Source organism: Haliotis cracherodii, unplaced genomic scaffold (genome assembly GCF_022045235.1).
Source record: "Haliotis cracherodii isolate W230 unplaced genomic scaffold, xgHalCrac1.p SCAF_1, whole genome shotgun sequence".
Lineage (NCBI taxonomy): Eukaryota > Metazoa > Mollusca > Gastropoda > Lepetellida > Haliotidae > Haliotis > Haliotis cracherodii.
Window position 1 is genome coordinate 69,179,752 of NW_027266264.1, and position 133,891 is coordinate 69,313,642.

At 41.7% G+C, this 133,891-nt stretch overlaps 3 protein-coding genes across 5 annotated transcripts; 2 read left to right on the forward strand and 1 right to left on the reverse strand.

Moving 5' to 3' along the window:
- Nucleotides 1-58,376: 58,376 nt before the first annotated feature.
- On the reverse strand, nt 58,377-77,425 carry LOC139467893 (endoribonuclease LACTB2-like). Its single transcript, XM_071249440.1, has 7 exons — nt 77,300-77,425; nt 75,393-75,556; nt 71,520-71,643; nt 68,726-68,828; nt 65,577-65,801; nt 63,494-63,575; nt 58,377-58,822 (listed from the first exon to the last, which is right to left on the reverse strand). The coding sequence occupies exons 1-7, from the start codon at nt 77,419-77,421 to the stop codon at nt 58,764-58,766; spliced, it is 879 nt and encodes a 292-aa protein (XP_071105541.1). The 5' UTR covers nt 77,422-77,425; the 3' UTR covers nt 58,377-58,763.
- Nucleotides 77,426-77,674: 249 nt separating this feature from the next.
- LOC139464879 (serine/threonine-protein kinase 3-like) lies at nt 77,675-106,732 on the forward strand. 3 transcript variants are annotated; one of them, XR_011653135.1, is made up of 14 exons: nt 77,675-77,773; nt 80,867-80,950; nt 87,512-87,692; nt 89,332-89,394; nt 90,901-91,065; nt 92,386-92,491; nt 92,953-93,014; nt 93,861-93,998; nt 94,224-94,334; nt 97,585-97,666; nt 99,049-99,174; nt 99,645-99,847; nt 100,157-103,044; nt 103,110-106,732. XR_011653135.1 is itself a non-coding variant. In XM_071246614.1 (13 exons), the coding sequence occupies exons 1-13, from the start codon at nt 77,760-77,762 to the stop codon at nt 100,313-100,315; spliced, it is 1,491 nt and encodes a 496-aa protein (XP_071102715.1). In that variant the 5' UTR covers nt 77,675-77,759; the 3' UTR covers nt 100,316-106,732. The 3 variants fall into 3 exon arrangements, 2 of the variants coding, with proteins under 2 accessions (XP_071102715.1, XP_071102587.1); XM_071246614.1 differs by lacking the exon at nt 80,867-80,950 and adding an exon at nt 79,918-79,998 and having other exon boundaries at nt 100,157-106,732; XM_071246486.1 differs by having other exon boundaries at nt 100,157-106,732.
- A 2,897-nt stretch (nt 106,733-109,629) lies between these two features.
- Nucleotides 109,630-119,967, forward strand: LOC139465024 (orexin/Hypocretin receptor type 1-like). Its single transcript, XM_071246738.1, has 2 exons — nt 109,630-109,712; nt 118,581-119,967. The coding sequence occupies exon 2, from the start codon at nt 118,592-118,594 to the stop codon at nt 119,894-119,896; it is 1,305 nt and encodes a 434-aa protein (XP_071102839.1). The 5' UTR covers nt 109,630-109,712; nt 118,581-118,591; the 3' UTR covers nt 119,897-119,967.
- Nucleotides 119,968-133,891: the final 13,924 nt, after the last annotated feature.

The following is a 133,891-nucleotide window of genomic DNA, read 5'->3' on the forward strand; positions in this document are numbered from 1 at the left end:
AGTACATGACACATCACATAAAGCACCAAGCTGACACGTTACAAATTGTATAAAATGCATGATTCGTCAGAGTGAATTTGAGTTTGGTTTAATGCCGATTTCAGTAAATGAGATTTCAGACATGTGCGGACATTTCCTGATTTCACGAATGAATGACAAAAAATATGCCCGATGCAATTCCCTAGTTTGCTTTGTACTATATGTTCCAGTGGGTTTTACTGGTGAGCAATTAAGCTGCCTTCGCATGTGTTTGTGATTGTGCAATCGGTGGGTCTGGATACGCTCACCTTTTCGCGAACACGCGGTATCATTACTGTTTGATGGTACTTCATAAATAAATGCTCACGATACAGCCAGAATCGTACAATGGATTCATGGATATGGAACGGGTTTGGGCGCTTTTCTCTATTATAAACTGACGTCCAAAAGAAACTTTACCAACTGAAAATATAAATTTCAGACAAAGTATAAAAAATGTCGATGAAGTCTATCTTAAACACATAACCTAAATACAACAATAGTGCATGCAGAAAATGTTAATTGTCTGTTACAATTTCGAGATAACACGCGAAAAAGTGAAAAAGTGAAAAACACGTGCACCACGGACAACTGCAAATGCACGTGCGGGTAAGGGTATAAAACGATTGCAACGGAAAGTCAGACATCCACAGTGATAAAAAAAAACACAAAAGAAATGCCACGACTCACAGTCGAACAACGTGAAAGAGCCTTGGGTATGGTACAGATGGGAGTCACCCACGCCCATATTGCACAACCTTCGGTTGCTCCCGTGTTGCCGTTACTAACTTGATGCAACGTTACAGACAGACAGGGCGGACCGCTGACAGGCCAAGAACAGACAGACCCAGGGTGACCACGCCCCATGATGACCGGTACTTGCGTACCTTGCACCTCCGAAATCGCTTCCTGACAGTGACGTCATCGGCGACAAATGCCTTAGGTCACAGGGTTAGTCGACAGACAGTGGCCAGGAGACTCAGGGCTCATGGAATCAGGGCTCATGGAATCAGGGCTTTTAGACCATACAGAGGACAGCTATTGACAGCGCAACATCGTCGTCTGCGATTGAGATGGGCCCGGGCTGTACGACGTTGGCAACGACGTGACTGGCAGAGGGTTGTCTTCACTGAGGAAAGTCGATTCTGTATGTTTAGGGCTGATGGAAGACAACGTGTTTACCGCCGAAGGGGTGAACGAACGGCGGCGTGTTGCGTGCAGGAGGTCGTACCATATGGTGGAGGGAGTGTCATGGTGTGGGGAGGGATCTGTGGGCAGGAGAGGACACCGCTGGTCATCGTTGACTGAAAATTGACAGCTCAGCGTTACATAGATAACATTCTTCGTCCTACCATTTCTCCAACAGCAGCCACGTGGTGTCATTTATCAGCATGACAACGCTAGAGTCCATACAGCCAGAATTGTCACTAACGTCATCGCAGCCAACAACGCCAACGTCCTGCCGTGTCCTGCACGCTCACCCGACATGTCCCCCATAGACTGGGACTTGATGGACACTCTCCAGCCAACCGGCAAGAACTGATCTTGGCCCCCCCAAGAAGAATGGCGTCAAATCCCACATGACCTCATCAGACGACTGACTTTTTCTGTGCGTCGAGTTTTTGCGTGTATTGAGGCATTTGGTGGCCACACACGCTACTAATAACTTGTGAATGAACGTGAGCAATTGTTTATGTACTCTGCTTATTGTCCATGATTCTGAAAGCTCGAGTTTTGTACCACACCCAACTTTGGGGGGCTCTGACGTCATTCTTGGTCGCGGTATCATTGTCATTTTCAGTGTTGATTATGTTGATATTATATATTGATCTGCTCAAACACTTTATTCATGCATGTATGTTTTGTTGTTTTTGAGCAAGAGTGATTTCAAACTCTGGTAAAGATTCTTTTGAACGTCAGTTCATTTACTCATATGTTACAGCTGGTTTGACGCCAATATATGACTCGCTGTGGGGTTGTGATCGGTTTTTATTCAGATGAAGAAACGTTGCAATGACGGAATGGAGAAAGGGAGAAAATGGAGAAAATGGCCCTGAAACAATTACAACAGAATAGAAACGGCCATACATTATATCAGTTATACATTCATATCACAAGTAGCTTATATAAAGAATATATTAATACTATGGTATCTCATAATACATTGTAAATTGTTACAAATTAATCCATTAGTGATGACACATGTTATCACGCCAAGGGAGACAATTTCCCGCCAAATACAACATTTTGCCCACATACTCAAAATTAAAACAATATTTACACATATACCTAATATACACATAATTCCACAAGTAAGCTGACGTACATTTAAATAAGCACGTAGTAACCATCAAAAGCTACATACAAAGTGTACATGAAGATAAAATATATTTAAACATGCTAATGAGCCTTACCTATTTGTGGAATGAGCCATGTAATTGAACGTGGTGACTCACGTCCGATGACCATAGATTGCCTGTAATTCATAAACACAATCATACAACATTGTGACAATGCATTCACCATCACTCAGGGTCTCCGCTCACACAATTCAAACAAAACCATTTTTATATATATATACACACACAACCACCTGACAAAAGCAGACGTTTAATAACTATTTTTAACTCTAATCAGAACATGTAAAAGACATAATAAATCTAAACATAATTTAGTGTTTAAGTATTTAACTGACCTGTTGAATCCTACTGCCACCTTGTTGTTGCCTGTGCGGTGCTGTGATTGTGAGTTGGTTAGATTGGTGCAAAGAAGACTATCTTAGTTTTTTTAAATTAGCCAATGAGAAGTTAAGAATAAGGGTCAGGTGATAAACAACTTTCATCCTGGATCCAGAATGAGGCAATACTCTTGATCCAGCATTATACTTTACATAACTCTGACGTCATAACCATTCAGATGAATGAAATTCATAGGAACTAATGGTAAACAAAATCAAATGTCAATCTAATTGACATTTCGCTTAAAACCACAAACATTAGAATACTGCCACCAACCATCAATATTTTTAACAACCTTTTTATGACTTATACATTATTTTTATTCATATTTTACCTTTAAACCATAAAATATGAAATACCATGTTACATCCAATACTTGTAAAATAGATATATACAAAGACACCAAATTATGACATTAAAATACCCTCAAAATGTCACTGCTACACACTACCCCCCCTATCAATAAATGATGTCCCCGTCATCTATCATTTATCTTTGACGACGGATAAAAGAACATCTGATACCTTAGAAGGCAATGTGTCAAAAGTTCCACTGGTTGCCAGATGTTCTAGAAATCTTGCTTTCTCCAGCCAGTCTGGTGGTCGACCTGTTTGTGACATGACAAACTCACCACTAGTTTGCCATGCAGGTTTCCGTGTAATTCTGTCTGATCGTCTGGGCCGACTTGGGGGAATAGGTTGCACAGGAGGTCCAGTCCTTGCATTGTTCACTCCAGATGTCTCGGGACTACTTTTAGTCTCTGTTTCAAGATTTTCTGGCATGACGTCCATGACAGTTGCAACATCACTGATGTGGTCTACATCAGCCACATCCGGGACAGTTGCAAGATCTGTGACATGAGCACCATCCGTTGCAATGCCATTGGCAGCATCGGAGACATCTGTGATATTGGCAAGATCCGAAACGACCTTAACATCCATTACATCTTGATCTTCAGTGACTGATGTGGACTCTGATTCTGATGGAGAATCACCAATACGATCAACTTCCACTGATTCAGTTTCTTCCTCAGTTCGATCTTGTACAAGATCTTCAACATGGATTAAATCACCTTCATCCTGTTGCTTCATTTCCGTCAGTTGAACTTCAGCACCAACCATGTTACCTGTGGATGTATCACTGGCTGAAGAGACAGAATCAATATGAGGAGTAGATGAAACTGACAAAATAACCTCGTCATGGTCTTCATCATGTTCCAGTATGTCATCTGGTTTGTCTGTCACAGTTTGAATACTCGTTCTCTTTCTTGGTTTTGGTTTAGGTCTTACGGTTTCCATAGCAACACTTCCAATAGGGAGGAGATGATTCCGATGCAAAGTTCTTATTCGACCCTCTCCATTCTCTGGCTCCACTACAAACACGGGTATAGTGGGATTTGGGTGTCCTTTGACAATGTATGCATCATCCTCCCACCGGTCTGCTAGCTTATGTTTACCTTCGAAGGCAAGGGCTTTTACCAGTACTCTATCCCCAACATGGACAGCTGCTCCTCTTGCTCGCTGATCATAGTTCTGCTTTTGCTTTCTCTTAGACTTCCTGGTGATGTTAGAGGCCAATTCATATGATTTCTTTAGTCTGTCACGCAGAGACTTTGTGTATAATTGTAACGACTGGTTGGCATGGTCTCTGTCAATTCCAAATGCAAGGTCTATCGGCAATCTTGGATGACGTCCAAACATTAAATAAAAGGGAGAATGACCCGTAGTTTCATGTTTGGTACAGTTGTAGGCATGAACTAGAGGAGAAACATGCATCTTCCAATCCTTCTTTTGATCAGGTTCAAGGGTGCCAAGCATATTCAAAAGTGTTCTGTTGAAGCGCTCTGTCTGGCCATTACCCATAGGATGGTACGGTGTTGTCCTCGACTTCTTCATTCCGGTAATTGTACACAGCTCCTCAATCAGACGACTTTCGAAGTTTGCACCTTGGTCTGAATGGATTCGGGCTGGTAAACCATAATGTACTACAAAGTGATTAAGAAATGCTTCTGCTGTTGTACGGGCAGTCATATTTCTTGTTGGAACAGCCTGAGAATACTTAGTGAAGTGATCCGTAATTACAAGGATGTGCTGATAGTTCCCCTTCGAAGGTTCCAATGTAAGAAAGTCCATAGCAACTAACTCCAATGGATATGTGGTCTCGATATTCACTAAGGGAGCTCTGGTATTTGTTGTTGACTTTCGGCGTAAACATCTCTGGCATTCCTTCACCCATTTCTCAACTTGACTTGCCATTCCAGGCCAATAGAATCGCTCTCTTACCAAAGCCAATGTTCTATCCCGTCCTAAATGACCAATATCGTCATGAAGACTCTTGAGAACTTGGGCACGGAGATGATAAGGAAGTACCAACTGTTCTGCAAGTTCATCATCCATGGTAGTCACTCTGTATAGCACACCTTGCTTGAGTTTAAGGTTGTCAAATCTGCGAGAAAGGGATGTAAATTCACTGGATTGCATGTAATCATTTCTTGGCTTTTGTCCTGTTCTGACCCATTTGATGACATCTGCAAGTGTCGGATCACAAAACTGTTCATGTCTCCAATCCTTTGGAGACATGCTCTTCAGGTCATGACCTGTATCACCAACATCTACCGACTCTGAGGACATGCTTAAACACTCAACATAATTGGGTGCAGAAACAGACTGACAGATAGCCTTGACAGATTCTGAGGAAATCTGATTATCTGCAGGCTCTGTTGCATGATCTCCGGGAATCCTTGACAGCACATCTGCATCAATATTTGATTTTCCAGGTCGGTATTTGACATCAAAATTGTAAGCTGACAAGGCAGCTAGCCATCTGTGGCCAGTTGCGTCGAGCTTCGCGGTAGTCAGAATATATGTCAGTGGGTTGTTATCTGTATATACAGTGAATTGATTGCCAAAGAGGTAATCATGGAACTTCTCAGTGATTGACCATTTCAATGCAAGAAACTCCAATTTGTGGGCTGAGTAGTTGTGCTCCGACTTTGACAATCCTCGGCTGGCATAGGCAATGACTCTCTGCTTCCCGCCTTGCTTCTGGTATAGAACAGCACCTAGGCCACGTTGACTGGCATCGGTATGGAGTTCAAAGGGGATTGAGTAATCACAGTAACCGAGTACCGGCGGCGATGAAAGTCTATCCTTCAACTCCTGGAATGCTGCTTCCTGAGGATCTCCCCAAATCCAGTCCACTGAAGGTTTTCCTTTCTTGTCTTTCGGGCTAGGCATTAATTGGGATAGAGGCTTCGATATCTTAGAGAAATTCTCTACAAACCGTCTGTAGTATCCTGCGAAACCTAAAAACTTCCTTACATCAAAAGGGTTAGTAGGTCGTGGCCAATTTCTGATTGCTTCTACTTTTGCAGGATCTGGTTCAACTCCATCCTTGGAAATGACATGTCCAACATAGGCAACTTTCTCTTTGAAGAATTCACACTTATCTGGAGCCAGTTTTAAGTTGCATTGGCGCAGGCGTTCAAAAACTTTGGTGAGACGTTCTAAGTGTTCCTCATAGCTATCAGCAAATATGATAAGATCATCAATGTATATCACACAGATTGATAAATGCAAATCTCCAAGACAATCTTGCATGAGACGCTGAAATGTTGCCGGACTGTTGCAAAGTCCAAACGGAAGCCTATTATACTCAAAGAAACCTAAAGGGCCAACTGTAAAAGCAGTGCGCTCCTTATGTTCTTCTGCAAGTTCGACCTGGTAATACCCAGACTTCATGTCCAACTTAGTGTAAAACTTACTGCCAGCTAGACAATCTAAAATTTCCTCTATCCTTGGTAAAGCAAAACTGTCCTTAATAGTGGAATTGTTTAGTTGTCTGAAGTCCACGCACATTCTAAGTTTTCCATTCTTCTTCCTACACAGGACAATGTTAGAAGCCCAAGGACTATGTGATCTACGTATAACTCCACATGCTAGCAACTGTCTAAGATGATCTTTCACCTCTTGAAACATGGCTGGGGGAATACGTCGATGCCTTTGTTTAAAAGGAGTTTTATCCATTAACTCGATACGATGTTGTACTGCAGTTGAATGACCAAGATCTAATTCCCCACTTGAAAAGACATCAATGTACTTTGAGATAAGTTTAACACCTTTATCTAGTTCTTCGGGGGTAAGTCCTTTATCATTGACATCAATAAGGCTCAAAATAGACTCAGTATTGTATGACTGACTCAGCTTGGACTCTTCTACAGATACTGGTTGAATTTCACAGAGTACAGCTCTGGGTGGAATAACAACAGTACGAGTGGTAACATTTGACAAGTGCACCTGGATTGGATCCTGCTTCCTATACTTGTACAACATAAGTGAAGGAGAAACATCGATGTCTGATGGAATAGTTGAACTCTGACATGACTGTAGTGTACCAAGAGCTTGAGGATAACTGATTTCCTTGTCAACATAACCCTGGATAATGACTTGTGAATTTGGTGGAATAACTATGTTCCTGTCTTCAGCATTCTTGACCAGTCCTAACCTCCAATCATTCTTCGCTAGCTCCTTCTCACTAATGACCATATTCCTAAATGTCAAATACCATGGGGTATGAAGTGATGCTTTCTGAAGAAATCTAGTACCCACTGTTGCCTTACATCTCTCCATCAAAGATGACAAGATATTAGTACCCAACAAGATTGGCACTGACAAGTTATATCTACTGTCTGTGACAACTAATAGTAAACAAGGCAAAGTGTCCATTGAATCAAGGCCTGGGGCTAACAACTCACTCTCAATATACCCTAGGTATGGCAATGTTCCACCATCTGCGCACTCTATGTCCAAAATACGGTCAAGTTGATGCATTGGAAGATGAGATAATTGATGCCTGTAGAATGATTCACTAACAGTAGACACTGTGGAACCTGTATCAAGTAAAGCTTTGCATACTTTACCTCCCACTGTGACACTGGCTTCATTCGCTTTCCCGATCAATCCTTCTGGAGTTGTGGTAGGCGTTGTCTCTGGTTTGCTTGTGGATTGGCCCATGAATCGCCTGCCTCCATGGGCCTGTGCATGTTTAAAGTCCAGTTGTGGTCCATGATAACCCTACATCCACGCCACAAATGACCTATCTGTCCACATTTCCAACAGACAATACCCTGCCTACCATCTGGAGGAACAGCTCCCTGATAAGGTAAGTGTGAAGGACCATATGTAGGATGACCTCTAGCGCTGAACTGACCCCGTCCATTATTGTTCCAATGAGACATATTAGATCTGCCACGAATAGAAAATGAGCCACGATCTGATCTGCCTCCTCCTCTAGCTCCTGAAGGAGATGGCGTGGGAGTGAGAGTGGGAATGTCAGCTAATTGCCTTTTAATGGCACCAAACTCTGCTGTTAATTGTTGAACCATACCCTTCAATTCCTGGTAATCACTGTCAGATTTAGCAGCCATTTTAGAAGGAATTGGCTTCTTTAAAGATTCTAGGGGCTTCCTCTGATTCAACTCAAATTCAATCCTTCTAATCGCTACACGCAACTTATCAAAGTCCTCAATAGCATCGTACTTGTGGCCAGATACATCCTTCAAATTTGGTTTAAGACCTTGCCAGAAAACACTCCTGAGGGCTTGGTTAGTCTCACTAGGTGATGACTTACTACTCTGTCTAGCCTTAGCATATAGGTCTTCAAGTCGGCAACCCCAAGAAGAAACATCTTCTTCTGCCATCTGTTTGGCACTATAAAACCTTGCCATCAGGGATTCACTTTCCTCACAGCTGCCATAAACACTTGTAAGTTTAGCTAACACGGAATCAAGGGAAGACTGCGGACCTAAAAGTGAAGCAGCTTTACCAGCTTTACCCTTCAGAGAGCGCCTAACAGCCTCAAATATGACATGTTTAGGATAAGCACTCTCAGCCAAGAGACACTCTACCTCATAACGCCATAAATCATAAGAAGCCTCACCCTTACCAGCTTCACCAAAGAAAGATGACAACTTAGGAGTCTGACTTAAAGTGACTACAGATTTACTAATGTCTGCCTGAGTAACAGGAGTAAACTGAGGACCTTTACTCTCTAATGGGTTAGCATCTGATTGAAAAGCCTTAGTAACCACAGAACCTTTGTTACCCCATGTACCTTCAGAATCAGCCTGAATACCACCGGGCAATTTCCCTACCGACTGCAAATAGGAAACCATCCAATCCTGAAAATGTTCAGGGCTATCTACCACAGGTACTACACCCATCTGCTTCAAAGTATCGCTAAGTCCAGTGAGACTAAGATCGCCTACATCTGACTCTAAGGCTGGCATGATATCAGACCCTGGTTGCTCCTTCTGTTCTGGATCCTCCTCCTTGATACCTGAAAATCCCTCCATGTCTTATAGACCTAACTGCCCAACTACAAAACTAAGTACCAGTACACTTATCCAAACACCACTAAAAGCCGTCTACAACGCAAAACAAATGCTGCATGGGAGTTAACTTAAAACTTAGGTGTACTGTACCGACTAAAGGGTTAGTTGAGTGATGAGTGCCTAAACAAGAAGAGTAAACGGGCAACAACAAGTATAATATTGGGTGCCTTGAAACTAAACTGTATCATTACCTAGTTGAGATTGGATAAATAATTAAATTGACTAAGTACTATTTAGGTAATTTAGTTAATATAAAACCAAGTTTGATTTGATATACTAATTAAAGTGTAATTAAAGTGTGCCTATATGTAACTATATAACTGACTAAGACCTAACACAACACAGGGACTACACACCAGTGACCAAATTCATCATTCAATCACACATGTCACAATGTAACCATACGCATACCACACATAACAAAGGCAAAAAAACGAACCTATAAAATAAACATGGGCAATATGAGGTCAATCAGGGCAACTACTAAATTCATTTTTGTTTCACAACCCGTAGATACACAAATATCACAGTCTTCAGATACAATGTAAATATATATAAAAGTCAGACAATATAAAATATCACAGAATCAGTAAATGTCCAATACACCATGTCAATCTGTAATGTTCACTGGATCCCTGCTGTACGTTAAAAGTTCAATGCTGTAAAATGTTCACATGATTGTATAAACAATCTATTGATCCAGTGTTCATGGTGAGTTCAGCAAAGTAGCATTATCACAGCACGCTAATTAAAACAGGCAAAATAGATATCACAAGGCAAAGACAGGTAACTCACAGCAAGGCAGATCACATGATGTAAACAAGTCAACTTCCGGTCATCATCAGATCAACATCCGGTCAACATCAGATCAACTTCCGGTCAACATCAGATCAACTTCCGGTCAACATCAGATCAACTTCCGGTCAACATCAGATCAACTTCCGGTCACCATCAGGTGCAGATCCTATCTGAATAACTTCCTCACCGGGGGCTCCAAATGTTACAGCTGGTTTGACGCCAATATATGACTCGCTGTGGGGTTGTGATCGGTTTTTATTCAGATGAAGAAACGTTGCAATGACGGAATGGAGAAAGGGAGAAAATGGAGAAAATGGCCCTGAAACAATTACAACAGAATAGAAACGGCCATACATTATATCAGTTATACATTCATATCACAAGTAGCTTATATAAAGAATATATTAATACTATGGTATCTCATAATACATTGTAAATTGTTACAAATTAATCCATTAGTGATGACACATGTTATCACGCCAAGGGAGACAATTTCCCGCCAAATACAACATTTTGCCCACATACTCAAAATTAAAACAATATTTACACATATACCTAATATACACATAATTCCACAAGTAAGCTGACGTACATTTAAATAAGCACGTAGTAACCATCAAAAGCTACATACAAAGTGTACATGAAGATAAAATATATTTAAACATGCTAATGAGCCTTACCTATTTGTGGAATGAGCCATGTAATTGAACGTGGTGACTCACGTCCGATGACCATAGATTGCCTGTAATTCATAAACACAATCATACAACATTGTGACAATGCATTCACCATCACTCAGGGTCTCCGCTCACACAATTCAAACAAAACCATTTTTATATATATATACACACACAACCACCTGACAAAAGCAGACGTTTAATAACTATTTTTAACTCTAATCAGAACATGTAAAAGACATAATAAATCTAAACATAATTTAGTGTTTAAGTATTTAACTGACCTGTTGAATCCTACTGCCACCTTGTTGTTGCCTGTGCGGTGCTGTGATTGTGAGTTGGTTAGATTGGTGCAAAGAAGACTATCTTAGTTTTTTTAAATTAGCCAATGAGAAGTTAAGAATAAGGGTCAGGTGATAAACAACTTTCATCCTGGATCCAGAATGAGGCAATACTCTTGATCCAGCATTATACTTTACATAACTCTGACGTCATAACCATTCAGATGAATGAAATTCATAGGAACTAATGGTAAACAAAATCAAATGTCAATCTAATTGACATTTCGCTTAAAACCACAAACATTAGAATACTGCCACCAACCATCAATATTTTTAACAACCTTTTTATGACTTATACATTATTTTTATTCATATTTTACCTTTAAACCATAAAATATGAAATACCATGTTACATCCAATACTTGTAAAATAGATATATACAAAGACACCAAATTATGACATTAAAATACCCTCAAAATGTCACTGCTACACATACATCACGGCATTGATATTGCACAAAAACACACATCACTTGTAGGCCATTTTACAAATAATACTCTATAATTGAAAATTTTGTGCTTATATATTTACCATGCTTACGAAAAGAGGTATGAATCCCTAAGTGAAAAATAGGCATAATTCTATTATTTATTGTCTGCATTGTATATTCATGATCAACGCGTTTTTGATGGTAGGATTGGCCGCCACGGTCCCGTGTTGCCCGTTTTGTTATTGTTTATGGATGTAAATATCATATACAACGTGATATTAACGTGACAAGTTTATCATGCAATTGTAATGCTGCAGATCATATCTATATGCTTTGACCTGACAATGGTATACATACAAACTGAACACAGACAAATGTAGGTTACATTCGCATAGTCAGTAAATAATACTACAGTCCTAAATAATAGAATTATAACTTTCTACCACTTACAACAAAGATCGATTATGTATCTCTTTACTAGTTTACAACGGTAAATTCATATGTTTTTTCATTAAAGGGTGATGGTATCAAATAATAATAACTGACTACGGGGAAGGAATGGAAATCTGATTTATTTTTTTCACATTTTCTCAAAAATTAGATAGAGTCGGCGGGTCCGTAATCCGAAAAATATATTACGCCTGGCCTTAAACTGTTAAAAGCGGCGTTAAACCCAACTCTTTCACTCACTTACTCACTCACTGACTGCATGGCGCCAGCGCTTGAGAAAGTCACATGGGGGCATGGGGACATGGGAATGAATAATCGTTGGAAAGACGAAACGTAATTTTTAAAAGAAACTTTATCTTTGTCTCCCATGAGTATATAAATAAGATATAAATATATATAAATAATTATGAAAATGTTTTATAACATTCATTATTTTTAATTATTGCTCTAAACATGTTAATGATATTCGGCAACAACCATAAGAGGGAGGTAGACACGACCTGTCTAGACTGGTATACCTGCCGTAGAGCGTTTAAGAGGCGAAGCGCAGGGTACCAGTCTCCCTCAATAAGAGCCATTTCCCCTTGCAGCATTCGCTGAAAGTTGACCAGTTTCCGTAACGTGGGTCATCTGTTGAGGGGGGGCAGGTGTACAGCATATCGCTATGCGGAAAAGGCATACAATTGTTTTGAAAAGATATACCACTATGACCGTGTCAACTTCAAAACAATAACAGATGTTTCAGGAAGCTGTTGTGGTGAAAACATATCACTAGTTTTGTGTGTTTTCATAATATGTTTTTTTTTCTACTTTTATATTACATACATATTTAAACTGAAATGTGCCGCATGCTTACTCCTAATTCTGAAGGTACCACATGCAAATTACAAGTTGTTTTCTCTTCTGCGTTACACGTGTGGGCTTTGTGACATCCATAGGTACATGTAGGTATGCTGTGCTGCAGTGATTGTGACAAATGGTGACAGGTGGTGAGGTGGCTGGCGACATAGATAATTATTCAAAATCACCAAGCAGAACAAAGAGCTAAAGTACTCACGGTAATGAAAAAAAAGTGTTTTTCTTAATTTAAAAATCGACACAAAGTGTTACGTAGCTGTAAATACGAAATAACAAAACAACTCGAAAAGTACTAGTCTGGATTTGCTAGTTTTATCTCAGTGAACAATACAAAATGTTCTTTACAGGAGGTAATTTGTCGGCACTTTCAACATTCAAAAATAAAACTAAGTCCAAATTGACATAGCAGAAACAGACTATAGGCATTATGCATCTGTTCTCACCTGTCGTCAAGGTGTCATATGTCACCTTGATCTGCTTACACCTGGTTATGCCCTGTTTCACAATAGTCTGTTTTATTCACATTTTTACACACTTTTACGTGTAAAAAGGCATAAAAACATTTGATACGCTGTATTTGTGTCACGGCCCAAATAGTACTAATTTAGTTGTTTGAATATATACATATTTTGTATATGAACTGCATTTATTTAAGATCTGAGGTCGAAAAAACATTTTTTTTTCATTTCCGTGAGTACTTTAGGCTTCAGCCCATTGATGAAGACTGTAAAACAATTGAAAAACACTTAAACGGAATAAACTGACTACCCGTAAAACTAGAATGAACTGACCCAGTAACCCGATTAAGCTATGAGAGTAATGTACCTGAAATAGAGATATGCGGCCAACTAATTATATGAGACTTGTTGACAAGCTGTAGTCTGTTGAACAGCTTTGTAGTGGTATACAACTCTATGATAAAGCATAACTGGTACAAATACGAAAATCGCAGAATTCACCCCTTTTACATCAGCATAATGTTTTAATTGTGGAATATATCGATGTGTACTGTTCCGAGCAATCTTGTGCTCCAAGGCGTGTATGTATTGGGTACAAATTAACCATACAACCTTTTTCGCTTTTATATAAAATTTATCTTCTTGTTGGTCACTCGTTGTTTTAATGTTGGGTAATGTTAGTTTTGTTTCTTTAGAGTGTTGTATAATCATATGAGGGTTTTGTGGCATCTCACATAATAAAACAACTCAGAATCTCTTAATCATCAACACGTCGTGATCACCAAATATGCAATTGTTTCATATACTGTCTATTTATGTATATTAGTTGTTTCAGATCTGTAATAACGAAATGTCAAATATTTGTTTACAATTATTTCTTTTTTTCTAAAGGCCAAAGAAGACAGCCACTAAAGATAATAATGGCGGCTGGGGATAATAATGTAATACACCCATAATGCGTATTTATGTTATCTCACACATCCGAGCGACGGGGTGTGGTTCAAATTATGGGTAATAAACATAGAACACATGATTTTGAGTCATTTTAAAAGGTAATATAAAACTGAGTTATAAGTGTATAAGTTAAACAATAATTTATTGCTACGGATTAATTATTCCGAGTCATTACCGAGTAAGTATATGACAGTACAGTAAAACAGGTTATAGCTGACACGGATATAACATGTTAACCGTTATAACGAACTAATCGAAATGTCCAGGCGGCTTAAGCTATATATGATCAAATAGAATTCACGGGAGAAACGAATTTTTTACGGAAATAGCAATCTGATTTTTCACCCCAGAGAGACACAAAATCATTATTTTTTGCACGAGAGTAACGAACCGCTCCAGTCATGGCCAGCCACCATGATATCGATCAACGTAAATTGTAGGATGTATTTTTATTCTATGAGGTTGAGTATGGTTTTATGCCGCTTTTAGTACTATTCCCGCAATATCAAGCGGAGGACACCAGAAATGGGCCTCACTAGTGCTCGCAGTCCGGACGAACTAACCGGGGGGGGGGGGGGGGGGGGGGGGGGGGGGCGTTAGAGGGTTTATTTGTGGGTTGGGGTGCGGGAGTGCTTGTGTGCGCGTATGTTGGCTGTAGGGGTGGGGGGTTGGGTGATGTTGTGTATGTGGGTGAAGGTGAGGGGTTGGTATGGCTGTGGCTGTGACTGCGGGTATTTGTATTCGGGTGGTCGCTTGTACCCGTCCTGACCCTCCAAGCGCCAGGCAGGATAACAGCAAGTACCATCTTTTCACATCTGTTGGTTTGACGCGAACAACCGACCTTCCGCTCTCCGGGCAGACGCTCTCTCCTCTACGGAGGCGGTCAGAAAGGAATGAGGAGACACAGACGATACATAGATTTTATGCGCATGCTCAGTCCGTTTAATGATGGCTCAAATCATAAGTGTCTCAAACACATTGTTATACAATGTACAGACACTCACAGGGTACTGACATCATTGTCCAGAACAGAAGATCGGCCAAATATGAGAGTATATGGATCGCATGACTGCATAGTTCTAATCGGTGTCATCTGTTATTTATGTACCTAGTATGTATATCGTCTTCGCGTATCATTCGTTAAAACTCACATACGGCTAAGCTCATATTTCCATTAAGTGAATTCATGACTAAGCGATAACGGCAATGTTCTCGCGTGACTGCTATGAGTTGCTGTCCTGTGAATGTTTTGTGTTTATGTGTGTTTCTGTGGAAACGGTAAGGATAGAGGGCCAAATATGACACGTTCTGCAGATGTCATACAAGGATATTGGAGATAGAAATATATAATGAACTGCGTTTGCGTTTTATTAATATTTATGACCAATGATTATTATTGTCGGTAATGAGTTTAGAATAAAGGATCAGACGTCAGTTAAAAATATTTGAATTTCAATATCAGTTTACGATATGAAGTATCCTTGCACGTACGTATCTGTACACCTGCACACCTGCACACGGGTAAACTGTGACTGTATTGTCGTATGATGCATGACCATGGTTGTACTTACAAGAAACGACTATCTCTCTCTCTCTCTCTCTCTCTCTCTCTCTCTCTCACACACACACACACACACACACACACATACACACGCACACACATACACACACGCACATACATACGCACACAAACACACCTAAATACACGTACATACGCACACACATACACACGCACACACATATACACACGCACGTACATACATACATACACACACGCACACGTTTCATTATATGAATACAGTCATCTGAAACGCGACGTAAAGCCCCCACATCAAATTGGATCACTGTCTTGATTGCAGCAGGTATCGGTTTCAATTAGGGACCAGTTCTTCTGTGTCTTGTGTGTCTGGTTCTTTAATGTCCGTATAGTCTCGACCAACCACCTCGGCACAACAGCGACTGCAAAGCTAAATGTACGCCACGGTCGTTTTTTAAGAAACGGGGCCACGCTATACATCAGTGGCCATTATTAGATTGAGGTTCTGTGAAATGAGCAGGCTAAGGCCCCAATGACAGAACCGCCACTCAAAACTCTGTGCTGTGTGAAGTGCCATCAACGGTGTCAATATCCGCTCCACTTCCATGCATCATAATTGCATCAATGTTCGGACTGGTCAGTGGGTTATGGCAATGTGGTCAATGGCTAATGTCACTGAATTTAACTCTTAAGCCACTAAACTGAGCAGCAACACGAATCAGCCTACATCATAAGAGGTCTCTTTAGCAGCAGTCAACAATTCGCTTCGCTGCGTGGTGTGCTCAGCTTGATTGGATTATGCTGGGACTCTAACCTGGGACTCTAATCCCATCAGTCGTGTTTGTCCGGCCCTGGATCAAGCCTAACCCTCTTATGTCGTGTGGATGAAGGGTCGGCTTATAATTGTATTTATTCAAAGCAGAAGATGCGGGGACAATTCCGGGACGCTCCCTTGAAGTCCGTGACAGTGGGTGGTGTTTGTAGGCTATTATCCTCCCGTGGACGAACATTGAATGGGTGATTGTCAATATCTAACTGTTTCCATTACTGATCCTTAATGCTGTACATGGGCCTGATGATGAAGGTGGATGTAAGTGGAGGATCTGATGCAATGAACATTGCAATTGGGTCACCTCGGCTTATTCCGCTACCTTCATGAACCTCGGGCAGGAAATCGAAGGAAGACATTATGTGGGGACCAGTCATTTGGGGTTGGGGTAGGGTGGATGGGTCGATGGGTAGGGGGTTGTGTATTCAGAGGTTTTTGACGCACTAAAGTACTGAAAATATATACCTTCCTCTAATGTCTGCCATATTTATGGATGACACTTCCATGTCCTTGTAGACCGCCTCCGTGGTCTTGTGGAAGAGCGTCCGCCCGGAGAGCGGAAGGTCCAGGGTTCGATCCCGGGCCGCGTCATACAAAAAGACGTTAAAAGATTGTACTTGTTGTTACCCTGTCTGGCGCTCGGCATTAAGGGGCTAAAACAAGGACTGGTCGGTTCGAAGTCAGTATACTGTGTCTGAGTGGGGTATTCATGTTAAACTGCGGCATGGTATCTCAGTGAGCTAGCACTATAAATCGGCATCAGTCCGGACTAGTACAAGCAGCCACACACACACACATACACGTGAATACACGTCGCTATATAAGTGCAATAATCTTGGACGCGACGTTAAACCCAATTTCACCTCACCTCACCTCACCTCACCTCACCTCACCTCACCATGTCCTTGTACGGTTATTATTTTCCAACCAGTATCACTACCAGGATCCTTTTTATAGTACTGACGATGACTAGAAAAATAAAAAGATTCGGAAAATATCAGCTGACGCTGAGTTTATGATACACGTGCTTTGAAAATCCTGCAATCGACCGATATCTGCACGGCAGTTTACGAACCGGATGTCGATTTCGTTACGCGATTTTGATTGGACTATGCATAGACTCGTTATATTGCTCCATAATTCCAGCCTAGTTCGGCAAGGGTAGAAACTGGACGTTAAAAGTCCGTTAACTCCCTTTCCTCGGGAACATAATTAAACTTGGACAGATTAATGCAAGCAGCCACACGCACGTGCATGCATGTCGCTATGTATCTGCTTAACGGGACGTTAAACCTGGGCGGCCCAGTCGTCTGCGATTCGCTGTGCAGAGTTGCGTCCCTTGGGCACGCCAGAAACCTTTGATTGTGAGTTCGAATCCCGGTTCGCCCCGATTCTGTTTCTAGGTTTGTCAGCACCATACCCGTGCATGCATCACTTCGGGCTTTCCTCCCAAATTAAGCCGCGATATAACTGGAATAATGTTAAAAGCGGCGTTAAACCCAAATCATTCACTCACTTAATCATGACTACAAGTTTCATCCGGTTTTCATTTGATTCAACGTTCCCAGCTCCATGGTCTCGGATGACAGCAACAGTGTTGACATATACATATGCCCAAAAGTTAAGCGCCACCATATTCATAGTCTCTTGATTTCACGTGTGGGAATCAGAAATACGAAATATGATGATGTATGACTGATTTAGGCTTCCATAGTTTCATGAACCCAAATTTGTCCAGATTCCACAAGGAAAGCGTGCTTTACGTGTTGCTGCAGTTCCCCTACCCTATAAATAGTGAAATTCAAGTTTCAGACACGTGGTTGCATTTTGCTCCTGTGTGAGATTCCCCTTCCATGGTGAGGAGAAAGTTAACGAACGCTGAAAGATGGCAAGTGATAGGCATGAAAAATGCTGGCATGTCATGCAGGGTCATTGCAAGACAAATGGGTCGTCATCACAGAGTTATCACTCGTTTGATTGTCAAACATGGTCAAACCAATGATGTCAATGACAGGCATAGGTCTGGTAGGCCAAGAAAGACCTCTAACAGAGAGGATAGACGTCTTTTCAGGATAGTCGGACGAAATCCATTTGCCACTTCAACAGATTTAAGACTGCAGTGGATTACCCATCAGAGACTCTTGACGATGACCGTAAGGCGTCGCCTCAGAGCGGCTGGTTATAACGCCAGAAGACCAGCTGCAGTAAAACGTCCTCAACTGACTGAGAGGCACATGCGGAATCGTCTGATATGGTGTCGTGCCCGTAGTCGATGGAACTTGGCCAACTGGAGAAGGATCCATTGGTCTGACGAGTGTCGAATGCTGCTACGAACTGTTGATGGTCAAATACGTGTTTGGAGGCAACGTAACACTCGTTTTGCACCAAGGAACATTCAGAAGACCTTAGCATGTGGTGGGGGGTCTGTCATGATATGGGGTTGTGTTTCCTTCGGCTGCAAACTTCCGCTGGTGACAATTCGTGGAAACATGAATGCTCAACAATACCAAGATGCCGTTCTTCGTCCAGTGGTAGTCCCTCATTTTGACAACCATCCTCTTCAGACAAGACCTGTTGACATGGACGACAATGCTAGACCACACAGATCTCGGGCAGTTTTGGCTTATTTGCGTCAAGAAGCTATTGCCACTCTTAATCCGATTGAGCATCTCTGGGAAATTCTTGGCCGGAAAATCAGACATCGTGATCCCCCAGTTCAAAATCTCGCTGGACTTGAAGCCGCACTTCATGAAGAATGGATCCGTTTACCTCAGAGAAGCATTCAACGACTTGTAATGAGTATGAGGCGTAGGGTTGAAGCTGTGGTCAAAATCCGTGGATCATACACACGTTACTGACGTTTCTGTCTTGCAATAGACTCTGCACTCCCTAGGGTGTCTATGTGACACCTGATATGGTCTGCTGATATCATGACAGTTACATGACAAAAAAAGTTGTTCAATGTTTTCTAATCCTATTCTTTTGGAACACAATATAAACTTGCTTTGGGACAACTTTTGCATCACATGAGGTTTACATATACGGCATATAACTATCGTACATCTCGTTATAATAGTCATCATTAAGTGCCAAAAGTAACAGCTCACAAATATGGTGGGTGGCGCTGTACTTTTGTGCATGTGTATATCTCGAAACAAAACGCTAAATGCATTTCACGTGTCTACAGTGAAATATGGATTTTATCTGTACTGGATGAGTTAAACAAGAACTGAGACATTCAGAACAGTCAATTGACAGCCCATACAGGATGAAAAATGTCCAAAGTCATTAACACTGTAATTGTGACAGGCATGTTCCATCAAGAGTTATGTTCAACTGTAACAAACTGATTTCGTCTGCAGACAGGTATGACTGCTATAAGCACGATGCATTTTTGGGAGATTTCACATTTCTTTTAGGCGCCACACAATTCCATTTAAGTCATTTTTGAGGCCGTTTAATGTCCATATATGAAAATGAAAACTGACGGTCAGATATTTACTGAAAACAAAGAAAACCTGCGTCATCCGACATGATGTAGTTGACATTACGGCCATCGGGGCCAGGAAAATGTTTCTTCTCAGGTCACCTGACCTTTTCCTCAGCCTAAAATCTAAAACTAATTTAAACTCGTTAGTGACCATGTCGAAATAATAGGCAAGGGGGAGAACTCTTCCGTCCAACTGTGGGGGTGGTCGGGTAGCTAGTGGTTTAAGCGTTCGCTCGACCCGGGTTCAATTCCCGACATGGGTACAATGTGTGAAGCCCATTTCTGGTATCTCCCGCCGTGATATTGCTGGAGTATTGCTAAATGCGGCGTAAAACCAAACTCAATCACTCCAACTCTGGGCAGTCGGTGGGCGCCAATCAGTCTTTTCTTAGTCCAAGTTCGGCCTAAATTCAATTACTACTACTAAGGTTAGTTGGGACATTTTCGAAATTATTAAAATAATCAATATTAAAATATTTCACAGAACAAAAACATGTTATTGGTCGATAGTTCTAAAAATAAGCACGAATATTAGCATGAGTTCGTCGCGTCATTTACGCCCGCAATAAATTATTTGCCATATAGGTGGGTAGCTTGAAGGAGGATAAAGCTGCTTATACCATTCATGCTAAAAACAACCCTACTGTGGAATACTTCGTCCAGAGAAGAGAGACATAATTAACAAATATCTGAGACAAGACATCGCAATATGAATTATAATATTATCCTAAAATGAATGCTGAACTTTTGAAGAATATTTTGTATACTTCAGTGTGAGCGGTCTGAAGTTGAAAAAAGTGATATTTTCATTGCATGGAACATAACACTTGATACTTCACTGCAGTAAACATAACACTTGATACTTCTCTGTAGTAAACATAACACTTGATATTTCACTGCAGTAAACATAACACTTGATACTTCTCTGTAGTAAACATAACACTTGATACTTCACTGCAGTAAACATAACACTTGATGTTTCACTGTAGTGAACATAACACTTGATATTTCACTGTGATGAACATAACACTTGATATTTCACTGTAGTAAACATAACACTTGATATTTCACTGCAATAAACATAACACTTGATATTTCACTGCAATAAACATAACACTTGATACTTCACTGTAGTGAACATAACACTTGATATTTCACTGTAGTAAACATAACACTTGTTATTTCACTGCAATAAACATAACACTTGATACTTCACTGTAGTGAACATAACACTTGATATTTCACTGCAATAAACATAACACTTGATACTTCACTGTAGTGAACATAACACTTGATGTTTCACTGTAGTGAACATAACACTTGATACTTCACTGTAGTGAACATAACACTTGATACTTCACTGTAGTGAACATAACATTTGATGTTTCATTGTAGTGAACATAACACTTGATACTTCACTGTAGTGAACATAACACTTGATACTTCACTGCAATAAACATAACACTTGATATTTCACTGTAGTGAACAAAACACTTGATGTTTCACTGTAGTGAACATAACACTTGATATTTCACTGCAATAAACATAACACTTGATATTTCACTGTAGTGAACAAAACACTTGATGTTTCACTGTAGTGAACATAACACTTGATATTTCACTGCAATAAACATAACACTTGATGCTTCACTGTAGTGAACATAACACTTGATACTTCACTACAATAAACATAACACTTGATACTTCACTACAATAAACATAACACTTGATACTTCACTGTAGTGAACATAACATTTGATGTTTCATTGTAGTGAACATAACACTTGATACTTCACTGTAGTGAACATAACACTTGATACTTCACTGTAGTGAACATAACACTTGATACTTCACTGTAGTGAACATAACATTTGATGTTTCACTGTAGGGAACAAAACACTTGATACTTCACTGCAATAAACATAACACTTGATACTTCACTGCAGTGAACATAACACTTGATACTTCACTGCAATAAACATAACACTTGATACTTCACTGTAGTGAACAAAACACTTGATACTTCACTGTAGTGAACATAACACTTGATACTTCACTGTAGTGAACATAACACTTGATACTTCACTGCAATAAACATAACACTTGATACTTCACTGTAGTGAACATAACACTTGATACTTCACTGTAGTGAACATAACACTTGATACTTCACTGTAGTGAACATAACACTTGATACTTCACTGCAGTAAACATAACACTTGATACTTCACTGTAGTGAACATAACACTTGATACTTCACTGCAATAAACATAACACTTGATACTTCACTGCAATAAACATAACACTTGATACTTCACTGTAGTGAACATAACACTTGATACTTCACTGCAATAAACATAACACTTGATACTTCACTGCAGTAAACATAACACTTGATACTTCACTGTAGTGAACAAAACACTTGATACTTCACTGTAGTGAACATAACACTTGATACTTCACTGCAGTGAACATAACACTTGATATTTCACTGTAGTGAACATAACACTTGATGTTTCACTGTAGTGAACATAACACTTGATGTTTCACTGTAGTGAACATAACACTTGATACTTCACTGTAGTGAACATAACACTTGATACTTCACTGCAATAAACATAACACTTGATACTTCACTGCAGTAAACATAACACTTGATACTTCACTGCAGGGAACAAAACACTTGATACTTCACTGTAGGGAACATAACACTTGATACTTCACTGCAGTGAACATAACACTTGATACTTCACTGTAGTGAACATAACACTTGATACTTCACTGTAGTGAACATAACACTTGATACTTCACTGTAGTGAACATAACACTTGATACTTCACTGTAGTGAACATAACACTTGATACTTCACTGCAGTGAACATAACACTTGATACTTCACTGCCGTGAACAAAACACTTGATACTTCACTGCAATAAACATAACACTTGATACTTCACTGTAGTGAACATAACATATGATACTTCACTGTAGTGAACAAAACACTTGATACTTCACTGTAGTGAACAAAACATTTGATACTTCACTGTAGTGAACATAACACTTGATACTTCACTGCAATAAACATAACACTTGATACTTCACTGTAGTGAACATAACACTTGATACTTCACTGCCGTGAACATAACACTTGATACTTCACTGCAATAAACATAACACTTGATACTTCACTATAGTGAACATAACATTTGATACTTCACTGTAGTGAACAAAACACTTGATACTTCACTGTAGTGAACAAAACATTTGATACTTCACTGTAGTTAACATAACACTTGATACTTCACTGTAGTGAACAAAACACTTGATACTTCACTGTAGTGAACATAACACTTGATATTTCACTGCAGTAAACATAACACTTGATGCTTCACTGTAGTGAACATAACACTTGATACTTCACTGCAATAAACATAACACTTGATACTTCACTACAATAAACATAACACTTGATACTTCACTGTAGTGAACATAACATTTGATGTTTCATTGTAGTGAACATAACACTTGATACTTCACTGTAGTGAACATAACACTTGATACTTCACTGTAGTGAACATAACACTTGATACTTCACTGTAGTGAACATAACACTTGATACTTCACTGTAGTGAACATAACATTTGATGTTTCACTGTAGGGAACAAAACACTTGATACTTCACTGCAATAAACATAACACTTGATACTTCACTGCAGTGAACATAACACTTGATACTTCACTGCAATAAACATAACACTTGATACTTCACTGTAGTGAACAAAACACTTGATACTTCACTGTAGTGAACATAACACTTGATACTTCACTGTAGTGAACATAACACTTGATACTTCACTGCAATAAACATAACACTTGATACTTCACTGTAGTGAACATAACACTTGATACTTCACTGTAGTGAACATAACACTTGATACTTCACTGTAGTGAACATAACACTTGATACTTCACTGCAGTAAACATAACACTTGATACTTCACTGTAGTGAACATAACACTTGATACTTCACTGCAATAAACATAACACTTGATACTTCACTGCAATAAACATAACACTTGATACTTCACTGTAGTGAACATAACACTTGATACTTCACTGCAATAAACATAACACTTGATACTTCACTGCAGTAAACATAACACTTGATACTTCACTGTAGTGAACAAAACACTTGATACTTCACTGTAGTGAACATAACACTTGATACTTCACTGCAGTGAACATAACACTTGATATTTCACTGTAGTGAACATAACACTTGATGTTTCACTGTAGTGAACATAACACTTGATGTTTCACTGTAGTGAACATAACACTTGATACTTCACTGTAGTGAACATAACACTTGATACTTCACTGCAATAAACATAACACTTGATACTTCACTGCAGTAAACATAACACTTGATACTTCACTGCCGTGAACAAAACACTTGATACTTCACTGCAGTAAACATAACACTTGATACTTCACTGCAGGGAACAAAACACTTGATACTTCACTGTAGGGAACATAACACTTGATACTTCACTGCAGTGAACATAACACTTGATACTTCACTGTAGTGAACATAACACTTGATACTTCACTGTAGTGAACATAACACTTGATACTTCACTGTAGTGAACATAACACTTGATACTTCACTGTAGTGAACATAACACTTGATACTTCACTGCAGTGAACATAACACTTGATACTTCACTGCCGTGAACAAAACACTTGATACTTCACTGCAATAAACATAACACTTGATACTTCACTGTAGTGAACATAACATATGATACTTCACTGTAGTGAACAAAACACTTGATACTTCACTGTAGTGAACAAAACATTTGATACTTCACTGTAGTGAACATAACACTTGATACTTCACTGCAATAAACATAACACTTGATACTTCACTGTAGTGAACATAACACTTGATACTTCACTGCCGTGAACATAACACTTGATACTTCACTGCAATAAACATAACACTTGATACTTCACTATAGTGAACATAACATTTGATACTTCACTGTAGTGAACAAAACACTTGATACTTCACTGTAGTGAACAAAACATTTGATACTTCACTGTAGTTAACATAACACTTGATACTTCACTGTAGTGAACAAAACACTTGATACTTCACTGTAGTGAACATAACACTTGATATTTCACTGCAGTAAACATAACACTTGATGCTTCACTGTAGTGAACATAACACTTGATACTTCACTGCAATAAACATAACACTTGATACTTCACTACAATAAACATAACACTTGATACTTCACTGTAGTGAACATAACATTTGATGTTTCATTGTAGTGAACATAACACTTGATACTTCACTGTAGTGAACATAACACTTGATACTTCACTGTAGTGAACATAACACTTGATACTTCACTGTAGTGAACATAACACTTGATACTTCACTGTAGTGAACATAACATTTGATGTTTCACTGTAGGGAACAAAACACTTGATACTTCACTGCAATAAACATAACACTTGATACTTCACTGCAGTGAACATAACACTTGATACTTCACTGCAATAAACATAACACTTGATACTTCACTGTAGTGAACAAAACACTTGATACTTCACTGTAGTGAACATAACACTTGATACTTCACTGTAGTGAACATAACACTTGATACTTCACTGCAATAAACATAACACTTGATACTTCACTGTAGTGAACATAACACTTGATACTTCACTGTAGTGAACATAACACTTGATACTTCACTGTAGTGAACATAACACTTGATACTTCACTGCAGTAAACATAACACTTGATACTTCACTGTAGTGAACATAACACTTGATACTTCACTGCAATAAACATAACACTTGATACTTCACTGCAATAAACATAACACTTGATACTTCACTGTAGTGAACATAACACTTGATACTTCACTGCAATAAACATAACACTTGATACTTCACTGCAGTAAACATAACACTTGATACTTCACTGTAGTGAACAAAACACTTGATACTTCACTGTAGTGAACATAACACTTGATACTTCACTGCAGTGAACATAACACTTGATATTTCACTGTAGTGAACATAACACTTGATGTTTCACTGTAGTGAACATAACACTTGATGTTTCACTGTAGTGAACATAACACTTGATACTTCACTGTAGTGAACATAACACTTGATACTTCACTGCAATAAACATAACACTTGATACTTCACTGCAGTAAACATAACACTTGATACTTCACTGCAGGGAACAAAACACTTGATACTTCACTGTAGGGAACATAACACTTGATACTTCACTGCAGTGAACATAACACTTGATACTTCACTGTAGTGAACATAACACTTGATACTTCACTGTAGTGAACATAACACTTGATACTTCACTGTAGTGAACATAACACTTGATACTTCACTGTAGTGAACATAACACTTGATACTTCACTGCAGTGAACATAACACTTGATACTTCACTGCCGTGAACAAAACACTTGATACTTCACTGCAATAAACATAACACTTGATACTTCACTGTAGTGAACATAACATATGATACTTCACTGTAGTGAACAAAACACTTGATACTTCACTGTAGTGAACAAAACATTTGATACTTCACTGTAGTGAACATAACACTTGATACTTCACTGCAATAAACATAACACTTGATACTTCACTGTAGTGAACATAACACTTGATACTTCACTGCCGTGAACATAACACTTGATACTTCACTGCAATAAACATAACACTTGATACTTCACTGTAGTGAACATAACATTTGATACTTCACTGTAGTGAACAAAACACTTGATACTTCACTGTAGTGAACAAAACATTTGATACTTCACTGTAGTTAACATAACACTTGATACTTCACTGTAGTGAACAAAACACTTGATACTTCACTGTAGTGAACATAACACTTGATATTTCACTGCAGTAAACATAACACTTGATATTTCACTGCAGTAAACATAACACTTGATATTTCACTGCAGCAAACATAACACTTGATGTTTCACTGTAGTGAACATAACACTTGATATTTCACTGTAGTGAACATAACACTTGATGTTTCACTGTAGTGAACATAACACTTGATGTTTCACTGTAGTGAACATAACACTTGATATTTCACTGTACACAGCGATCGCAAGTGCCGCAACCAGTGCTGTCCGTCAAAGACAGAACGGGCGAGGACTCATTCTATCTATACCAGATAGAACGGTTCTATCTGCTGTAGAAACAACTGTCACGTGTTCTATCCGCGACAGATGAACAGGTCATCACTTTATCATAAGCGTGATACAGGCTTTCACTGGAACAAAGGTGCGTAGATCGATGTTCCTGACGTCAAGCACTATTCTTTTAAATCTACAAAGCATTCAAACATTTTCTTCACAGCAAACCTTTTCCCCACTAACTCTCATGGCCCGGTTCCACAAAGCGATCTTAGCGCTAAGTCGGTCGTAACTCCCATTATTTAACACTGACTTACGACAGTCGTAGCGCTAAGATCGCTTTGTGGAACGGGTCCACGCGCTGTGTTTTATGTGCACGGACCAGCTCTCCTCATTTACTGGTGTTTTGTGACCAATGCGTTGCGTCGCTACCGCCCTTCCGCGTTAATAATTGTTCGCTGTGGCGGAAGTCGCCGCTGGCATGTCAGGCTTTTTAAACTAAAGACAATGTCAGAAACACCAGCCTGCATGAATGAACTTGACCTTTAGTACAATAAGACGGCAGAACTTCGGTGACCTAATAACAAAACACTTTTTATAAAACAAATAGTGAAGAAAATACAGAAATAGAACCAAATCTACAGTTGTAGTTTTTTCGATTGATCCATCAGCTCAGGTGAAATGACCAAGTTGATAATTTTTCTCCGAGTCATGTCAATTGGATTTGCGTTGAACGCTTTTTCACAAAATATTACGACATTGACAAATGTATGTTATATAAAGGACAACTGTTTGCTCACAGATAATTTGTTCATCAATATTGTCCATCCACCATTCTTGCAGCAATGGACACTGGAAGAACATGATTAGGTCTCTTCTCTGAAATTCGCGCATCTACACATATTTTCCTGACTTCTGTCCTTAGTCTATTCGGGCGGTCGGGTAGCTAGTGGTTAAAGCGTTCGCTCGTCACGCCGAAGGCCCGGGTTCGATTCCCTATATGTACAATGTGTGAAGCCCATTTCTGGTATCCACCGCCGTGATATTGCTTGAATATTGCTAAAAGCGGCGTAAAACTATACTCACTCACGTTAGTGTATTTATGCCCACAAGGGAATCAGGTTTAATTCTTAAGCCGAGCGAGATAGAACGCATCTACTTTCTTTGGACTGAAAACACGTTATAACAGTAAATACAAGTATATGTTGGCTGCCCTCAGTGGACTAAAATTTCACTCTTAGTATTAATGGAACTTCTGAATCATGTGAAAGGCACTTAGATTACATATGTTTCTTGCAAAGTAAAACGCATCCCTGTTAATAGTGTGCGTCTGACAAAAATAACGTACCACTAAGACGCATACAAGTCGGCGAACCTGACAACCCGATCCCGTTAGTCGCCTATCGACAAGCTATGTTGCTGACGACCAATTCAACACGGATCGTTAGAGGTTGTACCTTGTATTTCCCGCATCGTCGATTTTTCTCTGTGTAATCTCAAAATCAGCGGTTTCAGTTAAACATAATCTCCCCCAGCCTGCATCTCCGCGTTCATTACACAGCCTCTAAGATCACGTTGCCTAAGCCAAAGAGGATCAGGTACGAGAACAACAGTTAATGGAGAAAGCACTCGAATCTGTTAATACAGCCTCCCCCCCCCCCCCCCCCCCCCCCCCCCCACACACACACACACACACTTAAACACACAAACACATACACACACATACATACATACATACATACATACAGCTATATGACGGCGGTCTGTAAATAATCGAGTCTGGACCAGACAATCCAGTGATTGACATCATTAGCATCTGGGATATTAGGATACGATGACATGCATCAACCATGTCAGCGAGCCTGACCACCCGATCCCGTTAGTCGCCTCTTACGACAAGCATAGTCGCCTATTATGGGATCCATTCTACCCCGGATCTTCAGGGGTCGTATCTTCATGTTAACTACACGACTGCCCAACACAAACTGCCCCATCATCTTTATAAATGCTGCTGCGAGAGGTGCAGCTCCCAACTATAGACTTAATTGTGTTCAACACCTCGTCTCAAAGCCTAAATAGCGTATTGATTAAAGAACCGGTGAATTACTGCACGATAACTGCCTAGTTGTGATAAACTCCGCCTCCGGTGGATTCAGCAGCGTCTAACTGAGTCAATTCAGTTCATTAAACGACCTTTGCACCGCAGCACAATTGTTTATCATAACTGTTATTGAAAATACTGTCGGGCATTTTCTGTCCAATGAAGAAAACTTTCTCGAATCGGATCGGAATGGCGCCAGTGCATATGCTTTTGTTATTATTCCTTAACGTTTTGGGCGATTAAGGACTATGAATTGTCAATATGCCGTAGGAAAACCACTGTATTTATACAATGTGTCCTTCGTTTTAACTAAGCCCTGAGGAAGTGAACAATCTATTTGACTTTTTTAAGGGCACGACAAAACGCTGACGAGCTCTAAATTGCATGTAGCAAAACTTCACCAAGTGTTTACACTTGTCAAATGCAATATGATACTTTATTATTTTGAATGATTAGGGTGTGTATTTGAAGTATGTGTGAATGCGTGACTGTATGAGCAATATTCCAGCTATATGACGAATGGGGCATGGGAAATGGGCTTCAAACGGTGTACCGGGTATGTTGAGAATTGAAGCTGAGTAAATGACGTGACACGTTTTTCATTAACCCAGCTAGCGAGAGTGAAAAAGTATATTGTCCCTTGTCCCTTAGTTATAGTCTAGATTTGTGGACAATACGATGTTATCAACGCGACCTGTCCATAACAGACAGCATTCCTCCACGGCGAGGAGCCGTTAATACGCGGCATAGACTATCAAGAGTTCTCTCCCTTACATCTGCACTCGCTCCACGAGACTCTGAAGATGGTGATTTGAAGGGCCCTTCGACGCAATGTAAGCCTTCACAACGAACTTTACCCAAGAAGAGAATATCTCAGCGACTCTCAACAATGTTCATATACAATAATGCACAGCTTTCACGTTCGCTTTTGCCAAAGACTATTTAACTATTTTCCATATCGATTCTATTTGCCATAGAAAATTTAAAAAATATAAAATCACTATTAAGTCTTCAAAATTGTTTGTTTAGAGCCACATTCAGTAGACGTACAATAAACCCTAACAGTCGTGGAGGCAGTAACTGTAACAAACACACCTTGTCCATTCAGGTTGGTTGGTTGGTTGGTTGTTTAACGCCGCACTCGGCAATATTCCATCTATATGACGGCGGTCTGTAATTAATCGAGTCTGGACCAGACAATCCAGTGATTGACATTATGAGCATCGATCCACGCAATTTGGATACGATGACATGCATCTACCAAGTCAGCGAGCCTGACCACCCGATCGCCTTTTACGACAAGCATAGTCACCTTTCATGGCAAGCATGGGTTGTTGAAGACCTATTCCAACCCGGATCTTCACAGGTCAGTCCATTGAGGAGAATGTCACTATGTTAGTGTAATAGAATTGGAAGTAACTGGTAATAGCAGCAGGAATTTATTTTAAAAGGTACATTGAATAAATGAAGACTAACCCTAGCATTCGTGGAGGCAGCAACTGTTACACACTCAGTAGAAACAGAATTAACTCTAACAGTTGTGGAGGAAGTAACTGTAACACAATCAGTAGAAACAGAATTAACCCTAACAGTTGTGGAGGCAGTAACTGTAACACAATCAGTAGAAACAGAATTAACCCTAACAGCTGTGGAGGCAGTAACTGTAACACAATCAGTAGAAATAGAATTAACCCTAACAGTTCTGGAGGCAGCAACTGTAACAGTTGTGGAGGCAGTAACTGTAACACAATCAGTAGAAATAGAATTAACCCTAACAGTTCTGGAGGCAGCAACTGTAACAGTTGTGGAGGCAGTAACTGTAACTCAATCAGTAGAAACAGAATGAACCCTAACAGTTCTGGAGGCAGAAACTGTAACACAATCAGTAGAAATAGAATTAACCCTAACAGTTGTGGAGGCAGTAACTGCAACACAATCAGTAGAAACAGAATGAACCCTTACAGTTGTGGAGGCAGTAAACTGTAACACATCCGTAGAAACAGAATTAACCCTAACAGTTGTGGAGGCGGTAACTGTAACACAATCAGTATAAATAGAATTAACCCTAACTGTTTGGAGGCAATAACTGTAACACAATCAGTAGATGTAGAATTATCCTACAAAGGTGGAAGCATAACGATGGGAGCGATAACTTGAACTGAGGCAGTCAATGTAATGAAGCAGTGGTGGTAGAACTAACAACAGCATAAACGTCTTGTAAAGGAGACAGATGTAAAGGCTAAGGTGGAAGATACACTCCATAATCCAACCTAACCGATTCATTATGCTTTAATAATTACTGTAAAATTGGAAAAACTTTCACGTCCCTTGGAAAAAACCCACGGAAAATAGCCCGGATCACCATGGTAGATTGATTGATTAAGTCTATGAGAGCCCGGATCACCATGGTAGATCGATTGAGTAAGTCTATGAGTCGGTAATAGTAGGTTTTAAATGCATCAGTCGACAGTGAGATAGATATCTTGTAGTTACAACGAGAGACGATACCACTATCTCCCGGCGGCGGTGGACGACTTCCGAGTGTATCTGCTTCCCTGTGTCCTAATCCATCAATACTGTCAGGATGTATCAGGTGATGCGTAAGTCTACTGAAAAATTCTAATCACCGAGGCGCGTGTCCAAGCTCTCCAACAGACAGTTGTTTTCACGATGCTTATATTCAAAGATTCGCCTCCAAATATGACTTACTGAGTTGTGGTTAACGATCCTTTGAAAACATTTAAGTTCCAGCTCAATTATAATGAAATTATTAGCATTTTGATCCAGGCATGGCTAAGGGAAGCAACTGTCCTCAGCTAACTACGTGCCCCCACTAACTTCAATGAACCATGGCACTAAATATATAGAATACTAAACGAGCTCCCGTGTAATACCAATTTTATGAAACGAGTGAATAGTTGTGGTATCTGACGAGCGAAAGCGAGTCAGATACCACAACTTTTCACGGGTTTCATAAAATTGGTTTTACACGGGAGCAAGTTTAGTATTTTATTTATTACTTGCCATTTATAACGGTTTTTTTAATTATACTGTTGAGTATGAATAGGCTGACACCTACATGATCCACGGCATAGTCCAATTGAGTTTGACAGAATAATACTTCAAACACGTCAAAAGTTGAAACGTATGAATTTAATACCATGCAACGGTCCACCTTTAGAAATCACAAAATTATCGTAGGGCTAAGACTATCGCAACTCACATACTTTAAGTTATAGTTATAGTTACAACACACCAAGACGAGTTGTTTGGGCAGTAAGGGCACGGTTTGGCTTGGCATTTGATTGACAGACAAATGGACCGTTTTAACGTTAACGTTTAACGTTTAACATTGTAATCTTTTATTTGATTTATAAACATTTCTATTGTTTTTTGTTGTTTATATACGTTATTACTCTTGAAAGTGTACAACACTAAAGAAACATTGTAAGTTTGAAATTTCTCAAGCTAGTAGGCGGGGCTTGCTGATCTTGGCATCAGCCAATGGTAATAATCTTTAATAAACCGTGCTCTTACTACCATGGTACAGCACGGGTAAGATCAAAGGTACCGCTCGGAACCCGTGCTACAACTTAGACTAACAACTGTCGCTGCGCTACAATACGATCGCCTTGTGGAACGGGCCTTGCACCTCAAAGTTTACAATAACGTCACAATACCCGATGACGTTATTTGTGGAATTTTGTTGCAAGATCCATCGGCGAAACAATGCCATGTGACGTCACCCTAGCAACAAGGTTGCTGGGGTCATCGAGTGTGCATAAGCTCCTCTCAGTGATCTATCAACTCTACACGCAATGGCGTTGAATAAGCCAAGGGATGTTGAGAGCTTTCAATATTTGTTCCTGAAACGTGTTCCGAGAGTACATAAGCACGCGTTTTGGTATTACACAATGTGTAATACAGCTGTATGTTTATCAAACGGGTGATCTCTTCACGGGCAAGTAATAATAGAGAATACTACACTCATTCACGTTAGATACCATTTTTACGACACGAGTGGATTTTCTATGGTATCTGACCGAGCGAAAGCGAGGTCAGATACCATAGAAAGTTCACGAGTTTCGTAAAAATGGTATCTAACGAGAATGAGCGTGGTATTTTATTTATTACCCACGTTAAATATATATTTAAGTATAAATACATAACAACTTTCGTTAATTGACAGACCAAACTGAAACCGGTTGCAGAATCTGGATGCGTATGAATATTGATATATGCCCAAATATGGGTATTGTTGACATTTCTGTGCATCCGCATTAACAACATGCGCCTGCAGTTGTGTTTCCAAACAAAACAGCACCGACGTTCAAGATCCTTTTGGAAGAAATTGTTCAACTTATGGTAATTCAAGCGCCATGTTGTAAGTACGAAGAACACCTATAAGAAAATTTGAAAAGTCACATTAGCGCAGCGCTTTGAATATCGGACTAACAGCCGGTGTCCCGTCTGGGCAATCAAAATGGTTCGGTTTCCTTGATCTATCAGCTGAATTTATATCATGTTCGTACCATTTTGGAAGAGGGAAATCGAAGTGTCGCCAAAGACATTCATGTTAACTGTACCACCCTGAAGACGTGAAAATCAACAAACTCAAGTCTGCTTGCATGTCAGTGACAGCTTCGAACGATCGAAGGGCAAGGTCACCACAGGAATAAGAAAATACAACCTCGATCTACTCCCAGCGTTTTACGCTAGAGATAGGGAATGTTATTGTTCACATTTGGAATGTCTGGGGCCACAAAATCAGAAGTCAGGCACACTTCCACGGAGTTTTCGAAGGATTTGTATCAGAACTGTTCACTTTTAGTGATCTAGTCGTGCAGTCGTGTATATTCATTCATGAACAACGCCTCCCGTAACAGCGCCACAAAATACGCTTCGAAGGGGACACTGATGGCACAACCGGATCATCCCAAGTAAGTCTAGATATCTGTCCAGATAGTTTAAACAGACTTCATTTCACCACGCCTATCCTTTTACGTTAAATCAAATTGAAAGTTGCAAAAGTGGGTGCGTCACGCTCATGGGGACCCTCGCTCTATTGATCGGTAGTCGTACATTGTAAATGGATATAACTCGATGATATCATGTCTGTAGAAGCTCTAGGCATAACTTATATATAATGCAAACCGAATTTGATGCGTGTGACTATTTTGTTTGGTTTAATAAAGTGTTTGTAAATATCTCTCGTTCTCATTAATTTCTTCAGTTCTGCCTTGTAGTTGCAAAATGAATGACGTCTCGCGATTTTTGTATGAATGAAAACAGTCGTCCCGGTGTGACAGAGATCACGGTTATCCAATCAAAACGAAAAAAAACAAGGTCAACCTTGTACGACACACGTGTGACGTACGGATTTAGTATCTTACCACCTGTATCTTCACCACGTGGGTAATAATGTGCATATCTCCACTACGTCTGTATTGGGTCTACCCTCATTCACACTGCATATAAAACTCCCCATCACCTATCTTATCTCGCCCAGCCGTCGCTGGTTCTACCCCCTCCCGTTACCCAGCGTCATGGTAACGAATGTTCGTCCAGATTAGAAGGCTGGCTTACGGCATCAGTCTGCAACCATTGATTTACTGTGAAGCGCTTTCATCACGTAAATTAAGATGATGTTTATTAAATTAAAGTAACTGTATCAACACGAAGTCGTGTCCACGTAATTCTGTTTCAACATGCAACCTCGTATAAAAAAGCCTTTCCCTACTATTAAAGGTTAATAGCGTCTATATCTATGTGGCGCCGAATGAGACATAGTTGCAATCATTCCAAATATGGATACGATCCAAACCGGTATGTTTCATTCGCATGACGTCATATAATTTGTCATATAATATGATGCATCCTTAAACGTTAATCTTGTTATAAAGACCTTGAATACAGACATGAAGACCTTCGAATCGACCGATTGTTTCTAGGTTTGTCGGCACCATACCTGTGCTGGTGGGTTTCAACAAAGTGGTAAACGTCTGAGACCTGCATCACTTCGGGCTTTCCTCCCACATTAAGCTGACACGCCGTGATATGCTGGCATACTGTTCAAAGCGACGTTAAAAAAACCTCACTCACTAAACGGTTATGTGGTCGTGTTAAAGAGCAAACCCGACAGTTGTGGTGCAAGTGGTACAATCCCTACTGCCATTCTTTGTGTGTGTAGGAAGGGAGGGAAGCCTGGTGGTTAGAGCCCAAACACCAAAGCACAGATTTTCGATTCCCGACATGGTTAAAAGGGGTGCCTTCGATTCTTGATATCCCTTGACTTTCTATGGCTGGAATAGTTCTTATGGAGACGTAAAATAGTACTCACATCTTGGAAGAAGAAGAAGCGGAAGAAAAGAAGAATTGATCAGGAGAAAGAAGAAGGAGAAAGAAGAGGAAATAGGAAGATAAAGATGAAGAAATAGAAGATGAAGAAAAAAAGAGAAAGAAGAAGAGTAAGAAAGAAAAAGAAGAAGAAGAAAGATGAGGAAGAAAAAGAAGTTAAAAGAAGCAGAAAAACAGAAGAAAGAAGCAAATAGAAGAAAAAAGTAAAAAGAAGAAGAAGAATTGATCAGAGAAAGAAGAGGAAATATGAAGATGAAGAAATAGAAGATGAAGAAAAATAGAGAAAGAAGAAGGAGAAGAAAGAAAGAAGATAAAGGAGGAAAAAGAAAGGAAGAAGTATGAAGAAGAGTAAGAAGAAAGATGAGGAAGAAAAAGAAGTTAAAAGAAGAAGAAAAACAGAAGAAAGAAGCAAATAGAAGAAAAAGTAAAAAGGAGAAGAAAAGAAGAGGAAAGAAAGAAGAAGAAGATAAAAGAGGAAGAAGAACGATTCATTTGTATGACTTTTTTCCATGCTGAACATCATGCTCTCAGCATGATATCAATCAGTACACAGAACCATGAGGTATCCTCCCAAAACGTAGACCTGCCAAAACGCAGACCCGTTAAAACAACACTCGTTATGGCTGGTTGCATCAGTATTTAGTTCCCTGTACCCTTAAGTAAAATGGTATCACCCATGTAACAAGAAAGAAAGCTGGGTAGAGTTCACAATTCGATTATTCAAATGTTAAAGGAGGAGTTTTTTAAGACATTGTTGTTGTTGTCCACTACTGCTCATTGTCTCAACATATTGACAATCCCTCATAGCAGGGGAAGTGGACCAGTCCATTCATTAATTAGGTGTGACCAGCATGGCCCAATTAATTAGTGAGCTAATTTTAACTGCTTTTTGGGAGGTCTGCATTTTGGAGGTCAACGTTATGGGAGGGAACCAACCATGAGGGGCGGTCGGGTAGCCTAGTGGTTAAAGCGTTCGCTCGTCACGCCGAAGACCCGGGTTCGATTCCCGACATGGGTACAATGTGTGAAGCCCATTTCTGGTGTCCCCCGCCGATATATTGCTGGAATATTGCTAAAAGCGGCGTAAAACCATACTCAGTCAGTCAGAACCATGTGCTACATTCTACCATGTATATCAGCCTACAAGTTAATTTTGACTTCTATTACACTCAGCCATCCACATACGTCAGTTTTAAACAGGACACTAATTACGCCAGGACGCCGGGCCTGGCACATAGTTCCTCTTTAGATCTACTCGTTCCAGGTACAATCGTAATAGCGATGTGGTGAATCATGCATTGATGCCATTACCTGGTAATACAGATATCGATTGTTGATGACCGATTTCGCGTTTCCCGGGGACTAACTGATTCGAGCTGTGCGATTCTCGAAAAGTTGGACAATGCCATATACTCGTACATTCGTTTCGTGGAGAAATAATGCTGTGTTTTAGATAGTATGTCTTCCGTGGTCTACTGCCAATTTCTAGGTCGCGACGTTGAAGTTAGTGTCATGTGACTCTCTTTACGTTTGTAGGAGATGTGTTAAATGCTGAACTAGTATAGATTGTACAATTTGAGATTAGAAACAGAGTTTATTTAGAACAGTAGAACACGTATATAACGAACCCGGATATAGCAAACAAACGGATACAACGAACTGTTAAAAAATCCCTGATTTATCTCCTATATAATATCATATAAAATTTACGTATATAACGAACTCTCTACAGTGAACTAACGGATATAGCGAACTGATATCTGATCACCGACAAGCCCATCTATCACTAATTAGTGACGTGTATAGCGAACTGAGAAATCTCACTCAGTACGTATCCAGTGTCACTGACAATTGGCTGTACGCAATCAGTGGCGAATCAACACAATGGCGGCGAATCAATACAATCATCGATGACGGATCAACCTTGTTAAATTTGCATTGTGTTAATCTTACCTGTACATGTAATCTCGTCTGTAAAACAAACATTAAACATATACATTTTACGAGATTGTGTCCAAGTGTCCAATCAATATTCACGGCAGAACTAATGGGCATGGCCTCAGCCCTCCACAATCAAGAATCCAAAAACCACCAAAAAATCCTAATACTTACTGACTCCCTAAGTGGACTGCAAGCCCTCCAAAACAAAAATACCAAAAACCGACCTAAATTAATAAATCAAATACTTAAAAGCTCCAACGACCTAACTAAGGCAGGCAAACAAATAACCTTCTTGTGGATACCCGCCCACGTAGGAATATACGGTAATGAAAACGTCGATAAAGCAGGTAAACTATCCCTCAAAATCCCAGAAATAAGCTAAAACTTACCCATCTCAAAATCAGAAATTAAAAGTGTAAACAAACAAAAAAATTACACAAAAATGGCATAACCTATATCTAAACTCAAATAGCCAAATCAAAAGAGTGCTCAGCAAACCACTAACCAAACCAAAAATTCTCCATCCATCAAAAAAAATCGACAGAGTAATCACTAAACTCCAAACAGGACACACCAACCTAAATAACCACCTAAAATATTTTAAAAAACACACTACAGGTAACTGCCCACACTGCAAACAACCAGAAACCCCAGAACACGCACTCATCCACTGCACACACTACCTAACACATCGAACCGCATTACAAACCACCCTCAATCTAAACAAGGCTCTCACTCTAGAAGCAATACTAAACCCACAAAATAAACTAGAAAACTTCAAGGCCTTAGGCGTATTCTTAATCAAAACGGAACTAATAAAACGCATCTAAAACCATAATAACCTACCAAATCAAAATCACATAAACAAACAATCATCCACCATACCCAGCTCCCTTAGTTCTCCTCCCCAACCCCATCGGCATCTATTCCAAATCTCAAAATTCCCAAATTCTATATAAGCAACCCCTAAAGCCCCCTGTTGGTTTGCACAGACCACCTTCGCCCCTTTCGGAAACACATTAAATGGCCTGGCCGGGCCCGTGTGCGAAATACGCATCAGTCGGAAAGCGCACGTTAAATCTCCAGAGTAAGTAAGTAAGTAACCAAGTGTCAGTTCACTTGCATATGCTATCATGGCGGGCAATAATAATAGGAAAGCTATCAGTTTAGACAGGAAATTGAGAATTACTAATGATGTTGATGCTGGCAAAGAAATACCAAAGCTGACGAACTTGCAGTGAATTTAGGCCATGAAGATTTCAAGTGTAACACTGCAATCACGTGTACTGTGTTTTGTTTTATCCAAGATGGCGGACGTTTCCGAGCGAAAACGTGTATAACGAACAACGGATATAACGAACTGATTTCTCTGGTCCCTTGTAGTTCGTTATATCCGTGTTCAGACAAACACGAACAACTGATGATCTTGAAATGACACTACGCCATAAAAGGTAATGATACCGTTATAGGAGTCTTTAAACACACTGTCCAATACTATTGACGGATGGCCACGAACAATAAACCAGACACCATGTCACATGCCCCTAGTTGGTAGTACGTCGATAGCATGGTGGTGATTTACAATTGTCACCATTTCAAAAGACCTTAGGCAGTATCAACTGTTGCAGTTTCGAAAGACCTATAAGGCAGTTCCACTGCTGTTGCAATTTCGAAAGACTTATAAGGCAGTTCCACTGCTGGTGCAGTTTCGAAAGACCTATAAGGCAGTTCCACTGCTGGTGCAGTTTCGAAAGACCTATAAGGCAGTCTTACAGTAGTTGCAGTTTCGAAAGATCAGAGGCAGTTTGACATTTCTTACAATTCCAGAGATCTAGGGTAGATTTACTATTGTTACTGTTACCACACGTCTACGGTTTGGTTTGCGTTGTTTCAATTTACAAATATAGTTTATCAATTATTGTTTCCATTAGAGGCCTGAAATAGTTTTGCAGTATCCATAACATCAAAAGAACTTGTATTGTTTAATAAATGTTCAATGATATGGTGTACGTATATCAGTCCTTCACAAAGGCTATTACATTAGCTGAACTACACGTGAATAGCCGAATTATTGTGGTCCATTGTGCACGCCAGAAACCTATGATTATGGGTTCGAATCCCGGTTTGCCATGATTATGTTTCTAGGTTTGTCAGCACCATACCCGTGCTCGTTGGTTTCACAATTTGTCCGTCTGAGACCTGAATCTCTACGGGCTTTCCTCCCACATTAAGCGGACTACCCGTGATATAACTGGAATACAGTCCCAAGTGGCGATAAGACCAAACTCACTCACTCTTATCAAGACCGCCTCCGTGGTAGAGCGTCCGCCCGGAGAGCGGAAGGTCCGGGGTTCGATCCCCGACCGCGTCATACCAAAAGACGTTAAAAGATGGCATTAGTTGTTACCCTGTCTGGCGCTCGGCATTGAGGGGCTAAAACAAGGGCTGGTCGGCTCGGAGTCAGTATAATGTGTTTGAGTGGGGTATTCGTGTTAAACTGCGGCATGGTATCTCAGTGGGCTAGCACTATAAATCGGCATCAATCCGGACTAGTACAAGCAGACACAGACACACACACACACACACACACACACACACGTGCATGCACGTCGCTATATAAGTGCAATAATCTTGGACGCGACGTTAAACCCCATTTCACCTCACCACACTCTTATCAACATAGCATTACACAACGTCAAATGTACATTAATAGCAACATTCGTGACCAGAGATCTATGACTGGCCATCAATTACGGATGAAGCTATCTACATTTCGCTAAATAAAGCAGAATGTTAACATTATTAATAGCAAATTAATGGATTCTTTTATTACAAATGGGCGGCTTCCAGAGTCACGCTGCCACGTAGCGTCATGTGTTTGGTCTCCGTGGCTCCGATAATGAGCTTAAATGCAATCCCTTAACATGACACCGATTTAACATTCTGGATCCAAAGTTACCAAACTGGTTCTAGTTACCTACCCATGCGCATGCCATTCCATCATTAGGTTCCATGTCTGCACATTAACCGGAATGGTGTATAGATTTTCTGTGTGTTCGTCCGTCGTCAGATTGATAGCGTTCGCAGTGTACCTGGTTTCATTGACAAATTCCTCCGTGCCTGTCATAAACCTCAGATGTGAGCAAGACGACCCTTGATTGAAAGCATAATCAGAACCGTTTCCACTTTTCCAGGATTTCTACGAAGCAGCATCATGTCTGACAAAGGTAAGTTACAGCTTTTCCTTATTTCTTATCCTGTCATGGGACGGTTCTAACTAGGTTAACGGAACTGTGAGCAATCAGTGCAGTGTTTTTGTAGATGTGTCTTGCTTTTGGTCGATGTTGGTTGCTATAATGTCTCTCCGAGGCGTATAACGTGTCTATACCAAAGTATCAACAGCTGCAGTTAGAATATAGGCAATGACGCAGCAAGCGGAGTTTGATCACATTAAGACTCATTTCGTGCATTCCGTAACCACGATGCAGTGAATTAATGAAATAACGATGGCTTTTTGCGGTAACCAATTTCTCAGGACCAATGGCAAATTTAAAATATACCTTAGATTATGATATTGTGTGAGTCACGTACACCTGTTACAGCACGGACTTGTATAACTTGTTATATAGGTCCGTGGTTACAGTAATTTGTTGGGCTTTGTATATTCAGGAATGAGACTGATCATGGTGAAGAGAACATGTGCAAAAAGATTTCTTTTTGCATGCTACCGACCGATGGCTAGGTCCGCATCCGTGTTTATCGGGTCCGCCCGGAGAGCGGAAGGTCCGGGATTCGATCCCCGGTCGCGCCCTGTCAAAATACGTTAAAATATGGTACTTGTTGTTACCCTGTCTGGCCCTCGGCATTAAGGAACTAAAACAAGGACTGGTCGGCTCGGAGGCAGTATACTGTCTCTGAGTGGGGTATTCATGTTAAACTGCGGCATCGTGTCTCAGTGAGCTAGCACTATAAATTGGCATCAGTCCGGACCAGTACAAGCAGCATGCATGCACGTCGCTGTATTAGTGCAATAATCTTGAACGCTACGTTAAACCCAATTTCACCTCACCTCACCGTGTCTATCAGGACAAAGCCTGCTTGGGTGCTTTATTTGTTCAATGTCAAATCGCAACACCTCCGACGACCGGTCAATGCCGGAAGCAGTATTTCTGACGAACGCCTGCGATGATGGTGAATTGTTATTTACATACATGTAGTATAAACGCTTTGTGTCAGCTCTAGACTACAGCTTAGACGCTGTTACCAAGACAACGATTACCCTACGTGTCAGATTAACGTTACAGTGAACCCATTCTTACCGATATGCCACAACTCTTGTAGTCTTGTAGACATGTTCTCTGTTGTATAAACGCCGACATGTTCTCTGTAGTATGAATGTCGATATGTTCTCTGTTGTATGAATGTCGACATGTTCTCTGTTGTATAAACGACATGTTCTCTGTTGTTTAAACGACATGTTCTCTGTTGTTTGAATGTCGACATGTTCTCTGTTGTATGAATGTTGACATGTTCTCTGTTGTATGAATGTCGACGATGTTTCTAATGCTTTGACTGTTGTTTATTCTCTGGCTGATTGGTGATGAACTCAAGACTCCTCCATAGCTACAAATCGCTCAACACAATCTGCTGGGTCTGCTTCAAAACGTGAATTCTCACATTTGAAGACACTTGGTGGCAACAAGGTAGCCAATTTGTCCATTTTCACCAACAGGAAATACCATGTCTATCTGATGTATGCTGACATATGCTGCCTGGTTGTGTATTTTGTTCAAATGCAGCCTGCAAGCATTGAAAATATTGTACAGTAGACTACGGTTTTAACGAACACGCTTATAACGAACTGACGGATATAACGAACTTACTTTTTTGGTCCCGACTATTTGCTGTAGTTATGCTGTATATATGCTTATAACGAACTACGGTTATAACAAACTAAAATTAGTAGTCCCTTCATAAATGCAAACTGGCAAGCGTGTACTTCGCAGTTACGCTCAGAACGTTTCAACAACCTATCAGATGGTCTTCGCTCCCTGGTTCGTTGCTATGAACATTTGGATGGAATTGTCATAGAGATCATATGTAGAAGATCACGTGCCTTACCCGCCAGGATCCGACCTGTCGTCGTCGTCGTCGTTGTCGTTGTTGTTGTTGTATGGCAACCCCATGAGCTGCCCCTCAAGGCAAATACGACTGGATGAATAAACTAAAAACTGATAGTTATAATAATCAAGCTTCAATCACACTTCGATCATCAGAATCCTATACTGGTGTTTAACTCGACCGACATGTTTCCGTCGTCATTTGTGACAGGGCGTCGGAAGCGGCTTGCAGGCGGACATCAGCGTTCATCTCATCAAACACTGCTTCATAGCATTGTTCGTCGCGTGGTGGACTGCCGCGGGGTGTGTTACCAAGAATGACATCAGGGACTGCCCCACCTGGCGTTTGGTGTCCATAGCCTGTATTGACGTCACACACCGTAATATGAAGTCTTCTCGTGTTCTACTCAATAATACGAATGTTGACTGTGAGAATGGGCCCCGTGTGCGAGGTAATGTCATAAACCTCCGGTGACGTCATCCCACTGTTCCATATTGTGTTTTGTCCTATAAGCAAGTACAAGCCGGGAGTGACTTTGAACATACGTGGGGAGGTTTTACTTCCAATTAAGACCTGCTTTGAGGTTTCATTTTTTAACCGAATCAATTAATTGGCATTTTAAAGTTGATTTTCGACTGGTGAAAATTCCATGATGTGAATCGAACCTGTAACCAGTTCTTTAACCCTAAGTTTCCCTACTGGGCAGATGATGAAGTTCGTTGTCACGCGCGCGCGCACGCACGCACGCACGCAACACACACACACACACACATTCTATCCCAATCCATGCTGACATGGCCCATTCATTTTTGGTATAAATTATGTATGGATGTCGGTAACACTATGTCACATATTTACGATTTTACTACTTTTGCGTTTCATTTTTTCAGAGTTTATTTCTTACAAATATTTCTCCATATATATTATATTTATTGAGTACATAGGAACTGGACACGGTATTACCTCACGGAAGCAACGAACAAGCAGTTTTAACCCTAATATGTCAATACCTTACGTTTGTTACTGCCAAGGAGAATCCGCCGCTTTAGATAGCTGAGGTGCCGGATGTGAAGAAATTTCAAGCAGCATCAAGTAACGTTTATCTATCTGACCTGATGACATGGAATTATCCTGAAATGCTTTGTTGTATGTTTGTGTAAGCGTTTCCATTTGTAGAGATTTCAAGAATGTTGTCATTGTCCTCGGGATATTAAAATGTTGCACATAAATGGTTGATCTGACGGCGGTCTGTAAATAATCGAGTCTGGACCAGACAATCCAGTGATTGGGATCGATGACATGCATCAACCAAGTCAGCGAGCCTGACCACCTGATCCCGTTGGTTGCCTCCTACGACAAGCATAGTCGCCTTTTACGGCAAGCATGGGTTGCTGAAGACCTATTCTACCCCGGCCCTTCACAGGTCTGCACGTAAGTGAATGAGACAGTATGGTTATAGGCCATTGCTAGCAATATTCATGCTAATCACGGCGGGGGACACCAGAAATGAGCTTCAAATTTTGTACCCAAAAGGAGGATTCGAACCCGGGTTTTCTGCGGAACGAGCGAACGTTCTACCCACTAAGTTGTGCCAAGACCACTATACGACTTGGCATTTAGTTAATAAAAAACATCTACCTCCCGTGATTTTGGCAAGGTGCTCGCAACATTCATTCAGGGGCAGATAATCCGTATTTCCGCACTTCCAGTAAGTTATTCTATGTACATGTATATGATTTTGCCAGTTTAATAAAGAAAATTAAGAAGATTTGGATTGGTGACGTCATAAACAATGGATGACATAATATTGTACAGTTTGAACAAGTGACCAATCATCATCAGTCGCTAAAATATTGCTGATATTGCTGTTACACTCGACCTGCTAGTGTTGACGTACATCTAAAGAAAAGTAGAATACCTACGTTCGTGACACTCTTCACCATAACGACATTCATCTGTAACAGAACTAGCATACACGGCTAACTAGCATATCATCAATTCAAGTGGTGATCGCATAGCAACGATTCCGTCCATAAGCGAAGCTACCCTTTTCCGATTTGATGAGATGTGGAACTCTGTGAACAAAGCGTTATACATATGCCCAGGGTTGGGGAAACAGTTGATCATTAGTGATACATTGTCTCCTACACTGATCGATAATCGATACTTAAGTGATTGGGCCAGCCATCACATCGCCTCCCTCCACATTCAGTATGATCATTCCACATTTGTCATGTCAGGTGTTCGGACGCAGTGTACGAGAGAAAAAGCATTGATTAGCCTCCGGCGGTCGTTGACGAGAGTTATAAACGGTTGTCATGGTATTTCTCTCAAACAAACATTCTCATCAAAGAAACCATTTCATTACCTGCCGTGTGTCGTGTAAATGGATATAACGTTGAAAATGTTCAAATACACTGTACTTGTAATTCACATCACATCAGTTAAGTTCCGTTAAGGCAGGTTTCTGTAACTAACTTAAATGTCTCGACTAAGTAGAGGCCACGTCCCTAAATTATGCATAGTCACACATTGCATGGTGAAGGATCAGACGTCAGTTAAAAATATTTGAATTTCAATATCAGTATACGATATGAAGTATCCTTGCACGTACGTATCTGTACACCTGCACACCTGCACACTGTTAACTGTGACTGTATTGTCGTATGATGCATGGCCATGGTTGTACTTACAAGAAACGACTGTCTCTCTCTCTCTCTCTCTCTCTCTCTCTCTCTCTCTCTCTCTCTCTCTCTCTCTCTCTCTCATACACACACATAAACACATACGCACACACACATACACACGCGCCGACACACACACTCCACCCATACTCTCGTATAGCTTGACAGCACATCTGGATTAATCATTTAAAAGGTGGGATCGTGTATCCTAATTGATTCAGCTTACGACGTCCTTGCAGACGCTGTTGCCATGACAACAACTTATAGGATTTTCCAAACATTGTTAAATAAGAGAATATGGATTTTACACCAGTCAAAGCAAATTAAGAAATAATCGCTTGAAGGCTTCATTTTAGACGTCGCACCTTTTAGGATGAGATGCGGTCATGTCATATATTTTAGTTTGTCGTGTGACGCAGGTGTCCGTCTCCTGGCCTTAAGGTTTGTGATTCGAACCCAACCAAATTTACAAAGGTGCTGATTCCAAAGAGATAGTTGAGTTAAATATCTTAAAGAAATGCCATTTTTTGAAAACTATCTCTATCTACCTAAATCTGTTTATTACCCGCTCTTAAAATTTCGCACTAATAGCCACAATTTACCAGTCGAGACTGGCCGCTGGAATAATGTACCCAGAGAACAACGTCTATGTTCACTCTGTAACTGCCCAGCAATAGCAGATGAATTCCATTATATATTTCGATGTCAAGCTTTTGATAACAAAAGACTTGCACTATTCCTAGAAGATATTTAACTTGGTCAAATGTGTTTTAATTAAAAAGCCTATTTTCAACGACCAAACTAAACGAGCTAAAACGTCTATCAAAATATGTATTATTTGTATTTACCACTTAAGATGCTAAATCTAAATGTACACAGCCGTCTTGATATACATATTATATGTATCTCTGTAGTTTATATGTATGTTCTTGAACCACCGTCGGTGGTCTATGGAGAATAAAGAATCTGAATCTGAATCTGAGAGGGGGTGGGAGAGAGAGAGAAATCTATTACTTTGGTTTACTGTATATTTTAACCCTCAATGTGTTAGGAACAGGTATCGCTTGACAATCATACATATTTCATAGTAGATATTTTTGCATTGTTTGTTCATACGTTATTTTCATAAGAGCAGTTCACTAAATTCACAACCACCACCCACACAACATGACTGTATGTTTTACCTATGCTATCAACATGAATGTATGTTTCTCTAACAAACTGAGTGTCTGCTTCAGTGGACGGGAACCTCAACAAAGACATGGGAGAGGACTATTTGGTGGCTGCGGACCTGACGCTCTACGCAAACCCTTTGAGGGTCCTCCAGAGCACCACCAAGAAGCCTCCCACGAAGGTCAACGAGAAGACAGACCAGAAGGCGGCCACTTCCAAGGACGAAGAGAAGGGTGGGGACATGATAGCGGCAGATCTCACAAAATACGGAAGTCCGCTCGACGACCGGAAGAAATGAACTCATCTGGGCAAATGAGAAAATCGGTTCTGATTGGTTGAAATGTGCACATGTGATGCGTGGCAATTTCCAGGATAGACTGTCACTATGAAAGGAGGGCCTCTGTGTATTTTAAATTGGAAAAAAAACATCGGTCAGATCGCATTTTTCTCAACCCATAGTGTTGAGTACCAACATATCTCAAGCACAGAAGTTAATATGGCCGACCAGTGCACCTTAGATACAGTAACACGTCACACATGCGTGAGGATATATATAGATACCCGCAAGAGGTGTGTTTGAGAGATGGGTTTAGCTGTGTTATGTAATAGAAACAATGTCACCTTCTGTCTTATCACGATTACATATCTTTAAAAAGAAATAATGCGTTATTTAACAAGGGGACGTTCATGAATTGTTTTAAGATAGATAACCTAAACAAGCCTATGTTGACATGTTTTAGGCTAATCAGGTTTGATTATTTGTGTTGTGTTAGACCGAAGTATTGAAGGCCGATTGTGTTGATTTTGTCACTAACTTTACTTTTCTTATCAATAAAATCCTCTTTCACAAACGGCCATGCGTTCGTGAGCAAATGATCTCAATCATCAGATGATATTGGCTTTGAAAGTTCTGATGATATGCGTAGCAGCCTTTGGGTGCTATTTGTATTTTGAGTTCACTCTCAGTTTAATCAAATGTTATCTTTTCATTCAAGACTTTAAGTAAATAAGTCCATAAAACTGTCCGATTGTATTTACATTATTTTGAATAATGTGAAGATCGTTGAGGTTTAAAAACACTTTACAATGGTCCATTACCAGAGAAATGATCTTCAGTCCAAATCACCGTCATAAACGCGTGCGGGAGTAATTGTGATGTTGAGGGTAATATCACACGTCTCCAATTCAAACAGTGTCCTCAAATTGTCCCCCTGTTGTTATCAACCCTAGGTTTTCAGTCAGGCGGGCAAACAATGCGACCCAGCTTACCCTATTTGTGTAAGACCGTCTCCGTGGGGTAGTGGGTAGAGCGTCTGTCACGAGAACGGTAGATCACAGCAAATTGCCTTAAGAGATGGTACATTTTGTTACCCTGCCTGAGTCAGTATACTGTTTCTGAGTCGATATCCATGTTAGACCGCATCAAGTTATCTCAGGGCATTAGCCCGGACAAGTACAAGCACACACACACACACGTGCACGGACGCACGCACGCACGCACGCACACACACACACACCACATTTAGGTGCCACAATCTTGAGTTTCCGTCGCTTGACACAATCTTTCAGCTTTACACGACGCTTTATATGCCCAATACTGACGCGATGTTAAATTGTGTAAGTCAATGATCAACAGGGACAGTCAACTACTGCAGACCCAACTAATGGGTTATCTCGAGAGACATGGAATTCAACTTACCACTTCGAGGAATACCGTTTTCGATACAACGCGATACAACGACATAGTACTGAGAGTGTGCCTGGTCCTGTATGGTCAAAGTTGGCGGCCAGCACAAGGCAACCGGAAGTTTCGACAGCATGTCGACAGGCGTTATGTCGCTCTGAATCATCATTGCTAACGACTTACAACACAGTCTGATGTATATAATGCTATCACAGATTTCTTAGAGTGAGTGTTTACGGGCAGCTTTGCTCAAGGACATTCCATTTACGTATTGAACACATAATGTTATATGTCATCGGGTGAACCCTTCCTGTATCGATAAGGGATTGGTTTGTATGTGTACGGACGACACGCACTGTCAGTGCTGGAAAGCAATAGTAATGTCAGATGGAAACAACATCTCATCCGGTTAAACACATGAGAGCTAGGTCAATACTGAGGGTGGTGTGTGATTATACACATACACGCATACACGCACACGCGAGTTTCGGAGTAGTCAAGTCAATGCTAAAGTCAATACACCACACACACACAGACACACACACGCGCACGCAGACACACACACCACACAAACACCACACAGACACACACACGCGCGCACGCAGACGCACACACCACACACACACCACAGACACACCACACACACGCAGACACACGCAGACACAAACACCACACACACACACACACACCACAAACACACAAACACCACACAAACATGTACACAATATTTAAGTGCCACCACATTTAGTTTGGCTCAACGTAGCTTCAAACAATCTTTCAGCTTTACCGAATGCCAGCTTTAGATGGGAGGAAAACCCAACGAACTAACGAGTGCGGGTTTAGTGCTGACAAACCATAAGCAATTATGGCACCCCATAGTGACACTGCTCTATATATCGTATTGCGACGCCTCAGACCACTGGGCCGATCTTAAAAGGTTTGGGGGAAATGTCAATAGAATTGAGTGCAAAAATAAGAGAAAGGTTCAATGTTCTCTTTGTTTCCAAACAAGCGTCTGTCGTTTCCCATGCCACCACTTCACTCCTACGGGTTGTTTCAACAGACACTGTACTGATAGGTTTGGGATTGACCAGTACGTTACCTACATTATTTTCCAGTACAACTGGGAATAGATCAGCGTCTCACGGCCAGTACTTAGATTGAGACAACGGCACACAGAGCAGGTGCATGGACAGCGGAATCTCACGTCCCCATTGTCGTGATCATTATTCGCCTGGAATTGGAAACAAGTTTAATTTCGGCCAAATGGTTAATCATGACTCACGACCAAGTCAGATAAACCATCACAATTTAGCTGTTTGTAAAACTATCCCTCAATCAATACACATTAAGCCGGTGATTCGCCAAGTACCATTTAGACAGACAGTCATACAGTTTATTCAGTAATGTAGGCATCAAGGCCCATAGTGAAATGCAGATTGCATATTAACATTAATTTTGCCACGTGATGTACATGATAAGAGTTTAAAATCAAGTTACACATTCCTCATTATAAAGACATGTTTTAAGAATACAGAAACAGCATGGATCATATCAGGATTTTCAGAGTTTCGCAGATTTTGCGTTAACTGACGGTCTTTAAAAATACCGGTACCCAGCAACATGGGGGAAAATTTATACCTTAAATGGGAATACTTTTCACATATAAGTAAGACATGGTAATAATTCATCCTCTTCTTCTCCGGGTGAACAGTTTCTACAAAAAGAGTTCACAATATCACCGTCTTTGGACCTGCGACATACATTTACATTAAAATTGTGCAAAGAAATTCTAAGTTTACAATAAGCTCTGATTAAATTTTTATCGTTTAAACAAGTTAAATATCTTTCAGTTTGAAACAAAGATTTTTACTTTGCTGTCATTGCTAAGATAAAGTGATACAGAAATACTTTGGTGCCACTGTTGACAAGGCATATCCTGTAGTTTTTAGTATAATTACGTATGTACATGTTCCATGAAATAGTGCATATGTTTTTATAAATATATGTCAGAGTTTGATATTTATTATTTTTTATTTCATATCAAACAAACACCTTGAGCCTATGATGTCGAGGCAGTGGGGTAGCTGTCTTACAGAAGGCCACATGTACTAACATTCCAGAAATATTACGGCGATGGACACCAGAAATGGGCTTCACACATTGTACCCATATGGGGAAGTGAACTCGGGTCTTCGGCGTGAAGAGCGAACGCTTTAACCACTAGGCTACCCGGCAGTCCCTGTGGTTGTTACAGGCAAGCTGGATATATATGAACCGTTTGAAATATCTGTGACGGATGTATGAGGAGAGATGGCTGGAAACAGCATACAAACAGTCATACTCAAGGTATAGTCAATGTAATGCTTCAATATCGATCGCTAAAATTTACACATATATAGCCACCAAACATTACAAACGCTATTTCCTATAAGCAGTTAAAGCGTCTTATTTCAAGACTTCTTACTTTTCCCCAAGCTACTAAACATCATGTCAAGAACGATTATTGTTTTTGTGCAGTATAAAATCGACGTAATTACCGAGACCTTAACTTGAGACCGAAATCGACCTTTTCCCTCAGTATCTTTGCAGCTTTGATGGGTTTTGGCAGCATAAACAATTAGCTTCTCTAGATTTTCCGAAGGTAGAAATTTGTTAGCTTATTGTAGATATTGATTTCAGTTTTGGTCTGCCGTGCTTCAATTACCATGACAACCGGTCTCACATTGTTGAGTAAAAGCTCACAGTACCATATAAGGCGTGAATAAAAATGGGTATAAACCTAGAATGTAATAACAGGATTTGTTTGGTCTTCCTCAGATGAAGATTATCATGTTACGAGGTGATTCCAAATTGAAAAACAAAGGTTAACCCAGAAACAGTACGTACCGAACTAAACTGTGAAAACTGTAAAGACCACACAAGATCAATGAATTATAACCAACACATTATATTTAAACACATAAGTAGCATGCCCTATGATATACTGGTATGTCAGTGCACGAATGTCTAGAATTTTGACACTGTCGAATGTTTTGAAACAGGGCTGTCTCCATTCTTGGAAGCTGTTCAATCGAATAAGGCCTCGAATAGTCTTCGTGTCGCTCATATTGGTACAGTCAGCCTTCTAGAAACTGTTCCATTCCGAAACCTCTCGAAAGGTCAAGCCTGCCATGTTCATGTATACACAAAGGTAGACAACTCTGATCACTCACTTCCATTATACATATTTGGGAGATTAATCTACCTGAACCATTTTCAAACTTAATGCATGTACGAGGTGAGGTGAAATGAGCTTAAACTTTTGTTCAAGATTTTTGCTCTTATATATATCAACCAAGTCAGCGAGCCTGACCACCCGATCCCGTTAGTCGCCTCTTACGACAAGCATAGTCGCCTTTTACGACAAGCAAAGGTTGCCGAAGACCTATTTAAGATATAGCGACGTGCAGGTGTGTGTGTGGCTGCTTGTACTTCTCCGGACTACTTTAGATTGCGAGCTCACTGAGATATATCGCAGTTTAACATGGACACCCAATTCAGTCATAGTCAAATGACTCGGAGCCTACCAGTCCTTGTTTTATGATGTAAATGCGGAGCGACAGGCAAGTAAAAACCTTTTTTTCAAATTTTGGGTATGAAGCGACCGGGTATCGAACCGGGAAACGCTCTATTCACTGGGCCACGGACTGCGACGATGATAGTTTATTTGGCCACTCTTTTGATACAGGGACAATGAACACCCTTCAATGGTAAGTTTCGCTAATGTTGTACCATGTAAAATACAGGCACGCAACATATGACCTTCTATACGTTAAAAGGGTTACGTTAAATACCACGTGACTTTACGTAAGTACAGGGGTTTTTTTCTTTTCGTTTTTCTAATCCAGTCCTGAGGGTACAGTGTCATCGTATCATAAGAGGCATCAAATTACATGGTATATCGATTAAGTAAGCTAATCCGCCTACGTTATGGTTTTCCCCATTAAATTCCATTTTTTAGTGAAAGAAATTATTGTTCCGTTTCTTTTTACAAGGAACAACTCGACATGGTAAATGTCTTTCAATGAAACTCTATATGATTTAAAACATGGTTTTATTCCTTTAATATATGCTTCGTAAATGTGTATTTTGGCTTATATCAAAAGAATAAGATTTAATAAGAAGTTGGTTGTACCTTCAAAATTGATATCTTGTTTCGTAATAATAACATGACTGAAAATAACATTCATAGAAGCATTAGATTCGCCCCAGAATTCTTTAACATAAGAACATTCTAAATATACGTGAGCAATGTTTTCATTGTATGAATTGCAAAATGAACATAGATAGTTGTCAACCAAGTTCATCGTTAACAATTCCTTTTTAGTGTATATAATTTTGTGTAAGAATTTGAATTTGATTTTTTGTAGTTAGTTTTGTATCTATTGTATATTTTCCTCCAATATATTTCATTGTTAAATTCTTGTTCCCACTTCTCACAAATTTCTGGAAAGTTAAATGATGAAATGAAGTTATCATAAAATATGCTAGAACCTTGGCTTGTCTTAAGTAAATCAAGCCATGGAGAAGAAATGTTTAAGTGCATCGTGTTTAGATTTTCTGCATCATGCACAAGATCTTTCCATGGCTTAGTGATGATTAAGAGCAAACGGTTATCGTCTAATAAAGTACCTTTTATGCCATGCATTACTTTCAGCTCAGGCAATGGAATAAAGTCGTTCGAGTCACATAAATCCTTTATATGGCAAATACCCCTTGTATACCAATTTCTTAAAATCAAATCCGGAATTTTACATTTATGATTGTACCTGGTGCATTAAAATTTCATTAACAAGCGTCTAATGTGTTTTTCCAAAATGGGTTTGTGATATAGAAGGTTTTTTTAATATTAGTGCCCAAACGGAAAATGTCTTGTAAGGTTTTTTTATTTAGAAAATATATCGTTTGATACACGCTATCCTTAGTGAGTAAAATAAACATTGTAATATCAACCATTCTAATGCCACCATCTCCATATTTTCGAGGGGGCACGGGTGGCCCAGTCGTCCAAGGCGCCACAATTCGCTGTACAGAGTTGCGTCCCTTGGGCACGCCAGAAACCTATGGTTGTGGGTTCGAATCCCGGTTCACCCCGATTATGTTTCTAGGTTTGTCAGCACCATACCCGTGCTCGTGGGTTTCACCGAAGTGGTAAACGTCTGACACCTGCATTACTTCGGGCTTTCCTCCCACATTAAGCTGACACGCCGTGATATAACTGGAATAATGTTAAAAGCAGCGTTAAACCCAACTCACTCACTCATTCATATTTTCGAACTCGGTTTACTCTTTATATTTTGTCTTTCTTTCCATTCAATATGAAATTTTAAAAAAAAGGCTATTTAATTCTTTTATAAATTCTTTTTGGGGATTTGGTAAAGCAGTTAAAATATGAACAATAGTTGACAAAGCCAAGGTTTTTTATTACGGTTATTTTCCCGATTAAGGTCAAGCTGCGTTTCCGCCAGTTTGAAAGAATTCTTTTAATTGTTTCCAGTCTTTTTACTAGTGTTGATAACCCAAAGGGTTTTTTTCAAATCAGCGTTTAGTTTAATTCCAAGTACATCGAAATGTACGTTTTGCCAGTCAAATGTCAAATCAGAACATAATGTGATTGGACTCTGCCACTGAGCCTGACCATACGGCTAACCGTTCGCTAGTACAGTTCATGCCATGCTCCCGGCTCTGCAGCTCACCGTAAATGATGAGATGCACATTTCGCTCCACGGATTAGTGTGCAATATTGATTCGACTGATCACCAGGGGAAAACATCACATTAACCCCGCCTTCAGGCTTTTATATACACTGGTGAACAGTGGAATAATGGTCAGCTGGAGGTGGGCGTTACCCTCGATCAGGGCCCGGTGTCCCTGGGTGTACATTCCTCAATATTCTCCCCTACTTTGGGGATAGTAAACATTCAAGTGACGGCAGCAATGGGGTTGTGTTGCTCTATCTGTGTTGGGGTGTGTATGGTAAAGTGTGTAATGGGGTATCTGAGACGAATCTCTGCCAAGGGTATTAATGATGTGCTTTCACTGGCTGTGACCTTTTGCTCGACAATATATGGTCATTGACCTGTTCCGATTCGTTTTGAGACTGTTCCTTTCCTTATGACCATGGACATATACATATATTTATGAATACACACACACATATGCATGCGTCCTCCAAATGCTTAGACACACACAGGCCTGTATGCATGGGTCCTCCAGGTGCCAAGACACAGTCAGCCCTGTATGCATGGGTCCTCCAGGTACTGAGACACACACAGCCCTGTATGCATGGGTCCTCCAGGTACTGAGACACACACAGCCCTGTATGCATGGGTCCTCCAGGTACTGAGACACACACAGTCCTGTATGCGTGGGTCCTCCCGGTACTGAGACACACACAGCCCTGTATGCATGGGTCCTCCAGGTACTGAGACACACACAGCCCTGTATGCAAGGGACCTCCAGGTACTGAGACACACACAGCCCTGTATGCATGGGTCCTCCAGGTGCTGATACACACACAGGCCTGTATGCATGGGTCCTCCAGGTGCTGATACACACACAGGCCTGTATGCATGGGTCCTCCCGGTACTGAGACACACACAGGCCTGTATGCATGGGTCCTCCAGGTGCTGATACACACACAGCCCTGTATGCATGGGTCCTCCAGATGCTGATACACACACAGCCCTGTATGCATGGGACCTCCAGGTGCTGATACACACACAGGCCTGTATGCATGGGTCCTCCAGGTGCTGATACACACACAGGCCTGTATGCATGGGACCTCCAGGTGCTGATACACACACAGCCCTGTATGCATGGGTCCTCCAGGTACTGAGACACACACAGCCCTGTATGCATGGGACCTCCAGGTGCTGATACACACACAGGCCTGTATGCATGGGTCCTCCAGGTGCTGATACACACACAGGCCTGTATGCATGGGACCTCCAGGTGCTGATACACACACAGCCCTGTATGCATGGGTCCTCCAGGTACTGAGACACACACAGCCCTGTATGCATGGGACCTCCAGGTGCTGATACACACACAGGCCTGTATGCATGGGTCCTCCAGGTGCTGATACACACACAGCCCTGTATGCATGGGTCCTCCAGGTGCTGATACACACACAGCCCTGTATGCATGGGTCCTCCAGATGCTGAGACACACACAGCCCTGTATGCATGGGACCTCCAGGTGCTGATACACACACAGGCCTGTATGCATGGGTCCTCCAGATGCTGAGACACACACAGGCCTGTATGCATGGGTCCTCCAGGTGCTGATACACACACAGCCCTGTATGCATGGGTCCTCCAGATGCTGATACACACACAGGCCTGTATGCATGGGACCTCCAGGTGCTGATACACACACAGCCCTGTATGCATGGGTCCTCCAGGTGCTGATACACACACAGGCCTGTATGCATGGGACCTCCAGGTGCTGATACACACACAGCCCTGTATGCATGGGTCCTCCAGGTGCTGATACACACACAGGCCTGTATGCATGGGACCTCCAGGTGCTGATACACACACAGCCCTGTATGCATGGGTCCTCCAGGTGCTGATACACACACAGGCCTGTATGCATGGGTCCTCCAGGTCCTGAGACACACACAGGCCTGTATGCATGGGTCCTCCAGGTACTGAGACACACACAGCCCTGTATGCATGGGTCCTCCAGGTCCTGAGACACACACAGGCCTGTATGCATGGGTCCTCCAGGTGCTGATACACACACAGGCCTGTATGCATGGGTCCTCCAGGTGCTGAGACACACACAGCCCTGTATGCATGGGACCTCCAGATGCTGATACACACACAGCCCTGTATGCATGGGACCTCCAGGTGCTGATACACACACAGGCCTGTATGCATGGGTCCTCCAGGTGCTGAGACACACATAGCCCTGTATGCATGGGTCTTCCAGGTACTGAGACACACACAGCCCTGTATGCATGGGACCTCCAGGTGCTGATACACACACAGCCCTGTATGCATGGGACCTCCAGGTGCTGATACACACACAGCCCTGTATCCATGGGTCCTCCAGGTGCTGATACACACACAGGCCTGTATGCATGGGTCCTCCAGGTGCTGATACACACACAGCCCTGTATGCATGGGTCCTCCAGGTACTGATACACACACAGCCCTGTATGCATGGGTCCTCCAGGTGCTGATACACACACAGCCCTGTATGCATGGGTCCTCCAGGTACTGATACACACACAGCCCTGTATGCATGGGTCCTCCAGGTGCTGATACACACACAGGCCTGTATGCATGGGTCCTCCAGGTGCTGAGACACACACAGGCCTGTATGCATGGGACCTCCAGGTGCTGATACACACACAGCCCTGTATGCATGGGTCCTCCAGATGCTGAGACACACACAGCCCTGTATGCATGGGACCTCCAGGTGCTGATACACACACAGGCCTGTATGCATGGGACCTCCAGGTGCTGATACACACACAGGCCTGTATGCATGGGTCCTCCAGATGCTGAGACACACACAGGCCTGTATGCATGGGACCTCCAGGTGCTGATACACACACAGGCCTGTATGCATGGGACCTCCAGGTGCTGATACACACACAGGCCTGTATGCATGGGTCCTCCAGATGCTGAGACACACACAGCCCTGTATCCATGGGTCCTCCAGGTCCTGAGACACACACAGGCCTGTATGCATGGGACCTCCAGGTCCTGAGACACACACAGCCCTGTATGCATGGGTCCTCCAGGTGCCGATACACACACAGGCCTGTATGCATGGGTCCTCCAGGTCCTGAGACACACACAGCCCTGTATCCAAGGGACCTCCAGATGCTGAGACACACACAGCCCTGTATGCATGGGTCCTCCAGGTGCTGAGACACACACAGCCCTGTATGCTTGAACATCAATTGGTACTCCCTAGCAGACAAACCTGCATGTATATCAACTATCAAATCCCATTTCAACCAACCAATCCATATTTTAGTCAGGTTTCTGAAGCAGCCAGGGGTATTCGACTATTGGTCAACTCAACTCGAAAGGGTGCACGGGTATCACTCACACACAAATACGGTGTTAGCATTGGGCGTCTCAACGTGTGTGATTCCCGTGCACCCTTTCGAGCTGAGTTGATTGGTTCAACTGTGTCATATGGCCCTGTGACGCAGGGGTAGTGTTATGCAGATGGCTGTTTCAATGAATGCTCGTTCCACCCATGACGAACAGGTCTGGTTGTTGATGAAATATAGTGATAGCTAAGTAGACAGATTTTTTATTCATGCACCGATTTCTTTAAATGTAATATCCAGTTATAAATGACTGTTTAATAATCTCATACCAACTTTGACTGGAGTAGGTCCAATAGTTTTTCAGAAATTGTAGTAAATGTCGGTACCTGAAATTAACTTCCAGACTATAGATCAAATGAATGTGGTTGAGTCGACTCCTCAAGTGATAATTTCAAGGACTGAGGGATAAGAAGCAAAAACTACATATCCAACAGTCACTAGCTTGTCATGACGATGAAGCTCACCAACATACACAGTCTATGAATGTATTGGATCCAGGCCCCTGAAGTACTGTCAAGGATATATATCAGATAAACAAAGAACTTAAAAGATTCATTGTCAGACAAATTTATTCATAAAAAGACATATACTTTTTGATACTTTTATGAACATTCATGTCTTGATATTTCCTGTGAACATAGTAAACTAACAATTAACTCTCTGATTAGATTAGTAACATAATTGACAATCATTCACCATTCTGTCTAGTTGTCAAACTAGCAATAGAACAGTGAGCACAACTTTGTTTGTTTGTTGTTTAACGACACACTCAGCAATATTTCAGCCATATGATGGCGGTCTGTAAATAATCAGACCGCCGGACAATCCAGTGATTGACATCATGAGCATCGATCTATGCAATTGGGATAGATAACATGCTTCAACCAAGTCAGCGAGTCTGACCACCCGATCCCGTTAGTCGCCTCTGTGCACAGCAGGCCTCTAGCCCACCTCTGCCCCCACCTCTGCCCCCACCTCTGCCCCCACCTCTGCCCCCACTTCTGCCCCCACTTCTGCCCCCACCTCTCTTCACAACCTGTCAAGCAGTCTTCTGAACTGTGAATATGACAGCCACATTAGGCTTAGGTGTTGATAACAGCCACAAGATCTGAATGAGGTCAAAGTACTCAGCATAATATTGAAATACCATTGCAGTTTGGTAAGAATTCAAGCAAGTCTAGTTGATATCGTCAACAACGAAACTAATAATGTCAGTAAACACTGTTTCAAATTGGCCGCATCATGTGTCTTCATTATGGCACCCAGTTCATTATACAGACAAGAGACACTGGACATAATGTAGTGATGACTGAGTCAGGACATTCTTGATATATTGCAGTTCTGATTAAAGATACATATCTCCTTAAACATTCACAATACACTCATATACAATCATCAGTCATTGTTGTCATAACTTTGTTTCTTTCTGTCGAATCCTCCAGACCATTTTCTCCTCATCGGTACATTCTGAAACAAGCAGGAGAGATGAAACAGGAGTAAACATGCACCCTCACTGTCACCAATACACCCTCACCGTCACAATACACCCTCGCCGTCACCAATATACCCTCACTGTCACAATTACACCCTCATTGTTACCAATACACCCTCACTGTCACCAATACACCCTCGCTGTCACCAATACACCCTCACTGTTACCAATACACCCTCACCGTCACAATACACCCTCACCGTCACAATACACCCTCGCTGTCACCAATACACCCTCACTGTCACCAATACACCCTCACTGTCACCAAAACACCCTCACTGTCACCAATACACCCTCACTGTCACCCTTACACCCTCACTCTCACCAATACACCCTCATTGTTACCAATACACCCTCACCGTCACAATACACCCTCGCTGTCACCAATACACCCTCAGTGTCACCAATACACCCTCACTCTCACCAATACACCCGCGCTGTCACCAATACACCCTTGTCACCAATACACCCTCACCATCACAATACACCCTCACCATCACAATACACCCTCACTGTCACCAATACACCATCACCAATACACCCTCACTGTCACCAATACACCCTCACTGTCACAATACACCCTCACTGTCACCAATACACCCTCACTCTCACCAATACACCCTTGTCACCAATACACCCTCACCATCACAATACACCCTCACCATCACAATACACCCTCACTGTCACCAATACACCCTCACTGTCACCAATACACCATCACCAATACACCCTCATTGTTACCAATACACCCTCACTGTCACCAATACACCCTCGCTGTCACCAATACACCCTCACTGTTACCAATACACCCTCACCGTCACAATACACCCTCACCGTCACAATACACCCTCGCTGTCACCAATACACCCTCACTGTCACCAATACACCCTCACTGTCACCAGTACACCCTCACCGTCACAATACACCCTCGCTGTCACCAATACACCCTCACTCTCACCAATACACCCTCACTCTCACCAATACACCCGCGCTGTCACCAATACACCCTTGTCACCAATACACCCTCACCATCACAATACACCCTCACCATCACAATACACCCTCACTGTCACCAATACACCCTCACTGTCACCAATACACCCTCACCGTCACAATACACCCTCGCCGTCACCAATATACCCTCACTGTCACAATTACACCCTCATTGTTACCAATACACCCTCACTGTCACCAATACACCCTCGCTGTCACCAATACACCCTCACTGTTACCAATACACCCTCACCGTCACCAATACACCCTCACTTTCACCAATACACCATCACCAATACACCCTCGCTGTCACCAATACACCCTCGCTGTCACCAATACACCCTCACTCTCACCAATACACCCGCGCTGTCACCAATACACCCTTGTCACCAATACACCCTCACCATCACAATACACCCTCACTGTCACCAATACACCCTCACTGTCACCAATACACCATCACCAATACACCCTCGCTGTCACCAATACACCCTCACTGTCACCAATACACCCTCACCATCAAAATACACCCTCACCATCACAATACACCCTCACCATCACAATACACCATCACTGTCACCAATACACCATCACCAGTACACCCTCACTATCACCAATACATCCTCACTGTCACTAATACACCCTCACTGTCACCAATACACCCTCACTGTCACCAACACACCCTAAATGTCACCAATACATCCTCAGCATCACCAATACACCCTCAACGTCACTAATACACCCTCACTGTTACCAATACACCCTCATCATCACAAACACCCTCGCTGTCACCAATACACCCTCACTGTCACCAATACACCATCACCAGTACACCTTAACTGTCACCAATACACCATCACTGTTACCAATACACCCTCAGTCACAAAACACCCTCACTGTCACCAACACACCGTCACCAGTACACCCTCACTTTCACCAATACACCCTCACTGTCACCAATACACCCTCACTGTCACCAATACACCCTCACTGTTACCAATACACCCTCACCAGTACACCCTCACTATCACCAAATCACCCTCACTGTCAGCAATACACCCTCACTGTTACCAATACACCCTCACCGTCAAAAATCACCCTCACCGTCACCAGTACACCCTCACTATCACCAAATCACCCTCACTGTCACCAATACACCCTCACTGTCACCAATACACCCTCACTGTTACCAACACACCCTCACCAGTACACCCTCACTATCACCAATACACCCTCACTGTTACCAATACACCCTCACTATCACCAATACACCCTCACTGTCACCAATACACCCTCACTGTTACCTATACACCCTTACTATCACCAATACACCCTCACCGTCAAAAATCACCCTCACTGTCACCAATACACCCTCACTGTTACCAATACACCCTCACCGTCAAAAATCACCCTCACTGTCACCAAAACACCCTCACTGTCACCAATACACCGTCACCAGTACACCCTCACTATCACCAAATCACCCTCACTGTCACCAAAACACCCTCACTGTCACCAATACACCGTCACCAGTACACCCTCACTATCACCAATACACCCTCACTGTCACCAATACACCCTCACTGTTACCAATACACCCTCACCGTCAAAAATCACCCTCACTGTCACCAATACACCCTCACTTTTACCAATACACCCTCACCGTCAAAAATCACCCTCACTGTCACCAAAAAACACCGTCACCAGTACACCCTCACTATCACCAATACACTCTCACTGTCACCAATACACCCTCACTGTCACTAATACACCGTCACTGACACACTCACACCCTCACGGTCACCCTTACACCCTCACTGTCACCCTTACGCCCTCACGGTCACCCTTACGCCCCCACGGTCACCCTTACGCCCCCACGGTCACCCTTACGCCCTCACGGTCACCCTTACGCCCCCACGGTCACCCTTACGCCCCCACGGTCACCCTTACGCCCCCACGGTCACCCTTACGCCCTCACTGTCACCCTTATGCCCTCACGGTCACCCTTACACCCTCACGGTCACCCTTACACCCTCACGGTCACCCTTACGCCCTCACGGTCACCCTTACGCCCTCACGGTCACCCTTACACCCTCACGGTCACCCTTACATCCTCTAGGTCACCCTTACGCCCTCACGGTCACCCTTTCTCCGTCACTGTCAAAATTACGCCTTCACTGTCACCAATACACCCTTATTGTAACTAATACACCTTCAATGTCACATATACACCCTCATTGTAACCAATACACCCTCATTGTAACCAATACACCCTCAGTGTAACCAATACACCCTCAATGTCACCAATACTACCTCAATGTCACCAATACACCCTCATCGTTATCTTTTGTGTAGTTGTCTAATTTTCGATCACAAACGTTTATACTACCTAATTTTGTTTATCCGATATACTCATTAATCCGACATAATCATATGCAACCAACGATGTCGGATTAACAGAACTTGACTGTATTGTTCTACACTCACCAACTTTATTTTCAGCCTTGAGCTTATACACCCTTACTATCACCAATACACCCTCACCGTCAAAAATCACCCTCACTGTCACCAATACACCCTCACTGTTACCAATACACCCTCACCGTCAAAAATCACCCTCACTGTCACCAAATCACCCTCACTGTCACCAAAACACCCTCACTGTCACCAATACACCGTCACCAGTACACCCTCACTATCACCAAATCACCCTCACTGTCACCAAAACACCCTCACTGTCACCAATACACCGTCACCAGTACACCCTCACTATCACCAATACACCCTCACTGTCACCAATACACCCTCACTGTTACCAATACACCCTCACCGTCAAAAATCACCCTCACTGTCACCAATACACCCTCACTTTTACCAATACACCCTCACCGTCAAAAATCACCCTCACTGTCACCAAAAAACACCGTCACCAGTACACCCTCACGGTCACCCTTACACCCTCACTGTCACCCTTACGCCCTCACGGTCACCCTTACGCCCCCACGGTCACCCTTACGCCCCCACGGTCACCCTTACGCCCTCACGGTCACCCTTACGCCCCCACGGTCACCCTTACGCCCCCACGGTCACCCTTACGCCCCCACGGTCACCCTTACGCCCCCACGGTCACCCTTACGCCCTCACTGTCACCCTTATGCCCTCACGGTCACCCTTACACCCTCACGGTCAGCCTTACACCCTCACGGTCACCCTTACGCCCTCACGGTCACCCTTACGCCCTCACGGTCACCCTTACACCCTCACGGTCACCCTTACATCCTCTAGGTCACCCCTACGCCCTCACGGTCACCCTTTCTCCGTCACTGTCAAAATTACGCCTTCACTGTCACCAATACACCCTTATTGTAACTAATACACCTTCAATGTCACATATACACCCTCATTGTAACCAATACACCCTCATTGTAACCAATACACCCTCAGTGTAACCAATACACCCTCAATGTCACCAATACTACCTCAATGTCACCAATACACCCTCATCGTTATCTTTTGTGTAGTTGTCTAATTTTCGATCACAAACGTTTATACTACCTAATTTTGTTTATCCGATATACTCATTAATCCGACATAATCATATGCAACCAACGATGTCGGATTAACAGAACTTGACTGTATTGTTCTACACTCACCAACTTTATTTTCAGCCTTGAGCTTCTGCAGGTGCTGTAGAACATTTCCTGCTGCTGCCATGTGTAGGTTCTCGGGGGTGTCCTGAAACAGGTAGAACCCTGTACACCCTTGCATACCTCTACACCCTTGCATACCTCTACACCCCAGCACACCTCTACACCCTTGCATACCTCTACACCCCAGCATACCTCTACACCTTGCATACCTCTACACCCCAGCAAACCCCTACACCCCAGCATGCCTGTACACACCAGCACAAGCCTACACCCCAGCATGCCTCTACACACCAGCACACCCCTACACCCCAGCATACCTCTACACCCCAGCATACCTCTACACACCAGCACACCCCTACATCCCACCATACATCTACACCCCAGCATGCCTTTACACACCAGCACACCCCTACACCCCAGCATACCTCTACACTCCAGTATACCTTTACACCCCAGCATACCTCTACACCCCAGCATACCTCTACACCCCAGCATACCTCTACACCCCAGCATACCTCTACACCCCAGCATACATCTACACCCCAGCATGCCTCTACACACCAGCACACCGCTACACCCCAGTATACCTCTACACCCCAGCATACCTCTACGCCCCAACATACCTCTACGCCCCAGCATACCTCTACACCCTAGCACCCTACACCCCAGCACCCTACACCCCAGCACCCCTCTACACCCAAGCATACCTCTACACCCCAGTACCCTACACCCCAGTACACCTCTACACCCCAGCATACCTCTACACCCAAGCATACCTCTACACCCCAGCATACATCTACACCCCAGCATACCTCTACACCCCAGCATACCTCTACACCCCAGCATACCTCTACACCCCAGCATGCCTCTACACCCCAGCACCCTAGCATGCAAGTTTCTCGGGGGTGTCCTGAAACAGATAGAAACCCGTAAACCCTAGCATACCCCTACACTCCAACACACCACTACATCTCAGCAAACCATGTACACCCCAGCATACCCCAACACTCCAACACACCTCTATATCATCAAAAATACCAATAATATAACTATTATATACAATATAAGGTATTTTGATGGAATGACCAGAAGAAATTGTTACTGAAACTACTATTTTTCAATGGAAAATTCCAATACTGGGTTACTTTAGTAACAGCTTTACAAATTAATAATATTAATTATAAAAAATAACCATAAATGTAGCACTTTGCTAATTCGATTGCAAAAGAACATGATGACATGTATTTGTCAAACTATAACAAATATGACTTTTAATGTGTCAAAATATGGAATTTTGATATATGCTATATATCAGTGTTACCGATATACATACAAAAAAAATACTAAAAATGAAGGTTATTTCTACTGCAGAAATTTGGTTAAAAGATGGAAACTTGTGCAGAAACACACCAACATGACATGCACATGCAACATCACTTTTTTTTCTAAAATTTGCGAAAAATCAGAAAGAAGCTATAAAAAGGTTTTTTAGCATGGCTGCATGCACAAAATAATGGTCAAATGTTAAAATCTACTTTAAGTTGAAATGATGATTAACCAAGATCCATGTACTGTAAGATGTGGCCTTATGAAGAGTGATCGGCAAAAGGTTTAAGTTATGAGGTAATAATTTTCTTTCTGATGGACGTCCTTTACAAAACAACCTTTACAATGAACACAATAATGATGCCAATACAAAGAAAATTAATAAATCTTCTGATTGACTCCAGTATGATTGCTTCATATTTAACAGAGTAATTTGTACTGGAAAATGGATAAATAGTGAATTTTTCACAGGCCGCCATTTTGTTTTTGTATGATAGAACATTGGGATGTGGTACGATGTATCTGTTGATTACTTCGCATGAATGTCAACTTATACATATAGTTACTTACATGTCATAAAAGTCCTTTAACAAATCATGCTACCAATCCTGCTGTTAATGTCTTGTGTGTTAGATAAACAAAACACATTTCAAATCTATACCATAGATCATACATGGTTCTGCCAAGTACACAAAAGATGATAACTTAATCTTGTCCCTTTCAACTAATTAATCCATTCTTAATTAAATCTAATACTCACAACATAAATTGCCTTCACAATGGCCATGATGTTGGTGCCAAGGGGAGTTTGTGTCTGGAGATGACCTAGAATCTGATCCTCTCTCTGCTGTCGGTGTTGAATGTAGCCCCTGACGGTGTCGCATGGGTCAGTGATGATGTAGCCGTGCCCGGGGTAGATGACGCTCGGTGCAAGATTTAGGATGTCATGCAGAGACTGCATGTACTGACTCAGATCCGAGATTGTCTGAAGTATACAATGTCATACTCATCTGTTATAAGGCACAGTATTTCTGTGGCAATGTTTTATTGTCTACACTTCTGTTGGATTCTTCAGGTTTGGAAGACAGGTCACTTTGGACCCACAGATCACCTCATCCAGGTTAAGCTATGAATCCAGGGACATAAACATGTAGTCCAAACCCATAAACCACCAAAAAATAAGTTATACTCAGGGCGCAAAAAAACAGCATGTAGTTTGCACTCCAGGCCCAGGGACCCAACATGTAGTTTGTCGTCCAGGCCCAAGGACCCAACATGTAATGTGCACTCCAGGCCCATGGACCCAACATGTAGTTTACACTCCAGGCCCAGGGGCCCAGTGTGCAGTTAAAGCTCCGATCCCAAGGACATTGTTATGCTCTGGTCACAGGGAGGTGCTGTCAACATCTAGCTTGCATGTTGGACCTAGAGATGTCAATATCCAGCTTGCATGTTGGACCTACAGATGTCAACATCTAGCCTGCATGTTGGACCTAGAGATGTCAACATCTAGCTTGCATGTTGGACCTAGAGATGTCAACATCAAGCTTGCATGTTGGACCTAGAGATGTCAACATCCAGCTTGCATGTTGGACCTAGAGATGTCAACATCTAGCTTGCATGTTGGACCTAGAGATGTCAACATCTAGCTTACATGCTGGACCTAGAGATGTCAACATCTAGCTTGCATGCTGGACCTAGAGATGTCAACATCTAGCTTGCATGCTGGACCTAGAGATGTCAACATCTAGCTTGCATTTTGGACCTAGAGATGTCAACATCTAGCCTGCATGTTGGACCTAGAGATGTCAACATCTAGCTTGCATGCTGGACCTAGAGATGTCAACATCTAGCCTGCATGTTGGACCTAGGGATGTCAACATCTAGCTTGCATGTTGGACCTAGAGATGTCAACATCTAGCTTGCATGTTGGACCTAGAGATGTCAACATCCAGCTTGCATGTTGGACCTAGAGATGTCAACATCTAGCTTGCATGTTGGACCTACAGATGTCAACATCTAGCTTACATGCTGGACCTAGAGATGTCAACATCTAGCTTGCATTTTGGACCTAGAGATGTCAACATCTAGCTTGCATGCTGGACCTAGAGATGTCAACATCTAGCTTGCATTTTGGACCTAGAGATGTCAACATCTAGCTTGCATTTTGGACCTAGAGATGTCAACATCTAGCCTGCATGTTGGACCTAGAGATGTCATCATCTAGCTTGCATGCTGGACCTAGAGATGTCAACATCTAGCCTGCATGTTGGACCTAGGGATGTCAACATCTAGCTTGCATGTTGGACCTAGAGATGTCAACATCTAGCTTGCATGCTGGACCTAGAGATGTCAACATCTAGCTTGCATGCTGGACCTAGAGATGTCAACATCTAGCTTGCATGTTGGACCTAGGGATGTCAATATCCAGCTTGCATCCTGGACCTAGGGATGTCAACATCAAGCTTGCATGTTGGACCTAGGGATGTCAACATCTAGCTTGCATGTTGGACCTAGGGATGTCAACATCAAGCTTGCATGCTGGACCTTGGGATGTCAAAATCTAGCTTGCATGTTGGACCTAGGGATGTCAACATCAAGCTTGCATGCTGGACCTAGGGATGTCAAAATCTAGCTTGCATTTTGGACCTAGGGATGTCAACATCAAGCTTGCATGTTGGACCTAGAGATGTCAACATCAAGCTTGCATGTTGGACCTACAGATGTCAACATCAAGCTTGCATGCTGGACCTACAGATGTCAACATCTAGCTTGCATGCTGGACCTAGAGATGTCAACATCAAGCTTGCATGTTGGACCTACAGATGTCAACATGTAGCTTGCATGCTGGACCTACAGATGTCAACATCTAGCTTGCATGCTGGACCTAGAGATGTCAACATCAAGCTTGCATGTTGGACCTAGAGATGTCAACATCAAGCTTGCATGTTGGACCTAGAGATGTCAACATCTAGCTTGCATGCTGGACCTAGGGATGTCAACATCAAGCTTGCATGCTGGACCTAGAGATGTCAACATCTAGCTTGCATGTTGGACCTAGAGATGTCAACATCAAGCTTGCATGTTGGACCTAGGGATGTCAACATCAAGCTTGCATGTTGGACCTAGGGATGTCAACATCAAGCTTGCATGTTGGACCTAGAGATGTCAACATCTAGCTTGCATGTTGGACCTAGGTATGTCAATAACTAACTTGCATATTGGACCAAGGGATCCCAACATCTAATTTGCATGTTTGACCTTGCATGCCAACATCTAATTTATGCTATGGACAAAGGGATTTCAACATCTAGCTGGCACTACAGACCCTGGGACCACAACCTCTAGCTTGCATACTGAACTGAGGGATCAAAGTGTTTGTTCTGGTTTGTTTGTGGTTTAACATCACACTCAGCAATATCCCAGATGTATGATGACAGTCTAAATAATCAAAACTGGATCAGACAGTTCAGTGACTGACATCACCAGCATCAGTCTACGCAATAGGATACGATGACATGCATTAACCAAATCAGCGAGTCCGCCCGATTCTATTAGTCGCCTCTTATGACACAAATGAGTTGCTGAGCACCAATTCTAACCTGGATCTTCAAAGGTCCGGACTGTGGTATTTCAAAATTGCATACTAGAAGTCAACATCAAAGTTACAGTACAGACCTGGGACCTCAACATCTATCTGTCTACTGTAGGCAGTGTGTGAAATGTCACTGTCAGGCTAGCTTAACCATGTTAACGTGGATGTTGACATCCTGTCTCGTAATAATTTCAATTTCTATATTCAAAGAGTGCAGCTATTCACTGACAGGGAAAAGAACTAATAGTCAATTGGTTGCCATTTTTAATTTCATCGTACTCAACGTTGACTTCAGGACATGTCCACAGCCTTACCGTTGTTGTTCCTCCAAGAATGCTGTCCCCGGAGAACACAGCGTTCTCTTCTTCTAGCAGAAGGATCATATGATCATCTGAGTGCCCTGGATTGTACACAGCCCTGAAACACAACAACTAAGACATCTAAATGCCTGAATGCTACACCTCTTTGAAATACAGCAAGACAACATTGGCATCTGAATGACCTGAATGGGATGCTGCCCTGAAACAGTTGGACAACTGACATATGAATCTACTTCACTCTGAAACACAGCCAGAGACCCACATCTGAATGACCTGAATGGGATACTGCCCTGAAACAGGTGGACAACTGATATCTGAATCTACTTCACTCTGAAACACAGCCAGAGACCCACATCTGAATGACCTGAATGGGATACTGCCCTGAAACAGGGCGACAACTGACATCTGAATCTTCTTCACTCTGAAACACAGCCAGAGAACCACATCTGAATGACCTGAATGGGATACTGCCCTGAAACAGGAAGACAACAAACATCTGAATCTACTTCACTCTGAAACACAGCCAGAGACCCACATCTGAATGACCTGAATGGGATGCTGCCCTGAAACAGGGCGACAACTGACATCTGAATCTTCTTCACTCTGAAACACAGCCAGAGACCCACATCTGAATGACCTGAATGGGATACTGCCCTGAAACAGGTGGACAACTGACATATGAATCTACTTCACTCTGAAACACAGCCAGAGAACCACATCTGAATGACCTGAATGGGATACTGCCCTGAAACAGGTGGACAACTGACATCTGAATCTACTTCACTCTGAAACACAGCCAGAGACCCACATCTGAATGACCTGAATGGGATACTGCCCTGAAACAGGTGGACAACTGACATCTGAATCTACTTCTCTCTGAAACACAGCCAGAGAACCACATCTGAATGACCTGAATGGGATACTGCCCTGAAACAGGTGGACAACTGACATCTGAATCTACTTCACTCTGAAACACAGCCAGAGACCCACATCTGAATGACCTGAATGGGATACTGCCCTGAAACAGGTGGACAACTGAAATCTGAATCTACTTCACTCTGAAACACAGCCAGAGACCCACATCTGAATGACCTGAATGGGATACTGCCCTGAAACAGGTGGACAACTGACATCTGAATCTACTTCACTCTGAAACACAGCCAGAGACCCACATCTGAATGACCTGAATGGGATACTGCCCTGAAACAGGGGGACAACTGACATCTGAATCTACTTCACTCTGAAACACAGCCAGAAACCCACTTCTGAATGACCTGAATGGGATACTGCCCTGAAACAGGGAGACAACTGACATCTGAATCTACTTCACTCTGAAACACAGCCAGAAACCCACATCTGAATGACCTGAATGGGATGCTGCCCTGAAACAGGTGGACAACTGACATCTGAATCTACTTTACTCTGAAACACAGCCAGAGAACCACATCTGAATGACCTGAATGGGATGCTGCCCTGAAACAGGGGGACAACTGACATCTGAATCTACTTCACTCTGAAACACAGCCAGAGAACCACATCTGAATGACCCTGAGATCATCCTAAAACAGACTGACAGCCATGACTTATGAATGGCCTGGACAGCTCATCACCCTCCAGCCATACCACCACACTGAGGTCTTCATCTGTACCCTTACTAGAGTATTCTTATACTTAAACCTGTGAAGATACAGGTTAGAAAAGGTCTTCAGCATCCCATGGTAGCCGTAAAAGGCGAGTATGCTTGTCGTAAGAGGCGACTAACGGGATCGGGTGCTCAGGCTCGGTGACTTGGTTGATGCATGTCATCGTATCCCAATTGTGTAGATCAATGCTCAGGATGTCAATCACTGGGTTGTCTGGTCCAGACACAATTATTTACAGACCACCGTCATATAGCTGGAAAATGGCTGAGTGCGGCGTTAAACAAGAAGCAAAACACACACAAAATCTTATACTTAATCAGAGCAAAACCTGTTATGTGGCATACCTTATCCAGTACATCAATATCAGAACTATCTTGGCAATGTAATACCAATGGCCAATATTGACTGGAAGACCAAGTGTCGTCTTATTTTCTTATTTCACATAATTGTCCTTGTTTCCATGTGTCGAGTCGACTGGCTACTGAAGTTCATCATAAGTCCAATCAAAACCTAGTTACTAATCAACATAGAACGTGTTCCTTTTTGTCACTTCTACTGCTACTGTTAGTAACATTTCCGTTTTGTCCCAGTTAAGTGTGAGCGAGTGTGAGTGAGTTGGGTTTAACGCCGCTTTTAACATTATTCCAGTTATATCACGGCGTGTCAGCTTAATGTGGGAGGAAAGCCCGAAGTGATGCAGGTCTAAGACGTTTACCACTTCGGTGAAACCCACAAGCACGGGTATGGTGCTGACAAACCTAGACACATAATTGGGGTGAACCGGGATTCGAACCCACAATCATAGGTTTCTGGCATGCCCAAGGGACGCAACTCTACACAGCGCATCGCAGCACCTTAGACAACTGGGCCACCTGTGCCCCCATCCCAGTCAAGTACAGGAAGTACACCTTTGGTAGACACCATGTATCCATTTACAGCCCGAATAAAGGCAACAAAACTCTTTCCACATTCATAAGAAATCTCAGCTGAAAGCAGAATCAATTGTACGATTCCAACAAAACCTAATTTGTATCCATGAAACATAATCATGATAATCACGAGCATATATTAAACATGCTAAAATTAGATTTTAGGAAAGGACACAAGATTGGATTCAAAATGCAATGTTAGATGAAGTTGTTTACCTCAGTGTTGCTCCATCTGTTCTGAAGACATGCTTGTCAGTGATGAAGTTGTAAGGGATGTGCCCAAGGTCAACATCCGGACCGGACACTCGCTTTATCTTAGACACCCTTGGAATCTCAGCAGCTGTGGATATAGTGAATCCACTTTTATCAAACATTCGTGTATAACATCTAGGTTTCATCAGGGTAGGCATGGTATGACAACCAACTCAGGTTAACCACCAATAAAATGTATGTAAAACATCAACGCAGGCATGAAAACCAACAATGCAGGTATGCTAACCACCCACACAGGTATGCTAACCAACCACACAGGTATGTTAATCACCAACATAGGTATGTTAACTACCAACACAGGTATGTTAACCACCTACACAGGTATGTTAACTACCCACACAGGTATGTTAATCACCAACATAGGTATGTTAACTACCCATACAGGTATGTTAACCACCGACAAAGGTACGTTAACTACCCACACAGGTATATTAACCACCAACACAGGTACGTTAACCACCAACACAGGTACGTTAACCACCTACACAGGTATGTTAACCACCTACACAGGTATGTTTACCACCAACATAGGTATATTAACCACCAACACAGGTACGTTAACCACCAACACAGGTACGTTAACCACCTACACAGGTATGTTAACCACCTACACAGGTATGTTTACCACCAACATAGGTATGTTAACCACCAACACAGGTATGTTAACCACCTACACATGTATGTGAACCACCGACAAAGGTATATTAACAACCTACACAGGTAGGTGAACCACCTACACGGGTATGTTAACCACCTACACAGGTATGTTAACCACCAACACAGGTATGTTAACCACAAACATAGCTATGTTAACCACAAACATAGCTATGTTAACCACCTATACAAGTATGTTAACCACCAACATAGGTATGTTAACCACCTACACAGGTATGTTAACCATCTACACAGGTATGTTTACCACCAACATAGGTATGTTAACCACAAACATAGGTATGTTAACCACCTACACCGGTATGTTAACCACCTACACAGGTATGTTAACCACCTACACAGGCATGTTAACCACAAACATAGCTATCTTAACCACCGACATAGGTATGTTAAACACCTACACAGGTATGTTAACCACCTACACAGGCATGTTTACCACCAACAGAGGTATGTTAACCACCTACACAGGTATGTTAACCACCTACACATGTATGTTAACCACCAACACAGGTATTTTAACCACCTACATAGGTATGTTAACCACCAACACAGGTATGTTAACCACAAACATAGCTATGTTAACCTCAAACATAGGTATGTTAACCACCTACACAAGTATGTTAACCACCAACATAGGTATGTTAAACACCTACACAGGTATGTTAACCACCTACACAGGTATGTTTACCACCAACATAGGTATGTTAACCACCAACATAGGTATGTTAACCACCTACACAGGTATGTTAACCACCTACACAGGTATGTTAACCACCTACACAGGTATGTTAACCACCAACACAGGTATGTTAACCACCTACACAGGTATGTTAACCACCAACATAGGTATGTTAACCACCAACACAGGTATGTTAACCACCTACACAGGTATGTTAACCACCTACACAGGTATGTTAACCACTAACATAGGTATGTTAACCACACAAGTCTGTTAACCACTAACATAGGTATGTTAACCACCATTATAGGTATGTTAACCACCTACACAGGTATGTTAACCACCTACACAGGTATGTTACAGTGGCACCTCAGGCTGGGGCCTGGATGATGCACCAAGTCATGATAAGATCTGTATCATCATAGTGAGTGAGTGAGTGAGTGAGTATGGTTTTACGCCGCTTTTAGCAATATTCCAGCAATATCACGGCGGGGGACACCAGAAATGGGCTTAACACATTGTACCCATGACGGGAATCGAACCCGGGTATCATCATAGTAAGGTAATGATACAATATGTATCATGATAGTAAACTCCCTATATGATATGTATCATCATAGTAAGGTCCCCATAACGTTTGTATCGTGATCATGGTGATGTAGAGATTACGACGCGAGTGACTGTAAGATACCTTTTATCTTACGAGTTGTTTCAAAGGGTATCTAACAAGTGAAAGCAAGCATACACTTAAGGTCACCTAATACACCTTAGGTCATCACCATGGAGTAGCCAATCACGGCCCTGGAATTCAATCTCACACATCTGATACCAGTTATCTCAAATGGGTTTCTCACCCCCATGTAAGAAAAAGAAAGAATTTAACAAGCTGACAATCACAGGTTATTTTTAGAAAGTTCAATCTCAAAAAGTGTATTTTTGGTTCAGAGAAATATAAAAACATGATAACAAATGGCCAAACATAAAAAAACGTCACCAACATACCGGTACTAGTCGCATACTAGTAACTTTGTGATGTATCATTACGTATTGATATATCAACCTATGATTAGACAGTATTAATAAAAATGCCTTTACCATAATGCATTGATGCATCAGTGAATCGTCCACCCAACCTTACACCACTGACCAACTCATTTCCCCCAACTGTACTGAGAAAACAGCACTTGAGACTGACAGAGAACCCAAATGATTTTACAACTGCTTCAATGTCTTGAAAATACTGCATAAACACAGTAGTTCACTATTTACCTTAATGAAACCTTATTCAACCTTTCATCATGGTTGTTATCCAAGACACTGACAACACAAGGTGAGGTGAGGTGAAATTGGGTTTAACGTCGCGTCCAAGATTATTGCACTTATATAGCAACGTGCATGTACGTGTGTGTGTTTGTGTGGCTGCTTGTACTAGTCCGAACTGATGCCGATTTATAGTGCTAGCACACTGAGATACCATGCCGCAGTTTAACATGAATATCCCACTCAGACACAGTATACTGACTCCGAGCCGACCAGTCCTTGTTTTAGCCCCTTAATGCCAAGCGCCAGACAGGGTAACAACAAGTACCATCTTTTAACGTCTTTTAGTATGACGCGGCCGGGGATCGAACCCCGGACCATCCGCTCTCTGGGCGGACGTTCTACCACTAGACCATAGAAGCAAACCCAACTCTTCTGTATCCAAAGGGACTTGCAGTTAATATTATTTGCATCAATTCTTAATTTGTATACATCCAGGATGCAATATTTTGCATCCAGTAATACCCTAGAGGTACCTCTTGTGTATCCTGTTTTACAGATATGTTGATGTATCTAGGTGTGCCCAGAGGCCGATATTCGACCCCAGGTCTGCAGCAAATGTCAGTAAACATTTCCAAATGGGAATTTTAATAAGAGGCCAAAACAAGGACTTGTTGACTTTGAGTGAGAATACTCTGTCTGAGTGGGGTATTTATGTTAAACTGCCACATGGTATCTCAGTGGGCTAGCACTAAAAACTGGCATCAGTCTGGACTAGTACAAGCAGACACAGACACAAAGACACTCAAACACACACACATGCATGCACGTCGCTATATAAGTACAATAATCTTGGACGCGACGTTAAACCCCCTTTCACCTCACTGCAAAAGTGTTGGATGTTGGAATGATTGAAATCAATTCAGTGTGAAGGTTAGATTTATGGGATATTTCTGTTCTCATTAGAAATACAACAAAATCTCACATCCAAACATTGGACAGTCCCTGTAAGATTTTCTTCACTCGTATTTGTGTCAATTCAAACAAGGAAATGACCATCAATTATAAGCATAAGTTATCACACATACTCTGTAATATATTTGTTATTGGTACAGTGGTCACCCTGGGATCCACATTTTAATATCAAGGACCCCCCAAATCTGGTACCGTGAGTCCTCATGACTTGCAAATACTCCAAGACTTACACTGAATGACACTCTTGCAAATGTCCTTGACCCCACCCACATGGTCTGGGTGAAAGTGGGTGACCACAATCTCCTGTATGGATGCTGCATAATCCGCTAGAGTTGACTTAAGGAGATTGATGTACTCAGGTACATCAGCATCTCCTGTATCAATCAAGATTTTTCTGCAATTGATTACAATACATGTCAAATAATGAGTGAGTGAGTGAGTGAGTGAGTAAGTGAGTATGGTTTTACGCCGCTTTTAGCAATATTCCAGCAATATCACGGCGGGGGACACCAGAAATGGGCTTCACACATTGTAACCATGTCGAGAATCGAACCCAGGTCTTCGGCGTGACGAGTGAACGCTTTAACCACTAGGCTACCCGACCGCCCCTGTCAAATAATGCACTGACATATAATCATATCATAATGTTACACATGTCAAGCATAATTAAATAGTCATGCTCCTATCATACTGCATGCTGGAATGCATCACATTCAACAGTATGACAGTTCCGATCCAGAAACTGAAGACAATCTTCCACTGCGGACTGGATTCATCCTAGGGTACTGTTCTGTATTCTGATATTGGCTTGGGTACATTTCTGCATACAGAACCCGTACCCCTACCCAACACTCTATTACCTGGCCTTACCCGGGCACCTGCTTTAAATCTCAAGAGTTGGGAACAATATGTCCAAATGGGAATTGTTTTACCACAGAAAACTAACTAGATACATGTATAAAGCGATGTGATCCTGCATACAATGTAGTTGATAGACGCTTTTTCCTTACTAGAACACATAAAAGTCGAATGCTTGCATAGTCGAAAGGAATTGTGAACACTAGCTATAACTGTAGTGTAATCATGGAGTTTTATTGTTTATGTCTATAAACGGGTCCGGGTAGTTCTGTGGGTACCTGGGTCCTAACTACCACCCACCCGACCTGAGTAACCTGTCCCAGCCCTTCTGAGGTTTATATCTGTAGTACCCATGCCATCAATCGGTTAAAGCTACAATGGCACCTCAGCAAAGTGTCACCAAACGAAAACCGCACCTCGCCTCAAGTGAAAACAGCTACCATTGCCTGGCAAAAACGGCACCTTTTTTCCGCCTTTGTACTGAAATAATCTAAATTAAACTCACATGGTCACTTGCAGACACAAATAATTGTGAAATGTTAATCGCCTTAAGACAAGTTTGAATTTGAATTAGCCTCTACTCCAATTTACTCGCTGACTCTGATTGGGAGACGCAAATAAACTTATTGTGAAAACCTCATATGCTTTGAAGTTTTAAGTAGCTTTACTCAAATTAACTCACGGTCAAGCTGAAACAGTATTTAAGATGCATAACAGGGTGCTGTCAGATCACAATTATTCACAATGGCCTTTTGATGTGTTGCATGCCAGAAGAATGTCAGAAAAAAATCAACATGCTGTATCCTGTGATAACTGTGACCAGTGGACCCATCGTGTTTGTGGTACCGGACTTTCTGTAGCCTGTTATGGAGAAATTAGTCTGACTGAAGAAGACTTCCTTTCCCACTTTTTAAGATGCATAGATCCCATATAGAAGAGGTGATTGGTAACATGAACTTTAATATCAGTTTACAATCCGGCATCGTTTATACATGATATTTGTGGAATGATAAAAGACAATAATAAATAAAGAATAACTGTGGAAAATTATGTATATACTACAACCCAAATCTTCTTATTGTTATTAAAAACAGAGGTGCCGTTTTGGCCTGACAATTAATAGCCGTTTTCGCCAGAGAAATCGCTGACGTTTTGCTGAGTTGCTGTTTTAGCCTGCATCCCCGACTACGACCCCTCCAGCTCGAACGTGCGATATTATGCAATAGCCTAACTAGGCCTATTTAACACTGATGTCATTGGAGAGATTCTCATGACTGACTTGGGACCAGTCCCCACGAGATATGTGTTAGTTCCCTGTAGGCGTCGTCCCCCTGGATTACATCCTAGAATGCGAATAACACGCTGAGAGAGTTGTTCCAACTTTGGCAACACAGTCGCCATTTTGTTTACATCACATGACCTGTAGACTATCATCACTGACTGGGCTCCTGTCTAAAAGCACTGACAGTGCTGTGGAACCAGTTTTACTTTTATAACCGTAATACATAGAATATTTCCGGTTTAAATTTTTGTTAAAACATGATGTTTATTTTCATTTCATTCAGTGTTAGAATTATCATAATTACCATCAATTACCTTGCGAAAGGAAATAGCGGACATTACCGAGCGCACATGTTATTTCCGGACAGAAACGGAAGTGCCATACTTTTGTTCAAGATGTCTTGCCGATCGTGATAAGATTGACCAAGTAATCAAGATTGTGATATGACATATCGAAAATGTCGAATCAAAGGTAACTTAACTTTACACCAGAGTAATGAACTATGTGATGTATATTTGGACGGGTAGTTTAAAATAGCTCAGTGAACTAGACGAGGATCTTGTTTTCGTCCTCCTCTGTCAACTTCGAAACTACAAAATATTCCAACATTTATAGTTTTCATCTTTCATTTCACGTTTTATATTGACATGTTATTCATTTATATAATTGATAACATGTCTAGATATTCAGTTGATTAGGAAACTTACTCGGACTTTGAATGCTTGATAAAGCTTGATCGAGCTTGGAAAAACTGGTCAGCTGACAATTTGCAATTTACATCACAGGGCCAGAACCTTTAATTTCATTAGCTAGGCCTACTAAATTATCTTCAGATAGATTGTTCAATTTATCTTACAACTGTTTTCTTATTATAAGATATGCAAACACCACAGTATCACTATACTGTATCCCCACATTCGGTTATAGATGATAATCCGCTCTAACACTGAGGAATTTGAAGGCTCATTGATTATGAACTTGGCTCCTCGTAAATTTATGTTAGTATCCTCGAGTTATCAGTTTTCATGCACATCACTTTTGGCTCGCAGTCGGATCTCCAGGTATTGTATGTATACACACGAAGTGATGACAACACATGTTCTGTTTTTGGAGCGACTGTCCCGCGGCCCCAGTAATGATAAAATGTAAAGACAAATCAAAATATTTGAATGGTTACTGCATGCACTATTGACATCTGCTGTTTTAACTTTTCCAAATTGCAAAAAAACTTCTACATCTCAGACTGTCTGCAAATACTTAAAAAAAAACACAATTGTGCTTTATTATTATTCCCATCTCTGCCTCAACCACTTACCTCCAATTATGGAGTCTTGCAATATGGAAGCCTGAATCAAAACTGCTTTCTGTCTGCTGTAGGCCAGTATGCTCAGCTAATAATCATGATGTTAGTCTGTATGTTAAGATAAATAACACTAAACATGCTAAAATCAATCGTAAATGCTCAAAAGCTTTTGAAACATAACTTTCAATAAGATTTTCAAATACAATATAACAACAGGCAGCTGCATTGGATGGAAGGCAACTGATGGTATAAAAGACACTGCAACCAGTTTCCAGTTTTTGAAAGTACTTTATGATTTGTACCCAGTCTGAGATGTAGAATGCTCTGTTAATCTTACAGACTTAAAATGGACTTAAAAATTCATTTTAGGTTACAACAGTATTTTTCATATTGCCCACACCTTACATTCTAAGAACCGACAGATCAGAACATGGTGTTATGAGACTGTAGGCAAAATGGGATAGAGGTGTAGCCACTTTGAGAGGACACCTAGCAATACTAACAATTAACATCCCCCAAAAGGTTCGGTAGTTCATAGTGCACATGTATCATGTTTATGATCTTGTGACCATGGTAACTATTATAATCTATCATACCCATGAGAGGCAAAGTGACCCCCACTCCCCTGGCCCTGTATTTCTGAAACCCGTCCCACAGGAAGTTTTGCCATTACCGTATTCGATGTAATAAACGCCAAGGGCACTCTCAAAATTAGAAATAGGGGGCTCTTATTAGAATTACAGCCTGAAATGATACAAAAGAGATGTCTCTGCATATGATAAACAATTTTTCCAGGATTTAATTGCCTGTAATTAAGGGTGCATATAGCACACAAATGCGTATTGTACACAAATAAATAATAAATGTCTTGTGTACATTGATCAGTCTGAAGGGTGCTAATTGGGATTGTTCACTAGCCAATATATTAGCAAATATCGCCGTGGGCACTTATTAGAGCAGGGCGCTTATTACATCGAATACAGTAAGTATTAAATTCTGTCTGAAGCTTTGTTATTATTGCCTGAAGTTGTGTATATTATGAATATTGTGTTTGATTGTATGAAATATTATTTTTTTATGATAATATACATGCAGTGTCCCAAATTAAGAACAAAAGCCAAAGGTCCTTGTCATACCAATATTAACAGTTATCCCTACACTGATGTGTATTAACTCGAACAGTACAAAGACCACACCACCACCAACCCCTTAATTTCTGACACTGTCATGCATAAATGTGCAGTTAATCATTGAACAATTGAACAAACCTGTTTCTTTTATCTTTTGTTTTAACATGTCTTTTTCTATTCAGCGAGTTAGTGAAATTAAGTGAAGAAACACTTGCCCGCCAGCCAGATGAAGTGTTTGATCTTATTTGTAAAATTGGAAGGGGGTAAGGACCAAATTTTGGATGTGCTCTCAGGGAATGTGGTCTGCATCATCTTACTCTAGAGTAGAAAGCCCTGCATTGATTGATGAAGGACATCGTGAATATATGGATGCATTTATTCTTGTTTCAGTCACATCTTCGTATTTCAAGATATTTTGGATGTAAGGAATGTATTATTACAGTATTAAACTTCCAAACAGGCTTGTTTAGATATTGGACTATTTTCATTGCCAAATTCAATGGACTGATCAAGATTTGCTAAGTATGTTCACAATGTTCATGACCCCTTGAACTGGGTCTTACTTCAGTAGAGAGTGCACCTGGAATGCTATCTTGCCATGTGATGATCAGGTAACACCCAACTTAATAATCAAGTTAAATACTCTGAAAGTTTCTCCAACTAGAAGTGTTTGCTTTATTTTGGCTCTCTACTTGCCCACTATATGCATGATAAACAGTGAATAAAATGCATGAATTGTTCAAATGATAAAACATGTTCCGAAGTCATTGATGATCATATTTCAAGATACCATCACCTGATGCGCTTCTCTGCTTTTAGTTAGGCTCAGAACAGTCCTGTCAGTAACTTACACCCACAGTCACCATAGAAACGTAAAGAACACCACGACCGCTGTCATGGATATTGAAGGTCATGAGTATGATGAGGAAGTAATTGAATGTCGGTAAAAACCTAAAAACAATTATGATGTTTGTTAATAGTTGATACCAAAATACAGTTTCTATTGCCAACTTTTGAATTCTTTCATGTAAGTTTTGTTGACAGGATTGTTGTGATTGTGACAAGTTCTGGCGCCAGAACTAAGCTGTTGCATGCTGTTCCTCTGCTGTCTGACCTCTCTGTTTAATGTAGTGCACACTTAAACCGATTAAGTGAAGAAAGCCTAACCAGGCCGCCTGAAGAGGTGTTGGACATTTTGGGCAAGCTGGGAGAAGGGTAAGCTTCAAGTCCTGGTGGACTAGAAACATTCTCATAGCAAGTTTGTCAAAACCATAAAAGTCGGGTAATCACCTGGACTAATATATAATATTAGTATTGTTTAACCAATTCTCCAAAACATGAAATATCAAGATTCAAGATCATATTATCAGATGTTTTTCAAACACTGACTATTGAGAATGAAATTGTTAGCTATTTCAGCATGTTCAGTTAGCTTAATGTTTTATTTTCAAGTTGTCAATGTTCTGTTTGAGATGAAAGACCATCTAATTTCTTTATTGTAAAAGATAACCAAATTGTTCATTCTGTTTAATGTGCGAATCTATTTTCATTTTCCTGCTAGTTAAAAAAATCCATCTTAGGCTTATTAAAATTTTAAAAATGGTTCTGAGGCTTTTGAAAATATGGTGCAAGTGAGCAGTGTTTTTTTTAGGATTTTTTTAGGGTTATTCAAATTAGTATGTAACCAAATAAACAGTTGTGTACAATCAACCTGGGAAAGGGCCTCCCCACATCATCATGATCATGTACATAAGCGTATTCCGTGATGAGTAAAATACTGGAATACAGTATCTAACTATCATTTGACTACCAGTGTGTGCATAATACATGCATACAATGACCTTCGATTTTATTCCACAACATAAAGACGTTATCAGTTGGTTATTGTGAGCCTACAACACGGGAAGTAGCATGTGAGCCTGTACTGAAGTTCGCAAGTTGGTCCTGTAATTACACTATCTGGCTATAAAAGTGTTCGTTGTGTATCTAGATTAACATTTGTAATCCATTATATTACTTTTATCCAAAAGTTCATTCAATTTTGTTTACATAAATTTCGGCGAAATTGTGTATGAACTGATTGGCAAATCACATTAGCTCACTATGAACTCGCCTTGAAACAAGTATTAGCCGTAAGAGATACAAAGTCATCTGTCTCCCTATCGCTGTATTAATTTCTTTTCAGTTATGATATTTAGTATTTTTTAAACTAAAATGCCCATAGATTGAGAAGAACATGTGTAAACAACAAATGCTTCTAACGGTTTATTTGACGAGATAAACGCACACTAAATCTAAATCTCAAACATTGTCCGGCATCTAGTACACAAATACCACTGAATTTGTATATCATCATGTGTAGTAATATTTTAAGGTACATTTCATGTTTTCATTGACCAAATTTGCGAGGACAACCACATTGTTTATCGTATTGCAGCATTTCACTGCCGGGGTCATGTGTTCGAGAGGCGGAATATTTACCAATTTATATTTCTTTTTAACAATGGAAATAAAAACAAAACATGCGGCAAACTTTATGATGATGGGGGCGGTGCCTGAGAACCATGACTATTATGTTTTTTAAGCCGTAATTATTCCTGGCACAATGTTTCACCAAGTTATGCAGCAATAAGGAAGGGCATTGAACTGCATATGGTGTTGTAAATCTTGTGTTTCCCAATACACTGTGCCATAAAAAAGAGGTCTGACAATCACAAGGTCCTGTTTAGAAACATTTAACATTTCAAGAAAGTTGAAGTATCACACAAATGAATTTGATGCTGGTTAGTCCACGTTGGTGTGTTTTCGGTTTCATGGCCTGCTTCACACAAGTTTGTACATATTGAAAGCCGAGACAAAAAAACAGGATTGAAATTATTGATTGTTATTGTGTGTCTTCATAACTCAGTGATACAATTACTCTGTACTAAATCAAGATCTTGTTTTCTAAATCAACCAGTCACAAGAAAGGTGATCTATCATGACATGGTCTGGGTCAAGTTTGTTGTGGTTTAACCTGAGTAGCATTAAATGACTTTCCTTTCATTTTACCTGTTTGTTTGCTAGTTCGAAATGCCTATATTTACGAACATTTCAGTGCTGCTTGTTTGCTTGCTTTTTTTTACCTCACCCCTTTTGTTTCTTTATTTGCAATTTTACTATTTTGTCACATTTTCACATACGGTAAGTTGTGTATCTTCGATCAATCACTGGATTGTTTGGTCTAGATTTTATTTACATGCTGCCGTCAACCCATGCTTGCAGTGAAAGGCGACTATGCTTGTCGTAAGAGGCAACTAACGGGATCGGGTGGTCAGGCTCGCTGACTTGGTCTATGCATGTCATTGATCTCAATTGCGTGGATCGATGTTCATGATATTAATCACTGGATTGTCTGGTCCAGACTGGATTATTTACAGACCGCCGTCACACCGCTGGAATATTGCTAAGTGCGGCATTAAGCATGTTAAGCAACCAACACATACACTCTTTCAATTGTCGACAAAACATACTGAGGTACCTACTTTGGAATCAGTATTCTAACATACATAGTTATAGTAAAGCATGTTCTGTAATACATTGTTGCCTTCTGTTAATGATCATGATGATTGTCATGCATGTCATCTGACTGCCTGAAATTATCATCATGTGTGTTAGCAGTGCGTTTTATTGTAATTTGTATGCTCTTGATGAATTGATTTCATTCTCACCAGTTTTCAATAAACATCAAATGTAGTCATAGATACTAAGTTGTAAATATGATAGCATTCTCAAACATGAACATGAACAGTAATTATTACATCTTATCATTGCTTATGGCTAATATTATGATCATGATAATAATATTACATCTCAACACCTGATATCTATGATGTTCGAAAAGCAATACCACAATGTTCTTATGTTTATTATGTTTATGTATATTTTGTATTATCAGACTGATGTTTACATGACACATACCCTGATGCTATTCAGACACGTTTGCCTCCCCCGTTACAAGTCCCATGACATGAGTCACCAAGAGGCGTGATGTTGGGGATATCTACGTATCAGCTCTCACGGACATGAATGTCAGTGGGGATACAGGTGGTCCAGTGGTTGAGGGTGCAGCAGCTCAATGCAGAGTTTCGTGCCTTAGTAAAACCCGAATCTGCTGTATAGATGTTTGAATCCGAGATTCCTCCCAAATGTGAGCCCTCATTATTGTGGGTTTCACAACAGTGGTAAATGTCAATGACCTGCACAACTTTAGGCTTTCCTCACATATCAGACACACAGTGATATGACTAACACACTGTTCAAACCGGGTTTAAAATCTAACTCACTTGTATATGTTTTTTGCTTACCGATGAAAAATTACAATAGAGTAAACCGATAAAATGCCTAAGCACCTCAATCAATTAGGAGCGATAACATACATTTGTCATGTTCTGGGCATACTGTATAAGCTGTACCACTCCCCAAGCTTGTCTTTACATGGCACAAGGGATTGTCTGGTCCAGACTCAGTTATTTACAGATCACTATCATAATCTAGAATATTGCTGAGTGAAGTGTTAAACTACAAGCAAACATGGTGCAAGAGTGTCAGAGTGGGAAGTGTCTGAATACTACTATAGTGTTCAGGTATTTACCGGTATCTAGGATTCTAAACCTTTGGCTGGCAAATTGGGAACAAATTATCATTTGATTATCCCCAGTCCGTGTGTGCTTGCAGGCGTGTGTGCGTGTGTCCGTCCATGCGTGCGTGCGTCGAAATCGTTTCCGGAGCATAACTCAGAAACCGTTAAATATTTCTCTACGAAACTTTGCATGTCTATCAGACTCATGCTGAACTTGTGCCTTTTGCTATTTAGGAATTTTATAAATTTCTATTTCTTACGTTTCCATGGCAACAAGTTGGACTTAGGTTCTATAAGGGTTGTGTTCGTTTCTGGAGCGTAACTCAAAAACTGTTAAATACTTTCTTACAAAACTTTGCATGTTTACCAGACACATACTGAACTGGTGCCTCCTGCTATTTAGGAGTTTTATAAATTTTTATGTCTTACGTTTCCATGGCAATAAGTTGGACTTAGGTTCTACAGGGGTGGTGTTCGTTTCCAGAGTGTAACTCAAAAACCGTAAAATACTTTCTTACAAAACTTTGCATGTCTACCAGGCACATACTGAACTAGTGCCATTTGATATTAAGGAGTTTTAGAAATGTTTATTTTAGAATTTCCATTGCAGCTATTTTGACATGGGCTAAGAGAAATGTTGGGTCTGTCACCTGGTTTGGGACCATAACGTGTTAAAATGGGCGGGGGATATAGATGACTTTGTCAACTATACGCTTGTTTAAACTAATAGTAGTTCTTATTTTCCTAAATTCTGAGGTATTGAAGCCTCTTCCTCTTTAGGTCAGACCCGTGAAGATCTGGGGTAGAGTAGGTCTTCAGCAACCCATGCTTGCCGTACAAGGCAACTATGCTTGTCCCTCATGAAGATCCAGGGTAGAGTAGGTCTTCAGCAACCCATGCTTGCCGTTCAAGGCAACTATGCTTGTCCCTCGTGAAGATCCAGGGCAGAGTAGGTCTTCAGCAACCCATGCTTGCCGTACAAGGCAACTATGACAGCTTGTCGTTAGAGGTAACTAATGGGATCAGGTGATCAGGCTCGCTGACTTGGCGTTAAACAAGAAACAAACATAGTCATGGAATCAGGCCGATCATTGTGTTGCAATTACATTGGAATATGCTGAATAACGAGGGGGCATGTGTGGCCCAGTCGACTTAAGGCGCCACAATTCGCTGTGCAGTTGTGTCCAGTAGGTACACATAAACCTATGATTGTGGTTTCAAATCCCAGTACAATTATGCTTCTTGGTGTGTCAGCACCATGCACATGCTCGTAGTCCTCACCAAAGTGGTAAACGTCCTAGACCAGCATCACTTCAGGCTTTCCTCCCACATTAAGTTGACATGCCATTATATAACTGGACTACTGTTCACTCACTCACTGAATAACATCAGGAACATCAGGAATATTCTCAACCAGTGTAGTGTTTACTTCATGGACTAAGTACCTTGGAAACAAACATGCCTGTACTCATATTCTTTGTCAGATAGGTGTTTGTTTTGCTGTTTCATAAGTGTACACTGTTTCTTCTAGAAATACTTCCTTCAACAGTGTTTGAACATTATAAAGAAACAAAGTATTTGCTATATTTGTCAAGTTTCAGTTGTTGTAGAGATATGGGTTGACATGTCTGAGGGTCAGGGTGTTTTGTCTAATTAATCATTATCAAGGACAAGTTTCAGATGAAACCTGGAACATGGCTGATGTATCAGGGGTATCTGGGATTTGTCTGGGCCATGTGTGCTGTGTGCCTGGAGTGTCGAGACCTGATAATAGTGATAAGTGAGTCATGTTTGATGTGTCTGAGTCTTGTGTGCTGTGTGCCTGGAGTGTCGAGACCTGATAATAGTGATAAGTGAGTCAAGTGTCTGATGTGTCAGAGACCTGATAATAGTGATATGTGAGTCATGTTTGATGTGTCTGGGTCATGTGTGCTGTGTGCCTGGAGTGTCAAGACCTGATAATAGTGATAAGTGAGTCAAGTGTCTGATGTGTCAGAGACCTGATAATAGTGATATGTGAGTCATGTTTGATGTGTCTGGGTCATGTGTGCTGTATGCCTGGAGTGTCGAGACCTGATAATAGTGATAAGTGAGTCAAGTGTCTGATGTGTCAGAGACCTGATAATAGTGATATGTGAGTAATGTTTGATGTGTCAGAGACCTGATAATAGTGCTATGTGAGTCATGTTTGATGTGTCAGAGACCTGATAATAGTGCTATGTGAGTCGTGTGTCTGATGTGTCGAGCCCTGAAAAAAATGATATGTGAGTCATGTTTGATGTGTCGGAGACCTGATAATAGTGATAAGTGAGACATGTGTCTGTGTCGAGACCTGATAATAGTGCTATGTGAGTCAAGTGTCTTATGTGTCGAGACCTGATAATAGTGATATGTGAGTCATGTGTTTCATGTGTCAAGACCTGATAATAGTGATATGTGAGTCATGTGTTTTATGTGCCTGAGACCTGGTTCTGATGTGTCCAAGACCGGTTCTGATAATAGAGATAATAGTGCATAGAGTATCTGCCTCATGCATCTCTGTCAAACATTGTCAAGGGCATGTGTCCGACAAGTCAGTGGCATGTTTCAGACAGGTCACGGAGAGTGGAAGGTCCGGGGTTCGATCCTCAGCCGCGTTATACCAATAGACCAAAAGATGGTACAGGGAATGTCATGAGAGGCTAAAGAATGTGTCCGGTGTATACAGGGCATGTGTCCCGTCATGTCGGGGCATGTAGGTGACCAGTCAGGGAATGTCATGAGAGGCTAAAGAATGTGTCCGGTGTATACGTGGCATGTGTTGCAACATGTCAGGGCATGTAGGTGACCAGCCAGGGAATGTCATGAGAGGCTAAAGAATGTGTCCGGTGTATACGTGGCATGTGTTGCAACATGTCGGGGCATGTAGGTGACCAGCCAGGGAATGTCATGAGAGGCTAAAGAATGTGTCCGGTGTATACGTGGCATGTGTTGCAACATGTCAGGGCATGTAGGTGACCAGCCAGGGAATGTCATGAGAGGCTAAAGAATGTGTCCGGTGTATACGTGGCATGTGTCCCAACATGTTGGTGACGTGTCTGACCAGCCCTGGGTATGTGTCAAGGACATTTGTCGAATGTGTGATATGCATGCTATTCTACCCAACTTCTCCCCAGGTCCTATGGCAGTGTATTCAAGTCCCTGCACAAGGAGTCGGGCCAGGTCCTCGCTATCAAGCAGGTCCCGGTGGACACCGACCTCCAGGAGATCATCAAGGAGATCTCCATCATGCAGCAATGCGACAGCCCCTTCATTGTCAAGTACTACGGCAGCTACTTCAAGAACACAGACTTATGGGTATGTGAAGCAGTAGTCACAGAAGGAGGTGTCAATAGTCAGGTTTGGGGGGGGGGGCAGGAGTTCTGCCTTGCTTCTGTTTTGATAAGGACATTAAATTTTGGGCTCACCTGACAAATCAAATTAGCTTTATTTGTGGCTAGGTGTCCATAACTTTTGCATTTTCCACATCTCTTATGGAGAAAAGGCCTACTGAGCTGAAACTATGTATGAATGATCCCAGTTATTGTGTCTCTAAAAGTTGCTCCAGGATTTTGATTCATTGTTCAACATGGCCACCACAGCAGCCATATTTAGAGTATTAATTGACAATCATTTTTTTAAATATATTGAATTTGGCATAGGTGTAGATAGTAGTGGTGTTTAACATGTGTGTTCAAATTTTGGCGATATGATGAATTTTGACCTTCATTCAACCTTGACTGCATAACAGTTGGTGTCCCCAAAGAGAAATTGCAGAATTGGAAAATGACTCATATTGTTGCAATGGAAACCAAACTTGCCTGTGAAAAGGAGGAGAGGCTTTTCATCAACCTACACCTTTTGATATAAGGAGAAAATATGAAACCAAGTTCAAGCAGGCCTAAACTGTCCACGGATGGAAGGCCATTGTTTTAAGAAAACAATTAAATAATGTGTCAGTTACCGCTTGCTTGGCCAAAGCCAAACAAGCCTTTACTACAATCATCAAGACGAGGGCTAGAAAGCTACAGCATATCAAAGAGGGGTCTCTTTCTTGTGACAGAAAACTTTAAAAGTACATGACCCTGTGACCTCTTGTAACCCTGACACTGACCTTTGCAGCTGACAGACTTAAGTACTTTTTCTGTACTCTTAGATAACATACTGCTTATCGATGAAGCTGAAATTTGGCATACAGGTTCCTTTTTATGAAGAAATCTTATCTTGTTCAAATCAATGTGATTTTATTGGAAGCTGTTTAGTTAATATTTTAAAAATCAAATATGCCACAAAAACAATATGAATCCTTTAGGATTAGGTATACACATGATGAAGCTCATCAAGTCACCAGTGATGTATATGAGAAACCCTGACTTATTATAACTGTTTCTATTATTTATATGGATACTGTAATTACTGTATTCGACATAATAAGCGCCCATGGCGCTCTCAAAATTAGAAATAGGGGGCTCTTATTAGAATATTATTTAGGTGGAAAAAAAAAAGTTGAAAGATAAATATTGTGGTTAATGTTGACACGGGTGTGTATTATACGCGAATAAATATGTCTTGTGTACATTGATCAATCGGAAGGGATAATAATTTCGATTGTTCACTATCCATTATATAAGCAAATGTATTAGAGTTTATTAGAGGGGGGCGCTTATTGCGTCGAATACGGTATTGTGCCAGTTTCTAATGCTGATATTTTCAGGCATCTGTTTAAACTTTTGATAAGTCAACTGGTACATGTTTGAATTATGAGAAATTATTTTATAACAGATGAAACAGTGATAGTCTGGCAATTAAATTTTTTATCTTAAAATACAGATGCTAAAAACACTGAATCTCTTTTCACATACAATGATCTTGACTGCATTAGTATGAAACTACCACTACAATATTGCGTATGTGATACCGATGAGCAGGGCGTGTGACAGTATGTTCTCTCCACCAGATCGTCATGGAGTACTGCGGAGCCGGGTCTGTGTCCGACATAATGAGGTTGCGGAACAAAACTGTAAGTAGTCATGGTAGTTGTCATTCTCAGCAGTGTTAACTACTGAGGTTGCTAGTCCTGGGATCCTGGGGTGGTGGAATAAACTAGTTGGGGAAACAGTTGCTGGCCATGCTGAGGAACTGGGTTTCATTCCCCACATGGGTACAACGTGTGTCCCATGTCAATAAGGTCACCTCCAAATCTTCAGGGCCCTGTTCCATAAAGCGATCTTAGCGCTAAGTCGATCGTAACTCCCTTTCTTTAACACTGACTAATGACAGTCATAGCGCTAAGATCGCTTTGTGGAACGGGGTCCAGGTCTTTGGCATGGATGCAAAGCTGAAGATGTGTATACCTGTCTTTGTGGTAGTAATGTAGTGTCCTCAGAGAGTCTTACACAGGGCTGTGAAGACATGCATGGTACACACATGCGATTTAGAATTATAAAAAAATAAAAAGAATTCATTGTCTATGTTTGCTTTATTTCCTGTTAATCAGCTGTTGTTTCTTGTTCCTTGTATCGGTCCATGACCTTCAATGTGCTGTCACACTGCATATAGCACTCTCTCATACAGCAGTATACAGGTTGTATAGCAGATACTGACTGCTCACTCCCTCACTCACTCACTCACTCACTCACTCACTCTTTCACTCACTCACTGGGGGGTTGCATACAAGTTGTGTAGCAGATACTCCTGCCTTGACTCACTGACTCACTCACTCACTCATGCCGGGGGTCAGGTGGGTGGGCTGTATACAAGTTGTGTAGCAGATACTCCAGCCTTGACTCTCTCACTCACTCACTCACTCACTCATGCCGGGGGTCGGGTGGGTGGGCTATATACAAGTTGTATAGCAGATACTCCAGCCTTGACTCTCTCACTCACTCACTCACTCATGCCGGGGGTCGGGTGGGTGGGCTGTATACAAGTTGTATAGCAGATACTCCTGCCTTGACTCACTCACTCACTCACTGATGACTGTGGGGAGCAGTGTACAAGTTGTATAACAGATACTGCTGCCTTGACTCACTCACTCACTCACTCACTCACTCACTGATGTCTGTGGGGAGCAGTATACAAGTTGTGCCATGTGTGGAGTCCTTGTTAGAACAGATTCCAGCAACCTGTGTTTATCGATATATATCAAGTGGTTAAACATGGTTGATAGCATGTCATTGTACCTTGATAAAGTTATTTACTGGCTCTGTGGATATTCTGGGTTAGAATAGATCCTAAGCATCCCGGTTGCATTGGGGAAGAGATGTAGTCATGTTAATGGATCGAGAGTGGTCAGTCTGAGTGACATGGTTGATTGTGTGTCTTCGTACCCTGTGGATTGTCATAATATCCATCACTGGCATGTCAGGTCCAGACTCATATGGCTGGAATATTGCTGTGTTGTGTTTAGACAAACAAAATCAAAAAGATTTATTACCATGATTACTGGCCGCCATCATATAGCTGAAATGTTGCTGAATGCTAAGCAGCCAAGAAACAAATAACTCACTGATGATGTTGTGTGCAGCTGAACGAGGAGGAGATCGCCACGATCCTGGAGTACACTCTAAAGGGCCTGGAGTACCTGCACTCCCGCAGGAAGATACATCGAGATATCAAGGCTGGCAACATCCTGCTCAACACAGAGGGACATGCTAAACTGGCTGACTTCGGGGTGGCCGGACAACTGACAGTGAGTACACCCTGTCATTTTCTTCTTGTGCATGCAATCATGGGAACAGATTCTTCAACTTACACCGTCATGCAGACATACCTGCAGGTTCATATAGGTCTACCTGTGAAGATTCGGGTTGGAATTGCTCTTCAGCAACGCATACTTGTTGTAAGAGGCGACTAAACAGGATTGGATGGTCAGGCTCGCTGACTTGGTAGTGCATGTCATTGTACAGAGATGCCAACCGTAATATGCGTAATAATTATGCTTTTTATCCTAAAATTACACTTTTACACTTGTCATCCTCAAATGATATTTTTGACATTTCTTTTTGTAGAATTACTTTCATGCATAAAATATCATGGAGATCAAATTGTTAACGCACCGATCTCATTATGCATTCTACCATGTTCTACGGGGAACTAATTGCATGCACACCAATATTTCTTCAGAACTCGAAACACCACATTGTCTCTGTGCAAGTTAATAATGTATTGTCACATGATGGATTTTATAGATATGTGGAGCTTTGACCACATGTTTCAGCAAGAATGCAGTATGCTGGACATAGTCTAACACCTTCCACAAGTTTTTCTTGTCGCTTCACCAAATTTTTCAAGTAATTTCTCGATGTTGATGTCAAATTTTTCCAATACGTATTGATTGCTTTCACATTCAATTTTGAGGTTTAATCATATATTAAACCATTTAAACAAAAGCAGAGTAATTTCTTCTGCTTGTTTTGAGCTTTTTCGCCCTATTTTTCAAATACTGACACTGTCCCGTGCGGCTATATTGCTAGCATCAATGCATGTGTACCCTGGTTTCACTTGCGTCTGGGCATATCGAGAATGTTAACTTTTTGAAGCAAAAACACGGATTGTGGTACAAAAAACATTATGCTTTTGCACATGAAATGACACTTTTTTTACCCCAAAGCTTCAATTAGGATTCACATCTCTGTATTGTATCCCAATTGCAATCAATGCTCATGATGTCCATCACCAGATTGTCTGGTCCAGATTCGACTGTTTATTCACCGCCGTCATATAGCTTGAATATTGCTGAGTGAGGCATAAACAAACAAAAAATCATATTGGTCTATTGACTGATTTGTCTGCTTGTCTGGATAGGGAAAAATTCAATCTTAATATGATTGTGACCTGACCCAGAATCTGGACATCATAAAACATATAATATTGACAATTTTGACTTCTACTTTACATAATTAAATTGTCTGAAGTTTATGCTAACGATGTGCAAGCTGTGGTGTTGTCCTCTTTGTGTGTGAACTGTGGCATAATGCATATATCAACCAACTGGCATATATCTCTTCAGGATACAATGGCCAAGAGGAACACAGTGATTGGGACACCCTATTGGATGGCACCGGAGGTCATACAGGAGATAGGTTATGACTGTGTAGCAGATATATGGAGTTTGGGTGAGTTGCCTGAAGCAGGTTCACAAAACACAAGTCAGATCAGATGTAGAATTCCCATAATGTTTTGGTCTAAATGGTATGGATTTTAGACTAGTTTTCCTGACCTTGAACATGTTAACATATTTGACGCTCCCTTCACTCACAAGATATAATCTGCCAAATGTTAACATATGGTTTCGATGAAGTGGAAGTTTCTTTTTGTGACGGTTTGTCTGAAATAGAGATGTCATATTATCAGGTAAATGCAAAGGAAAATATCACGTGATAAATTACCTGTTCACAGGTTCTGAAGAATTGTTTCTTCTTTTCTCAAACCTTAAATTGTGTGAAAATACAGCTGGCTTCCAATATTCATCATGGTGGTAATGGTTCTTTGACCAACGGAATGCAGTGTGTGGTTTTATGTGGTTAAAATGGGAAAGGTAGTGTTACAAGCTGCATGTCTGTGTGGATGTTTTCAGGGATCACTGCCCTGGAGATGGCTGAGGGGAAGCCCCCATATGGAGATATTCACCCAATGAGGGTAAGCAAGTCTGGAGATCACCTGTCGGTCGTGCTGGTCACGTGTAAACAATGGTGCAGCTGGAGTGCAGTCTGTGTATTTAGCCACTAATCCGAAGCCTGAGTCTAGTAAAACATTTGTTTGGTCTAGTAATCTCAGCTAATGATTGTCCACGTGATACCACTAAATTCCACTGAAAATGATGCCCATGCTCGAGTAGACTCAATGGATTTGGGCACAGGCTGACAGTGTGTCATTTTCACAACTGTGTTGAGCTTGGCACAAGTTGGGGGGCACGGGTGGCCCAGTCGTCTAAGGCGCCACGATTCGCTGTGCAGAGTTGCGTCCCTTGGGCACGCCGGAAACCTATGATTGTGGGTTTGAATCCCGGTTCGCCCCAATTATGTTTCTAGGTTTGTCAGCACCATACCAGTGCTCGTGGGTTTCACCGAAGTGGTAAACGTCTAAGACCTGCATCACTTCAGGCTTTCCTCCCACATTAAGCTGACACGCCGTGAAATAACTGAAATAATGTTAAAAGCGGCGTTAAACCCAACTCACTCACTCACTCACTCACTTGGCACAAGTTCATGTTCTTGTTGATGAGTGAGAGATTATTGCTTCAAGCCGAAACAGCAATATTGCAGTTATTCACTGCAGCTCTTGTTGGTCACTTGATGTAGGTGATGCATTCATGACTCTGAAGACATGTGAAGTCCAAAGTGTAGTTGTTTATTCCACTGTTTTTCTACTTTTAAGGGCTTAGGGTAACAAGTGTTCATCTGTGCTTAGTATACACTGCTTCTATTGTGATGGTGATGTGCCAGGAAATGAATGCAGGTATATGAAGAGTGGTGTTCATTTCAGGCGATCTTCATGATACCCACCAAACCTCCCCCATCGTTCAGGAACCCAGACAAGTGGTCCCCCGAGTTTATTGACTTTGTCTCAAAGTGTCTCGTGAAAAACCCTGAAACCAGAATCACAGCATCAGAACTCTTACAGGTATGTGACAGATTACCTCCCTTTGTCTGGTCTTCTCCAAAGTAGTGTGTTTTAGATTATGGCTACTTATGGAGCATTGCTTCGTATTATTGATTACGTCACTTTATTTCGATGATGAAATTGTCCTACAACCTGCCTTGTTTGAGTATTATTGATGACATTCACTGTATTTCGGTAATGAGTTCTTCATGTGGTACTATTCTCCTACAACCGGCCTTGTTTCAGCATGATTTCATCAAGCAGTCCAAGTCTTGTGAGGTTCTACAGAAGATGATTCAGGAAGCCAAGGAGATACAGGATGCTCATTCCATGGTGACGCTCAATGGGGAGGATTCAGTAAGTCCAGCTCATGATTACCGTTGTCTAATATTGGGATTCCCCAGGATATTCCAGCAGTGTCTCAGCCGATTATGAAGATATTATGCAGTTATTAACTCAACATGTTCCATGGAATCCACTTTTAATTTAACTTTCAAAAGGTTTGGGCACAAATTCCTCGGTCTTTCCTACCAACCTCTATTTAGCTTTCTCATTTTTATGTTACTGGTGGTATAACGATACAGTGATACAGTTCTGTACAGGCCCGTGATACAATACAACCCATGTGTCGTTATACATGCGATAAATTTCATTACAAGTTATATTGTTGTAAAAACATGTGAATAATAACTTCACATCCAGCTTACACAGATTCTCTAGTATTTCCAGGTTGGCTATGGAAGCATAACATTCACAGTGCCCTCTGTCTATACGTTTCTGCCCTACATTATCCCATCTTGATCTCTGAAGTTTAAAAACAAATGATTACAGGGTTTTATTCACCTACAAAAAGAAAGAATATGAACTTATGAAATATAAGTACTGTATCGAGATACAAATTGTATTGCACCCATAGTATCAGGAGATGTGCCTTAACAACCCCACCATATTGTTACAGATGTAAATATTACATATACTCATTTTGTTTTGTTGCTTTATTGTCTGATTAGGGGCGGTGGGGTAGCCTAGTGGTTAAGGCGATCGCTCGTCTTGCTGAAGACCTGGGTTCGATTCCCTACATGGGCACAATGAAGCCCATTTCTGTTGTCCCCTGCTGTGATATTGCTGAAATATTGCTATCAGCAGCGTGAAACCATAAACACTCACTATTGTCTGATGATGATGTAGCTGGAATATTGCTGACTGCAGTATTCTTGTTTGCTCAAACACCCACCCACCTATGAACAGAGATCCTGTGAGAAATGTAGTGAAGAATAAGTCTGACAAATAGAGTGTTTGTTTGCACATAAGGCCAGGGCTCAGGTCACCAGTTAATCTATAGCCAATTCACCTTTCCTGTACTCAGCAGTACGGTCAAACCAATCTACAGTAATATTCTTCTGTAGAGGTTATTTATTACACAGTTGCTTCACTTATATCTGGACAATTAGCCTTAGGTATTTAACACTACAGACAGACATCAACTACAGGACATGAAAAATCATTAAAAATCTGACGGAGCACCACAACACAAACACACTGTAGCCCTTTCACAGAATGGGTTGAATAAAAGGGAGGTAAATTCATATAAATCTGGGTTACCTCCCTTGGTGGTATTATGTTTTGCTGCTGTTGTGTCACTGCTGTAACTCCTTGTAGAGCTGTGTGGAGCTGTCTACATGTGACTGTGTGTGGAGCTGTCTAGATGTGACTGTGTATAGCTGTCTAGATGTGACTGTAGAGCTGTCTACATGTGGCTGTGTAGAGTTGTCTACATGTGACTGTGTAGAGCTGTCTACATGTGACTGTGTAGAGCTGTCTACATGTGGCTGTGTAGAGCTGTCTACATGTGACTGTAGAGCTGTCTACATGTGACTGTATAGAGCTGTCTAGATGTGACTGTAGAACTGTCTACATGTGACTGTGTAGAGCTGTCTACATGTCGCCGCGAATAGCTGCAAAATTGCTGATGCGGCGTTAAGCAATATTCACTCACTCACTCACTGTCTACATGTGACTGTGTAGAGCTGTCTACATGTGACTGTATAGAGCTGTCTACATGTGGCTGTCAGTGGAGCTGTCCACATGTGACTGTGTGTGGAGCTGTCTATATGTGACTGTGTATAGCTGTCTAGATGTGACTGTGTAGAGCTGTCTACATGTGGCTGTGTAGAGCTGTCTACATGTGGCTGTGTAGAGCTGTCTACATGTGACTGTGTAGAGCTGTCTACATGTGACTGTGTAGAGCTGTCTACATGTGGCTGTGTAGAGCTGTCTACATGTGACTGTATAGAGCTGTCTAGATGTGACTGTAGAACTGTCTACATGTGACTGTGTAGAGCTGTCTACATGTCGCCGCGAATAGCTGCAAAATTGCTGATGCGGCGTTAAGCAATATTCACTCACTCACTCACTGTCTACATGTGACTGTGTAGAGCTGTCTACATGTGACTGTATAGAGCTGTCTACATGTGGCTGTCAGTGGAGCTGTCTACATGTGACTGTGTGTGGAGCTGTCTATATGTGACTGTGTAGAGCTGTCTAGATGTGACTGTGTAGAGCTGTCTACATGTGGCTGTGTAGAGCTGTCTACATGTGGCTGTGTAGAGCTGTCTACATGTGACTGTGTAGAGCTGTCTACATGTGACTGTGTAGAGCTGTCTACATGTGGCTGTGTAGAGCTGTCCACATGTGACTGTAGAGCTGTCTACATGTGACTGTATAGAGCTGTCTAGATGTGACTGTAGAACTGTCTACATGTGACTGTGTAGAGCTGTCTACATGTTGCCGCGAATAGCTGCAAAATTGCTGATGCGGCGTTAAGCAATATTCACTCACTCACTCACTGTCTACATGTGACTGTGTAGAGCTGTCTACATGTGACTGTATAGAGCTGTCTACATGTGGCTGTCAGTGGAGCTGTCTACATGTGACTGTGTGTGGAGCTGTCTATATGTGACTGTGTAGAGCTGTCTAGATGTGACTGTGTAGAGCTGTCTACATGTGGCTGTGTAGAGCTGTCTACATGTGGCTGTGTAGAGCTGTCTACATGTGACTGTGTAGAGTTGTCTACATGTGACTGTGTAGAGCTGTCTACATATGACTGTGTAGAGCTGTCTACATGTGGCTGTGTAGAGCTGTCTACATGTGGCTGTGTAGAGTTGTCTACGTGTGACTGTGTAGAGCTGTCTACGTGTGACTGTGTAGAGCTGTCTACATGTGACAGTGTGTGGAGCTGTCTACATGTGACTGTGTGGAGCTGTCTACATGTGACTGTGTGGAGCTGTCTATATGTGACTGTGTAGAGCTGTCTACATGTGACTGTGTAGAGTTGTCTACGTGTGACTGTGTAGAGCTGTCTACGCGTGACTGTGTAGAGCTGTCTACGCGTGACTGTGTAGAGCTGTCTACGTGTGACTGTGTAGAGCTGTCTACGTGTGACTGTGTAGAGCTGTCTACGTGTGACTGTGTAGAGCTGTCTACGTGTGACTGTGTAGAGCTGTCTACGTGTGACTGTGTAGAGCTGTCTACATGTGACTGTGTAGAGTTGTCTACGTGTGACTGTGTAGAGCTGTCTACATGTGACTGTGTGGCTTGTGCTTTCCAGGGGGATGAGGATGAAACAGATGGGACGATGGTGAAGAAGACTGAGGATGTCGATGGAACCATGAAGGCACAGAGGGAAACTGGTACAGTGACATGTTATTCAGTAGCAGGCAGCTTATTCATGAAATCTGTTGGCGCTAAGCTTGTCGTATAGTGTCTGAGAATACACAATGCCTTGTTTAGAAGGTGGTCATATGTAACAAATGTCATATCTGGGATAGCACTTTCAAAGTTAAGTACAAATTCTAGTATTGTTGGGGCTTAGAATACTGCCTTTGTGTGCTTGCGATAAGGGCCTCATTCTCAGAGTGTGTGTTCGAATCCTGGATGGGACTCAACCCAAAAAAGAACTAGAATTTGTACTTTGCTAGAGAGTGTTATCTCAAACATTACACTTGTTACGTAAAAGTGTCAGTGGGAATGAAAGATCTTGGCTCAGACATCTGATTCTAGAGGCTGCGTTAGTCATCATAAGTTTATGACCATAATAACGGATATCATCAATGAGAATGTCAAACTGACAAACTTTCTTGTGTTAACTACTTCTAGTTCAATAGGGGGGCACGGGTGGCCGTGATTCGCTGTGCAGAGTTGCGTCCCTTGGGCACGCCAGAAACCTATGATTGTGGGTTCGAATCCCGGTTCGCCCCGATTATGTTTACAGGTTTGTCAGCACATACACGTCGTGCTCGTGGGTTTCACCGAAGTGGTAAACGTCTGAGACCTGCATCACTTCGGGCTTTCCTCCCACATTAAGCTGACACGCCGTGATATAACTGGAATACTGTTAAAAGCGGCGTTAAACCCAACTCACTCACTCACTCACTCTAGTTCAATATTTATACATTCAAGGAGGATTGGTATAAATGTGTTTATTAGGGAGTAGCCATTGAGAGCTGGATTGACATTGTAAAGGCTTCAGATTTGCCTTATTCTAGAGCAATGACTATTTGTTTTTCAAGATTGACATTGCTTGAATCTCCCTTAAAAGAGGATAAGATATCAAAAATATCCTCCTGTCATTGTGAGGAGACAAATCATCCACCCTCATGGTGTAGAGGATAGAGCATCTGCCTGTTAAACAAAGGCTGTGTCATACCTAGAGACGTTAGGAGATGGTACCTCTTGTTACCCTGCCAGACATGTGGCATTACGGAAATAAAACTAGGGCTAGCAATATAACTGTTTTAACATCAGCAAAAGTCTGGAGTAATACAAGCAGCCACATTTGTGCATGTACATGGCAATATGGGTGAAATAATCCTGAACTCAACATTATAGCTACTTCACCTCACATGTGTGTGTAGTCCCATCCCATGTGATATGTATTACACCACATGATGTTTAACACCACAAAGGCAATATGTAGCTATATCACAACAGTCACCATGGTATATGAAGGGACAAGGCCAAAGACACTTCCCACAGTGCCACATAGTGGAAGGTATTGTGTTGTATTTTATAGACACACTGGTTCCCGGAAGCAACAGCGGCACGGTGGTCGTCAACAGCGAGGCCAACACGTTACAGTCGGAGCTCGGCACCATGGTCATCAACGAAGATACTGAGGATGACGATGGAACAATGAAGAGTAAGAGAAAGAAGTTGCATTTTGACAGTGACTACTGTCTACAGACATGATTGTGACTTATGTAACATGATTGAGACTGCCTACTGACATAATTGTAACAATCCCCTGACATGATCATGACGGTCTACTGACATGATTGAGACCATCTACTGACATAATTGTAACAATCCCCTGACATGATCATGACGGTCTACTGACATGATTGAGACCGTCTACTGACATAATTGTAACAATCCCCTGACCTGATCATGACGGTCTTCTGACATGATTGAGACTGTCTACTGACATAATTGTAACAATCCCCTGACCTGATCATGACGGTCTACTGACATGATTGAGACCTTCTACTGACATAATTGTAACAATCCCCTGTCGTGATCATGACGGTCTACTGACATGATTGAGACCTTCTACTGACATAATTGTAACAATCCCCTGTCGTGATCATGACGGTCTGTGTCTATCCCCAGGACATGATACAGCAACTGCGGGGAAGGAGAAGTACCGTCCAGCGTATCTTGACCATTTTGAAAGGAAGGAGCAAGAGGAGAGACAGCGCTCCACCCCGCAGCCGACGTCTGCCCCACAACCTCACCTACAACCCGCCCAGCCAAAACAGATTACCCCACCACACCACTTCCAGAGATCATTCATGGATGGAGACTTTGAGTTTGTGAGTAGGCTTTCTTGATGAAAAATCGTTGTCGCAATATCAACCACTGGCTTGTCTGGTCCAGACTTGAGTATTTACAGGCTACTGTCGCATGGCTGGAATATGATTGTAGCGTTATACAACATGAGAAGCCAACAGGCGTCTGTCAAGACAAGCACTTTGTGTTCTTCTTACATTCCAATTGCTGATACGGCAACTGATTATTATTATTTTTAGAACAGTGAAATAACAATGTAATCTTTCTGACCATCAAGACGAGGCAGAAGATATATTTGAAATGATGTGAGATTTGCTGAATGTCTATTACAGCTACGGAACCTGGCATATGAAGAGCTGGAAGCCCGCCTCGCTGACCTTGACCCTGAGATGGAGAGAGAAATTGACGAGCTCCGTGCTCGCTACCAGGCTAAACGACAGCCTATATTAGAAGCTATTGATGCCAAGAAGAAGAGGCAACAGGTCATCTAACTCACTGTCATATCGAATAAGTATCTCTGGGAAATGTGTGACTGGCAATGTACATAGCAATGGGAACTTTTTGATCTGATAAACTGAACTCTTTATCATATCTTTGTTTACAGTGGTTTCTCTATTTACCTTCGTAGTTGTAGCCCTAACTTTATCTTTGGAATCGGATGTATTGGTGAATTGGCATTTTACTTGTCGCAAGTGTATGCGAAATAGTAACTATCATGTTTGTAGATTGCACTGACTTCACACATGACAAGCAGTGCTGCCTCTGAAGTCTTCCTTATTCAGAAACACCAATACACCAATGTCAGTTTCTACACAGATTGAGATAAGTGTCACCAGACCATGGTACTTCCTCAAATCATGACAGGAAATTATTTTTCCCGTTTTCCAAGTAGTCCCTTTTACCTCTATATTCTCATCATGTAGATTCCGTCTGATCTTCATGATGTCAGCATTTGGATACAAACAAGACAATATAGCAATGTCTGTAAGTCCAACCCAGAGTGACCTCCCAGTACTTATAGTGTCCAGTACTGGGGTCTCATCCTATTCACAGCACATCGGTATAGACCCAGTGAGTAAGATCACACTGTATGAATTATTAAAGAGCTCCGAATCTCAAAGACACTCTTAGTCATTATATTATTACTGACTCGTATTCAGAAAAATCTTGTAATTTCATACAATTTGTGATCGACACAGATTAATTTTTTTTACTTGCTTTCAGGATTTTTTTGTAGTAGGCCCCCCAAAATTTAAAAATTAAAAAAGCAAAAATTCAGATTAGTTTTTAATTTTTCTCATCCACAAGAAGTAGGTTGGTATTAAAAAAAAGAGCCTCTTACACGAAAAATCTTATTTATTCGTTTGTTTATTAAACATTGATGCAAATTTAATAAAAGTGGGCATTTGTTATGTAAATAGATATTTTTTTGTCCATTTTGACCAAATTTAGTTTGTGGCACCGTTAAGCAAGTGAAATAAAGTGTTGCCTAACATTTATCTGGGGGTGACATGATAAAGCAAAAGCAATGTCATGATATAATACAGAATGCGATATGCATATTCACATCCAGTCGCGTGGGAAACTAAATATTTCCAAGGAGGTTTATGAATTTTCATGCATCTAACAGTTTGAAGTTAGTGAGTAAATAAGAAAATATTCAATGTTTTGATGTAGATTAAAGAAAAGAAGCAAAATGAATTATTTTAGCATGTGTATCATCATGTATTGAATAAGAAAAAGTGTATCACGTATTGTTTCGTGGCATGAAAACTCTGCACTGATGTATCGTTTCACCCCTACTTATATCATTCTATCTTGCTTCATTAATATCTACAAGATCTATGTACATATTTACATGCCACTTACGCTCTGTAAGTGTATGTTAACTGATTGGATCAGAAAGTTCCCGCTTGATCTGAAGTGTATGTGTGGTATCCTACACAGAGATAAATCATGGTCCTTATTTTCAGAACAAAATTGTATGTATTTATTATGAAAGGACAGCTGTCTGTCAGACAGGCTGTACCAGGTGTGTCATTGTTATTGACCCTTGTACCCTCTCCGTATCGTGTATCAATTGATGTATCACCCACTCCTGTAACTTGTTGGGCTGGAGCGATACACCCCAGTCACAATCTTATTTCAATTATGGTACATAGTTCATGATATGAATCATGCCATGATAGCAGTTATGGTACTTTGTTCCTCAATTGAGTCGTGGTACATATTGTATCACTATTTACTTCATGATTTGATACAAGTGATACATTTTGTGCCATGGTAACTTTTTGGATGATATTCTACTCAAAAGAAGGTAAGGAACCCCCAATTTTCCTTAACCTTTTTTTCAGTAGTATATAATGCAAGTCACAATGAAAAAACTCATACTTTTAAGAAATCGTGATATCAGTACATGCTCAGATTTAATAAATGTTATATATAATAAATATTGTTGTTCGAGGGTAAAATGTTGATCAATACCAGAGAACATCGGACGTGTAGATATTTTAAAACTTTCCTGATGCATGCACATCAATTCAGAATGAACATGTTGAAGTATGGTGTCGTTGATATCACAGGGCATTATTTCGGCTGCAGTAGCCTGGTGGTGTCACTCACTGGCAGCGTCGGACTGCTCTAGTCGGACTCGCGTCTCGGACACACCCATTGATGATACCATTGGCAATGTGCAATCTGCAGTCATAGGTTGAACCATGTTTGATGGACAAGAATGATATTTTGAGCCTTTTAACACATCTTGGCAGGTTCCCAAGAACCAAAAGAATGAAATGGTCATTTCAGTTAACAGTGTTGATATATTTCCAAGTGTAAATATGTAAGGTGCTACACAAAGACTTCTCTACTTGATAATCATGTGATCCCAAAGAACAGCATGACTGGACTTGAAGTGAAGTCTGTATAACCACATCTAACTATCCTTTTTAATCATTTCATTTTGTCAGAATGTACCATTTACACTACAAAATGGTTATTACAGCTGGTTTTGTCATATGCTTTGTCTTGAAGTTGTCAGAAGCAGGCTTCGGCATGGCTTATGTTATCTACAGTCTGGCTCCACAGTGAGGTGCCTGTGTCCACGGTCTGGCTCCACAGTGAGGTGCCTGTGTCCACGGTCTGGCTCCACAGTGAGGTGCCTGTGTCCACAGTCTGGCTCCACAGTGAGGTGCCTGTGTCCACGGTCTGGCTCCACAGTGAGGTGCCTGTGTCCACGGTCTGGCTCCACAGTGAGGTGCCTGTGTCCACAGTCTGGCTCCCTGTAAGGTGCCTGTGTCCACGGTCTGGCTCCACAGTGAGGTGCCTGTGTCCACGGTCTGGCTCCACAGTGAGGTGCCTGTGTCCACGGTCGGGCTCCACAGTGAGGTGCCTGTGTCCACGGTCTGGCTCCACAGTGAGGTGCCTGTGTCCACGGTCTGGCTCCACAGTGAGGTGCCTGTGTCCACGGTCTGGCTCCACAGTAAGGTGCCTGTGTCCACCGTCTGGCGGCACGGCACAGAGACATGTATAATTTACTCTACAGCTTAATCTGTTACAACATATGTTAAACAGTTAGAGGTAACATTCACTGTGGAGTGTCATGGAGTTGCTGTAATTCTGTGTTTTGTGAGTTTTAAGCAATGTTCAAGTTTGTTAGATTTATGCCGTTGTTCATTTATCCAGTGTTTTCTGCACAGTTTTCACACGTAACACTCCATCGTATAGCTAGGAGTCATTTCTCATTTACAGTCACAAATCGGTACAGCATTAGCAATGTTTGAAGTTTGCCTTTTGACGTGGGACATCTTGTGAGACATTTGATCAGATGTGTTGATAGTGAGATTATTTAGACTTGAGGTGTAACAATGCAGCAATCCTGGGATACAATCATTTTGTTACCTTGAACAAAGGATATATTTGTGATGGTCCTGAGGAACTGGAGTTCTTATATGGGTTTCACTGTATAGTGTGTCATAATGACATTGTAGTACGTAGTGTATCAAAGAGACATTGTGGTACATAGTGTATCATTTGGGTACAAAGGGTATCATTGTGACATTGTGGTACCTGCGTATCATTCTATGTTTGATGTATCACAGTGGCATCTTGATACAGGAAATTGTGAACATTGTGGTACCTGCGTATCATTCTATGTTTGATGTATCACAGTGGCATCTTGATACAGGAAATTGTGAACATTGTGGTACCTGCGTATCATTCTATGTTTGATGTATCACAGTGGCATCTTGATACAGGAAATTGTGAACATTGTGGTACCTGCGTATCATTCTATGTTTGATGTATCACAGTGGCATCTTGATACAGGAAATTGTGAACATTGTGGTACCTGCGTATCATTCTATGTTTGATGTATCACAGTGGCATCTTGATACAGGAAATTGTGAACATTGTGGTACCTGCGTATCATTCTATGTTTGATGTATCACAGTGGCATCTTGATACAGGAAATTGTGAACATTGTGGTACCTGCGTATCATTCTATGTTTGATGTATCACAGTGGCATCTTGATACAGGAAATTGTGAACATTGTGGTACCTGCGTATCATTCTATGTTTGATGTATCACAGTGGCATCTTGATACAGGAAATTGTGAACATTGTGGTACCTGCGTATCATTCTATGTTTGATGTATCACAGTGGCATCTTGATACAGGAAATTGTGAACATTGTGGTACCTGCGTATCATTCTATGTTTGATGTATCACAGTGGCATCTTGATACAGGAAATTGTGAACATTGTGGTACCTGTGTATCATTCTATGTTTGATGTATCACAGTGGCATCTTGATACAGGAAATTGTGAACATTGCTGGAATATATAGGACAAACTTACCTCATTTCAGGGTTTGTTTCTCCACATATTCCATGCATTTTTATGATTTTCTACAGACTGCATTGACTGAGTCAGATAAGAAACAAGGAACAGTTTTTCGTGAAGAATTGATAAAGTAATTGCTAGTCAATTTTGTTCTGAGGTAGTTCAGTTTATACAGAGCTGTAGTCCTTGACACTTAAAATAGAATCAATAAATATCATGATGATTAATGAAAGAATATACTTGCCTGTGTGCTAATACTTACAAAGTTAAAACAAACCATTCCGTTGAAAACATCATCATTGCGTTTTGATCACATGGTTACAATACCGGTACATCTGGCAGTCGTGTTCACTATATTTAGGCTATATTTAGCACCAGGCTCAGCAGAGGTGCATTACCAGCAGGAACTGAAATAAAAAATGTGCAGATATGGTATTTAAAGCACGATTGACCAAGTTCACTGCTAAATATAACTGCTCGCAGTCACCTAACTGACGATTCTTGCCTGGACTGAAGCCACGTGGTCAAAGCGCAATGATGATGTTTATCGCATGCAAAATGGATATTTTGAAAACTTTGCACTTTGCAATTTTTGTCACTACTGTGAGTAATATTCCTTATCTTTGGAAGGGCTTGTTTCGCTTTATAAGTATTGGCACACATGCAGCTATCTTCTTCAATTCATTTCGTGATTCTATTTCAGGCTCAAGGACTATAGTTCACCTTTCTCCAAGTTAGCTCAGCTTATTTAGACCTAGATTTTTTTCTTTATGGCTTCCAGCCCATATGATTCAGGTACCATTCATACATAATTGCACTGCAGCCTTGTGTGTATTGTATCCTGTATTGTTCCACCCCTGGTCCAGACTGTTAGGAAGGGCAACAGCTCTTGATCCACCCCTGGCCTTAAACTTCAAAATCAATCAGTAAGACAGTGCTGTTGATCTACCCCAGGTCTAGACTGTTGGGAAGCAGTCAGGTGACAGTGGTGAAGATCCACCCCAGGTCTAGACTGTTGGGAAGTAGTCAGGTGACAGTGGTGAAGATCCATCCCAGGTCTAGACTGTTGGGAAGTAGTCAGGTGACAGTGGTGAAGGCCCACCCCAGGTCTAGACTGACAGGAAGTTTTCAGGTGACAGTGGTGAAGATCCACCCCAGGTCTAGACTGACAGGAAGTAGTCAGGTGACAGTGGTGAAGATCCATCCCAGGTCTAGACTGACAGGAAGTAGTCAGGTGACAGTGGTGAAGGCCCACCCCAGGTCTAGACTGACAGGAAGTAGTCAGGTGACAGTGGTGAAGATCCACCCCAGGTCTAGACTGACAGGAAGTAGTCAGGTGACAGTGGTGAAGATCCACCCCAGGTCTAGACTGACAGGAAGTAGTCAGGTGACAGTGGTGAAGATCCACCCCAGGTCTAGACTGACAGGAAGTAGTCTGGTGACAGTGGTGAAGATCCACCCCAGGTCTAGACTGACAGGAAGTAGTCAGGTGACAGTGGTGAAGATCCACCCCAGGTCTAGACTGACAGGAAGTAGTCAGGTGACAGTGGTGAAGATCCACCCCAGGTCTAGACTGACAGGAAGTAGTCAGGTGACAGTGCTGCTCATCCATCCCTAGTCTCTACTGATAGGAACCAGTCAGGGCCATTGATCCCAAGAAGGAAAGTACATGGCACGTTTGACCTCGGCTGTTTGATGTGTTGTTATCGAGTTAATGATTACCCAGTCACAACTGAGACATTGTCTCACACAACACAAGACATGGCCTGGAAATGGGCTCCAGATCATGGAGTTTAGTCCTCACATAACCCTCTGATTGAGCAGTGTTTGACAGGGAGGTAGATACAGTGACCTCTCACCTATACAACACATTGTTCATCACATTATACTGTTGTGTGTCATGCTAACACTTTGTGTTGACTAACACTTGTTGATGGAACAGTTCCGCTTGTTGAGAGGTACAGGGTCTTATTGTATAGAAATCAGTGTAGATACATATGAATTGTAACAACATATGAGGGAATGTTGAACTGTATTAACATGTATATTGAAATAAAAACTGAAAATTGACCTGAGTTGTATGTGTATTGGAGGGGAACTATTTTGTCGGGAAGCCTGGTAACCAGTACGTGGTGAATGGCCTGTGTTAACTTGGACAAATGTGTGGAGTTGGGCTGGCTATCTTGTACAAACACACTGGTCGGCAGCAACCTGTGCTCCTCCTAAGAGGCGACTTGATGGATCGAGTTGTCAGGCTCAGTTAGTGGATGGCTGTGTCTGTACCCAGGTGGGTGGATTGTTGTTCACAATATCAATAACTGGATTGTCTGGTCCAGACTCGATTATTTAAAGACCGTCATATCATATAGCTGGAATATTGTGAGTGTGGCGTTAAACAACAAACAAACATAAAAGGAGTTACTAGTAACCTTGTGTGGCTTTAGAGGATAAAACAAGAACTGGTTGGCTCGGAGTCGGTATGAGTGGGGTGTCCATGCTGCTTTTAAACTGGCATATGTCCGGACTCGGACTCGTAGAAGCAGTCACACATACACACAGATACATGCACGCCATATAAGTGCAGTGATCTTGAACGCAGCGTTAAATCCTTAATTCACCTCAACCATCGGGGAAGCATGTAAGTCTGGAGTCCGAGTGATCCAATTAATTATAGGACCAGCAGCGGGATGGGATCCAACCCGGTCCCTGCACTGTCATCTGTTTGTGAGTGAAGGTGTTTGAAGCTTATCAGAGTGGCAAACTACTCTTGCCATGTTGACGTCGCCGCCGTCTTAGCTGCAATATTGCTGAGTGCCGCGTCAAACAACAAACAAAACAACATTATGCCAACTCATACCATGTTTAAGAGAAAAGTGCCTTTAACACTGATGCAGGCATGCAGTTTTATTCGTCAATGTTAACCAAGGAGTTAAGTCTGTTGTTTTGTGCTGCAGTCTAATTTTTCAGCCATATCACTATGGAGTCTGAACCAGGCATGTGGTTGACAGCATGAGCAAAGACTAACACGACTGAAGCACGATAACACACAATGAGCCAGGAGATCAGGCATCTTCCCGAGGCATGGGCGTAAACTGACTTTAAAAGTGCAGTTCCCATCCTTTCCGAACTAGACTGGAATAGTGTAGCCCCACCAGTGGCTATTACGAGTTATGTCCCTCCTTTTGACCAGACCGCCTCCGTGGTCTAGTGGTAGAGCGTCCCCCCGGAGAGCGGAAGGTCCGGGATTCGATCCCCGGCCGCGTCATACCCTGTCTGGCGCTCGGCATTAAGGGGCTAAACCAAGTACTGGTCAGCTCAGAGTCACTATACTATGTCTGAGTGGGATATTCATGTTAAACTGCACCAGGTATCTCAGTGAGCTAGCACTTTTAATCGGACTAGTACAAGCAGCCACACACACACGCACGTGCATGCACGTTGCTATATGTACTCGTGGGGAATCATGAAACTTTCCCGACCTTTTCGCGCACTTTCATGTTAGATCGCTGTTACACTTGTTTGATTCCTGTTAAATTTAAGAAGGAAAACCATCCGATCTACTCATCTTCCAATATGTATATCCAACATCTGACGTCATGTTATTAACACCCGGAGACCCAGTAACTGCGCTTTTAGCGTTCTCGCCCGTAAAGATCCGGGGTAGAATAGGTCTTCAGCAACCCATGCTTGCCGTGAAAGGCGACTATGCTTGTTGAAAGAGGCGACTAACGGATCTGGTGGTCAGGCTCGCTGGCGTGGTTGATATATGTCATCGTATCCCCATTGCGTGGATCGATGCTCATGATGTCAATCACTGGATTGTCTGGTCCAGACTCAATTATTTACAGACTGCCGTTATATAGCTGGAATATGCTGAGTGCGGCGTTAAACAAAACGTCGCTATGTAAGTGCAATAATGTTGGACGCGACGTTAAACCCAATTACACCTCACCTCACCTCACCTCACCTCACCTCTTTTTGACCAATCAGATTCCACCTCTCATATCACTTACAATTGATTCAAACGAAATGGCGGTGCAGTCAAGACGATCTGATCGATAATCAAAATGTATATGGTAATAAAACGGGTCTTACTTCGCGAAGTGAATCAAATCACGTGAGCTCTGCAAATCCTGCAAGCGACCGGAATCTGAATGGCAGTCGACTTCGTTTGACGATTTTGATTGGACTATGCATTGACTCGTCAGTCCAGCCAAAATAAAACTCCACAATGCCAGCCAAGTTCGGCAAGTAGGGAAACTGGACTTATATAGTCAGATAACTCCCTTGACCCGTTAAGATGAGATTAGATTGTTGATGATGCTGTCCTTCCCGCTGAGGTTTGAATCTAAAATGTCAGGCTATAGCAGCACACAGACATCTTCATTTTAGTCAGCTTTTACCGTAAGCAGGAGGCAGAAGGCATGGAAGGGACTATTCTGTCCAAACATCGCCTCCGTGGTCTACTGGAAAAGAGCGTCTCCCCGGAGAGTGGAATGTTCGATCACGTCATACCAAAAGACGTTATATAGCTGTGCAGAGTTGCCTCCCTTGGGCACGCCAGAAACGTAGGATCGTGGGTTCGAATTCCGGTTCGACACAATAATGTTTCTAGGTTTGTCAGCTCCATATCGCTGCTGGCGTGTTTCAACAAAGTGTTACACGTCTTGAACGTGCATTGTGGGTTTTCACTCACTCACTCACTCACTCACTCACTCACTCACTCTGCACTGCCCCCCCCCCCCCCCCCCCCCCCCCCCGCGAAGAATGATCACCAATGTATTAGCCTGACTCAAAGGTTACACAGCTTTGAGTCACAGCACTCCACACGAATGGTCCGGAAGCTGGTTCATCTGATAGCGCCGACCAACACCACTCACAATGAGGATGCGCAGACCATTGTCTTGCAGTCAACGCTATACAACTCTTGACCCGGAAACCCTTGGTATGGACCACGTGAACTGACACTGTTTACTGAAAGAGCAATCCCTACGCTTATCTACAGCGGTATTGTTGAAGCGGAGGGAGGATTTGTTTGTTTGTAACGAGGGTAAGTGTAGGATTTACACAACATTATGAATGATTATAGAATTCTTGATTATATAATAAGTTTTCTTATCACTCTCTGACCTATTTCCAATCCTAGTTTTATTTAATTTGTGTTTGTATAAGTGTACATGTTCAGTTCACATTGACATACATGTGTTAATATAATTAATAGCTGTTCATACACATGGCATCATGCAGGTATATAATTTTATATAATATCTAATTTATTCCAATGTATAAAATAATACATTGAAATTATAGCCATGTATACGTGCGTGGAAAGTATGATGAAACTTACTTTTCAGGATTTGATGTTAACAATTTGTTCGACATTTTCATTTATGTTATATTCAACCTAACAAATCCACATACAATAGAGTGAGTGAGTGAGTATGGTTTTACCAATATTTAGCAATATTCCAGCAATATCACGTCGAGCTTCACATATGATACCCATGTCGGGAATCGAACCCGGGTCTTCGGCGTGACCAAGTCAGCGAGCCTGACCCTCCGATCCCGTTAGTCGCCTCTAACGACAAGCATAGTCGCCTTTTACGGCAAGCAAACGGGAAAGCGCACTGTCGTTTGTCAAGTGTGTGTATGTGCTAGAGGTAACGCTCTAGTTTGTTTGTTTGTTTGTTGTTTAACGCCGCACTCAGCAATATTCCAGCTATATGACGGCTGTCTGTAAATAATCGAGTCTGGACCAGACAATCCATTGATTTGACAACATGAGCATCGATCCACGCAATTGGGATCGATGACATGCATCAACCAGGTCAGCGAGCCAGCCTGACCCTCCGATCCCGTTAGTCGCCTCTTACGACAAGCATAGTCGCCTTTTACGGCAAGCATGGGTTGCTGAAGACCTATTCTACCCCGTATCTTCTTATCTTTAATCAGTGTCAGTGTACATGCATTTGTTTTAAATCATTTAAAAAAAAGAATTTAAAAAGTTGAAAGAAATCTGATTAATCACTCATAACCATCATATACACACGCGCAACATCATGTTATGATTCTTGAAGATAATAATTAGTACGTACTAATGCCGGTCTGATAGTGCTATCCCACTGAGATACCAGCTGCTGTTTTGCAATGAATGCCAAGCGCTTGGAAACGACGAGTACCGCCTTTTAAAGTCTTCTTTTGGTCTGACGCGTCCGGGGATCGAACCACCACTGTCCGGGCATACACTCTATCCAGCAGACCAGGGAGGTGGCCTTCGGAAACAAGACATTGGACCAAGCAGTTCCCCACCAGCCTGTTAGTCTATACCAGGCCATTTCGGCGTTTTGTTTCAATCTTGCGTGTCTCATGAGACCACACTCATAAATAATCCCTCAATATGGCGGTGGCCTGGAAATAATGGAGTCTGAGTTAAAAAAGGAAACCGTTATGATATTTTGAGCAATACAAATACCTGTATTCACCTGTACCTTGAGCTCCCTATCCTTTCAGTCCCCCCGTACAAGTATAGGCTGAAGGAGGGAGGGGGGGTCATTTTCTCAGTTAAAAAAAAATATTGCTGATTTTATCATCACTGCATTTGTACAAAGAGTAGAACATGACCACGAACGATGTCGTCCCGGTGGGGTATACGCCACTCAAACTGCCATTTATACTCATGTGTTTCCCATGAGTTGTGATGCCACCCCATACCATTACACGTCCACCCCCCAACTAACGACACTGAGCAACGCACGCATCGCTAAAGTATTATCCTAGACGCCTTTGCACGACCATCAGAGATGTCCAGCTCCGACACAGCGGTCTGTGAACAGTATTGTTTCCCAGTCTTGTCTTCTGAACCTCAGATGTTGTCTACAGCAAGCTGGGTGTGTCAGATGGAGACGTGGAAACAAAACTGGGCGTTCCACTAGACGTCGGGGCCGGATGTTGAGCTCTCTCAACTGGTTGCGTACGATTTTGCCATAAATTGGTCTCAACCCAGGAATTATTATTAATGTGGCAGTATCAGCCGAACATGATTGTCTTGTTGACGTTACGTCACACGTGGACGTGGCAAGTCATGAGATAATGATGTGTTTCGATGAACATTACATGCCTGGAAAACTTTTTGTTTTGCGCCATTCCTGTTTACAGCATACCCACAGTATTTTTTATGAGTACCTGAGAGCTAAACATTAATTGTCTGTTGTTCACATTAAGAATTTACAGGTGTACGAGTATCATGCTCCTAACAAACACGCGACACATCCAAATTGTGCACCTTGTGTTAACATGTACGTTCAAACTGTGAACAACGACCTTAAATCGAGATCTTCATGAATAGGTATTTATATTTAATTTCTGAATATAGGTATTTTTATTGAACTTTATATAAACCACAGTTGCTTTTGCCCGTTAGTATATGTTCAAACCATTCATTGGAATATTTGGGACATTTTCGAACTGAATAGACCCTTGAAGATCCGGGGTATAGAATAGGTCTTCAGTAACCCATACTTGCCGTACAGGGCGACTCTGCTTGTCGTAAGAGGCGACTAACAGGATCGGGTGGTCAGGCTTGCTGTCTTGGTTGATGCATGTCATCGTATCCCAAGTGCGTGGATCGATGCGCAAGATATCACTGGATTGTCTGGTACAGACTCGATTATTTACAGACCGCCGTCATATAGCTGGAATATTGTTGAGTGCGGCGTTAATCAACAAACAATACAAAAAATCGAGCTGTATAAACAAATTTCATCAAAGTGGTTAACGTCCACGACCTGCATTACGTTGCATTTTCCTCCCACAACAACGTCGCGCCGTGATTAACTGACATGAAGTTCGCAACGATGTTAAAACCAACTCGCTCGCTCACTGTGTGTGTATGTCGTTTGTCAAGTGTGTGTAATTAATGACTTTAAGAATGTTTGAATTATATTATTGTACATTTCACGGTAGTGGCGAACAGTATAATAGATCAGCTACACGGATATGGACTCATGAAGGGCCGGGGTAGAATAGGTCTTCAGCAACCCATGCTTGCCATAAAGGCGACTATGCTTGTCGTAAGAGGCTACTAACCGCGTTCAGGTGGACAGGCTCGCTGACTTGGTTGATACATGTCATCGATCTCAATTGCGTGGATCGATGCTCATGATATCAATCACTGGATTGTCTTGTCCGAGTCGATTATTTACAGACCGCCGTCATATAGCTGGACTATTGCTTTATATGGCGTTTAACAACAAACAAATACAAGCATTGCCCTTCACACACACACACACACACACACACACACACACACACACAAACACAAACACACATACGGTGCGATAGCTTCCAGTGGTAAGGTTTAACAGGGCCCTCCAAGTTTCCAGTTTAACGAGCCATACGTGGTGACGCGGTAATGTCCAGTCAGTAATCGCCGACATGGCGCGGCGTCCGGTGTCCTGTATGCTTTCTTTTGGCCGGCGGTCTGTTTGTAAACATATAATAAATCAATCGATGGGCACGCCAGAAACCTATGATTGTGGGTTCGAATCCCGGTTCGCCCCGATTCTGTTTCTGGGTTTGTCAGCACCATACCCGTGCTCGTGGGTTTCACCGAAGTGGTAAAAGTCTGAGACCTGCATCACTTGGGGCTATCCTTCCACATTTAGCTGACACGCCGCGATATAACTGGAATATTGTTAAAAGCGGCGTTAAACCCAACTCACTCACTCACTCAGTTCAACGATGACCATTTCACAATGTCATGATTACATTGCTTGATTCGTCACCAATGTCATGTGTTTACTTGTACACATATACAACGCTGATACCAACACTTTATTGACAGGAGATGGGACCTATCATATTAAGCAACGGGAAAGCGCACTGTCGTTTGTCAAGTGTGTGTATGTGCCAGAGGTAACGCTCTAGTTTGTTTGTTTGTTGTTTAACGCCGCACTCAGCAATATTCCAGCTATATGGCGGCGGTCTGTAAATAATCGAGTCTGGACCAGACAATCCAGTGATTTGACAACATGAGCATCGATCCATGCATCAACCATGTCAGCGAGCCTGACCACCCGATCCCGTTAGTTGCCTCTTCTGACAAGCATAGTCACCTTTTACGGCAAGCATGGATTGCTAAAGACCAATTCTACCCCGACCCGCTAAAGGCGCATTTACTGCGTATCCCGGTTTATATTATGACGTCAGATGTTGCATGTAAATATTGGACGATGAGTAAATCCGATGGTTTCCCTTTCCTGAAAAGTGCATATACTTAAAAGGAATCTAACAAATTTAACAATAATCTAAAATGAAAGTGCATGAAAATTTCGGGAAAGTGCATGTTTCATGTTTAGGAAGAGATACCCCTGAGTGGAAATGGTGCATCGATGTGTATAAATGTCAGCGCGTAAAGGATATCCTTGTTAGTATTTCTGTCATATAAAAAAAACAACCACATGTAAGTGGACAGAAACAGAATAGAAAGTTGAAGAACCTATACTGACGAGTCACTGTGAAACGACACCTGGTACTCTGGTATTACAGTAGTTCTTAGTGACGTCCGTCAGGTGGAGCCACGTTACTTGTGTACTAAAACATTGGTTCCCATCTGGCATCTATATATGTGGCATCTTTATATATCTGGCATCTATATATGTGGCATCTTTATATATCTGGCATCTATTTATATCTGTCATTTGTATATATCTGCCATCTGTATATATCTGTCATCTTTATATATCTGTCATCTGTATATATCTGTCATCTTTATATATCTGTCATCTGTATATATCTGTCATCTTTATATATATCTGCCATCTGTATATATCTGTCATCTGTATATATCTGTCATCTGTATATATCTGTCACCTGTATATATCTGTCATCTGTATATATCTGTCATCTTTATATATCTGTCATCTGTATATATCTGTCATCTGTATATATCTGCCCTCTTTATATATCTGTCATCTGTATATATCTGTCATCTTTATATATATATATCTGTCATCTGTATATATCTGCCATCTGTATATATCTGTCATCTGTATATATCTGTCATCTTTATATATATCTGCCTTCTGTATATATCTGTCATCTTTATATATCTGTCATCTGTATATATCTGCCATCTTTATATAGCTGCCATCTGTATATATCTGTCATCTGTATATATCTGCCATCTTTATATATATATATCTGCCATCTGTATATATCTGCCATCTGTATATATATATATATATATATATATATATATATATATATATATATCTGCCATCTGTATATATCTGCCATCTGTATATATCTTTCATCTGTATATATCTGTCATCTCTATATACCTGTCATCTGTATATATCTGTCATCTGTATATATCTGTCATCTGTATATATCTGCCATCTGTATATATCTGTCATCTGTATATATCTGTCATCTTTATATAGCTGCCATCTTTATATATCTGTCATCTTTATATATCTGTCATCTGTATATATCTGCCATTTTTATATATCTGTCATCTTTATATATCTGGCATCTTTACATATCTCCCATCTTTATATATATCTGGCATCTTTATACATCTGCCATCTTTATACATCTGTCATCTTTATATAACTGTCATATTCATATTCATATGAATGAATGAATGAATGAATGGTTTATTTACACACATACATTACTATCGAGTTTATCCATCAGAGATCAGGAGAATAAATCCGTCATCTACATCTATATATATTTCTATTTATTCAACAAACCTTCAATATCATAAAACAGGACGACGGCATTGTTTCTAAAGGATACTGGATGTCATCTAACCATTGATAAACAACACGTGTATACTCAGAAACTACCCAAACACTGAGACCATCACTTTACTAACGGGGACTTATTACTCATGACGTGAAGCATCGGAAATATCCGCTGTCGTTCGGGAGGGAGGTAACGTTAAAGGGGAAGTGTACACGCAAAAATCACTTTCTTTCTTTTTCTAAACAAAACGCAATTTTAGAATTAGTTAGTATCTGTGTTTGAAAATATACACTCATTTTTTTTCACAGTGAAAGTAGGAAGCTCACAATAGTGTGAAAGTGATATGCCGTTATGAGGCCTTCGTTTTACGAGCGAAATAGGCCTGAGTTATCCCCCTTAGATTATGACGTAATTGGTGCCAATTCAACTGGGTCCCTGTCTATTCTCAACGCAAAAGATATCAAGGACCAGTTTGCGGTAAAACAACATGGTCTACGACACACTGCGGCGCAGTGGTGACTCAGCATAACACAATTCTGGCTGGCATCTGAGATGCTAGAATCACAAAACTGTACCTACACCACGTGAAGCGGCTCTAACAAAGCATGATGACGTCATAATGTTTATCAATTGGCACCAATGACGTCATATTGCAAGGGACATAAGCCATGGTGTTTTTGTTATGGAAATAGAACACTTGGTAAATGTGAAAAATATAAATCGTTTTAGTGCAAAAAATATGTTAATTAAATATGATGTTTTTATATTTTTGTCTATGACACTTCTATGTTAACACTTTTAATGTGGAAAAAGTACAAGAACAAAAGGTTCATTTCCGTGTGAACTTGCCCTTTAATAGCGCAGTTACTGCGCCTCTGGTTACTCATAAAACAGGCCATGAATATACACATCGGACGTCGAGGTGGGTCCAAAGCGTTGATCTCTAACATATCCAGATTCCCTGTAGTCTAACATCAACGTCCGTCATGTTCAAAAATAGCTTTCTAGTGAAGGGGGAAATAATACTGTAAGAGTCCACAAAAATGTTCATAGAAGAAACAGATTCGCGAAATTCACTGTACTGTGACATCGGGTGTTCGCGAAATAGGTGTGCATGTCGGTGTCGGTGTCGTTGTCGGTGTAGCTACGTTACTTTGTTTCTTTTACACCCGGTGTCATCACATGTAACTTAACTTTGACACCCGAGTTTAGTCCTTATCGAGTGAGTAGTGAGTGAGTGAGTACGGTTTCACGCCGCTTTTAGCAATATTCCAGCAATATCACGGCGGAGACCAGAAATGGGCTTCACACATTGTACCCATGTCGGGAATCGAACCCGGGTCTTCGGCGTGACGAGCTAACACTTTAACCACTAGGCTACCCGACCGCCCCTTAGTCCTTATCGATGCAACCCTGTCTGTTTCCTGTGGCAGTCATCTAGAATACAACTCTAGGGTATTTCAGTACTGGGACAGAGTTTCCATGTAACTTACACACTTACACCAAGAACGTATATGTTAATACCTTTTCACTCTTGACATGTCTTTATTTTGTAATAACAACTTCTCTACAAAATAACTTTAAACAGAAAGGAATAACATTTATTACCCATTTTGTTTATCAGCTGTAGAATTGCGTAAGTTACCTTGCCAAACAAGTCAATCCTTCTTTTCTCCTTTGATATATGTAACAAGTTACTTTACATATAAATTATAATGAGAAGGTGGTCTCTAAAAGCAATAGAATATATATACTCATAAGTTAAATTGTCAGTGAATAAAACTACACGTGGACAACATGAAACTTACGCAATTCAATTACAGGTGGTGAACAAAATGTCCCGTTTTCTTTGTACATTGTAAACATTTTTTGCGCAAATTTCACAGTTAGATAAATGCATATCTAAGCTTGGCCAGAACAGCTTTAATTCTATAGACTTATATTTTGGGATGCCATTGTCATAGTTTACGTTTGTGGCCCAGTATTCAAATAATGCACAATTACATTGGGAAGGAGTGTGTGGAAAGTCCCCGCTAATTACATTCCACGCCTCTGGGGATATGTTCATACAGGAAACAGGATCTAAGTGAGTGAGTGAGTTGGGTTTAACGCCGCTTTTAACAGTATTCCAGTCATATCGCGGCGTGTCAGCTTAATGTGGGAGGAAAGCCCGAAGTGATGCAGGTTTTAGACGTTTACCACTTCGGTGAAACCCACGAGCACGGGTATGGTGCTGACAAACCTAGAAACATAATTGGGGTGAACCGGGTTTCTGGCGTGCCCAAGGGACGCAACTCTGCACAGCGAATCGCGACGCCTTAGACGACTGGGCCACCCGTGCCCCCGAGACAGGATCTAAACCTCATTCAACAGTAACGTTTCGTTAGATAGCTTGTAATACTCTTTAAACATTCACTATACATCGCATCACGCCGAAGGCCCGGGTTCGATTCCCCACATGGGTACAATGTGTGAAGCCCATGTCTGGTGTCTCACGCCGTCCCCACTTTACTAAAATACTGCTAAAAGCGGTGTTAAGCTCACTCTCTCACTCACTTCTAATGGCTACTACAAATAGCTTCACCCCACTGTCTGAGGATGTTGTAAATTGTGTAAGAGCGGTTAGTCCAACGCATACAGGTGAGCGTTATATGTCTTGTATGACAAGGGGAGATTTCTAGTTATGGAAACCGGACTACCCGAAATGTCATCGTTCTTGGGTGATTGGGAATCTGAAACGGCAATGGTACCGGAAGAAGGCTAAAAATCACATCCCCGCAGTTAGAAAAAGCCGACAGGACAAAATCGCGGTACATAAAAAAACAAATTGTTAGCAAGGTCAAAGAGCTGTCCCCTGTGACCTTGACCTGACGTTTAGGACAATGACAGAACCCTTGTCATTTCCGCACTTCCGGACCGGAGACTATACAACATTCATCGCAGCGAGTAGATTTTCTGCGTAGTATAATATACATACGTATATGCACACTATACGTATCAGTACTGCGTTTAATTATTACAGACGTAGATTGAAAGTATAGATTAGAGTTCCAGCTCATTCAGTGCCTTAAGCGTGCCATGTGTTATGAAACAGCCATCATCTTACGCTAATATTTATGTTTATAACTTACCAGAAATCTTATAGATATGTATTTTGTTTTTACAGCTAGGATCGTCATGGAACTGACTCCAGTTATGCAAGACAATTCAACAATATGGCATCCGAGTTCCACACTTATGCCTATAGACAATATATCCGTGTCAATTACCAGTACAGGTGTTCCATATCCAAACATCGACAAATCAGAGTATCTCGACGGTCTAAGCAATGCGGAGGCAACAAGGCTACTTCCGGTTATGGTGTATCTTGGGATACTGATGATCGTTGGCCTGGTGGGTAACTGTCTGGTCTTATACGTCCACTTCCGAAAGTTCAACCCCAGTACGACTAGGACGTACGTCGTGTCGCTGGCGTTCTTTGACCTCCTTAGCTGCCTCATCTCAGTGCCCGGGGAAATTGTAGACTTGAGGTTTTCCTTCACGTTTGAAGCGGTGGCTCTGTGTAAAGCAGAGCGATTCTGTACCACATTCACCTCTCTGGCATCCGGCTTCACGTTGATGGCGGTGGCTGTCGACCGCTTCAGGCGTATCTGTCATCCTTTGAAACAACAGCTGCAGACAAGTGGGGCCCGGAAGGTCGTACTCGGGGCCTGTCTCCTCTCAGTTCTCTTCTCTTGGCCCGTTATCGCCATCTACGGCAAGAGGTCCGTGGACACGGAGTATCGCCTCATCAAAGGGATTGAGTGTTCGACAGACGATGAGTACCGAGTTACAAAGTATCCGGCAATATACACAGGATCCCTGTCCCTGATATTCATCATATCCTTTGTTACCATGATAGTTGTCTACACCTTCATAGGGAGGAGGGTGTTCCAGCAGAAGAAATTCAGAAAGGTGTCCACGAGCAAAAGTCTTCAGCGGTCTCGGAGTCTGTCTGGCAGCGACAAGATGCCAGCTTCATCAACATCACCGAGGCCTGCACCGGAAATGGACAGACCCTCCTATGACGAAGGCCCGTCGGAGTATTCCACAGCTTCCATAGATCCCCATGTGAAGGATTTCAGTCTCACCCGGAAGCCCTCTTTCATGAAGCGTCTCCAAAAAGGGGCCCAGGACTCTAGGAGCAGGAAGACGACATTCATGTTGTTCCTCATCACCATGGTGTTCGTGTTGAGTTTCCTCCCCCACCTTGTCCTGAAAGGAGTCCAGGCGGCCAAGAGATCCTTCCCGGGGGACGCGAGCACTGCGGCCCTCATCTTCTACAACATCTTCGTGAGGTCCTACTTCCTCAACAGCATCTCCAACGCCTTCATCTACGGGTTCTGTAGTCCACGCTTTAGAAAAGAATCTAAAGCTCTCCTTCAGGCTTTAATGTGTCATAAGAGATGCGCGTCGCTGTCCATCTCGAAAACCAAGGTGTGAGTGGTTTGTTACCAGGTGCGGAAACGGATGGTGGATGTGGGAGACTGAGATGGTTTGAGAACGGATGGACAACAGGATGCGGGAGGCGTTAGAACTGATGTATAGCGTGGTCATATGTGAGATAATGTATATCAGAAACACCGGATATATAAAAAAAACAATTTGCAGGTTTATGTTGCAGGTGTAAGGACTGATATTCAGGTGTGCATGACAGGTGTTACAACACGTGTACAGGCACCTAGGTTTGCGTGACAGGTGTTAGATCACATATACAGGTGTGTCAAGCCATGTGATAAGAACAGATATGCCGGTTACGTGGCAAATGTTAGAACATATATGCCGATGTGCATGACGCCTGTTGCAACAAAAATTCAGGTTTGCTTAATATTTGCTAAAACAGATACTAGTGTACAGGTGTGCTTGACAGGTTTTAGAACAGATATTCAGGTGTGCGTCACACGTGTTAGAACAGATATTCAGGTGTGCGTGGCAGGTTGTAGAACAGATATTCAGGTGTGCGTCACAGATGTTAGAACAGATATTCAGGTGTGCGTGGCAGGTTTTAGAACAGATATACAGTGCGCGTGGCAGGTGATAGAATAAATATATGCAGGTGTGCGTGACAGGTACGTTCGGTTCACGTGGACAGTCAGAAATGGCATCGGCAGACACCATGATGGTTATTCTGTGAATACAGTTATCATTATTTTTTCGTTTTGAACAATGGCTTAACGCTAACGCTGGCACTGCCTTGCGACCATAATTCATGCAACCCGGGAGGCTGCTGACGTGAAAAGTAGATGACGCATGATGGCCCTTGAGTTACAGACCATCATGCGTCAGTGGACAGTGTGTGGACAGTGGACTGATAAAATCATACGGCAGTGGACAGTGTGTGGACAGTGGACTGATAAAATCGTGCGGCGGTGGACAGTGTATGGGCCTGTGACTGATAAAATCATGGGGCATCGGAGAGTTTGTGGACAGTGGACTGATAAAATAGTAGGGCAGTGTACAGTGTGTGGAAAGTGTACTGATAAAATCATGGGGCAGTGGACAGTGGACTGATAAAATCATAGGGAAGTGTACAGTGTGTGGAAAGTGGACTGATAAAATCATGGGGCAGTGGACAGTGGACTGATAAAATCATAGGGAAGTGTACAGTGTGTGGAAAGTGGACTGATAAAATCATGCGTCAGTAGACAGTATGTGGACTGATAAAATCATGCGTCAGTGTATAGTGTGTGGACGGTGGACTAATAAAATCATGCGGCAGCGGACAGTGTATGGACAGTGGACTGATAAAATCGTGTGGCAGTGGACAGTGGACTGATAAAATCATGTGTCAGTAGACAGTGTGTGGATAGTGGACTGATAAAATCATGCCTCAGTAGACAGTATGTGGACTGATAAAATCATGCGTCAGTGGGCAGTGTGTGGACATTGGACTGATAAAATCATGCGTCAGTGGGCAGTGTATGGACAGTGTTCTGAATAACATCCATCGTACTCTGTGTGTGATTCACCAATACGTATCATTGTACTTTACTCATTGTGGGGCGACCTTGACCTGCAAAGGCTTGAGTCCACGACGTAGATGTGCTTCAGCTGTGACTCACTGAATACATAACATCTACACTGATGGGAGGAAGGGCGGAATTGGACACGCGTATGAAGACATCGTTTAAAAAACACGCAAACGCGTCTCCTCTTTAAGATATATCCAGTTTGTTGTCTGAGATGGCTAGCCGTACAGTTTCCTTTTATTTCAGGGCAGGTAGCATTTCCGACGACGTCGTTGTCGTTGTTGACACAGGTACTACAGAATTGTTGTCATGTTGAATTAAAAAAAAACATCTTTGTTAAAACATGGTGCGTCGTTCTGATGTCGTAAGTGGGAGATGCAGGGGTACTCAGGGATACTCGGAATGTGAAGTGAATTATACCACACCACACCACACCACGTGTGTCACTGTAGAACAACTAGCGATTGAATGTTGTTTTTAACCACAGCTAGAGATACTGTTCCACGCCGTCGGGGTACGATGACACACACACGCAGCCAGATGACTGACCCTATCGTCGCTAAAGTTTTTTGCGACATTCCCTTGACATCGGCCAGGAATCCCCAGTTATCTTTTAGTGTCATTTGGAAGCTGGGGAATATGAATGAAGACAGGTTGACATATGAATTTCAACTTACGTTTTCATTACATTGTATTACAAGAATATATCATTCCTGTTTTTATTCATAGAATGGTGATTCCGGCGATAGCTATTCATCAACGTTGGAACTAGTCCCAACGATTATCAAAAGATGTACATTTTCATTAAAACGAACCTATCGGTCGCCATTATTTGCATTATCAATCAGATTCTTTAATTGAAGCAAAGTTTCCAAATATCCCAATCTTCATTTAGTCAGGGTATGGACTACGTGAAGACATGCAGTTTTCAAACATACTACAGAAACCTACATTTCGTTTTCTAACTACCATAGCCTCTGTCACTTTCACGTATCGTAAGTCCTTTAATTTGATGTTAGTCCAAGAGATATTCTTCGACCATCCCCTCACTTAAACAAAAAATCCGAAGAACATTTTTATATTTTGTGAGTGAGTTGGGTTTGACGCCTCTTTTAACAGTATTCCAGTTATATCACGGCGTGTCAGCTTAATGTGGGAGGAAAGCCCGAAGTGGTGCACGTCTCAGACGTTTACCACTTCGGTGAAACCAACAAGCACGGGTGTGGTGCTGACAAACCTAGAAACATAATCGGGGCGAACCACAATCATAGGTTTCTGGCGTGCCCAAGGGACGCAACTCTGCACAGCGAATCTCGGCGCCTTAGACGACTGGGCCACCCGTGCCCCTTTGATTTTTTTGGACGTGGCAAATGTATAACACTCGGTTATCCGGTGTATTGTATCTCCACCTTCTTATAAAAAATCCTGGATACCACTGGATCGTCTTGAGCGCAACTCAAACGGCACGACGCTTATAGTACCCCTCCAATCAAATTACTGTCATGAGCGAGATATATGACGCTATTTTACGCAATTTTCGAGACCGCGGTAGCGTACTGCTTTTATCGAGTGGTATAGCTCTTCGTTTATGCTGTGCTAGATTGGAGCGATGACGGTGACGTCACTTCCGAAAGGAAGCTGTGGTGCCGAATGGGTCCATAGTATTAATCACAATAGAATAGAATAGATATAATACCCTTGTTAATCGAGGATGCCATTTCGTATGGATGGTGATGGTAGGTGTACTTTAAGAGGCGTTATTTTCCTGGAAATCTCCATTGTTTATAAACAAGAAGGAGTGTCCAGTACATGTGACTGCGGGAGTCTAAGGTCAGGTAATACAAGGTTCATACAAGGTTACATCTCGCTCTTTGGGCTTCCGGTTTCCGGCGCCATGTCAAGTGCGCTTGTGACTGTAGCTGGGCTGAATCGAGTTGAACACCGACAGAGACAGAGACAGAGACACAACATGTGAGTGGCACTCGGGAACAACATCAGAACATGACTTCTCAATTTCCCAAAAATTAATTGTATACAAAATAAATCAAACTACACGATGTTTATGGATTACTGGAACTGTGGTGGCATAGGCGCTGGAGATGCCAGGAAATATAAAACAGACACTTGTTTGCTAGCCGGGTGCTATACGTGTGGTGCCTGCATCTGCAAGTGCGAGGCATATCACTTAATACAATGCTGAAATATTCATTTCAGATTGTGATCGTGACACACAGACTGTGTGTGTGTGTGTGTGTGTGTGTGTGTGTGTGTGTGTGTGTGTGTGTGTAACATTGATGAGGATACTGCTTCACACCGGTGTTTGATACATGTAGTGTGCCTGGTTGTCTCTGGGATAGTACTCTAGTTTATAACTATAGAATATTACCATGAATGAAAACGTGGATGGTAAACATCAATAAAGCCTATTGGAAGACTTGTCCAGTAGACCCGTGAAGATCCAGGGTAGACTAGGTCTTCAGCAACCCATGCTTGCCGTAAAAGGTTACTATGCTTGTCGTAAAAGGCGACTAACGGGATCGGGTGGTCAGGCTCGCTGACTTGGTTCATGCATGGCATCCATCCCAATTGCGCGGATCGATGCTCATGATATTAATCACTGGATTGTCTGGTCCAGACTCGATTATTTACAGACCGCCGTCATATAGCTGGGCTATTGCTGAGTGTGGCGTTAAACAACAAACAAACAAACAAAAACCTGTCCAGTAACACTTATAAGCTGCTAAAACGATTTGTTTGGGTAAAATAATCATGTAATTCAGTTATCTTTAAATGTTATGTATATAGCGATTCTGAATTATCGAGCAATAAGGTTATTGTAGTAAAACAGATAGTTTCTTTTACAGAGCTGCTGGTCCAGACCTGTGTGTAGTGGCACCATACCGGTGTGGCCCTCGACTTTACTGATTGGGCTTGCCCACACCAATTTGAGCAAGCAGTTGGGGGCTACTGACTGAACCGTTCGTAAAATATATAAATCTGCCCGCATCCTGAGTTCACCTCACAGATGTATGATGGATATTTCTCTAAGTTCTGCTATAGACGTTCTTGTTGAGAAAAAAATGTCCAGAAAACTGATTCCGACGGCTTATGCCTGTATGTTCAACTCGACAAATTATCAAGTATCAAGTAGTTGCCAATATGAAACGAATAATGATTGTCTCCGATTATAAGGGAAACTATTTTGAAGGTAAACACATGGGCCACTTGAATCCTTTCTTCTGTGAAATGTACGATGCTACGAATATGTACATCCGAGAGTGTCGACAAAGTTCAAGAACTGGTGTCTTTATCATAAATAATTTCATTGTCTAAATAATATATTATATCAATATTCAGTGTATAGGTAGTATATTATATCAACGTCATGTTTATATGAATTGTTTGTTTTGTAATAATCCCAATTCCTTGGTCTGAAATATTCAAGCTATATAGCTAGTCTGTTAAAATATAGTCTGGACCAGAAAATCCAATGATGAGCATCGATCCACGCAATTATGAGACAATGACATGCAAGGAACCAGGTTACTGAGTCTAACCACCCAATCCATTAACTCTTACACCAAGCGGGGGGCACGGGGGGCCCAGTCGTCTAAGGCGCCGCGATTCGCTGTGCAGAGTTGCGTCCCTTGGGCACGCCAGAAACCTATGATTGTGGGTTCGAATCTCGGTTCGCCCCAATTATGTTTCTAGGTTTGTCAGCACCATACCCGTGCTCGTGGGTTTCACCGAAGTGGTAAACGTCTTAGACCTGCATCACTTCGGGCTTTCCTCCCACATTAAGCTGACACGCCGCGATATAACTGGAATACTGTTAGAAGCGGCGATAAACCCAACTCACTCACTCACTCACTCTTACACCGAGCATAGCTTGCGGGGGACCTTACACGCGGCTTTTATATCAACTGATTATAATAAAGTTAAACAGCCACGGGTCATTAGAAGACGGCCATTACACCTAAACATAATATACAAAGCTTTGGAGAACAACCAGTAAGAAAAACATTGTTTAGACGAGCAGTTATACCGTTAACATATATCTTACATCAAGAGAGCTTACAAATGGTATGAACACGGAGTCTGACGCGAGGGACATTCTCCATTCTTTCACGATGGATATATTTTGACTAATTCCGAGGAGGTTATTATGTATAGAACTTATTTAAGAAATACGGAAGGAATGTGTCAACCCCAGAAACTTGGCTGACGTGAACCCAGTTTTCAGATGACTTAGTAGTATCAGTTTGTTACGTCATCAACATTTGTCATATGCAGCCTGGTTCCTTGGGTAGGCTGCGCTAGTTTAGCAGAAGCATAGCCTAACCAGGGACCAGGCTGTTGCCATATCAAGTACGAGCTTCTTCTTTGCTAATAGGTCTTAAGCAACCCATTCTTGCCGTAAAAGACGACTATGCTTGTCGTAAGATGCGACTAACGGGATCGAGTGGTAAGGATTATGCGATCCAGGCTCGATTATTTACAGACCGCCGTCATATAGCTGGAAGATTGCGGCGTTAAACAACAAACAAACAAACAAATGACATATATCACACACTGGGTATTAGACGATGTATTTGGGATTGTCCAATTTTAGATATATGTATTTTATAGTTTATTTTTTTAAATGACGTTCAGAGATATAATAAGAGGACTATCATAGCTGAAATCAAATTGGACATATCGACGAATGGAGATCATTTTCAGATTTCCTGAAATTAAAGCCAAGATATCCAGATTAGATTTATATATCTCGAATTCAATTTCCCAATTTCAAAAGTCGTTTACTGATTCTTCCAGTTTAGCCAATCCACGACATGTATGGTGTTCGTTCCCCCTGGCCATTGAAGAAAGGATATGGTCGTTGTATAACCGGTTTATTACCTTTAACCACTGGCATCATGGCATGGTGAGGCCATATATGGGCGTTATAGAGCCTTCAGAACAACTGCAGCAATTGGTTGAGAGACAATCATGGCGAAAACATGAGCCGACAGATGAAGACACGCGTACGCGAAAACCATTGTGAATACCAAGAGCATGGTCATCCTGGCGACTCTGGGGTTTCAACCCACGAACTACTAAGTAACGGTACTCTGCAAAGCATTTTGTGGTAGTTTAGCCAGTTGGGCCAGTCTGTATTTCTGTAACGTCAAGGTGTGTCAAGGGGCAGGATTTGACAGTTGTGAAACCCGCGGACCCTGGCAGTTACAGCGTCTTACATAGCGGACCCTGGCAGATCTTCACAGTCAGTTACAGCGTCTTACATAGCGGATTCCGAGTAGGTTATTATGTAGGTTATCATGTACATAACTTATTTAAGAAAAACGGAAGGAATTTGTCAACCCCAGAAACTTGGCTGACGTGAACCCAGATTTCAGATGACGTAGTAGTATCAGTTTGTTACGTCATCAACATTTGTCATATGCAGCCTGGTTCCTTGGGTAGGCTGCGCTAGTTAAGCAGAAGCATAGCCTAACCAGGGACCAGGCTGTTGTCATATCAAGTACGAGCTTCATCTTTGCTAATAGGTCTAAAGCAACCCATTCTTGCCGTAAAAGGCGACTATGCTTGTCGTAAGATGCGACACAGTCAGTTACAGCGTCTTACATAGCGGATCCTGGCAGATCTTCACAGTCAGTTACAGCGTCTTACATAGCAGATCCTGGCAGATCTTCACAGTCAGTTACAGCGTCTTACATAGCGGACCCTGCAGATCTTCACAGTCAGTTACAGCGTCTTACATAGCGGATCCTGGCAGATCTTCACAGTCAGTTACAGCGTCCAACATAGCGGACCCTGGCAGATCTTCACAGTCAGTTACAGCGTCTTACATAGCGGATCCTGGCAGATCTTCACAGTCAGTTACAGCGTCTTACATAGCGGACCCTGGCAGATCTTCACAGTCAGTTACAGCGTCCTACATAGCGGACCCTGGCAGATCTTCACAGTCAGTTACAGCGTCTTACATAGCGGATCCTGGCAGATCTTCACAGTCAGTTACAGCGTCTTACATAGCGGACCCTGGCATATCTTCACAGTCAGTTACAGCGTCTCACATAGCGGATCCTAGCATAGCTTCACAACCAGTTGCAGCGTCTAACATAGCGTCTCCTTGCTGAGGCCTGCACAGCCAGTTGCAGCATCTTAGATAGCGGATTAGTGCACATGCCTGCACAGGCCTGCACAGCCAGTTGCAGCGTCTTAAATAGCGGATCCTGGCACAGATCTGCACAGCCAGTTGCAGCGTCTTAAATAGCGGATCCTTGCATAGGCCTGCACAGCCAGTTGCAGCGTCTTAAATAGCGGATCCTTGCATAGGCCTGCACAGCCAGTTGCGGCGTCTTAAATAGCGTCTCCTTGCACAGGCCTGCACAGCCAGTTGCAGCGTCTTAAATAGCGGATCCTTGCATAGGCCTGCACAGGCAGTTGCAGCGTCTAACATAGCGTCTCCTTGCACAGGCCTGCACAGCCAGTTGCAGCGTCTTAAATAGCGGATCCTTGCATAGGCCTGCACAGGCAGTTGCAGCGTCTAACATAGCGTCTCCTTGCACAGGCCTGCACAGCCAGTTGCAGCGTCTTAAATAGCGGATCCTTGCATAGGCCTGCACAGCCAGTTGCAGCGTCTTAAATAGCGGATCCTGGCACAGATCTGCACAGCCAGTTGCAGCGTCTCACATAGCGAATCCTTGCACAGGCCTGCACAGCCAGTTGCAGCGTCTTAAATAGCGGATCCTTGCACAGGCCTGCACAGCCAGTTGCAGCGTCTTAAATAGCGGATCCTGGCATAGATCTGCACAGCCAGTTGCAGCATCTTAAATAGCGGATCCTGGCACAGATCTGCACAGCCAGTTACAGTGTCGTGTATAGCGTATCCTGACAAATACATATATGCGCAGCAAGTTGCAGTTTCTAACATAGGTCAATAGACTACTCATCTTGTTCCGTCATCGCCACTACCCGATTAACGCGTTACAACCCTATAAACTATAATTGGTGCACGTTTCTGCGAAGTGTAACCACGAAGGGAGCATTTGTGTCAAAATAGTCTGCAGTTCATAGAAATAGACAGTAATATACATATTTGCATTACGACAATGTTATGCCCACATACAAAACAAAATCTGAACTCTAGATTTCAGGATTAGATTGTCAGTTTTGTTTGTTGTTTAACGCCGCAATATTCGAGTTGGACCAGACAATCTAGTGATTGATATTATGAACATCGGGGTCAGGATGACACATAATAAACCAAGTCACCGAGCCTGACACCTGATCCTCTATGTCTACAGTTGGAGATGTCTGAAACTCAAATGCGAGATCAAGCCAGTACTTCAGTTCTAGATACCTGAAATTAATCTATATTAGAATGACTAGTTGATCAATGTGTGTATGAAAGAGGATCGCATGCGCGAACGCACCCACGAACACGCCAAATCAGCCGATGTGTATTCGATGCATACATCATTATACAGGCAATGTGGTCAACGTGCGTAATCAATATATGTACTTCAGATCACGAATAATTGCAACGTATATATATCCGCATAAATTCAGTGTTGCTTTTATTTTGCAGTTTTTCAGGATTCTGAACATTTGACCATTGAATGTTTTTGTCTCGCTATAATCGTCAAGTGTAATCTATGGAATCCTAGAGGGATATTGTCGCGTGGTCGCCCTCACAAAAACAAGTTAAAAGTGTCAGAATTTACAATCAATCAATCAATAATTTAACCAACCTACCAACCAATCAATCAGTCTTTGTTTTATAACACCACTCACAGTGGTACATTGCGTGTCACAGATGAAAGTGGCCAAGGCAGCTCTTCATTAACATCAATAACATCTTATAACATCTACACTTTGTAAGTTTACTGTTTAATTTTATTTTCATAGCTAAACTTTTTTACAAACAAAAAGTTGCATTTTATAATTATTTGGTTTCATATAATACATATTATTTCTTTAATTATAATTCGCGTTCATTTATAAACACAGCACACTTGAGCAAATATCGAACTCATTTCCAAAATGACATTTTACACAGAAGCCATATTACTAGTTTATCACTATATGGCAGGTTTATTCATCTACCAACCTCTTCAGGTACTCTAAAAGTGATAGTTCTAAATTTAACTAATACATTTGTTCATGAAAAAACGTTATAAATATAAGTTTTCAATCCAAACTCAGGCTTTATACAACAATAAAATTTTCACAATTATTAAATATATCATGAATGAAATCTATCCACTTCCAACCATAGGTATCTTTGAAATACATTTGTTAAATGTTATAAATATATTTTGTTATTTATTATTATTGGTGTCAATTATACTTTTACACCAAAATGCAGTCATGAGGTTCTTTAATGACAATAGAAATCGGCAGCCTCCCTGTTTCACCATATAACATTTATGATGGAGTACATATCCTCAGATGAAGTACCAATTTCAAAAACATTTTAAGAACGTTTTCAAGTCATGTAAAATAAGTGAAACCCCACACTTCGCATCCGAAGTTCATAATAGGAATTACCATATGATCAAAAACAATCTCCAGTGGTGGGAGATATAAATTTCCAGCTTTAGATAACAATAAAAACATTTCCTTTAACGATTGTTCTCTTCAACGCATGAGTAAATTATCTACTTATTTTATTAAATACAATACAATACTCACGATAAAACGGTCTACAGCTTCAATATTTGCCTTCCTAAACGTAAAATCATACTTTCCTTTCTTACCAGTACCAGCACCATAACCAAATACAGCAATCTAAGTGTTTCTTAAATTAACCTTAAATTTCCATTCATCACAATATTTAAAAATACATTAGTACAATATTGTAATTCGGACGGATTTTCTACAAATATTACAGTGTCACCAGTATACAGGAGTAACATTAAATTCAAAACTCCATAGACTGTATAGAAAGAAATACCTTTACAGTTATAAACATTCAGATAGGTTTCAACATCGTTAAGATGTTTCTCAAATAACAACGGCGACACATCCCTACAACCACAATTGCCACTTTTTTCTTGTTTGTTTTGTTTTTTTGTGAAGGCGACAACGCGATAATGTCCCTTCGAGGGTTCTATAGTAACCTGTGTCAAAATTAATGAGTGTAGCTGCATTGTGGCCGCTGCTTCTAACATCTGCATGCGGTCAACGCCTGAACATCTGAAACTATGAACTATCTCACCTTAATATTCGTTCACACTAAATGTCAATATGTTAACCCATACGTATGTAATTATAAGTTGTAATAAATATGAAATGCGTGTGTACGTATAGCACACGCGTCAAGGATGGGCTAACTGTGAAAAACGCATTACTTTCTTGCGTCAGCCGATGACGTATTTGCGTCAAAATCTTTAGGATAGTCCATCACCAATAATTTTGAATAGTTACATTTGAAAAGATTCATCAGCATCGGATCATCTCCTCATCTTCCTCCATGATCAACCAACAGCAGCATCTTTCAGCAGTAATATTCAACAGCCATCAACAGCAACACCCAGGAGCCACATCCAGCCTGGCAGGTACACTATATGAAGTCGCTATTCTTTCTGTCATGACGTGTCTGAGTTTTAAAACCTGTCCGCTTCGCCCCGATTATGTTTCTAGGTTAGTCAGCACCATACCCGTGCTCGTGGGTTTCACCGAAGTGGTAATTGTCCGAGACCTGCATCACTTCGGGCTTTCCTCCCACATTAAGCTGACACGCCGTGATATAACAGGAATAATGTTAAGAGCGGTTTAAAACCCAACTCACTCACTCACTCATTCAATTGAAACCTGTCGGTTACACAATGTATAAAGTCGCTATTTTTCCTCTGATGATTTGGGAGTTTGAACCTGTCAGTTATACAATGTATATAGTTGCTGTTTTTCCTGTGATGATGTGTCTAGTTTGAAACCTGTCAGTTATACAATGTATATAGTTGCTGTTTTCCTGTGATGAGGTGTCTAGGTTTGAAACCTGACAGTTATACAATGTATATAGTTGCTGTTTTTCCTGTGATGAGGTGTCTAGGTTTGAAACCTGTCAGTTATACAATGTATATAGTCGCTGTATTTCCTGTGATGATTTGGGAGTTCGAAACCTGTCAGTTACACAATGTGTATAGTCCCAAATCGATTAGAAACAAAGTGAAATTCTGTGTCATCATAAGTAGTCTGTAATGTTGTCTCCCTTGTATACCCCTGGGGATATGTTTTATAAAACAATCCTAGTCTCTCCTATTTCTTTCATATTCTTATCTACCGTCCCATGCACGGGATCCAAGGTACATATACTAGAATGGAAATATTATTCCCCGAGGATATCTTTTTTTTGAATGAAACATCTTCTCCTCTGAAACCATCTAGCCGAAAAGGTGCAAACTCAGCATAACAGGATTCACCTTGATCCTTGGTTTGTCAGCACCATACTCACGGTTTCATGACGGAGGTGAACGTCTAGGACCTGCGTCACTTTGTGGGCCGCCTCCGTAGTCTGGTCGCTATAGCATCTGCCCGGAGAGCAGAAGGTCGGTATTTCGATCCCCGGCGGGGGCATACCAAAACGTTATCAGATGGTACTTGTTGTTACCCTGCCTGACGCTCGATATTTAGGGGGAAAACAAGGCCTCTTCGGCTCGGAGTCAGTATTCTGTGTCTGGATGGGGTATATTAAACTGCGGCATGGTATCTCAGTGGGCAAGCACTATAAAACTGGCATTTGTTGGCACTAGTACAAGCGGCCACACACACACACACACAAACGACCATGCACGTCGCTGTAAGTGCAGTAATATTACAGACGTTATAAACACCTCACCTCACCTCACCTCACCTCACCTCACCTCACCTCACCTCACTCATGCTCGGGTGTAAGTAATTCCCTTGGGTTACGAAATTACCGCAACCCTGTTTGCTCGAGTATCTTCTTTATCGAATTGGCAACTGCATTGTGACCTAACATACTCGTATAATTGTAGAATGTCCCCAGCAACCTATCCTTCGCATGAGACAACTAAACGGGTCGGGTGGTCAGGCTCGGTGACTTGGTTTGTTACAGACCGACAGATCGACAGACAGACAGACAGACATATAGTTTAATTTAGTCTCACAGCTGTACATCATTAAAAACATGCATAATAAGAGGCGTTTATGCATAAAAAAATAATAATACAGCGCCACTCATATAAAGTTATGAGAGACGATACACAGAACTATATGATGATACACAGTTAAAAAAACGTTTTACCCATAAAGCAATAGCTTTCTGCGTTGTAATATTTAAAAAAAAACAGGTTTTGGCAGTGACATATACCTCATTTTTAAAAAGGACACACAACTTCTCATTGTTTGATATGTTTAAAACATTGGACATTTTAGCCGTTATACCCGTAAATAATGTAGATCTTAGATAATCGTATAGTGGTCATTCGAATAAAACATGTTTTTCAACTTCAAGATCATCATTACAATTAAAGCACACTCTGTCTTCAACCTTTAAATTAATATTATGTCTGTTTCGATCCTTAAAGGTATAATACCACATCTAAAGTTTGTAAAGGCAGATCGGTAACTCCGGGGCATACAACTCTTGACATAGTTTTCACAGCAAAAACAATCTTTAAAGAGCCTATACGTACTGAGTTTACTTGTACCAGTATGAACATGATCTTTCCATAGAAGTTTCTGCCAGCTTTTTAGATATTTTTCCATAAGGACATCGTGTAGTTTGCTTGAAATATAAACGAAGCGGCAAAAGAAAGTATAGGTTGGCAATTTATTATTTTCCTAAAAACAGCGATAACTAGTGGAAAGTGGGTATTGGGAATATGACTGCCCAGGAACATGTACCAAAAAACACCTCACCCGAACGCGCCACCTTTGACGGCGCTCGTGCGGTGACAAAAAAAATGGTGAAACAGGTTTCCCGCCTATGGCATAAACAGCACGTGCATGTTAGCTGTATAATATCGGGGGAGGTGTCATGGTGTTGGGCGGTATTTGTGGAGATCAGAAGACTGATTTGGTGATTATACAGGGAAACCTGAACGCTGTGCAGTACAGAGATCAAGTGTTGCAGCCAGTTGTGCTTCCGTTCTTACAAAACCAACAGCAGAGGACATTGTTTCAACACGACAATGCCAGGCCCTGCAAGACTGACTCGGAACTTTCTAAACCAGCTGAACGTTGACGTTTTGCCCTTGCCTGCCCACTCACCCCCATTGAATCGTATTGAACATCTGTGGGACCATCTTGACAGACCGATTAGAGCACGCCATCAGCCTCCCGTCAACAGACAAGAATTGCAGAAGGCCCTGAGAGACGAGTGGCAACGGATTCCAGTCCACGTCATCAGAAGACTGACGTCATCGCTGAGGCGGCGTATCACAGCATGTATTGAGGCAGCTGGAGGTCATACACGCTTTTGAAGGCAATTGTGTCGACA

Coding starts and splice junctions, on each gene's coding strand:
- LOC139464879 (XM_071246486.1), top strand. Junction 89,395..90,900: donor TGAGGTTGCGGAACAAAACT/GTAAGTAGTCAT, acceptor TGTTGTGTGCAG/CTGAACGAGGAGGAGATCGC. Junction 99,175..99,644: donor TGACGATGGAACAATGAAGA/GTAAGAGAAAGA, acceptor GTCTATCCCCAG/GACATGATACAGCAACTGCG.
- LOC139465024 (XM_071246738.1), top strand. CDS start 118,592: ATGGAACTGACTCCAGTTATGCAAGACAATTCAACAATATGGCATCCG.
- LOC139467893 (XM_071249440.1), bottom strand. CDS start 77,421: ATGGCGACTGTGTTGCCAAAGTTGGAACAACTCTCTCAGCGTGTTATT. Junction 71,644..75,392: donor TTGCAAGAGTGTCATTCAGT/GTAAGTCTTGGA, acceptor CTATATCCACAG/CTGCTGAGATTCCAAGGGTG. Junction 65,802..68,725: donor TTCTTGGAGGAACAACAACG/GTAAGGCTGTGG, acceptor TGTATACTTCAG/ACAATCTCGGATCTGAGTCA.